Source organism: Bos javanicus, chromosome 14, assembly GCF_032452875.1.
Source record: "Bos javanicus breed banteng chromosome 14, ARS-OSU_banteng_1.0, whole genome shotgun sequence".
Classification (NCBI taxonomy): Eukaryota; Metazoa; Chordata; class Mammalia; order Artiodactyla; family Bovidae; genus Bos; species Bos javanicus.
Window position 1 is genome coordinate 80,815,145 of NC_083881.1, and position 143,431 is coordinate 80,958,575.

The 143,431-nt window shown below is 44.2% G+C and overlaps 5 protein-coding genes and 1 long non-coding RNA gene across 10 annotated transcripts; 3 read left to right on the top strand and 3 right to left on the bottom strand.

Annotated features, from left to right (window-relative positions):
* Positions 1 to 4,301: 4,301 nt before the first annotated feature.
* On the bottom strand, positions 4,302 to 32,880 carry CHMP4C (charged multivesicular body protein 4C). The gene is made up of 5 exons (XM_061439491.1): positions 32,562 to 32,880; positions 10,911 to 11,088; positions 8,275 to 8,389; positions 4,978 to 5,140; positions 4,302 to 4,451 (listed from the first exon to the last, which is right to left on the bottom strand). Exons 1-5 carry the CDS (start codon positions 32,749 to 32,751, stop codon positions 4,387 to 4,389), a joined length of 711 nt encoding a protein of 236 aa, XP_061295475.1. The 5' UTR covers positions 32,752 to 32,880; the 3' UTR covers positions 4,302 to 4,386.
* Positions 32,881 to 37,105: 4,225 nt separating this feature from the next.
* LOC133260789 (uncharacterized) lies at positions 37,106 to 44,462 on the bottom strand. The gene is made up of 2 exons (XR_009740967.1): positions 43,472 to 44,462; positions 37,106 to 40,983 (listed from the first exon to the last, which is right to left on the bottom strand). It is a non-coding gene; the product is annotated as an uncharacterized LOC133260789 (long non-coding RNA).
* Positions 43,150 to 70,422, top strand: ZFAND1 (zinc finger AN1-type containing 1). 2 transcript variants are annotated; one of them, XM_061439498.1, is made up of 8 exons: positions 43,150 to 43,255; positions 46,636 to 46,678; positions 47,613 to 47,652; positions 50,328 to 50,455; positions 50,539 to 50,630; positions 51,893 to 52,014; positions 65,907 to 66,062; positions 66,154 to 70,422. In XM_061439498.1, exons 1-8 carry the CDS (start codon positions 43,201 to 43,203, stop codon positions 66,322 to 66,324), a joined length of 807 nt encoding a protein of 268 aa, XP_061295482.1. In that variant the 5' UTR covers positions 43,150 to 43,200; the 3' UTR covers positions 66,325 to 70,422. The 2 variants fall into 2 exon arrangements, with proteins under 2 accessions (XP_061295482.1, XP_061295483.1); XM_061439499.1 differs by lacking the exons at positions 46,636 to 46,678; positions 47,613 to 47,652 and having other exon boundaries at positions 43,186 to 43,233.
* SLC10A5 (solute carrier family 10 member 5) lies at positions 69,941 to 76,447 on the top strand. The gene has a single exon (XM_061439492.1). The coding sequence runs from the start codon at positions 69,941 to 69,943 to the stop codon at positions 71,255 to 71,257; it is 1,317 nt and encodes a 438-aa protein (XP_061295476.1). The 3' UTR covers positions 71,258 to 76,447.
* On the top strand, positions 70,241 to 101,193 carry IMPA1 (inositol monophosphatase 1). Of its 4 annotated transcripts, XM_061439495.1 has the most exons (10): positions 78,902 to 78,917; positions 79,484 to 80,056; positions 81,742 to 81,804; positions 82,176 to 82,309; positions 84,050 to 84,154; positions 85,396 to 85,441; positions 87,590 to 87,698; positions 90,977 to 91,085; positions 98,305 to 98,456; positions 99,625 to 101,193. In XM_061439495.1, exons 3-10 carry the CDS (start codon positions 81,742 to 81,744, stop codon positions 99,738 to 99,740), a joined length of 834 nt encoding a protein of 277 aa, XP_061295479.1. In that variant the 5' UTR covers positions 78,902 to 78,917; positions 79,484 to 80,056; the 3' UTR covers positions 99,741 to 101,193. The 4 variants fall into 4 exon arrangements, with proteins under 4 accessions (XP_061295480.1, XP_061295477.1, XP_061295481.1 ...); XM_061439496.1 differs by lacking the exons at positions 78,902 to 78,917; positions 79,484 to 80,056 and adding an exon at positions 70,241 to 70,262; XM_061439493.1 differs by lacking the exon at positions 79,484 to 80,056 and having other exon boundaries at positions 78,803 to 78,917.
* A 5,398-nt stretch (positions 101,194 to 106,591) lies between these two features.
* Positions 106,592 to 107,186, bottom strand: LOC133260790 (large ribosomal subunit protein uL5-like). The gene has a single exon (XM_061439500.1). The coding sequence runs from the start codon at positions 107,168 to 107,170 to the stop codon at positions 106,637 to 106,639; it is 534 nt and encodes a 177-aa protein (XP_061295484.1). The 5' UTR covers positions 107,171 to 107,186; the 3' UTR covers positions 106,592 to 106,636.
* Positions 107,187 to 143,431: the final 36,245 nt, after the last annotated feature.

Here is a 143,431-nt window from a genome sequence, read left to right on the forward strand (position 1 = left end):
GAAATACTTCCTCCAGAAGAAACATCAGTTTGTATCTTAAATTGAAGAAACAAAAAGAAGTAGAGACATGAAGTAGACTTTGACCAGCAGTTCATAGGCTGGCTCCACTGGGCTGTAGCGTAACGCTACCAAGGTGTCCTTATTGGTGCTAGCGTCTCTGGAATTTTTCCTTTCTCTTTTTCTTCCTTCTTGCTTGGACTCCTAACTTTAACAGATTATTCAGTTTGTTTTAGTAAGACTTATACAATTGTGGTGTGTAAAGTATCTGCTACTCCAGTTTCTGCTAAATAAATCAGTGCTCAGACTCAGCGTTTGCCAAGGAGGAGGAAATGCTGCAGCTCCAACGTACTCATTCTCATTGCGTGCCTGGGCATTTGCTGTTTGAGGTGGCATTTTAGATCGAGAAGGCCAACATCCATTCCGTCTTCTTCAGGTAAGAGAACCTTGATTACGCTTTAGCAAACCTCCCTTCCTCCTTCTCAGCTCATGAGGATCCAGGGAGATTGGCCAATTAAATATTCTGGCTTTGAAATTTGATCCTGAACAGAATAACAGCTTCTTCACAATGGCCGCAGCTTACCTTTCCTTGCTGTGGGGGACTGAGAAGATGGAGTCCCTTAGTCTGAGCTCCAGAGTCTCTGGCTTCTAACATTCCTCTGATTTGCATTTCCAGCATTTTCTTTGATTATGGGAACTATCCAAATCACTTCTAAAAAATCATAAGTTACGCTGAATGTGTTGCATGCACGCAGGCTCAGTTGCTTCAGTTGGGTCCGACTCTGCGACCCCATGGCCTGTGGCCCTCCAGGCTCCTCTGTCCAAGGGATTCTCCAGGCAAGAGCACTGGAGCAGGCTGCCAAGCCCTCCTGCAGGGGATCTTCCCGACCCAGGGATCAAACCTGTCTCCTGCACTGGCGGTGGATTCTTTACCGCTGAGCCATCAGGTGTTCCTTATAACCAAAAAGAAGGAGAAAAACTTGAGGGATATATTGGAAAACACTTTTTTTTTTTTTTTTTAATTTTGGGGCCGGGCGCGCCGAGTCCCCAGCCAGGCGCAGCCTCAGAAGCAGAATTTGGGAGCCACCGCGGGAAAAAAAAAAAAAACACCCAAAACCCTTCGACTGGTCAACACCCACCCCCGGCCCGCGGAGAGACCTGGAAAACACTTCATTTAAAAATACAAGACAGCCCTGACCAAATGAGATCCACCCCTGAGGTGCCAGTGAGTCTCAGTGAAGCCAGGTCTCAGCAAACATCCCGGACTTTGTGACTTCCAAACAGAAGCTTTTCCATTCTAAGATGCCTTGCTGGAAGCGTATGTAGCTGACTGGGTAGTACCTTTATTCTTTTCAATACCTCTTCAATCTAAGGATGGTTTACTTTTATACCTTTTCCCTCACGTCTTTCACTGCTTCCTTATTGTCAACAGAGGGGCAACATTATGATTTTATTTCAATGTATTTTGTTTCTTTTCAGAATAAGAGTCACCTTCTACAAAATTTGTTTTATTTTGAACACAGGCATTTTAGTACTTCAAATCTACCTGTGCACTCATTGATAATGAGAAACTGGTCTTCTTGCCCAAGGCTAACCAATAGAAATATAATGTGAACCACATATGTAATTTTTAATTTCCAAGTAGCCACATTTTAAAATGGTGAAAAGAAACAGCTGAAATTAATGTTAATAATATATTTTACTTAATACATTTAAAACAATATTTCAACATAAACTCTATATAAAGGTATTAATAAGATTTTCTACATCCTTTTTATACTCAGTCTTTGAAATCCAATATATGTTTTACACTCAAAGCACATCTCAATTCAGATGCAAATTTTAATTAGAAATACTCATTCTGTGTAGGGCTTCCCAAGTGGCTCAGTGGTAAAGAATCTTCCTGCCAATCCGGGAGATGCAGGAGACCCTGGTTCAATCTCTGGGTTGGGAAGATCCCCTGGAGGAGGAAATGACAACCCACTCCAGTATTCTTGCCTGGAGAATCCCATGGACAGAGGAGCCCAGCAGGCTACAGTCCATGGGGTCACAAAGAGTCGGACACGACTGAGCGACTGAACTGAACTGAACTGAATGAGGCAATATCCTTCCAAGGACTCAAGCTAATACCCCTTGGTAGGAGGTCTTGCCTGTGGCTGATGGAGACACGTTCCCCTGCCCTGTGTGAGCTCTCGGGACTGACCTGCTTGCTTCTTTCCAGCGGTCCCTCCTGTGACAGTCACTTCCTCAGACGTGTATACAGATCAGTTCTGAGCCAAAAACTTTGAAGGGGCGGCTCTGCAGATTTCCAGCACGCTCTCTCCCTCTCCGTGTAGCAACCTCCTTTCCAGAAATCTCCCCCTTGGATTTCCTCCCTTGGTAAGCCCACCAGGCTCTGTGGAGGCAGCGAGCGGGAACCACAAGTCCGCGTCTCATCTGTCTCCCTCCTCTGCTGCCTTCTATCCAATGTCTGAAAACCGTGCTTCATATCTTCTGTCCAGCTTTCCAGTTATTTGACAGTAGAAGGTAAATCCAGTTCCTGTTATTCTATCATGACCCAAAAGAGGTAAAAAGTCTTTCATGTAATATTGATAAATCTTTATTAAATGACAGCTGCATGAGAGAGGCTGTGCAGAGATACGCAGTTGGATTGAATGGGCAGAGACACAGTCCCTGCCCTCGAAGCAGCATGGTGCAGCATCACCGCCTTGTCGTGGCAGAGGGCCTCGAGGAACTCAGAGACGCTAAGAGCCATGCTGGTCACGGCCACCCGAGTCAGACGGGTCGTACTCAAGAGTTCGGACGAAACGTGGCCCAGCGGAGGAGGGAACGGGGACCACGCTGGTGTTCTGGCCACGAGAACCCCATGAGAGTGAGGCACGACTTAGGGACTGAAGAACAACAGCAAAGGAGAGGAAAACAGTAAGAGTGATCATTCAAGTAAAATGCAACAGAAAACGTGACAGGTGACGGGGGAAAGCGATGGCTACGAAAGCATTAGAAGGAAGACCTGAGTTAGTCTGCAGGGGAGAAAGCGATGGCTACGAAAGCATTAGAAGGAAGACCTGAGTTAGTCTGCAGGGGAGAAAGCGATGGCTACGAAAGCATTAGAAGGAAGACCTGAGTTAGTCTGCAAGCAGGAAAACACTTCCCAAAACAAAGGACATTTTAACTGAGATTGAAGAACTACGTAAGGTGTGGCATCTGTGTTGCGGGGGGATAGAAAGACTGCTAAGAAGGACGTCATACGCAGAAGGCCTGTGGCAGGATGGAACCGCCAGCCACATCAAGTCCAGCCCTTAGATTTCTCAGTGAAAAAACAGACTGAGTTTATGACTTGCCTAGTCGTACCGTGTTCAAGGCAGAGCAGGAAATAGGATCCAGAACTCCTACCTCCAAGTCTAGTGTTGTTTCCATTCCACTGACCTTGTATTCCCTAAGCTAATGTTGGGAATTACTAGATCATTTTCTATAATGACATTTGTCATTTTATGGCCCATGATACATTATGGGCAACACATAATTTTGAATTTTACTTCCATTTAAAAATCATTATGGCCAAATTTTATCTAAGATATATTTTTAATTGCCTATATTTTTATGTATTTACAAAGAATATGACACAAATTGTAAATAAATGTACGAGAGAGCCCAAAACAGAAAAGAATGAACACACACATTTAGCACGCTGAAGCCATAATAGCATCATAATGGCCGGGGAACGGTAATGCAGCTCCCTAAGTGGCTGGATGACACCCAGGAGATTCCCGCTCAGCAGCGGAAGCCGTTAGCGCTTTCAGACATTTGGGGAAATGCAGCCATTGCCCATTCCAAGCTTAATTGGCATAATAAATGTCAATTAAAACTCCTTTAAGATTTTAAATCGCAAAACTCAATGAAACTATTTATGTGTAAACTCACACAAGACTTCTTTACAAGAAAAGTTGTATTTCTTGTACATTTACCCTGGGCTACAAATCTCCTAACATGGACACGCTGCAAACCTGCCTTCGCACGGGGAGGAAAGTGCAGAGCACGTCACTCTGAAGTGGCTTACAGCTGATTATAGGTTTCATGTGTTAATAAGATTCAGTTTTCTTTCAACAAATACATAGAGAGTACCAACTACGTGCCAGGACTGGAAATACAGCGGGGAAGCAGTGGAAGGGTCCCTCCTATCGGGAGGAAGAGATCCTCCAAAACGCTGCCGGGAAGTCCCTTTTCATCTTAAAGGGATCCTAAATCTACACACGACTCCTTTAACTTTTACCTATGAGGCTTAAAAGACAATCATTCATCCAGTATAAATATAAAACAATCTGTGTTAGCTGCTGTATTTGGCAAAAACATCTTCGTGTCTTATGTACAGCTGTGTCCAAAACTTCCGCTCTAAGTAGCCCAAGCTGCCAAATGTTGGATGTCATCATCCTCTCCTTCTGTCCTCCTAGAAGATGCTGGAACAACAACAAAAAAAGGATAAAAATCAGTCACTGGTGACGTCCACACTTTCAGCACAGAAAACAAATTAGAATTACTCATTAAAAGGTGTATATTTATGAAATGGAAAATAAGTGCTAAAAGAGAGATGTGTGCTAAGTCGCTTCAGTCGTGTCCGACTCTTTGCGACCCCATGGACCCAGCCCCTGTGTCCCCGGGACTCTCCAGGCAGAACACGGGAGTGGGTGGCCACGCCCTCCTGCAGGGGATCTCTCCGTCCGCTGCAGGGCGGGCAGGCTCGTTACCGCTAGCGCCACCTGGAGGCCCAGGCGCGCTCATTACTCGAGAGTTGCTTTTCTTGGCTGCGCAGGGCCTGAGGAATCTCACTGCCCTGACCAGGAATCGAGCCCACTCCCTGCGGTGGGAGCACTGAGTCTGAACCACTAGGCCGCCAGGGAAGTCTGCAGGAGAGGCCCCCTGAGATGGGCCTGGCCACGATTTCAGGCCAGCGTTTGACCACGGGGGCCGGGGTGAGGCACAGACCTGCTCGAGAGCGGCGTGCCGAGGGCGCGCCGGGCATCCTGCCCGACCCTCTGTCCGGCTGAGCCGGGAGCGAGGAGGAAGGCGCATTCGGGAGTCGGATATTTGTCATCTTCTTATTTAATTCTTCCTGCTCCAGTTCTTCAAGTTCTGCCATCAGCTCATCCTGAACACAGGAGAAAGAAAGAATTATGGAGTTAACGTTTCAAGACGTGGGTTTCCTCAAACACAATAACAAAAACATCTGCTACCCAATTGATATGTGAGAATCCAGTGAAATGGAATATTTATTTTAAGACTAAGTCTTTTTTGCAACACTGAGCAATAATTAAAATATGAATATTTGGGGCTGTGCAAATTTGTTGTAGCTAATCTTATAATACTTCAGTCAACAGTTTTTTTTTTTTTAAGTAATTTGTGCTAGCTGAATATATAACCTCCAGAGCTTCTAGAAATTTTACACTTTGCCTGTCATTTTTGCAATGTAACTTTTATGTTCTACTGTTCAGAATTCTGAATCTGTGAAACTTTAATTAGAGGAAATATATATTTTCATTTTGGCTAATGCTACTGAAAACAAAACAGATATAGCAAAACCTTAACATACCAAATGTAAAAAGAATCAAAGATACTCTGGCTCCTTTGTTAAATTTCCAGAGCCAGTGAAAACCATGCTGTGTGTCTGAGTGAAGAATAACTCCAGGTGGGTACGTTGTATTTCTTTCTGTTAGCAATAGTCCCCGACAGTCCTTAATCTTAAATTACTCTGTCCCAAGAACCCAGAAAAGCAAGTCCAGCTGAGACTTTGAGGGTAAAAGCCGCCTTATGACAGAAATAATATAACTTGAGATGACTAGTTCAGGTCTAACCGGCTCCAAGAGTCCTCAGGTTGAGCCCAGCCCCCTGAGGGAGGTTGGGAGTCAAAACTAAACTTGTCGTCATTATGATTCTGAGGCCGTTGTGAGCAATGACCTAAGACTCATATTCCACCAAGGAGATTTCTTCATTTATTCATTCGTCACTGAACAAATTTATCGAGAGCTTACTCCAGGCCAGGCATGAACTCAGGGCTCGGGAGACAAAATCCAATCAACAGTCCCTACATTTAAGGAGCTTTTTGGAACGCAGGAGAGAGGCTCACAAACAAATAATTATTCTATCTTAAAATGAGAGTAACAATACTATGGCCAAGGGTAGAGATCCTGAAGCCAAGCACAACACTGGATCAAGTCAGCATGTATCAGACACACGGCGAGCTGAGCTGTCTGAGAACTGGTATATCTACCTCAAAAAAGGAAATAAACACGAAAAAGAATAGCAGGAAGCCATGTGAAACAGTGCCTCAGGCTAGTTGCTGGCTTTTCAGTTCTCCACAGGCTGAAGGAATAAAATGCCTTCAGGACGAATATTCTGACATCCTATTTCTGCTAAAAGAACAATTAGGAACGAATATAGCAAATGTAGTAATAGCAGAACACACTACCCCACCCTGAATGTACGCCCAGAATCGCCAACACCGCTTGACGGTCATTACCAGCACTGAAAAGACTGATATTTTCTATAACAAATATGTGATCACAAAATAATCATTTCCATCATTTTCAGATTTCAGGGAGCGAACACTTATTCATTCATTGGTAAAAGAATTTTAGAATTTAAGGGACTTCAGAATCGTCTAGGGACCGTCGTTCACTTTATGAATGAGAAAATCGAGGGTCCGAAAGTGAAGGGACCTCACGGGCTCAGCGGTCCGTGGCGTCCCCACGCGCCCAGGCCCTCCGCAGCGCGGCGTCGAGACTCCCCACGCTCACCAGCCGGCCAGGGGCAGGCGCACGTCTGGGGAGGCCCGGACAGCGCTGCAGGCCACAGACGGTCCCTGTCGAGGGCCTTCTGGTCGCTACTGCCATTGCTGCTGCGGTTTCCCCCAGCCATTTAAACATATAAAAACCATCTTGCTCCACAGGCCAAACAGAAACAGAACTCGGGAAAGATCTGGCCTGAAAGCCACCCTTTTCCAAGCCGCAGCCTACATCACTTAAAAAGCTGCTGAAGAAACAGACCAGCAGACGCAGCAAACCAGCTCATGGTTAGTTACCAAAGGGGAAAGAGGATGGGGGTTAAATGAGGAGTCGGGATCAACACAGACAGTGTTATAAACGAAACAGACAGCCCACAAGGACCATGGCACAGGGAACTGTACTCAGTGTTTTATGATAACCTGTAAGAGAAAAGAATCTGAAAAAACAGTTATGTGTGTGTGTAACAGAGGCAGGTTGCTGCACACGCGAAACGAGACAATACTGGTAAGTCAGCTGCACCTCAGCTTTTTTAAAAAGGAGAATGGAGGAAAATGAGATGAAATGAAGTAAGTATAGAAACGAGAGCTGCTGACACCCAATCCCCACTTTCAAGGACTCTGTGGAACCACGTCTTACTTCCCAGATGTGCTGTGTTTAATAGCACGTGAATGCAGGAGTCAGGTTCTTTGCCACACTAACCTGAAACGTTTCAGAACATGCACCAGTCCTTCTTGTGTGTGCTTTGAGGAGGACAATTGAAATTCACAGCACAGACTTCACCAGTATAATTATAGTCTGTTATTACTGGACTGATTAATCTCAATGGAATGTGTGTGTTAATAATGCCACTCCACATTTGTTTCATAGCCCGGGTAATAAACAGAGGCAGCATAAGCCCTGATTTAACAGGAGCGTGATCTGCCTGTCCTGTGCAGAGTGACACAGTCTGCTCTCTTTCACCCAGATGTGTGAGCACTCAATTTCCCATAATGGGGCTATTTACAAACCCGTCAACAATTAAAACTCACTGACTTCACATAATCACATGCTGCTATTCTTTAATAGCTGAGAACTTAATTAGGGGGCTATTTGCCAAACTATATTAATCTTTCCTTTAAATCAGAGCTGCCAACACTTCATTTCCCTCTTAAGACAGGTGTTTTTCTAACAGATATCATTTATTCTTTAGTGATATTAAAGGACATGTGTAAGAAAACCTGCTTGCTTCACATGGTGGGAAGCTATCTTTTTTGTCAAGATTTTTTTTTTTTTGAGGTGGACCACTTTTAAAGTGTTTATTGAATTTGTTACAATATTGCTTGTTTTATGTCTAAGGTTTTTGGCCCTGAAGCAGTGGGATCTTAGCCCTCCAACCAGGGATGGAACCCACAGCCCCTGCGCTGGGATGTGAAGCCGTGACCAGCAGGCCTCCAGGGAAGTCCCAGGAAGAGCTGTCCTCCTCAGCGGCCATGTGCTCCATTCTTTACACTGCGTCACCCACCTCATCAAAGTCATCGCCAAATCCAACCCGTTGAGAAAATGCTTCAGAGATTTCTTGGGCAATATCCTGTTGCTCTGTGATCTCTTGCATCAAATCGTCTATTTTGTTCAGGTCCCTGGGAAACAATGTTTTGTTAAAATATTGTAAAATTTTACTTTAAAAGTATGAATTTAGACACAATAAAATCCCCTATGAAAAGTGAGTCAACTTAATATAAACTCTTGGTTATTTCAGTAGGATTATAAACGTCCCTGGTGGTAAGATTTATCAACTTGAAGACTTTACATTTCAAGAAATTAATAATTCTGTATATGCACATATTTTAAATTATGTAAGTTAATTGATAGCCATTATGTTTGGGAGTCACTAGGGGCATATCTGTAGACCCATTTCAAAATTTTGTCTGGTAGGGCACGCTCAGATGCTAAGTCGTGTCCGACTCTTTGTGACCCCGTGGACTGTAGCCCACCAGACTCAGACTTTGTCCACGGGATTTCCTAGGCAGGTTGCCATTTCCTGCTCCAGGGTGGAAGGGCATATGAAACGGTTAAATACATGCTATGTATTAACTCTGCAGGAAGCGACGCCACGGGTCATCAAGGACCACGGAGAGTGAGATAAGCAGGAGCCGCTATCAGAGCAGCTTTTTGTAGAAGATGGACTGGAGACCAGAGATCCATTTTCCAGAATGCCACATAGCCCTGAGATTCTGACTCCCTAAGAACTTCCCCACGGCTGCTGATGGGCCGGGATGGAGATGAGAGCAGGGTTAGGCCTGTGAAGGCCTCAGAAGAATTAGCAGCTTCAGCAAAGGGATCACAGGCCCAGGGCCGACGGCAGCTCTCAAGCCAGTTCCTGGTGCCGAGCCCCTCTGGCCCCTGCAGCCCCATGGGCTCGGGTCCGAGTTTCCCGGCAGCCGCATCTGCATCCCATCTCCAAATCATGCCTCCAGCTCTGAGGCCAGGCCATGCTGATGGGTACCGGGGAAGTGACAAGGCTACTCATTACTGAGCCGCTAACGCTGACATTTTCACTCCTAGTGGCATTAAATGCTTTGCGTGTTTTCCAGACTCCACGTATAGGAAGAGCTGAATATTTGACAGCATTCATGCAGTAATCAAAAAGAGAACCTCGCCATCTTGCTGTGCCGTGCTGTGCTAAGTTGCTCAGGCACGTCCACCTTTTTCGACCCCAGGGACCACAGCCCACCGGGCTCCTCTGTCCCCGGATCTCTAGTCAGGACACGAGCCTGGGCCGCCAGTTCCTCCTCCAGCCGCCCTCCACCCACCCCTTATTTCCACTTCTTATATTCATAACAAAGATAGTAGGATCATGTATTTAAAAATCATATGTGAAATGTACAGCTAACATGTGGGCCCAGCAGTAGATTTTTCCCAAAAGGAACACCCGGGGAGGATGCGGCTGAACTGCCTGGGAGAAGGGCTGTGATTCTGGAACAGAGTTAGCACCTAACTCACAGCAACGACAGTGGGTGGTGACTCTGAGCGTGAATCTAATGATCCCTCAGAAGCTGTCAGAATGACGGCTGGTGGTCAGCTGGTTATCAGGACAGGAAAAGGTCAGCAAAGCCGCCTTCACTGGCCGCAGCCTCTCTCCCCCTTCTCCCATCCACAGAACCTTCTCCACGAGTCCCTCAGACACTCGTTGCCCTTGTACACCTTTGGCCCAAACTTCACCGTCATATTTAAGCTCAGGAAAGGATTAGATTCTCTGTGCAAATAAAAAGCAAACAGCCACGAGCCCCACTACCGCTATGATTACTGATGACTGAGTGCTACTTTATGCCAGGAACTCCTAACGGCAGTGTATCTAGTTTCCCATCAACTCTCACAAGAACCACATGAGGTAAGTATGATTATTATCTTCAACTTATAGACAAGGAAACTGAATCAGGAAGAGACAAAGCACTGTCCAGGGACAGTCAGCCAGGATCTGGGATTACAGTCCAGAAAATCTGCCCCAAATCCATGTTTGTATCTATTATATTGTATGCCAGTGGTTCTCGAACACTGGTTAGTGTCAGAACCACCTGGAGAACTTGGTTGAAAACAAAAGGCCCAGTCCCGAGCTTCCTCAAAGGGGCGTGGGCATCTCAGTTCTCTTTAGTACTGATTTCTGAGTCCTCCCAAAGTTTGACCCTGGGAGGGGAAGATCCCCTGGAGAAGGAAACAGCAACCCTCTCACAGTACTCTTGCCTGGAAAATTTCAGGGATGGAGGAGCCTGTAGGCTACAGTCCATGGGGTCGCAAAGAGTCAGGCGTGACTGAGCAGCTTCACTTCTACAAAGTTTGACAGCTACTATTGTACAGTTCTAATACCCTCACGGATGTTACCACTTAAGCCTTTTTGAAACTATAGGATGAAAATATTTGCAGGTGGAGTATCAGAGAACAGTGAGGCCTGGAAAACATTAAAGGCAAAATGAGTGCCCTTTATTTTCTCATGATCTTTTCTTCTTTGGCTAATATATTAAAACTTCTGCTCTTTCTCTGTGGGAGCATTCCATTCCAACATGTCAAAGAGTCTCAAATGAGTAAGCCCATCCCTGCCCAAGCCATCAGAGTTCCAAAGCTCTGAGGGAACGTAAGACTCAGAGGGAGATCGCGGTCACTCACATGTTCTCATGAACGGCTTTCATGGCTTTCGCTGCAAGGCCCATATTCTTTAACACTTCCGTGTTGGTATATGAGTTTTCCAAGGCTTCTCTCTGGAACTCAATGGTGGAAAGTGTGCCATCAATCTGAGTGAGCTGCTTCTCAAGCCTCTTCTTCCTCTTCAGGGCCTGTAATGCAGCTAAATAAGGGAGAAGCCACATTTATAAGGAGCTTTACATAAGCTCACTTACTCAAAAGACATTTACTCAGCATCAACCATGGAGACCCGGGTTCAATTCCTGGATGGGGAAGATCCCCTGAGAAGAGAATGGCAACCCGCTCCAGTGTTCTTGCCTGAAGAATCCCATGGACAGAAGAGCCCGGGGGGCTAGAGTCCATGGTGATGCAAAGAGTCAGACACAGCTGAGCGCCAGATGAGTGAGTGAGTGAACCATGGACTCGGCACTGTAGAAACCCACAAAAGTGAAGTCATTCAGTCGTGTCTGACTCTTAGCGACCCCATGGACTACGGCCCACCAGGCCCTCCATCCATGGGATTTTCCAGGCAAGAGTACTGGAGTGGGGTGCCATTGCCTTCTCCATTAACAGTGGCGAGGCCTATAAAGTGGACTCCAAATAAACCTGAGGAACGTAGAGGCAGCATCTGTCCTTGCAATTGCTTGCACAAACTATCACTCCCTAAAACATTTTGTTATTCTCCCAAAAATCTGCCAGGTGTCAGAGGATGAAAAGTCAGAATGCCATATTCTATAATATATACCACAGAAACGTTTTTGTTAAAGTTGGATTTTAGAAAAAGACTAGGTAAAAATAGAAGTACCTATTGTGTAATATGAAAATAAAGCTTTTGAGAAAGAAAGAGCCTGAAGGAATATCTATCTGAGCCCTATATTCTTATTTCAGTTAGCAATAATCGCGCCTCGAATAAGCGTCACTGGCTATGATACTGCCATTGTGCAAAGTTATTCTTATTTCAAAGACAAGTTAGTTGAGACCCAGAACAGTTATGAGTTGCCTGAATTTAATAACAGTCCAAAACCTAGCAAGCCAACCGAGTCTTGATCTGAAGTGACTATGAGACAATCAGTAAGGTTACATCTAATCTTAAATGTCATGAAATCAAGAGTCATCCTCGAGGATTAGATGGCGGACTGCTGAGGGAAAAGACTGTTGCCTTCAGAAAAATGAAATCCAAATTCCCTCTATCAGCACTCAGCAAAATCTTAACACGCATCTTTCAGAAATCACAAAGCTAACAAGTCCATTTGACTACAGCACCTTTGAAGGCACCCTGAAAAACAGGCCTTAAAATGTGAGTTTTGAAAAGGCATTTACGGAAAGTACAGGAAAGAGCAGCAGAAGAATGGCAACGTGAAGATAATCGAATGGCACTGACAAAAGAACGCAGTTTTATGGTTTCAGAGTGAAATGGGATTGCAAGAGATTTCTGTGAGAAGGCTCTTCTCTGTTTTGAATAATTTCTTCTTGCACTTCCAACAGATTTAGTATATTTATTCAAATGCTTTTTGTTTGGTGCACAAAGACTCCTAGCCATTATACTTTCTTGTTGGATTTTTATTAGTGGTCAATAAATAAATATTTCTTTGTTGTGATTGTTTATTGTTTAATCACTAATTCGTGTCCAGCTCTTTTGTGACCCCATGGACTGTGGCTAACCAGGCTCCTCTGTCCACGAGATTTCCCAGGCAAGAATCCTAGAGTGGGCTGACATATTACTTGCTGTCCATTTAATCCTTTTTACATTAAATTCCATTTTGTTTTATATTAATACTTATATACTATATACTAGGATTAAAGAAAATTAATATTTCAACTTTCTTTTTTTTGAAATTTACCTGTAATAGTTCTATGTGTACCTCAATTTCAAAATTTTTTCTAATTTTTTTTTGGTATGCCTATAACAGGTAGAATATATTTGAATGTTTAATGTGTATGATTATTTTTGACCATTTGGATAGTCTCCAACTTTTAAGGTAAGTTTTTAAGTTATTTTTATTTATTGTAATAACTGATATTGGTCCAAAATGGTCTTTTTACCATCATTTTTTGTGTTTTATGTTATGCTTTTTATTTTCTTTTTGCTTTCTTGTCTATATAAAGATTAATTTTCCTTTGTTTATTTTATCCCCCTTTAATTGTATGATAGTTACACATACTAAATTTATTCTCCTACTGGATACACTTATATTTAAATAATATGCTTAAAATTAAACTTAAGCTTTCTATACATGTTGAAAATTAATCAGCATCTATAAAACTAATTTGGAGAAGGCAATGGCACCCACTCCAGTACTCTTGCCTGGAAAATCCCATGGATGGAGGAGCCTGGTGGGCTGCAGTCCATGGGGTCGCTAAGAGTCAGACACGACTGAGCGACTTCACTTTCACTTTTCACTTTCATGCATTGGAGAAGGAAATGGCAACCCACTCCAGTGTTCTTGCCTGGAGAACCCCAGGGACGGGGAGCCTGGTGGGCTGCCGTCTATGGGGTCAGACAGAGTCGGACACGACTGAAGCGACACAGCAGCATCATAAAACTAATTGTTCCTAAGCAAGATTGTCTTAACACCCCAAAACCCCAAGTGTTTGATTGAAATTGTTATGTAGGTAGAATAGGGAAAAGGAGTCCAAAATGGCGGCGGCTAAAAGACAAGGAAGGTCAAAGGAAGGTCCGAGGACCAGAGTGAAGACTTCAGGCAGAACAAACAGCACTCCTGGCTAAGCCCAATTTGCATAGGGCAGGCCCAGGGGGAGGAAAAAACAAAAGGAGGAGCCAAAGCGCTTTCTCTTGGACTCTCTCTCCCGAGTGCCTGTGCTCTTTTCTTTCTCTCTCTCTCTCTCACTCTCCTGCTATCTTCTAAATAAAATGGAGCTGTAACACTGATTTGCCTAAGAGCTGCAACACGGTTTGTCCAAGACCCGAGAGCTGTGATGCGCCGAGGGCTTTAATGTCCGTTGCTCCAAATCTTTGTTGTGATGAGACAAAGAACCGAGGAACATACACTCACGTGACAAAATAATCTGACTTTTATTAGTTCCAGATGACTACCAGTTTTTAAAATTATTCTTTCAATGTTTAAGGAAATATTTCTTAACAACTGCATCAAGCTTCATAGACACAATTTCAACAGTTACTTACACTAAACTGAGAGTATCTGCTGGCTTGCTTTCTTACTACTGCTTCTTGTATCCTATAATATCATGAATCCAAGAGAAGAGACATAATGTAGAGAATAAAATATGTTAAATAAAATCTGTTAAAAACAAAACTTACATTAGTGTCTACAGGGAGATCAAGAGGCTATTGTGTTATAAGACAAGAATGGGCTGTCTTAAAAATGAGCAACTAGAAAATAAGAAACAGTTCTTAGAAATTAAAGACATAATTAAAAAATAAATTAAAATGTTTAAAAGGTAGAATAATAAATACAGCTGAAGACTAAATTAGTGACTTGGAATATAAAGTTAGAGAATTCTCCCAGAACAGAGAACAAAAAGACAGATAATTTAATAAATTAGAGGACAGAACCAACGAATCCAACATCCATCTTACAGGAAGTTCAAAAGAGAGAGAATGTTTCAGGGGAAGTGTGGATACTAATAAAAATAAGCAGCAGTTTTAGTAGAAAATAGGCAGAAATAATGGAGGGGAAGAAGCAATAAAGAAATCACAGAATGCGCTGGAACTTTCTGCACACCCAGCGCTTAGGACTCAGCCTACCACTGCAGAGGCCCAGGGTTTGATCCCAGGTTGGGGGACTAAGACCCTGGGAGCCATGTCCTGTGGCCAAATAAATGAAAGACAGTTACCGCTGATGACGTGATGAAAAAGAAATTAAAGAGTACAGTTTCCCCAAGACGAAGGGAGATGATTCTTCAGAATAAAAATACTCACTGAACACATAGATGGGAAAACAAAAAATATAAGGCACATACCTAGACCTCCACCTCGAGAAAAAAAAAAGAAAATCTTAAATGTTTCCAGAGAGGAAACAAACGAAATGATTATTGACAAACGGATGAGACTGATACTATTAGTAAACTTAAGACATGTTGGCTCTCCAACAGCAACAGCATTATAACTTTGGCAATGTGCTGAAGCCAGCATTCTGTAAAAATCCAAGCAATTATTTAGGTTTGAAACAAATGAAGTCATCTTGAGACGCATAGGTATTTAGAGAATTTATATTTATGAACCGTTTCTGAAAAAGAATTCTTTAAGGTTTTACTCCAGTAAAACTAAAAAAAAAAAAAGAAAAAAAGTCTTAGGACAATCTAGGATATCGGAAGCAACATTAAGGAAATGAGCCAGCAGACACCGTGGTTTGATGTCAATAGCTGCTGCAATCATAGTCACAGAGGTGTGTTTCTCCATGAGGCCTCTCCATAGACCTGGGCAGGGCGTGCCAACCGGCAGGCCTGCTTTCGGGGGTGGGGAGGAAGCAGACAGGCCGGGCGTTCCTGCAGTTGCCAAGGACGCTGTAGGTGTGGACATTCTTCTGCTTCCCTCGTGGTGGTAACTCTTCCTCCCCGTCCCTTCCGCCCACGGGGAAGGTCCAGGGTCATCTCGCCTCCTCCCCGGGGCCAACACCACAGTTTCCAGGATCGCATGAACAGCCCTTCTGACTTTAAGAACAGTTTTTGTGTATTTATTTAATCTTTCCTTTAGGAAGGAAACTAAAAAAAAAAAAGAGGCCTCGGGCACAAGGGCCTTCCTACAAAATCACACAGAGCTGCTCTGCGGAGCGGCTCAGCACGGTGGACCGCAGAGCCGTACTATCCGCCCGGGGCCACGACTGTGAGCGGGCCTCATACAGGACTACAGTTCTGTGTTAATAAAGTCTATCCGACCCCATCTCCCCCACACTGAGAGTAAGCCCTCTGTGGAAAGATACAGTATCTTATTCCCCTTTCTCCCCAGCACCTGACCCAGCTCAGGGCACACGGCCAAACGAAACACAAAACAAAAACCAACTTTTATGGAGCATTTGAAGTGAAGTGAAGTGAGAGTCACTCAGTCGTGTCTGACTCTGCAACCCCGTGGACTATACACTCCACGGAATTCTCCAGGCCAGAGTACTGGTGTGGGTAGCCTATCCTTCGCCAGGGGATCTTCCTGACCCAGGGATCAAACCCCAGGTCTCCTGCGATGCAGGCGGATTCTGCACCAGCTGAGCCACAGTTTGTTACACACCAAGCTGGTGTGAATTGCTTCAAGCACATCATGCGATATGGTTAACTCTCACAAAAATTGCAAGAGTAAACACGTCATTGATCCATTTCACAGAAGACAAGATGAAGGAATGTTAAGCGAATAAATCTGACAATTGTGTGCGCCCTGACAGCACAGTACACTGGAAAGAGTTTGACCTTCAAGGCCAGAGGGTGAATTTTTCTTCCGTGACTTAATAGATGTATATTCTTGGATAAATCAGTTCCCTTCTCTGAGCTTCAGTCTGCTGTGCTGGAAAAGGAAGACAGAATCCCCCAGAGGCTGGGCAATTATTCTAAGAATTAGTGATCATTTATGGAAACCGCCTTAGACTGAGCAACTAAATATTGTTACTAACAACAGTGATTTATATAACATTCCTTAGTTAATGAGACTGTATATCTTACTTGTTTTTTGTTTCTTTTTTTACTGAAGTAGAGTCAGACTCGACTGAGCGACTTCACTTTCACTTTTCACTTTCATGCATTGGAGAAGGCAATGGCAACCCACTCCAGTGTTCTTGCCTGGAGAATCCCAGGGACGGGGAGCCTGGTGGGCTGCCGTCTATGGGGTCGCACAGAGTCGGACACGACGACGTGACTTAGCAGCAGCATGGACAGGGGAGCCTGGCGGGTTACAGACCTTGGGGCAGCAAAGAGTCTGGCATGACTTAGCGACTAAACAACAAAATAGTTGATTTACTATGTTGCATTAATTTCTGCTGGATAGCAAAGTGACTCCGTTACACCTTTCCACGTTCTTTCTTATACTCTTTTCCATTATGATTTACTCGAGGTGTTGAGTACAGTCCCCGCACTGGAGAGCAGGACCATGTTGTTTATCCGTCCTGTATCACAGCTTGCATCCACTAATCTCAAACTCTCAGGCCGTGGATATCTTGTTTCTGAGACCCTCTGGGCAACAAGTCACCTGTTTTTTCACCATAGCTCACCATAACACGAATATACTATTAGAAAACAGCTCTACATTTCAGTGGTACAGTATAAAATACTACAATACAGCAGAGTATCCTCAGAAGTTAAACTCCAAATACACGTCTCCACCCGACAGACCCGAAGGGGAATATCAGCGTCCGCCTCCTCCCTGCCTTGCTGAGCAGGCTCAGTGTTTATGCTCTTTTGGGACCACCAACCCCAAGACATTTTCTTTTTGAGAACTTTACAAAACTTTTTCATTTAAAAATATGCCACGTTTCCTAGTAAGAATTGATTTTAGATTACTTTCTACAAATAGAGAAATATAATTTGATAGAAAAGACGGGGCTTTGGGATCACTGCTGCTGCTGCTAAGTCGAGTCAGTCATGTCCGACTCTGCAACCCCACAGACGGCAGCCCACCAGGCTCCCCCGTCCCTGGGATTCTCCAGGCAAGAACACTGGAGTGGGCTGCCATTGCCTTCTCCTTGGGGTCCCTAGATCAACATTTTAATCCTACCTATACCAATTAAAACCTGTGTGTAATACCCTTAGTGTGTGACCTTAACTCTCCTTAAATGATGCTTCCTTGCTTGAACAATAACTGTTGTGGTTGCTAAGTCACATTAACCCTTTTGCAACCCATGGACTGTAGCCTGCCTGACTCCTCTGTCCATGGGGTTCTCCAAGCAAAACTACTGCAGTGGGTTGCCACTCCCTTCTCCAGGGGGTCTTTCAGACTCAGGGATAAAACCCACATCTCCTGCATTGGCAGTCAGATTCTTCACCACTAAGCCACTAGGAAGCCCCCACGAACAACAATAATGACATACGGAGGACGTAAACAGGACTCTGCACTCTGGAGTCAGGCTGCCTCCTTTCCAATCAGCCTCCACCCCTCCACTGCTGCGTGGCCTTACACAGTTGCTTATGGGAAAATGGGGATAAAACTCACATTATTGTTGAAGATTAAATTAAATAAGGTATGTAAAGTACCTAGACTGGCGCCTGCTGAGTGATTAATAAATATTAGAAACCTTCATCATCATCACCATCTCCGTCACAAGATGTCAGACCACATGGTGGAAGCCACATGCTATCACGCCCAACCTTGCCAATGTTTTTTAATTAATAATAATAAGTTTTGGTTTGGACACAGTTTTGAATGTTTGTGTTCACATATGGATTTGGCTCTTCAAAGTAATTGGGAGTAATTTGAAAATTCACCAGTATGTGAGATCTCAGCTTACATTGTAATCCACATACCTCGAGCTACACAGTGGCCTGAATCAGAATCCTACACTCTGAAAGCCAGCAGGTAATGAAGGAAGTGACGGAGAAAGAGGTCAAGGGGAAAAGCTTTCTTCGTTTTCTCACCTTTGAGGAAGAGACAGGGCAGTGTTTCACTGCTATCACAATAACAGTGCAAGAGTGAGAGTAAACGGCAGTGGAGGCTGGCTCCTGCAGCCGGGGGCCCCCAGGAACAAGTGGGCCCTCTGGCCACCAGGAGAGGTGAGCCCCACCCGTGGGGGCAACACAGCTGGGCTCCCGCCCACCGCTGCCGTGGAGCTGCACACCCAGCTCTCCACACGCTCAAAACAAGCCAGACATCTGGGTTTGCATCCCAAATCCTTCAAATTTAAAAACTAAGCTACATTTTCAAAAAAACCTTGTGTGAGCCAAATTGATGAGGTCTGCATGGCTGAACCCAGCCCCAGGACAACGGGCACTCATTGTAGCTTCCATCTGGCACAGTAAGCTGAGACAAGAGGCTTCTGTTTCAGAGCCAAGAGGTGTACATGTCAGGAGTCTCTCTGTGAACTGTTTCTCATGAAATGATGATGCTACCGCCCACCAAGAGTTGGACAGGCTTTGTTTCCTAATAACCAATCTAGGAAAGAAACAGCTGTATTTTTTTTCCCCAAAGACATACAACAAATGTTGCAAATCAACCATGCCTCCAGTTTCCGCAAAGAAGGACACTTTTAGAATCCTGTAATTTAACCTGTGTAAAATGTGCAACTCAATCTTCCAAGCTCCTACATGCGGTTTTAGGCAGCTGATGAAACCTGGGGAACATCGTTTTGAAAACAAAGGAATCTGCTGTACTCCGTTGAGGGGGAAAAACTTGTAGGGGTTTTGTCTCTTTGCCTAATGGTGATGTTCCTCCAGCAATGGTTGCAGAACGTGCTGTATGTGTTCTGTCGAGGGATCCAGGAAGAGCCCTTCCTGTACATGCACTGAGCATTTGGGGCTGAAATGTAAGAACTACCCACTTGAACCAAAATTCAACTAGCCCTATGCGACTTTATCACATTGCCAGAGGAGGAAGGCTTTCAGTCACCCACTAAAAAAATAACTTCAAACAGCAGAGAAGAGCGGCAGTTTCACTGCTCAGATAAGGTACAGGGCATCCCGGTTAGAAAGGTCGATTTGTTCTTTGCTCATTCAAGATGTATAAACATGTCCATTGTTCATCCATCAGGTGGCAAAAAAACCTTTTCGGAACCATCATACCCAGGGATTATAGACAAAACTGTTTGTGAAATATGCAACTGCGTTATGACAGCTCCTCTCTCTCCCAGGAATGGATGATTTCTGGAGAAGGCCTAAAAAGACGAAGCCTGGAAGATTTAATCCTAGACAGCGCTTAATTGATGCATGCCACGCATAATTGCTTATGGTTCTCTTTTGTTTTTAACTGAGTAGTCTCATAATTGTGCTGTTTTATATGAGAAACTTTAATGCAAGTCCTATGACTCACATAAAACTCACTTGATTATCCAGTACCTTCAATTTATGGCTCCCTGCTATTGTTCTCAAAAAACACAATCTGAGTAAGCACCACCACGAGCATTCCATAAATGGAATAAAAACAAAATGTCTCTCTTCAAAGTCACAGGTTAGATGGGCAACAGCCAGTGAAATATTAGAGAATTCTAACACTCATGTATTTGTCCAGGGCCAGGCCTTAATGAATTCTCCCTGGCCTTCTTATTTATATAAAATATATATTGCTCATCTGTTCATTTTCAGTCACTCCACAAATATGTACTGAAGCATCATTGTGTTAGGCCACTGCAGGGACGAAGAAAGAAAGCTACGATCTCAGAGGAAGCAAAAGATAAAACGGGCGTTCAATCACTTATCCATCATTCAGCAACAGTACCATCTTACAGAACTGTCTCCATGGATACTAGTGTGTGTAACGTACCTCCTTCACTTCCCTGGTGGTTCAGATGGTTAGCAGTCTGCCTGCAATGCAGGAGACGAGGGTTCAACGCCTAGCTCAGGAAGATCCCCTGGAGAAGGAAATGGCAGCCCACTCAAGTATTCCTGCCTGGAGAATCCCATGGACAGAGGAGCCTGGCGGGCTGCAGTCCATGGGGTCGCAAAGAGTCAGACATGACTGAGCAACTAACACGCTCCCTTCAAGCAGCAGAGGAGGCACAGAGGAAAAGAAAGAGCCAAGTACGAGGCACAGAAGGTACACGGAGGAGCGCATCGACTCTCCAGAGGGCAAGGGACACTCTCACAGAGGAGGTGACGCACATTAAGCCAGGGTCAGGGTGACTGTCTACATGGATTCTCAAACACACAGCCCGGTAAGGACCATGAGTGAGGAAAGTTATTACACAAAGGCCCTCCCCCTCTTCCCTATTGCAAGTCTCCTACTCAATGATGCAAAGTTTCTGGCTGAGGTACATTAGAGACCAGAGCAAATCACGCCAGCTTGCCACACTAGCTGAAACTTATAAGCAAGATCCCATTTTCGGAGGTCTCACCAATATTAAATGTCATGAAAAAAGGATGACCAGCAAGTTAAAAGGAGACTAGCCCACAGAAATGATGTAGCGAATTATACAGTGGCAAAGCAGATGCCCAAGAAAACAGTAAAGAGGAATGAGACTGGACAAAGTGAGTAAGAGACATTCTGAGGAAAGGGCATTTGGAAGAGGAATGTTACTAAGCAGCTAGTAAGGTTGGGCTGAATTTTGTGTAAAAAGAAAAAAAAGAGTATTGATTAATACTGTACGGTGTGAAAGATTACAGTCAGGTGTCCTCACCCATCCTCAGAAAGAAAGAGACAAGGGAAGCGGAAGTTGTTTTCCAACAGAAATGTCCATCTCGTCATCCTAGAAAGCTCAGACTCTCTTTCGGAGATGAGTGAGAGCTTACTGTCAGGATGTCACCCAAGAGATCGTGAGAGGAGATAAATCTGAGAGGAGAAGGTCATGACCTCAAAGTGCCATCAGCCTTGAGTTGACAAAAAAGGAAGAAAGGCTTGCATAAAAGACTCATTTTAAATATCCACTGAAATTCCTTTTTTTTTTAAATAATTAATTGCTTCCAAGGTCAGTTTCCAGGCAAGTAAATTAACTTGATGTTGGAACATGATACCGAACTATTCATTAAGGTCTACTTGATATTCTTTGTAAAAACCCAATTAAGTGTCCAGGCAGAATATATAATCAATTGAATGAATGTGTTCTTCTTGCTACTAGTATCACTGGTAACCTTACACACTGGTAACCTCCGAGGGCCTGCTATTGCCGAGAATACAGGGAGAAAAGTATAAACCTGAAACCAGCAAACACTGAGCAGAAAAACTCTGAAACAGCTGATCATGCTCCATTCTACAGGGTAGACACAGGCGCCTGTGGATGTAGCTGTGTGGTGTGTGTGTACGTCTGTGTACGTCTGTATATACGAACACATGTGTGTATGTATACACACACATGTGTACACGTGTGCATGTGCACACGTGCATATGCATGTGTGCATACGCGTGTGCGTATCTGTGTGTGTGTATGCGTGTGTGTGTGATGTGCCCCTCTCATACTTGTCAGTGAGCATTCCTTGTTCACATGATGTACCAGTATTTCCAATGACTGTCGCTGTGCCTTGTAGGTGCTCCTGACAGGCAACAAACCCTGACCCTAGAGCCCCCTTTGCTCCCACTGCCTGTGACTCAATGACTGTTCCCCACAGATCCTGCGATCAGCAAATCTGGAGCGCCCCATAGCTCCTATCCCCAAAGCAAGCTATCACTACCAATACCTTTAATTCTTAAACAACACATTTAACTTGACCTCAGTGATGAACAACAGGCACTATGCTTTAGTTTTTCAAACGTGAGAGAAAAACACTCAGCAAATACAGTTCACATAAATAAAGCAGTCCGGTTGCTCAAAAAATGATAAAGCATAGGTTCTTGGGTGTATGATCTTTGAGCTACATATCAATATAAATTGGCTTAACATAATCGCAACTTTTTTTCTTTCTGCAGTTAACACAGTAGAAGTTCTGAGTTAGGATAATATCTTTATTCAAACTCCAAGGTTATATTGACTTTCACTTTACATGAATGAAATAGATGGAAAGAACTGGTAATGTAAATAGCTCTGCTCACTGAGAAAGGCTGTTGAACAAGGTTCCTGCTACAGCAAAAAAGGCACACCCACTATGACAAGCAACACGCAGCACTGTGTGAGAGAAGCAAGCAGAGTCGCCAGAAGCTCATGTTCAGAGCATGGAATCTCCAAAGTGCTTGCCAAATGTTTGGCCACACAATTGTCTCTTTTATGAGTAACCAAATACAAAAGTGTAAACTTCATTCATTTAAACTAGGTGGTTGGCATTACATTTTAATTTGCAAATAAAGAACTTCTAACGCAGGGATTCCCAACTTGTAGCAGAGAATAACCCACTTTTCCTTTCCTGTACTTCTAAAGTCACCACTCCTGCTTGCTTGCTCTTGGAGAGCTTGTTTTGTCTGAGGGTAGCAGTTACACCGTTGGTACTTCAGTCACTAGACTGCCGGATTCAGAAGAGCTGACGGAGGCCGCACAGAGCAGATGACGGGTGGGGCTTTAGCTTTTTCCCATCTTCTCACTGGAAATACCCACAAGGTAGAACTATTTGAGACAAAGGCTTAGCGTGGGCTGAGAAAGCCTCTGGTCCAGGTTTAAGAGTTCTTACTGCTTTAAAGTATAACCATATAAACTTCAGACTAAGTACTAGATATTTCCAGTGAGTTTGAAAAAGACCCTGATGCTGGGAAAGAATGAGGGCAGGAGGAGAAGGGGGCCATGGAGGATAAAATGGTTGGATGGAGTCACCAACTCAATAGACATGAGTCTGAGCAAACTCCAGGAGATAGTGAAGGACAGAGAAGCCTGATGTGCTGTAGTCCATGGGGTCACAAAGAGTTGGCTACAACTTAGCAATAGAACAACAACAATTCCCTATTAGCACCATTTCTTTGAGGTAAGTAATTAAAATCTCTGGTACAAGAAAGTTAGTTACTCAGGAAATGGTTTACTATTTGCTTTATATTTATTCCATATTGGTTTTTGTTGTTGTTGTTGTTCCTTCACCTTCTGCAAATTTTTGAGCCAATTGTGTATATTAGAACTTCTATCAAATGATAGAAAAAGTAGGAGAAACTAAAATTACCAGTATATACTAGAAGTTATGACTACAGCTTGCTAAAGCAGAGGACTGAGAGTGTGACTTTAGAAAATAAATCCTCAATATTATCTATATATTTAAAGCATTGGCGATAATTTTGTCCCTTAAAAGCACAAATAAATCCATGTGTACTTAAGCATATAACAAAAATTGAGTGCCAAATTGGATTAATTATGTCCTTTCCAAACCAGAGCCCCAAAGCAAGGCATCATAAACTTTAAAACTCAGAATTGGAGCTCTTGCCTTATATCTCGTATGTTTTGAGTTGTGTTTTATTCTGTTATCTTGAAAATAAAATCTGATCTGAAATAAGTAGCCCTAAATACTGAGAAACGTACTAATAATACTAAGCACACCTGAGGACAAGCTCAGGGTCTTCTCCTGTCAGTTTCTTAAAGCTACAACAGGTCATGGGATTTTGGCATAATCATGGTATTAGTAGTAACTTTTCTATCTTATTCTATTTTATTGTGGCTGACTCAATAAACTGTAAGATAGCATAAATCATGGAAAATGATATCTTTGCTGAATGGAATTGTTTCCTAAAATAAGGTGCTCTTTTTTCAGCTTTGTGGAATTTAGATGAAGAATAATAACAAATGCATGCTCCTATATTTATAATATTGCTTCAAATTCATGATGGAAAAAGTTAACTGTATATATAAAATGTTATATAATACAAAAAATAGCAACAATTAGCCTCATATAAGGAACTATAATACATCAGCAAACTGTCAAAATTTGTGCCACAGGTACTTGAAAGAATGATTCTAGAAGAGAAACACTATATACTCTAGTTTCCGAGGAAGTAGAAAAGAAGCCAGTGGTAACTAGAAGTCAATTCAAGTTCACAAAGATGAAAAATGAGTTCAAAACCTAATCTTATAGGCTTCTTTTCTTTGGGTTACGCAAAGCTGACCCTAAGAAAAAATATGGACCACCCACTGGCTTTCTAACCTTAAATATATCAAAATCACCCAGAAAGCTATGAGTACCACTTATCCCAGATCTCAGAATCTCCTGCTGGGGCAGTTTAAAAGCTCTCCAGGTGAATCTGATGAAGCTAACACACTATCTATTCATAAACTGGCATTTGTGAACCAGAGGCGTGTGAATATAGTTCGGTTTTAGGAAGATAATTCACAAGGTGTGCTGAGGCATTGTTAGGGAAAAGAGAAAAAAACAGAGGAGTAAGGTATATGGGCCAGAGATAGAGGTCAGGTGTATTCACAGCTAGATGAGCAACTGAACTCACTGAGTGCTGAGCTGTCAAACTGGTAACATCGCCTTAGCTGAGTCTCACACGAAACAGCACTGCTCCGTGCAGACAGGATCCTGGACCGAGGGCTCTGGGAGCGTCCACCAGGCTCTGTCCTTGTGCGTGCAGACAGGATCCTGGACCGAAGGCTCTGGGAGCGTCCACCAGGCTCTGTCCTTGTGCGTGAGTGCAGTCGCTTCAGTCGTGTCCCACTCTCTTGTGACCCCATGGACTGCAGCCCCCCAGGCTCCTCTGTCCATGGCATTTTTCAGGCAAGAACACTGGAGGGGGTTGCCATTTCCTCCTCCAGGGGATCGTCCAGACCCAGGGATCTAATCTCTTGCATCTCCTGCATTGGCAGGTGATCCTTTACCACTAGCACCACCTGGGAAGTTTTATTCAGTATATTTTAACAAATACTTTGACAACAACAAGAAGAAAAGGGCAGCTGATTCAACTAAAAGAAATCGCTCATACATTCTGTTTGTTGTTCAGTTGCCCAGTCGTGTCCAACTCTTTGCCACACCATGGACCACAGCACGCCAGGCCTCTCTGTCCCTCACCATCTCCCAAAGTTTGCCCAAGCTCATGCCCATTGCATCAGTGATGCCTCCAGCCATCTCATCCTCTGATGCCCTGTTCTCCTTCTGCTGTCAATCTTTTCCAGTATCAGGGACTTTTCCAATGAGTCAGCTGTTTGCATCAGATGGCAAAAATACTGGAGTTTCAGCTTCGGCATCAGTCTTTCCAATGAGCATTCAGGGTTGTTTTCCCTTAAGGTTGACCGGTTTATCAATATGTCTTATGTCTCATACATAAGATAATGAAATTGCAATTTAAAAATCTTAATTTTAAGACAACTGAAAATAAGATGATATTGAATAGACATAAATATAAAATGCGGAATGCAAGCTTAACATATTGATTTACACAAAGGGGCAAGGGTAAATCTGGCTGGGATTTTTTTAACTCTTTCCAAGTCCAGTTGAACAAAAAGCAACTAAAATGGCATCTGGAAAAAGCAGATACAAACTCAAACTGTGTCAGCAAAAAAGAAACACGACTCTGAGCTGGTCAGTACCTAAGTGTGTAAGTGAGTGTGTAAATCTATGCAGGGCCCAGAGGGGAGAAGGAGGGATTAGGAAAGCAAGAAGTTTTTAAAATTACAGCTCAAGTGAATAGAGCTCCCAGGGCTAGTTCAGGTATTTTAGGTCTTGGTAAGGAACCTGCCTGCCAATGCAGGAGACATAGGTTTGATCCTTGGGTCGAGAAGATCCCCTGAAGGAGGAAATGTTAACCCACTCCAGGATTCTTGCCTCGAGAATCCCATGGATAGAGGAGCCTGGCGGGCTACAGTCCATGGGGTCACAAAGAGTGAACACGACTGCAGTGACTTAGCATACATCACACACACCACCGGGTAAAGCCCGACGGGCTCCCGAGGTGAGGGAGGGAAATTGAGCGTAGGGGTTAAGAAAGTATCACATTTATATTGATCTGTCTTTTCCAAGAGAGAGCGAGGCAGTCGACAGGAGAATAAAACCTAGATGCTGTTTGTTAGGGGCTTCCCAGGTGGCTCAGCGGTAAAGAATCCACCTGCCAATGCAGGAGAGGCAAGTTTGATCCCTGGGTCGGGAAGATCCCCTGGAGAAGGGCATGGCAACCCACTCCAGGACTCTTGCCTGGAGAATCCCATGGACGGAGGAGCTGGTGGGCCACAGTCCACGGGTCGCAAAGAGTCCGACACGACTGTGCCCCGTAGTGTCCAGGAATAAAGTTCCTTTCCCTGACTCAGGATAGTGTTGTAAACATAATCGGACAACCAGAGACCAACAGAACGCTTCGTTCTGAGATGCTTGGGGGCGATCTGAATACTGGGGCCCTTCGCGATGACTGTGGAGTTACAGGACCGTGTGACTTTCCTACTGGAAGCTAATGCTGGTGCCTGAAAGGCCTTGCCGGAGCTCGGGAAATGTTCCCTCACAGCCCTCATGCGGGAGGCGGTGCACGTTTCCCGTCCTAGTATCTGAGCGGCGGCAGGCGGAGGGGAGAAACAGAGGGACGGAGAAGCAGAGCGGAGACGGGGCCCCCTGTTTCCCGGCCGCGGAACACGTCACAGACCCTCAGACGGCAGCCGAGTCACCGCGCTGTCTGCTCAGAGGTCAGGTTTCCGACCCCTCCACTCACCCACTGAACTGGAAGTTTTAGGGGCCTCCTTGTAAGTGCACCCCTTCACCAGCACCCTCGGGGTTCCGGTGCGGCTGGACTGAGGCCCGGGTGGTGGGAGCTCTGTTCAGAAAGGAGGCCGCCCCGTCGGTGAGGCCTCCCCGGGGACCTTCCCCGCCGGCCGGTCTGTCTCCTGTTACCTGAGCCCCTGGCCTCGGCCCGCTGGCACTGGGGTCGTTCTCTTCGCCCAGTTCTTCGCGGCCCTAGTGTGCGGCTGCAGGATTCGGCTCTGTGACCACTGTCCTAAAAGCCCAAAGGGCGTCCAACACGGAGCTAACCCGGGAGGGCTGTGCGCACAGCCGACTCCGAGGAAGCCCAGCCCGCATCCCGACTCAAGCAAAGTCATCCTTGCCCCCAGCAGCGGGGCTCAGCGTGAGCGAGCGACGCCCACAGCGGACTCCCCACCCGGGGGCTCTCATTTCACCCACGCCTGCAGCGGGGTGGCCGGCCTCGGCCCCGCGGTCGGCGCCCTGGGACGCGGACGGCCGCGGCCGCAGCCCCTCGCCCCGGGCCGCCCCTTCCCGCACGGAGACGAGTCTGGTTTCCTGCTCGGCCTGAGAGGCCGCCCCGGGCTGAGAGGAGAGGGCAGCGAGGGCGCAGAGGCCGCGCGCCGCTCTCGGCCGAGCCACCCCCTGCGAGGGGCGGGACGGTGACAGACGCGGGGCTGCAGCGCAGGCGGCCCGGGGCTGGCTGACCGCGGCCTCCAGACGCCGACCGCCTGCAAAGACTCGAGGCGTGCGGGGCGACCTCACCTGTAACAAACCGCCGCGGAATCACAAAGGCGGATGCTTACAGAGCACCGAGTTAAGGGCTTTACACAGTAAAGTCAAGCGCCCTCGGCCCTGAGGATCAACCTTATCGTCAACTTCACGCAGGTGAGGAGACGGAGACTCAGGCCGGCCCAGCCAACGGTTGGACATCTGCTTCTGTTAAGCGAATCCCTGTGACCATCTCTTAATGATACCAGCTTTTAAAAAAAGAAAAGCCTCGTAAGGGAGGTTAGAACCGGGACCCAAGGTCTAAGGGTTCCACCGACCCGTGCGGCAGGAGGGGACGGCAAGGCACTGACACGCTGAGGCCCCGCTTGGGGGGCAAGAGTCCTTGGACACACGGCTGTTACTGTCCGTTTACGGTGGGGACGCAGACGCGGAGCACAGCCTTGTGGACGCAGCCGGGAGGGAGAGGGTGGGGCAGACAGAGAGCAGCTGCACACACACATGTATATGTATAGCCGACTCACTTTGCCTTACAGTAGAAACTAACAACGTTGTAAAGCGACTATACTCCAATAAGACTTTTAAAATAAACGAATAAAAACAATTGTTTACAAGTCCTCAAGCTGCTGGTCCTTGGTTATCCCAGTGACACACACAAGTGTCATCCGTGCTCACGGGCGCCATGATATGAAAATGGCCAGGAAACACTTGGAATTCCACCCCATGGACATGACCATGGATTTGGTTTCCTCACCCTTAACCCTGGCCCCAGGGCAGAGTCACCCCCAGAGGCACCTTCAAAAACCAACGTCCCAGCCCCACTCCAGCCACTTACACTAGAATCTGTGGGGGTGGGATCCTCCGAGCATCAAGGCGACTTTCACATACAGCCAGGATTGAAGACTGCTCTGGAGGATAGTGCTCAGCAGAAGCAGAAAAAGGAATTAAGTGGTATCTAAAAAATGTGCTTTCCCACCAAGCGGATTGCTGGTTATAAAGGAGTTCTGTCATAGTAATCTGAACGAACTGTGCTAAAGACTTTCTACTCTTCTCCAGTTTTTAACCAGACTATAGACCTTGCTTCCAAATCTTACTCTTTCAGATTGACAGGGCCTTGATATCATGGTTGTTTTCACTCAGGCTCGTTTAGGTAGAACATGGAAACTGCCAGAGAAGTCTGAAGGAGCATTAGCCACCACTGCATGGCCTTGTTCTGAGTTACAGTGAAAGCAAGTTTCAGACTCGGATCTGCAGATGCGCCTATTAAACAAACACATCTTGGCCATGTGGGCCAAAACAGTTTGTCAACCAGCTTTATGAGCTCACTGAAGCCCCAGCTCCATGTCTTTTAGTCTAATATACGTGATATGAAAGGCTCACTGAGCACAGACAATGACCTTCACTGGCAGGGTGCCATGCTCTATGGAAGGTCAGACACCCACCTGGACCCAGGACTGGACGCTGCACTGATCTGACCAAGCCCCAGGCGCCATCCTAATGTTAGTTATAAACCTCATTCATCCTTAATGCCTGTCCTTACATTGCGAGCAAGGAAGTACCTCTAAACTCTTAGCCAACCCACATGTTTGGGATAGCCACAATTTCACCAATGAAACCCCATTTCTAAGGTTTATTATGCTAATATAACAGTTACTCATTTTACCAATAAAACCCATTTCTGACATTGAGGATGCTAGCTGTCAAAACTCCTGTTGTGGAGACCATGGAGGAACGTGAAGTGGCCGGGAATGTGCAGTGTGCACTGCAGCACTGCTCACAACAGCCAAGACACGGAAGCAACCTGTGTCCACGGACAGGGAACGGATAAAGAAGATGCGGTGCACGCACACAGTGGAATATCGTCCTTGTTGTTTAGTCACTCAGTCGTAGCTAACTCTTTTGCGATCCCATGGACTCTAGCCTGCCAAGCTCCTCTGTCCATGGGATTTCCCAGGCAAGAACACTGGTGTGGGCCGCCGTTTCCTTCTGGAGTGGAATATTACTCAGCCATTAAAAAGAGTGAAATAATGTGCAGAAGCAAGGATGGACCTAGAGATTGTCATAGTGAGTGAAGTAACAAAAAGAAGGAGAAAGAGTATGATATTCTCTATATGCAGAATATAAAAAGAATCTAAAAGGAAATGATACAAATGAACTTATTTACAAAACAGAAACAAACTCACAGACTTAGAGAACGCGGTTATGGTTGCCAGAGGGATAAGAACAGGAGGAAGAGATAGTGAGGGAGTTTGGAATTGATGTGTACACACAGCTGTATTTAAAGTGGACGACCAACGGGGACCTACTGTAGAGCACAGGGAACTCTGCTCCATGTCATGCGGCAGTCTGGATGGGAGGGGAGTTGGGGGAGAATGGATACATGCATATATGTGGCTGAGTCCCTTTGCTGCTCACCTGAAACTATCACAGCATTGTTATCGGCTATTCTCCAATACAAAATAAAAAGTTTTTTTTTTTTTAATTGTTGTGTCTGGGAGTGTGGCCCTTTCTGAAATGATATTAACTGGACACCCAACGAGTGTTCTTGACAGCATGTTATTGGACTAACCACCTCTAGAAGTAAAACTTTAACTGCAGGTACATGTGTCACTCTGATTACCAGGTAATTTACAGCCATTCTAACACTGACATTGTGTAGCACAAGGCCCTTTTAGTAGTAAGTCTATTTGGCTTTATTACATGTGTGAAAATATTTCTTAGTGGCTAGTGGAACACAGTAGCCATGAGCATGTGAAGTTACTTGGTTTATTTGAAGATGCTGATACTGACAGTGTATCCAACGCATGGTCTATGACCAGATTCTCTCACAGCTCAGACTACAGATGGCCTCACGCCAGCCACACTCTTCCTATTCAAGGCCCGCTGCAGAACCAGGTGAGGGCCACACCAGTGAAGGTCCCATGGATAAATGACAAAAGATAAATGGCCTTTCTGACATCAATTGATGATTAATACTTGAACTTGAGACTTATATCTGTAGCTACTCCGATTCCAGGAAGTTAGGTTGGCGCTCTTATTCGTGTCGTCTTTGTGTGAATCTTTATAAAGTCTGCTTATGACACTTTAGTGTATTGCCACCTCAAGGACACTTCTATATTATTTTACATTATTTTCTTCTGAAAGCAAATCTGTATTTCCACCACTTCACAGAAGCAGATGTTTTTTATTTTTCAGATTTTTTAAGCCAATGTTTACTTAACAACCACTGTGGATAAAGCTACAAACAGATCCAAATGGATAACAAAACAAAACAAAAAAAACCTTGACAGACACTAAGCAAATGTCGGAGTGCCTATCAAACTGAAGAGGAGGGACCCAGGAAAAGAACAACCAATGGCTTTTTAGCAAGTCTTAATGTCAGTCTCTCCGCATAAACTGCCATTGAATAACATCCCAAAATATTTTCAGACATGAAGTAAAAATAGAAACCAGCACTTAACTCTAAAACAGGCCATAATGGGGACAAGAGTTGTACGCCAGAGCGGAGGAAAATGAAACTTGGTTTCTTTATTGTTGGCTATAAAATGGGCACAAGTGTAGCGGACACATTTTGTGGGGAGAGCAAGACTTTCAAGGCCAACTCCAAGACATGGTTCCTTTCCAGCATTAAACAATGGCAGGGCATTTAGGGCGAACTAAACCTTCCCAAGGTTTCATTATGACTCAGAAAGCCTAACTTCTTGGGAATGCAAGTTCAGGGTTCGGTGGAGAGCACAGTCCTGAATTGCCAGCCCTATTTCTGGGTCTGCCATTGACCTTGTGTTACAAGAGCAAATCATTTCAACTTCTTGCTGGGTTTTTATATGCGCCACGGGGGCTGTTTAGATTTGTTCTCTATAGAGAGAGCCATTCACCAAAGAAAGCAATTCACCCTGGCAAAGAACAAAGGGTTCAAGGTGCAAAAGAAGCATCCAGAATGATTACTGACTCAAAGTCCTTCCCAAGTGGCAATAGCCAGTGGTAGAATTAATATTTAAATCTCTGACTTTTTTTTTTTTTCATATCTCAACTGCACCACCAGCTAAAGTCTTCCACAGCGAAGGGAACCGGAACACACCAGAATATGCGTCCCTGGAGACTTACAGGCAAGGTAAACTGTGTGATTCAAAACACAAACGCAGGGCAGAGAAGTTGATATGTGCAGCTGGAGTCAGCAGGACTGGACTAGGGTGAGACAAGCCGGGGGCAAACTTTAAAGCGGCACCTCCCCAAAAAAAAGATTATCTTATAACCCAGATAAGTAAGATTTTATTGGAATATTTTTGAAATTCAAAATTAAGGCAAAAAACTCGATGATGAACAAAACATCACATTTTAAAATGAATTTGATTTTTTTTTAAGTCTGTACAGAACACATAGGTGTGTGTGTTAGTTGCTCAGTCCTGTCGGACTCTTTACGACCCCATGGACTGTAGCCCACCAGGCTGCTTTGTCCATGGGATTCTCCAGGCAAGAACACTGGAGTGGGTTGCCATTTCCTTCTCCAGAACACATAGGAGCCAATTGCAAAAGAAAAGAACCAATAACACCAATCCGGTCTTTACTTTAAATGTTGATGTTTTGTTCATCACAGATGCTTCTGTGTCAACTTTGAGCTTTCTAAAGATTGCATTAAAAATGCGATTCGTCTTGATCACTGAGATGTTTGGTGTGTCTCCCTCTTTCGCCATCGAGGATGGTGCTGCGCTCAGCCCTCTCCCAGTCCGGGCCGGGGGATCATCACCGGTTCCCAGAAAGGCCGGGCAGGCGCCGGGCGGACGGGGCTGCCCCAGGCCAGGGGGTGCCTACCTCGTTTGTTCTGCGTCCCGTGCTTCCTGGCCAGGCTGAGCTCTCTCTGGATGCGGCCTTCCAGGTACTCCTGCTTCTTGCCCAGCATCTCCTCCGTCTCCCGAAGTCGGGCCAGAGCTTCCTGGGCGCTGGGGGCCGCGCGGCTCTTGGAAGAGCCTCCGCCTTTGAAGAACTTGCCCAACTTGCTCATGGTGCTGGGGGGCCGGGCCGCGGTCCGCGGGGCTCGGGGCTCGGGGCTCGGGGCTCCGGGCGCGCCTGCGAGCAGGTGAGCGACGTTCGCCCGGGTCTCGGCCAGGCCCGGGGAGGTGGCGCCCGCGAGTCCACACGCCGTCGGGCGCAGGTGACTCCCTCTCCCGGGCATTTCCTGGCGGCCGGGCCCGCCCCGCGCGCCGGGAGGGGAGGGCACCGCAGGCGGACGCGGCGGCCCCGCCCGGGCCCCGGGCATCGGGAGTGAAGAGAAGGAAAGAGCTGGAAGGGCCGCAGGGGCCGCAGCCCGGGGCTGTTGTACCCACGCTGGGGGCCACCCGGGGCCAGTGACCGATTTGATGCCGGCCCAGAGAAGCGCAGACGGCTGTCGGGGGTCTAGTGCGGGGCCCGAAGTTCAGTTCAGTTCAGTTCAGTCGCTCAGTCGTGTGCGACTCTGCGACCCCATGGACCGCAGCACGCCAGGCCTCTCTGCCCATCACCAACTCCCAGAGTCCACCCAAACCCATGTCCATCGAGTCGGTGATGCCATCCAACCATCTCATCCTCTGTTGTCCCCTTTTCTTTCTGTCTTCAATCTTTCCCAGCTTCAGGGTCTTTTCCAATGAATCAGCTGTTCACATCAAGTGGCCAAAGTATTGGAGTTTCAGCTTCAGCATCAGTCCTTCCAATGAATGTTCAGGACTGACTTCCTTTAGGATGGCTGGTTGGATCTCCTTGCAGTCCAAAGGACTCTCAAGAGTCTTCTCCAACACCACAGTTCAAAAGCATCAATTCTTCGGCGCTCAGCCTTCTTCACAGTCCAACTCTCACATCCATACATGACCACTGGAAAAACCATAGCCTTGACTAGACGGACCTTTGTTGGCAAAGTAATGTTTCTACTTTTTAATATGCTTTCTAGATTGGTCATAACTTTTCTTCCAAGGAGCAAGCATCTTTTAATTTCATGGCTGCAGTCACCATCTGCAGTGACTTTGGACCCCCCCAAAATAAAGTCTGACACTGTTTCCACTGTTTCCCTGAAAGCCGGTGTGTAATGTACGTGCACCTTGCCGACCTGGCCTGGAAGGACAAGATGCTGGTGTTCCACGCGTGCGTCCTGTGTGTTTTTGTCTGTGACTGCATATGAGTACAGGGTCAGGTCTCTGTGAATAAGAATATTCAGGTAGGTTCGTGCCGGGGTGCGTGGTGTGGGTTGGGAGGGTGGGGGACACCGGCTTGCAGGGACATTTGTGTGCCTCTGTGATGCAGGTGTGATGGCAAGTGGCTTATTCTCAGAGCACCTGGTCTGACTTAGACTGGGCATGTTGATGTGTGCTGGCTGCCCGTGGGCATGGGTGGATTCTAGATCACCACCACCCCCCACACCGCTTGAAGTGAGGGAGGCGGGGAGCATCTCTTTTCCTAACGTGGGGAGTTTGGAGTGTGTTTCGTGGCCGCATTCAATTCAGTGTCACTGTAAGTATCTCTCTCTCTTTAGTCACTAAGTCATGTCCGACTCTTGCGACCCCAGGGACTGTAGCCCGCCAGGCTCCTCTGACCATGGAGTTCTCCAGGCAAGAACACTGGAGAGGGTTGCCATTTCCTTCTCCAGCTGTTAGTATATACAAAGCCTTTAATGGGGCGTCCTTGTGTTTGGATCTATATCAGATGCCTTTGCAGAGACACCTCAGTAACAAAAGGGAAAGAATGTCTTAGAGAAAAGCAACATTCTTTTGTTCCTTTTCAATATCTCAGTCCCGTCTATTAGAGCTGCAAACAAAGAATTTGGTAAGATGAAAGCACAGCAATGGGTAATGATTATGGATGATGCAATTCAACTGAAAATCTGTGCAGAGCATGTTACAAAGATGTGGAATACGGGACTGAGTCTGTGTCCTAGTTTTCCAGGGCTCTGATGGCCTCCACATAATACAGGCCTATTTGAGCCACATTACCCACTGCCATCAGGACCTGTTTGTGATCATTAGCTACCCACTGATTATTAAAGCGGAGGAAGCACCCATTACTATGACAGACACACCTTGCTACTCAAGACCAATAACCCACTTTTGTCTGCTATCACACCAACCCAGAAGCATCAGTTCAGTCCATTTTACCCAACATTGGTAGATCCAGCATTACATCTTGACAAAGAAATTGGAAAATTTTATAAGAGGCTTAGTGTCCTATATCTTAGACACACAAACATGTGAACTTATAATTTCCCAATAACTACAGCCTGCCGTCTCTTCCCATTTCCTGCCTGGCCATCCAAAGCACTTATGAACTGTAATACATCTAATCTCGTGTATATTACACTATAATAAGCATTATCTTTTGTTATTATCTAAATGGTTCATAAATCTGTTTTGGAACTTATTTTCTTGCTTAGATTTTAAGCCCTTTGAGAGTGGAGAAATCGCACATGTTCTGCTGGTCAGTTTAACCAAAGTTTACTGAGAATATTCTACACATAAGGTTCTGGGAATGCAAGTATAGTCTGCCATCTGGGAGCTCAGCTTATAGTAATAGTAGCAACGGGTGCCATATCTGAGCACCTATTATATGGCAAGCATGCCACATGTCTTCTTAATAACCCCTACATCAACCACACAAAACAGGTACTGCCGCTCTTCTGACAGGTAAACAACCCGGCTCAGCTGGTGACTTGGACAAGTTCACATAGGTAGTGAGTGTAAAAGATCCTTTTGTTTTAAAGCTTCTGGTCTTTCTGCTGTTTACATGACCTTTCCCTCTGTGTGGTTCGGACCAGAGGAGAAACTCACAGAGCATTTATTTAATTAAATAACAGGGGGAGTAAAGAGGCTGCTATGAGGTATCAACTTTCAGAGATCATACAAGTATTACTGAGTCCATAAAGGGGTATGTTTAAATAAGAACCTCTCCAGTATAGAAAAAAAACATTCCTTTCTGGCTCACTAGACTCTGTATTTTTGTTGAGATAACATTGAAGAAATAGAACAGAGGGACGGAAAGTTATGAGCTACTTAGTCATCCATCTATCCATAGTTTCATTCAACAGCTACTTATGGAGCATCTCTGTTTCGGGCATTATGGTAGACAGTGAGGAGATGATTAAGAACAAGATGAAGGCATTTTACAGGTTAGGAGAGAAGACAGGAGGTAAGCAACTTATCCCACAAATAATAGACTTTATAAGTTAAAGTTTTAATAAGTGCTATGGAGAACTCGGAAGGACAGAGACCTGTCAGAACAAATTGTAGATAAAGTTGATTTTGTCTTGGGTGTCAAAAAAAGGTGGCTTGAAAAAGTGACATTTAACCTGGAATTTGAATGATGAATAGAGAATAGCTTGGTATAGAGAAGGGAAACTGGTTTTCCAAGATAAGGAATCATTCATTCATTATTTTTTGCTGAGTGCATACAATGTAGCCAGTACAGATCTGGATGCTGGAGACTCAGCAGTGAAGAAAGAGAAACTAAAATCCATGCATTTTTGAAGCCTACTTTCTAGTCAGGAAATGATGGACAATTAATTAAGAAAGCAATGTACTCGATGGAAAAAATAAAGCAGGTAGTGTTAGAGAATTAATGATCCAGACAATATGTGGAAAAACATTGACTCTAAAAAATTAGGTTTTGACATAAGGCCAGGTTTCTGGTGACAGAAGAGGTGTGAGATTGTCTCTAAACGTCAGCTGAGTTCTGGTCACATAGGGGCCACCTGATGTTCTAAGGATCTTGTTTTGTATCCAAAGAGCAAATGAAAATCAGTCAGAATTTAAAAGAAAGGATGTAATCATTAATTTAAAATTCAATGGAAAAATCTATTTTACTCAATTTAGTGTGTCACACTTTCAGAATCACACATCGTGTGCAAAGCAAGCTACATTTGAATTAAAAATTGTTCCCTTCCATTAATATGTAAATTCAATAGGGAAAAAATAATACTGGCAAGCAAGCCATCCATCCAAATATATATTAGTGTTTAATCCAGCGGTGGGATTTAGAGAATAAATGTTTAAATCAATGATGTAGAAGCTGAAAATAACACATTAATCTTCATTCAATACTCATCCTATAAATGTGGTTTCATAAAGAGTTCTCAGCAGCTAGTGTGTTTTTCATTTTTTAATCTCAATTGATCTCAGCTAATAAGGAGGCTCTTGTTCAAAAGAATGATCTTGTTCAGAATGATTTACCATGGTTAAGATGGCAAAGGAAATTGGAAATTTATAGGTCTGTTAAAAAGACTTAGATGTCAGGCTAATTGATACATTTTGGTCACCCCTTGAAATTACATCCATTTTTAGAATGTCAAATGAACTCTCCAAAGCAGCAGCAGCAGAATTACCCTTTAAACACACTGCAGAATCATCAAATAGTTATTTATTAAACAGCTCAACGAACATGTACACAGTCTTTCCATCAGCAGTTTTTTGTTTGTTTCTCAGAACTAGATATTCATTGTATATAACACAATGACAGTAATAAATACAAAAGTAGCCATTATGAAAAACAATAATTTTGCAAAAATAAGTTTTATTGCCCTAATTGATAATGAAGATCTATGGTGCCTCTGACTGAGTTTTGCCTGCATAGCTCTGTATGCATATTTTCTCATATCTCTGTCCATGCCTGATTAGAAAGAAATTAAAGAATCTAAGGGTTCTCAGATTGAGCTGTAAAGTGTTTTCTACACCAGCCACTTAATGAATATAAAAGGAGAGGTAACCCATCCACCTCAGCATCATCTTTATCACATAACCTTCCCAAAGTTGATTCTTGATGAGTGCTAAGTCACTTTAGTCGTGTCTGACTCTTTGTGAGTCTATGGACTATAGCCGGCCAGGCTCCTCTGTCCATAGGGTTCTCCAGGCAAGAATACTGGAGTGAGTTGCTGTGCCCTCCTTCAGGGGATCTTCCCTATGCAGGGATTGAACCCGCGTCTCTTACGTCTACCTAGAAAGCCCCTGGTTCTTAACAAAGATCATTGGAGAATTGGATTCTCCCCCAAGAGCCTGCAGAAGGAACACAGTTATGCCAACACATTGGTTGTAGGAGTTTTCACATCCAGTACTGTGCGATGATAAATTGTGTTTTTTTAAGCCATTAAATTTGTGGGAATTTATTGTAGTAACAATATAAAACTAGTACATATAACAAGGAGCTGATCTGATCTAGGGCGGGTCCTAGAAACTCTTTTGAGAGCGATGAGGAGGAGAAAAGTAAGTAAGTGAGGAAAGGAGAGAGCATCCCAGACTGAGAGACTAGTCCATGTGGTGGAGCAGAATAGCTGGTGAGTACAATTACTTAAGACGTCAATGGGAAGACAGAGAAGGAGAGTAGTTTCAGATGCTAGGGACTGGGAAGCAGGGGGTGGGTAATTTTTTAAGCCATTCTATGAAATGGGAGTAATAATAGAATATATCTTAAAGTTTCATTATAAAGATTAAATAATTCATTTAGGGGCCTGGTACATAATAAAATAATCCAAAATTTTAGCTGTTATTATTGTTCAGTTCAGTTCAGTCGCTCAGCCGTGTCTGACTCTTTGCGACCCCATGAACTGCAGCAGGCCAGGCCTCCCTGTCCATCACCAACTCCTGGAGCTTGTTCAAACTCATGTCCATCAAGTCAGAGATGCCATGCAGCCATCTCATCCTCTGTCGTCCCCTTCTCCTCCAGCCTTCAATCTTTCCCAGCATCAGGGTCTTTTCCAATGAGTCAGCTCTTCGCATCAGGTGACCAAAGTATTGGAGTTTCAGCTTCCACATCAGTCCTTCCAATGAATATTCAGGACTGATTTCCTTTAGGATTGACTGGTTGGATCTCCTTACAGTCCAAGGGACTCTCAAGAGTCTTCTCCAGTATTGTTAGGTTTGAATAAATGTTCAAGATTTGATTTTGAATATATTGTGCAAGATAAGTGTTAGGGATAGATCAAATCTACTGAATGTTACATAAACATACAGAGACAGATTAACGAACAGCTACACAGTGAACATCTGTGTAACCACAACACAGCCCCCTGTCCTCGTGGAGCTTGCAGTACAGAGAAGACAAACATTAATCAAATAATCATATAAACAAGTAGAAAATCAAATCTGGGACAAATGTCTTGGAGGGGATATGAGGTGAATGTTACAATAGCAGGATTTGTCCAAGACAGGAAGAACAAAGAATTTCCTAAGGAAAACATGCTTGTGGTAACCGCTAAAGGAACAGCAGAAGTGAGCCAGATCAAATGGGAGAGGGAAGAGTATTCCAGGCACGAAGAACACCAAGTGTGAAGGGCCTGAGACTGAATATGAAGAGGCCCCGGGGAGATAAACAGAAGAGAAAGACGGGTTGGGCCAAGATTTGTAAGACTTTAAATGCCAAGCAGAGTCATTCCTTTCTAGATCATGTGAGCTCCTTGAGATTGGGTCTTAATCAAACCTAGAATCTTTGATTCTATATCAAACCTAGAATCTTTTTTGATATATAATAGATACTCAAAGGACTTGCTAAGTTGACTTAAGTGCAGATTTCATTTTGTAGCTAATAGAAGCCACTGAAGGTTTTTTTTTGGGGGGGGGACAGGTAAATTATAATCTTGCCTGGTTAGTGTTAGTAAGAAACATATGTTTCAAGTCCCACTCACTTACTATAGCAGACGGCTAATGTCCTGGAGGACTGAATTTTTGCCTGTGCATTCAGAAGTCTTTCGCAGGTGAAAGGGTAAAAGCGTTACACTCTGAAAGTGGAGTAAGAGTGAAACCTGTCTGCTAAACTGGCCCAATGACAAGAATGACAGTGAGGCCACTTGTTAAAACATAGCTTCCCAGGACCCGTCCTAGACCCTGTAAACAAGACTCCGGAGAAGCTGTGCGCAGCTGTATTTATTGACACGCACTTTACCTGATTCTTATTCTCAAGCAGGTTTGGAAAACTCTGGTATGGAGGACCTTTAAGGGCAACGGAAAGGCATGTGCAGAAGTATGAACATCTGAAAGAGCCAGAAGGTATATCATGAAAATGACTGGGGAATAGGGCGCCTGAGAGGAAGTGGTTGTTACTGAGGCTGGAAATTGTGAAAAGCTTTACTGGTAAAGTTTGTCCTCGCTAAGCTGAAAAATCTTGTGAATAATGGAGACCCAATGGAAGATCTTAGGCAAGGAAGTGAGGTTTGGGGAAGGAAATAATTCAATAAATGGAAAAGTACAGGTTTGAGAGACATTTTTGAGAAATAATTGAGAGTGCTTAATGGCTACTTTTATGAGAGAAGTGAGAAAGGAGAGGTGGAGAATGAATCCAAGGCTTATCATGTGGCAGAGTGCCTTTGTTAGGGAGCAGATGATGTGGTAAGAAAGCATTCCGTTTTAGACTTAGAAATACAGAAGGAGAAACCTCCAATTTGGGAGGAAGTTCTCAAGGCAGAAAATATGGTTAAGGAAGTCATTGGAACCATGGGAGTGTCACTTGTACGAGGATGTAAATTGATAAATGGTCCAAGCACAAAATTATGGGGAAATGGGCATGTTTAAGCGACACTTACGGAAATCCTTCCCAGGTGGCTCTGTGATAGAGAACGCAGCTGCCAGTGCAGGAGACTCAGGAGATGTAGGTTCCACCCCTGGGTCGGGAAGATCCCCCGGACAAGGAACAGCTACCCACTCCAGTATTCCTGCCTGAAAATCCTATGGACAGAGGTGCCTGGCAGGCTGCAGTCCACGGGGTCACAAAAGAGCAGGACACAACTCAGCAACCAAACAGCAACAAGGGGAGAAATCAGCAAAGAGACTCGATGGAGACGGAAGAGTTAGCAACTGTGTCTCGGCTGTCCTCACCATCTACTGGCAACCTCCTTCAAAAGGGCTTATGCCAGGACTGTTGTACTCATTGCCTCTGACCCCACAGCAGACCACCACCGACCCACGCCTCTGCTGGAGACTCCTGGACACTCACAGCAAGTCTGGCTCAGTCTCAGTGGGGCCACTGCTCCTTTCTCCTGGGTCCTGGTGCGCATGAGGTTTTGTCTGTGCCCTCCAAGAGTCTGTTTCCCCAGTCGTGCGGAAGTTCTGTAACAAATCCCACTGGCCTTCAAAGTCAAATTCCCTGGAGGTTCTCAGTTCCTTTGCCAGATCCCCAGGTTGGGAAATCTGTTGTGGGTCCTAGAACTTTCACAACAGTGTGAGAACTTCTTTGGTATAATTGTTCTCCGGTTTGTGGGACCATCTAATGCTTCCTATACTCCCATGCTAGTGAACTGAAAGAACAAAAACATTTCCATTATTATTGCACTGATAAATAAATATTTGCCACCCAGCTAGAACATTTAACGGTAAAATTCTATAGAATCTGCCCTTGGTTAATGCTATCAGATAAAGAAACATACAAAATCTATATAAGCCACTGGTTTTTAATGTTTAATTTCTTTATTTTTTATTGGACTATAGTTGATTTACAATATTGTTTTACCTTCTGCTATACAGCAAAGTGAATCAGTTATACATATACCCACTCTTTTTTTAGGTTCTTTTCCCATAAAAGCCATTAAAGAGTATTGAGTAAAGTTCCCTGAGCTATTCAGTAGGTTCTGACTAGTTATCTCTTTTATATATAGCAGTGAGCATGTCATCCCAACCTCCCAATTTATCCCTTCCCCCAAGCTGAGCTTCCCTGTGGCTCAGTAGGTGAAGAATCTGCCTGCAATGCAGGGGATAGGGGTTTGATTCCTGTGTCGGGAAGATCCCCTGGAGAAAGAAAGGGCAACCCACTCCAGTACTTTTGCCTGGGAAATACCATGGACAGAGGAGCCTGGTAGGTTACAGTCCATGGGGTCGCAAAAGCCAGACACAACTTAGTGACTAAATCACCAATCTCCTCCAAGCCACTGGTTCTTCAAAATACCGGAAGCTGTTGACACTTGGATTTTAGTCCGAACTCTTCTACTAACTTGAGCAAATCATTTAATTTCTCTCAACCTGCAATGCATGAGACAGGGTGCTCAGGGCTGGTGCACTGGGATGACCCTGGGGGATGGAGTGGGGAGAAGGTGGGAGGGGCGTTCAGACAGGGTGCTCAGGGCTGGTGCACTGGGACGACCCTGGGGGATGGAGTGGGGAGGAGGTGGGAGGGGCTTTCAGACAGGGTGCTCAGGGCTGGTGCACTGGGATGACCCTGGGGGATGGAGTGGGGAGGAGGTGGGAGGGGCGTTCAGGACAGGGAACACATGTACACCCATGGCTGTCTCATGTGAATGTATGGCAAAACCACCACAATATTATAAAGTAGCCTCCAATTAAAATTTAAAAAAGAATTCACACACAAAAAGAATTTCTCTGAACCTGTTTATCTTAAAAAAAAAATAAATAAATAAGGAAGCTGGGATAGCTAGATATCTTCTGCTACTTCCAGCTTTAAAATCTAAAGTTTCTCTCCAGACCCAAACAAGCCTGAGATGAAAATTTTAAACAGATTTTTGAAGAGCAAATCTTGAAGTAAGGATACCTGTTTCCCAATCCACACGCCCCCTTCCTCAATGAATATTTGTTGGGAAATATTCAAAGGTATATAGGACGCACTGGATATTTCACAGTTCTTGTACTTAGCACAGCTTTGTCACTCACCCACTCTGAGGCGGGTGGTGTCACGTCAGCGGCACGGCATCCCTTTAACCCCACCTAGAAGAGCCTCTCTTTTCTCAGTACCTTTGAAGTGACGCATCAAGCACATGAAGCTTCCTACCTCCCCATGGAATGACCACAAGCTTTCTTCAGGATATGTGTTAAATGAGTCTGTGTTCTCTCAACTGAGGGGCCCTAGGCAGCTCAGTGCACACTCAGGACTTCAAGAGCTAGAGACCTTTTTTTCTGCCAGAACGTTCTTATATCATCAAGTAACACTGGTGTAGAATGAGTCAGGAATTCACACACACACACACACACACACACACACACACTTCTGAGGAAGCCTTCCACAACTCCAATTTCGCGGAAGGAAGATAAGCACAGAGGGCACACAAGCACGCAATCTCCCAGAAAACCGGGTATTTTTTCTAAGGACTAGGCGACAGGACTTGCACCCGAAGAAACGCCGGACAGATCAACAACCCCTCCTCTGGCTCCGGACGCTCGGAGTGCCCAGTCCCTCTCGGCACGGGCCACACCCCCACCTGTAGGCCCTGCCCCCTCCCCGCCCATTCCCAGCGGGGACCGCCTCGCCCCGCCCCCGCCCTACGTGCAGGCCCTGTGCCACCCCGCCGGTTCCCAGAGGGCGCCGCGCGCCGCCTCGCCCCGCCCCCTCTGCGCCAGCCCCGCCCCCCTCATCCTGCCCCCCGCATCCCGCCCCTCTTCCCGCCCCCACCTTCATGCCCCGCCCCCTCCCCGCCTGTTCCCAGCGGGCGCCGCGCACCGCCTCGCCCCCTCGCCCCGCCTCTCGCCCCGCCGCCCCTCCCCTCGCCTAGCCCCTCGTGCGCGCGGAGATGGCGGAGATGGACGTCGGGCGGCACTGCCAGGTGGAACGCTGCAGGCGGCTAGGTGATGCGGCGCCCCAGCCCCGGCCTCGGGGGTCCGGGCCGCGCTCTGCCTCCGGGGCGGCGGGGCGTGAGGGCCGCGGCGCGGGGCGGAGGCTGAGAAGGGGCCGGGCGTGTCCCGCGGGCTCTGCAGTTGGCCGGGTCGGAGGCTTTCTGGCGGCCCTGGGGCCTGGGAGCGGCTTGTCCCCCTGAGGGGCCTGCGCGACTCCTGGAAGCGTACCCGGCAGCGCCCGCTCCGGTTTCCAAGGCCGCCTCGCCGAGGAGCCGCGCGCGCCCGCTGCTGTCTGACGAGCCCGGGAGGGAGCGCGTTTCGGTGTGGAAACCGGGAAGGTGCCCCGTCCCGCCGCGGCGATCTGGGTCGTCGTCCACAGCCCTTCCGTTGTCTGTCAGGGAAGGACTGGGCTGCGTCAGCTTTGAGCCTCGTTTTCGCTGGCTGCTCAGGGGACGGACTTCCAGTGAAAAGGCCCCAAGCATCGCCTTGGGAGCGTGTCTGTGCGCTCTCAGCTCTGTCTTCTTCGGCTCCGACTGTTTCTGACTCAGTAGACGTTTACTGAGCACCTGCCTTGCTTCTGGCCCACGTAAGGGTCCAGGACATGGCCATTTCCACAGAAAAGCTCTCAGGGTAGTTCGCTGCGTTTTAGAGCTTTAGTCAGGTGATGTTCTGTCTCTGCTGAACTGAGAGACCTTGTGACACACGGAGTCCAAGCTCACGGCCAGTGGGCGTGTGGCACAGGCCTTAGGAATGTGCAGCAGGCAAGTCCTGAAGCCGAGAGCCACACAGAACGCCGTCTGTCTCTAGTACCCGGCTTGCACTCCAAATGGATGCTATCACATCTGGCTCGTGCTGTTACACATCTCGGGGCCAAACAAGTTTTCTCTCCCATTGCAGCTTCAGTCGTTGGTAGCAGGTACCCTGTCACTATTGAGAACGGCTCTGGGGGTTAGCCCAGAATTAGTGGGAGTGCTCCAGTTGATCAGTGATGACCTGTTGTGGACGATGGGCTAAAGGGCTCAATCCCTACCAGGCTTGTTACTTACAGGACTCTGTAGCTTTCACCACTGGCTGTGATCCTCTGCCATTCAGTAGCAAGGACCGATGTTTCTTTGCAGACTCTCATAGGGAAGCTTAGCCTATTGGGTTTTGACCATAAGTGATGTAATTCTGGTATACCTGATTATCAAGTCCATGATATCTACCATCTGTGACATAGTTCATCTTCCCTTCCAACTTCAGGTGTCTCTTAAAATGTATGCACTGAAATGAGGCCAGGGTCTGGCTCTTTTGGAGTTCGGATTTCTCGCAGTCTCTAGTGGAGAGCAGTTAAGATTTAGAGGATATTGTGAGTGTACTCGGAGAAGGCGATGGCACCCCACTCCAGTACTCTTGCCTGGCAAATCCCATGGACGGAGGAGCCTGGTGGGCTGCAGTCCATGGGGTCCGCTAAGAGTCAGACAGGACTGAGCGACTTCACTTTCACTTTTCACTTCCATGCTTTGGAGAAGGAAATGGCAACCCACTCCAGTGTTCTTGCCTGGAGAATCCCAGGGACAGGGGAGCCTGGTGGGCTGCCGTCTATGGGGTTGCACAGAGTTGGACACGACTGAAGTGACTTAGCAGTGAGTGTACTAGATTTCATTTAGCTTCTGGATGAATAGAAGAATGGTGTCAAGTGTTAGGAAGTTACCTTAACTCTTACCCCTGGGTCCTCTTAGTTTCCATCTAATACTTAGTTGGTCACCAAAGTCTCTAAAAGTAGCAATCATGCACATTTTCCCCATTTTAAAGAGACATAGGAGTTTTGCAGAGTAATGTGTATTTCAGTTTTCTTCTCTTTGACAAATGTATATCTACATACCTGGTATGGAACAGATGCTTACAATATCATGCTTTCAGGACAGTAGTGACAGTGCATTAAGCTCACTTCTCAGGTGAGGGAAGAACTATATTAGAGTCCTCTTGTCCCACAAGCAGCAAGTAGCCATGGGTCCCTTTGGGTTACTGTGCACGTGTTTTAAGTCACTTCTTTCATGTCTGATTCTTTATGACCTTATGGGCTATAGCTTCCAGCCTCCTTGGTCCATGGGTTTCTCCAGGCAAGAATACTGGAGTGGGTTGCCATGCCCTCCTCCAGGGGATCTTCCTGACCCAGGGATTGAACCTGTGTCTATTACATCTCCTGCATTAGCAGGCAGGCTCTTTACCACTAGCACCAACAGGGAAGCCCTGGGTTACAGTAGGACCTCTTTTTTCTTATGGGTTAAGATACCCTGTAGGATGAGATCTTTTGGAGTAATAGTGGCTTTCTCTTAAGTGCAGTACTTTCTGTTTTCATTTTGTAAAGGCAGTGTGATTAGATACATCCAGCCTCACTTGTCTGTGTTCTGTAATTTATTATGAGGTACATTGAAAACAGATTAGAGAATGAATGATTATATTCAGTGATTTGTGGTCAATTGCCACATCTAAAAACAGATGCTTTCGTGTGCTTTCCAAAAATTCATTTCCTGACTTAATTGTTGCTTAGTCCTAACTTAGTTGTTCCTTAACAGCAAGGAAAGAAACAATTCAGGACTAAATTTTTCACTATCAATCCATCTATTTAATTTCTGGAATATCTTTGAACATGTCTCTACCTAGTCACCCCAGGATTTTTCTCAGAGTTTGAGTCTATTCAAAACAAGTGAATTGTTGTAATTATTCTTGTTAATTAACAGTTCTGACCTTACTATTATCTTTTACATATCTCATTTAGTTTTTACAATTACCCTATGAAGTAAGTGTGGCATATAACACAGGTATGTACACACAATAGATATACATACACACACGTATACATATCCACACAGGTGCAATGTACTTATATCCTATTTTTATCTATATTACCTAACAATATATTTTTGATTTTGTATACATATACAATACCATATACTGTATCTATATCTATATATATATATCTAGTGTGTGTGTGTGTATATATATATAACCCAGAGCTCTACTGTTAAGTAACTTGCCTAGCATTGCTAGATTAGTAAGCAGTGCAATCAAAATTGAAATCCAAGATTGTCACTTCAAATGCAGGATTTTTGTGATATATGTTCCTCAGAAGCAACATCTGGTAAATATGGGAAAAACACTCACAGAACTTCTTTTTTTCTGATTTAGTCTGTTACTGCAAGTAATATTTATCTCCTGGTAATCTGGTTACTTCAGAGCACTTGAGGTTGTGATAGCCTTTGTTTAACCACTGCTTGCTGCACTAGGATATTGTTCAAAAGGAAAGTTCTCCTGTAGCCACAGTTCAGTGCTTGATTCCTTTTTACTTAAGAAACCTAAGTCAAAATCAGTTACTGACCAGAACATATAACATTTTCCCTTTATTTTAGATTTTCTTCCATTTGTATGTGATGGATGTTCAGGAGTATTTTGGTAAGTTAAGTTTTTATGCAGGATTTAGAAGTAATTTTAGTGTTGATATGAGATTTATTTCTAAAAAGCAGAATGATTTAAATAGTTTGTACTTTAGCCATTGATATCTGATATTCACTAGAATAATCACTTGAGGAAAAAACAGATTAGTCATAGGCTCTGATTACTTATGCATATATGTGGCTAGTCTTTAAACTTTCTAGAGTTACGTGTGTGAGTTTTATGTAAAAATTATGTGTATTAATCACAAGGAGAGAATATATCCAGAATATAAAGAATATGGTTTTTAAAATCCAATTATGATTATTAGTTTTTATTTTTATTAGTACAATGGAAAGAGTCCAACCTATATATTTCTTAAATTGGGTACTATATGGCCTTTGCATATATATTACATGCAATGTAAAACCTGGGAACAAACAAGAATTTTGGAAAATGTATTTTCAATTAAACTTTCAAGTATCAGGCATTTAATGTATTTAATAGAACACTGAAAATAAATTCTTTTCAGACAATAGTTCAGAAAGACTTATTAGAAGTAAATAAAAATAGTACATATGTTTAAGTCATTCAGAACTAGAATACTCCTTTGACATATTATTATTGGTTATTTTTGAGAAATAAAAGGAATCAAAAGAGCCTCTTGTGTTTTCACATACCTTAGAACACTCAAAGTAAAAAGGTAATTGAGGTGAATTATTTGCACTCACATTGAAGTGGAACAGTAGTTGGGTTTTAAAACTTATGAGACTATAGGCGCTCTGTCTTTTGTTTGTCTTTTCAGCTAATTCTTGTATGCAGAGTTGTTAATGTGGTGTGAGTGTAATTAATCTTAAGGATTTAACCATTAAAATATCTCAAATTTCTGCAGTTATCTTTAAGTACGTTATTTGATTACATGTAAATAAACACTTTTCTGTTGTTGTTATTTAAGCCTTGAACACAGGAGCAGAGAGTCCCATAGCTGTCCTGAGGTATGTTAATATCTCCTAGTGAAACGTGTTTGTATTTCAGAATTAGATTCTATTTATCTGTTTGTTTTGGTTGTGCTGTGTCTTCCTTGCTGCTCACAGGCCTTCTGTAATTGCAGAGAACAGGGACTCCTTTCTGGTCTCAGGACGAGGGCTCTAGGCACCGAGGTGCAGTGGAGCTGTGTTCAGATTCGGGCTCGTGGGCTTCAGTGACTGTGACTCCAGGCCCCAGAAGGCACGGGCTCCAGTAGTTGTGGCCCATGGGCTTCAGTTGCTCCACGGCGTGTGGGATCTTTCTGGACCAAGGATCGAACACACGTCCCCTGCATTGGCAGGCGAACTCCTGTCCACTGTTTTGCCAGGGAAGTCTTGATTCTGATTAAAATTTGGCATACTAAACTGATTTATAAGAGACTGTTACTTTATATTTTTTCCCAATTTGTTTTAAAAATAAACTTGCCTACTTGGTATTTATAAATTTTTATTCTTATAATTTTCATTCCTTTATACTACCATTCTGTGGAGGTAGCCCACTTTTAGCTTCAGGCTCTATATTTCTAAATATGTAATGGAATTAACATCCTCATCATATGCTCCCTCCAGTTTGCTTCACTGTTGTGCTCATTTTCACTGGTGCCTGGGGTTAGGATTCTGTGGTAATAAACTGTGCTGACTCCATCAGCCTTAGATCATCAGGAGCAAACCTGCAGTCCAGCAAAATCCCTACCCTAATTCTGACCACGTCAAAGATTAAAAAGAGCTGTTAGATAAAAGCCAAAATACCGTCTTTATGACATGTAAAGAATAAGTTGAATGATGAAGCTTAATGTAGAGCCAAAAAGATCTTCAAAGAAAATCCAGAATTAGGTGGATTTGCCACCTGTCACAGCAGTGCTGCACCAGGTTAGGCCTCTTAGGAAATAAAGAGAAAGCTGAGCCTAATTTTCCTGAATTTGTAATCAGAGAAGTTGCTCCACCTCCTTTGGGTCAGAGGTCGGCTGGACGTTAAACTGAATTCACTCCATTTGGAAAGAAGCATTTGCCTGCCATTTTGCAGTTGATATTTATTCCTTCCCACCATTTACCAAACACTTTACCAAGGATTTTTACATCTGTTCTCTCAATTATAAAAATTAAGATAAAATGAGCTTCAGTCAAAATCTGGCCTTCTGAAGTTTTGGTGATTTGAGGGAAATAAAAATTAATTAACATACTGGTATTACTCAGGATTAACTGGAGAGAAATACTCAGAGTCATATAGTAAACATTATTTCTCACGTAGCTTATAAATCTCTGTGCTTTCTTTTTTCTTGTGATATAATTTGCTTTCTGTGAATGTCTCATAGAATGTCTCTCAGTTAGATCTTATTAATTAAATAGTGAAATAAAAATCTTCTACCTTTAGACCATTGAAATGAATTTGGAAAAATGGTTAAGAAATTACTTCCAATGAGATGTAACTATATTTTTATAGAGAATACCCTTTGGTCATGGATTTCAAGCAATTACCATTGACCCTTGAATGACACAGGTTTGAACTGTGTGTTTCCCTTACACGTGGATCTTTTTTTTTTTTTTCACTAAATGTGTGCTGCACAAAGCGATGAACCTGCAGATGCAGAACTGCAGCTATGGAAAGCTAACTGTGAAGACACACTCGGATTTTTAACAGTGTGGGGAGTTTGTACCCTAACTCCTGAGTTGTCCAAGAGTCAGCTGAGTTCATTTAACTCTAGAAACCTGGTTACTTAGTACTCACAATAGCCTAAGTGATCTGGATTTTTTTTTTTTTCTTAATTTCATAAAATCTTTTTCCTCTGGTGTAGTATTTGCTAGTAATACAGTAGGTGGCACTAGTGGTAAAGAATCTGCCTGCCAATGCAGAAGATGTAAGAGGCGTGGGTTCTACCCCTGGGTTAGGAAGATTCTCTGGAAAAAGAAAATGGCAACTTACTTCAGTAATCTTGCCTGGGAAATCGAATGGACAGGAGCCTGGCGATCCATGGTCCATGAGGTTGCAAAGATCGGAACCAACTGAGCATACACACAAAAAATATTATATCGTTGTGAAAACTTTTTTTAACTCTGTGTATCTTGGAAAAATATAATTTTAAGTGTTCTTTTACATATATTTAAGCCTCTAAAATCAGTGTGGAAGGTGGATATGACTTTTCATTTGAGGAGTGATGGGCTGATTTCCCAGTCCGTGTAAGTCACTCAGTTGTGTCCAACTCTTTGCGACCCCACAGACTATATACAATCCATGGAATTCTCTAGGCCAGAATAGGAGTGGATAGCCTGTCCCTTCTCCAGCAGATCTTCCCGACCCAGGAATCAAACTAGGGTCTCCTGCACTGCAGGAGGACTCTTCACCAACTGAGCTATTACTGGGACATTGCTGTGTAGTACGTTACAAAGTAGAAGACTGAAATCGTGGAGGAGGACAGAGTAGTCATTTTAACGTGACTTAGAAGGTAAACACGCCACAGTAGGGAAAATTTGAAAATGTGGGGCAGTCATTACAGTAATCGTTCTGCACACAATTGTTATAATCTGTGCAAGATTGTGTGGGTTGCTTTTACAAGTTGAAGCAAAAATGCTCTGGATATCGAGAATAGATTTGTTGATTTAACGTTTAATGTGAAATATGATGCCATACCCCCCTTCCACCTTTTCAGGTGACTGTAATCAACGAGAGACTGAAGTCAGACACCAGTACATCTCACCCATGCTCCTTCAGGGACTGTGCTGAGAGAGAGCTTGTGCCCATTATGTGTCCTTCCTGTGAGAAGAACTTTTGCCTGAGGTGACCACTAAGACCGTTCAAACTGTGTCTGTTTAAGTCACATGCAAGCACATGAACTACTGTCCCTCTTCTGTCGCTCACAGACACCGTCACCAGTCAGATCACGAATGTGAAAAACTGGAAATCCCTAAGCCTCGTATGGCTGCCACTCAGAAACTCGTTAAAGACATTATTGGCAAGTACCTGGAAAGCATGTTTGTTGTTTATTTACTGCCGTATACTCTTGAGTTCAGAGCCCTGCTTCTGTCAGCTTGCCGGTTATGGAAGATGCTGTTAGCAGCCCTGATGGTTATAACTTGCTATAGATTTTGAGGACATTCTTGTGACAGTATTTTTCCAAGTCTTACCTAGCCAGTGGAAATTTGGGAATTCCATGGAAATATCCGGTAGGTGTTCTCTTTTGCTGGACCCCTTGTATCAGCTGGTTACCATCTTGGCTAGAAGTTCCATTCATGAAGCTAAAGTAGTGGTTGTTCTTCAAAGACTAAAGTTAGGACTTCCTGGTGGTCCAGTGGTTAAGAATCCTCCTGCCAATGCAGGGGACACAGGTTTAATCCCTGACGCGAGAATATCCCACATGCTGTGGGGCAGCCAAGCCTGTGTGCCCTGGAGTCTGTGTTCTTCAAGAGAAGCCTGAACACCGCAACTAGAGAGGAGCCCTCTCTCACCACAACTAGAGAAAGCCCGCGTGCTACAGCGAAAACCCAGCACAGCCAAAAATAAATAAGTAAAAATTGAATGAAAAAATAAAATGTAAAACTATTAAAAAAAAAACTAAGAAAATGAAAGAAAAAGATCCCTTTTAAATAAAAAGACTAAAGTTTAAGCCGAGTCAGCTGTCCTCTGAATGCTGCTGATAATCTGACATATGAGGAAAGAATATATTTGTGATGTTGACCAGTGTTACTGCCAACATACTCAACTGAATTTTCATTTTATATTAAGGATAATCAGATCAGTCGCTCAGTCGTGCCCGACTCTGCGACCCCATGAATCGCAGCACGCCAGGCCTCCCTGTCCATCACCAACTCCCAGAGTTCACTCAGACTCATGTCCATCGAGTCAGTGATGCCATAATAATTTAAATTAAATTCTATTAATTAAGTAAAAAATCTTCTGTAACACTTCTCTGTAGAAGTGTTAGTGATTGCTTTGGATTAAATAGATTTAAGTTGGAAAGAAGGACATGTAACTTAAGTTTTTTAATGTGCAGCTCACTTACGTCCACTCAGTGCTATTCTTCCATTGTTCTTGTAAATATAATATCTACAAAATGAATGTGGTCTCCATATATCTTTGCTGCTGCTGCTGCTAAGTCGCTTTAGTTGTGTCCGACTCTAGTATATGTAATTCATATATGTTTCAAGGCCACAGTTAATAAAACTTTGGAAAATGTGCAAGTTCCTATTTGCTTATATCCCTATGCTTGCTTCTTAGATTCCAAGACAGGAGAGATAACAAGTAAACGACGGAAAGGTGCAAAAAATAGTGAAACAGCTGCAAAGGTAGCACTGATGAAATTAAAGATGCATGCTGCTGGAGACAAATCATTGCCACAGGTTGGTTTTTGATATTTAGGAAACAAAAAGGTTCCAGATACGATTGGAGCCCCCTTTGTAGTCTTCCCTTTCATGAGTAACAGCTAAATCTGAACTCCATGTGTATCATTTTTGATACTACAAGGTATAAGCCTGCATAAATAATAGTCTTGCAAGTTTTTTTTGCGTTATAGAAATGGCTGTAAGCCATATGTATCGTTCAACCTTTTTTTTTTTACCCTTGGTATCATGTTTTTAAACATAGATCCGTGCTGATATGTTTAGTCTCTTTCATTCATTTTGGTAGCTCACATTTTTCTGTAGTATGTATGTACCAGTTTATCTATTCTCTTAGTGAACACGATTCAGATTCCTTTTCCAAGCTGTTTGCTGTTATAAACTGTTCAACAGTGAACACCCTGTGTATACATGGGAACATTTCTCTAAGGCAGTTTCTTTCAAGCTCCGTATTATCAACTACATTTTCTACAACTATCCAGTACATATGTACCTACATATATACCTTAACACAGTTTTAGTAAGTAAGATCTAGCCTCATGAGGATGTGTATCTACTCTGATATTTTTTGTTCTATATAAAGACTGTTGACTTTATAGCCCCTGAAGGATTGAGACCATCAACTTGAAAAATGATATTCCAGGGAACATACCTAGAAATAGAAAACTGGAGAATGGGGTTTGCTCATCTTTGGCTTTATTAAATATTGTCAGTTTTTTATTGTCAGTAATTGTACTGATTTATCTCCTTCTTGCAGTGTCTGAGTTTCCTGACAGTGTTGGGTATTATTCATTATTACCAGTCTGACAGATTGAAATGACACATCACTGAGGTTTAAAGTTGAATTTCCCTGTGATGAGTGCGGTTCAGCTCCTTTGCATATGTTTATTGGCTATTTGACTTTCTCTCGTGAATTGCGTATCTTCTGCTGGGTTGTTTGGAACTTTTAAAAAGGTCTATAAGGGTCTGTATATTCTAAGTTCTGATCTTTTCTTGATTAAATCAAATCCCTTACGATTATACAGTGGAAGTGAGAAATAGATTTAAGGGACTAGATCTGATGAACTATGGACTGAGGTTCGTGACATTGTACAGGAAACAGGGATCAAGACCATCCCCATGGAAAGGAAATGCAGAAAAGCAAAATGGCTGTCTGGGGAGGCCTTACAAATAGCTGTGAAAAGAAGAGAAGTGAAAAGCAAAGGAGAAAAGGAAAGACATAAGCATCTGAATGCAGAGTTCCAAAGAATAGCAAGAAGAGATAAGAAAGCCTTCTTCAGCAATCAGTGCAAAGAAATAGAGGAAAACAACAGAATGGGAAAGACTAGAGATCTCTTCAAGAAAATTAGAGATACCAAGGGAACATTTCATACAAAGATGGGCTCAATAAAGGACAGAAATGGTATGGACCTAACAGAAGCAGAAGATATTTAGAAGAGGTGAGAAGAATACACAGAAGAACTGTACAAAAAGATCTTCAAGACCAAGATAATCACGATGCTGTGATCACTCATCTAGAGCCAGACATCCTGGAATGTGAAGTCAAGTGGGCCTTAAAAAGCATCACTATGAACAAAGCTAGTGGAGGTGATGGAATTCCAGTTGAGTTATTTCAAATCCTGAAAGATGATGCTGTGAAAGTGCTGCACTCAATATGCCAGCAAATTTGGAAAACTCAGCAGTGACCACAGGACTGGAAAAGGTCCATTTTCATTCCAGTCCCAAAGAAAGGCAATGCCAAAGAATGCTCAAACTACCGCACAATTGCACTCATCTCACATGCTAGTAAAGTAATGCTCAAAATTCTCCAAGCCAGGCTTTAGCAATATGTGAACCGTGAACTTCCTGATGTTCAAGCTGGTTTTAGAAAAGGCAGAGGAACCAGAGATCAAATTGCCAACAGCCGCTGGATCATGGAAAAAGCAAGAGAATTCCAGAAAAACATCTATTTCTGCTTTATTGACTATGCCAAAGCCTTTGTGTGGATCACAATAAACTGTGGAGAATTCTTCAAGAGATGGGCATACCAGACCACCTGACCTGCTTCTTGAGAAACCTATATGCAGGTCAGGAAGCAACAGTTAGAACTGGACATGGAACAACAGACTGGTTCCAAATAGGAAAAGGAGTATGTCAAGGCTGTATATTGTCACCCTGCTTATTTAACTTCTATGCAGAGTACATCATGAGAAACACGGGACTGGAAGAAGCACAAGCTGGAATCCAGATTGCCGGGAGAAATATCAATAACCTCAGATATGCAGATGACACCACCCTTATGGCAGAAAGTGAAGAGGAACTAAAAAGCCTCTTGGTGAAAGTGAAAGTGGAGAGTGAAAAAGTTGGCTTAAAGCTTAACGTTCAGAAAATGAAGATCATGGCATCCAGTCCCACCACTTCATGGGAAATAGATGGGGAAACAGTGAAACAGTGTTAGACTTTATTTTTCTGGGCTCCAAAATCACTGTAGATGGTGACTGCAGCCATGAAATTAAAAGACACTTACTCCTTGGAGGAAAAGTTATGACCAACCTAGATAGCATATTCAAAAGCAGAGACATTACTTTGCCAACAAAAGTCCGTCTAGTCAAGGCTATGGTTTTTCCTGTGGTCATGTATGGATATGAGAGTTGGACTGTGAAGAAAGCTGTGCACCAAAGAATTGATGCTTCTGAACTGTGGTGTTGGAGAAGACTCTTGAGAGTCCCTTGGACTGCAAGGAGATGCAACCAGTCCATTGTGAAGGAGATCAGCCCTGGGATTTCTTTGGAAGGAATGATGCTAAAGCTGAAACTCCAGTACTTTGGCCACCTGATGCGAAGAGTTGACTCATTGGAAAAGACTCTGATGCTGGGAGGGATTGAGAGCAGGAGGAGAAGGGGACGACAGAGGATGAGATGGCTCAATAGCATCACTGACTCGATGGACATGAGTCTGAGTGAACTACAGGAGTTGGTAATGGACAGGGAGGCCTGGCGTGCTGCAGTTCATGGGGTCGCAAAGAGTCTGACACAACTGAGCGACTGAACTGAACTGATAAGGGTATATGTTCTAAGTTCTGATCTTTTCTTGATTAAATATGTTGCACATATCTTCTCTTGGTCTATAGCTTGTGTTTACTTTGTTTTTGATCTCTTTAGTGATACAGACTTTTTAAATTTTAACGCACTCAAATCTATTAATTATTTCTTTAGGATTGTAATTCTTAAAATGAGTTTTTTACTTACATTTTCCTTTAAAAGTTTTATTGCATTTTTTGTTTAGCTTTTTATTCCATCTAGAACTTAATTGTAAGTAAGTAGAGGTAGAGATTTATTCCTCCCCCTCTCAACCAATGGGCTACTTATCATAACGTAAGAAAGTGAAGAGTTCATCCTTGTAATGTCGCTTCTGTTACACACCAGCTTGTTCTGTAACTGTGGGACTCGTCTAGGAATCTCAGTTCTGTTCCTTTGGTCTGACTCTCGGCATCAATATTGTACTGTGTTAATCGTAGTAGCTTTTACAGTAGTAAGTAGGAGAAGGCTGTCCACCTCATTCTTGGCTTCCAACTGTGTCTATTCTTGGCCATTTATTCTTTTGTAAAAATTTTAGGATCACTTCGTCCTGTTCTGTGAAATGCTGATTTTGATAGAAATTGTGCTAAACTTTAAGTAAGAGACAGTGGACATCTTTAAAATTTCATTCCTCCTATTCATCTCCATAGTCTATCCCAACTCTATTTAGGTCTTTATTTATGTCTTTAAATAACATTCTATAATGCCTACCATACACATTTAGATGTCTTAAGTTTATTTGGCTCTTCATAACTTATGCTGCCATTATAAATGGTAATTTTTTTAAATTAACATTTTCCTAATTTGGTTATTGGTGGTTGTTGTATAATGTCTTTCTGTCTAGCAAATAAACTCTGGTAGTTCCCATATTTTGTAGATTTCCTGTCTCGTTTTCTGTGCAGTCACATCTTCTGCAAATGGTAACTTTGTGTGGTTTTTGTTTTCAAATTTTCTTCTCTGTGACTCTTCCTCCTCCTTACTACTCTTGTGTCACTGTTGGCTGAGACCCCCGCCACCGCGTCAGGTCACGTAAGTGACAGCAGGGCTCTCCATCTTGTTTCTTTCTTTTTTTTTTTTTCCTGTCTTGTTTCTGACTTCAGTGCAAATAATTCTAAAGTCTCATCACTAAATATTATATTTGCTGTGGATTTTTGATAGTAGCCTTCCTTGGGTTAACAGTATTTTTCTGTTCCTACTTTTCTAGGAATTTGTATCAGGAATGGGTAGTAAATATTGCTATAATTTTTTTCCTCCATCTAGTAAGACGATTATCTGGAGAAGGCAATGGCACCCCACTCCAGTACTCTTGCCTGGCAAATCCCACGGACGGAGGAGCCTGGTGGGCTGCAGTCCATGGGGTCGCTAAGAGTCAAACATGACTGAGAGACTTCACTTTCACTTTTCACTCTCATGCAGTGGAGAAGGAAATGGCAACCCACTCCAGTGTTCTTGCCTGGAGAATTCCAGGGGTGGGGGAGCCTCGTGGGCTGCCGTCTATGGGGTCTCACGGACATGACTGAAGCGACTTAGCAGCAGCAGCAGCAGTAAGATGATTATATAGTTTTTTTCCCTTATTAATGTAATGAATTACATTGATCATCTTCTGTTGTGAATCACCCACATATTCTCAGATAAACCACTTGACTCTGGTATATAATTCTTCTGAAATGTACTGCTAAACTGATTCACTAATATATTATTTACTGTTTTGTCCTGACATTAGTAACAAAAAAAACTAGTTGAGTAGCTTTCCTCTTCTATTCTTTGAAATAGAGGCATATTGTTCTTGAAGGTTTAGTAATGGTTGTTACAGCCTTCAGATTTGTTGCCTTTTGTAGGGGGAGAGTTTTGAATACTAATTAATCTGTTAAATAGTTCCTTGGTTTATTTGGATAATCTATGTCTTCTGAAATATATGTTGGTAAATAACATTTTTCTTAAAAATTTCTGTTTAATACAGATTTTTCAGCTTATTGTTACGTTCCCACGTCTCTGTTGTGTCTTTCATTAGTCCTTCATATTTTTCGCTTGTACTTTGATTTCCCTTTGAACAGTCTTGCTAGGGGTTTGTGTTTACTTTTTTAATTTGCATTTTAGTTTTTTCAGAGAGTCATGTTTTGGTTTTATTGACTTCTCTATTGTTTCTTGGCTTTCTGCTTTACTGATTTTGTTTTTATATTATTATTTCCTTTTTTTGCTTTGCTCAGATTGTCTCTGATGTTGTTTTTCTAACTTCTCACATTGAATGGTGAGCTTACTTTTTCAACCTACTTATTTAGGTGTTTTTTTCTAGGGGAGGTAACTTTATTTTGGGTTTCCTGTGTGGCACTAGTGGTAAAGACTCCGCCTGCCACTGTAGGAGACATAAGAGATGTGGGTTCAGTCCCCGGGTCAAGAAGATCCCCTGGAGGAGGGCATGGCAACCCATTCCAGTATTCTTGCCTGGGAAATTCCATGGACAGAGGAGCCTGGTGGGCTACAGTCTATGAGGTCACAAAGAGTTGGATATGACTGAAGTGACTTAGCACACATGCATGCAACTTTATTTTAATACAATTTCAAACACAGAAGAGTTCTAGAATAGTACAAAGAATGTTTTCATACTGGTTACCCAGATGTTCCAATTACTTACATTTTGTCCTGTTTGTTTTTCAACGTGCAATCATTCTGTTTGTCCACGTGCATATGTGTGTGTGCGCTCACTAACTTTTGGTCAGCCTGATCTATCAGGTTCTGAAACAGATGGTATTAAATAAAATCTCTCACTGTAGCTGTGGTTTTGTCAGTTTTCTCCCCTATAATTCTTAGTAGTTTTGCTGAGTTCTATATTATCAAGTACATTTAGTTTTTTCATCATTACGTCCTCAGTATGAATTTTTTGCCTTAAATCTATTTTGAATTATGATGTTTCACTGCGTTCCTTTTGGTGAATAGTTACTACTATGTGTGTATTCCTTTGTATTCAACTTTCTGTGTTGTTTTATTTTTAGAGTGTTTCTTGTAAGCTGTATGTAGCTGGACTTTGTTTTTTTAATCCAATCTGATAATATCTGTCTTTTATAGGTGAGTTGAACCCATTTATATTTATTATGATCACAAGCATTTAAATATATTTCTTCTATCTTACGTTTTTTTTGCTGATTGTCCTTTTGCTCTTGTTATTTATTTCCTTCCAGTCATCTTTTGTATTGATTGAATTTTCTATATTCTCTTTTATTCTGCTGGTCTAGAAACCATTGATTATAAACTTCTTTTAATACTTTTTTTGATGTTTCTTTTTTGAAGCCTTCCTTATTTTTCAGTTATAGAAATACTACATACTTTTAACAAGGGTAATTTAAAAAGCTATATCAGGGAAAAAGCCAAACACCCCCTCCTGTGTCCACGTTCATCCCACTAAAGCAATGGTTGTCAAGTGAGGGTGGTTATGCCCCTCGGGGAGGCCGGACAGTGTCTGCAGACCATTTTGGTTGTCACCCCTGCGCACGGGGACACTACTGGCACAGCAGGCAGAGGCCAGGGGTGCTCTCGGCACGGGACAGCCCCCGCAGGAAAGCACCGTCCAGCACGAGGTGTCAGCAGTGACGTAACTGAGAGGCCTGCTCTAGAGTGTCCAGTTCTTTTATGATTTAAAACATAGTAGCAGAAATTTCTGTAGCACTTACTTTGTACCAGGCCCTCTTCTAACACATTTAATCCTCGCAGCAGGCTTGTGAAATATATACTGTTATCTCTGCCTAATAGATGTGATAATTGAGGCACAAAAATGTTAAGTAACTTGGTAGTAACACAGCTAGTGAGAACTGCGAACTGGAATCAGGTGGACTGGCTCAGAAACCATGTTCTTAGCACACTTAACACTTTACCACAGAGCGTGCAGGTCTGTACATAGAACTTTTCCCCCTGCATCATTAAGATTTGTGTGTGTATACATGTATGTATGTACTGACATAAGTTATTTATATATATCCACACACATGTATATATTAATATATGTATGTATATTTTACATAAAGTATCTACTGGTATATGTATGCAAAGATATAAAGAGTGCTTTAGGATCATTATTTCATAAAAAGGGCATCATATTCATTTAGTCAACACTTTTTTTGAATACCTGCTATAAATCAGGCCCTGGGGATATGACAGTAAATTGTTAAAGTCCCTGCCATATAGAGTTTATATTCTAGTAGGATGAGATGGTTATTTAATGTATACTACAATTTTCAGATAGTGATAAAGCCTATAAATAAAAATAAAGCAGTTTTCAGATAGATAATATATTCTTTGAGCTCTGTATATTCCTCTCTAAGTTTCTAACAGCAGTTCCTCCAAGGGAAACAGTATGGTTTTAAATCATTTTCTTTGAAAGATGGATAATCCAAGGGATCCTGAGTTCCATTGCCTTTTTCCTGTTAATGAACATTCACTTCGTTTCCCATTTGGGTGACTAGTTCCCTATTTCTGATTTCTTTTGTCTGTGAGGTAGATTCCCTGGAGTATGTTTGCCGAGTCCAAGGGTATGTCTATTTTAAATCCTTATAGATGTTGTCAAGCTGCTTTACAAAGAAGTTGCAACAATTTACATTTTTACCATCAGTAATTAGGATAGTGAACTTTTATTGACTGACTGTATCATGCCAAGCATTGTCTTGTGGCTCTGGGTTTTTTACCTCCCTTAATACTCATGACTATCCCGTCATATATCATTATCCTCATTTCACAGATGAATAATCTGAAGTGTTAAGATCACTTGCCTGGTCAGAACCTGCCATCTGCCCTGTTTAGTACACTGCCTCTTGTGGTCACTTATGAGCATACTTCTCCCCTCCCGTGGTGTCTAGTAACTGTTTAGATAATCTTTTTAAATGTGTTCAGTCTAATGGCTGTGAAAAGATATCTTCTAATTGTTGTATATTGTGGGTTTCCTTGACCATTGTTGAGTTTGTTGTTGTTGTTCAGTCACTAAATCGAGTCCGACTCTTTGTGACCACATGGACAGCCGCACACCAGGCTTCCCTGTCCTTCACTGTCTCCTGGAGCTTGCTCAAACTCATGTCCATTGAGTCAGTGATGCCATCCAACCATCTCATCCTCTGTCGCCCCCTTCTCCTCCTGCCCTCAATCTTTCCCAGCATCAAGGTCTTTTCCAATAAGTCGGCTCTTTAGGTCTTTGCGTTCAGTAGCCAAAGTATTGTTCAGTTTAAGTATCTTATTATGTTCATTGGCCATATATGAATGCTCTTCCCTGAATTGCCCTTGCATATCCTGTGATCATTTTTCTTTCACATTGTTATTTTTATTTCACTTTTATTTTGCTTGGTCAACTGTGGATATTCTTGGAATAGAATAGATATTGATCCTTTACCTATAATCAGTCTGCTTTGGAAACTTTTTTTCAAAATCTATCAAATAATCTTGATTTTACTTACGTACCTTATTGACATATCAGTGTTCTAAATTTTTCTAGGGTCTGTCTTTTCTTTCATTTCTGGTTTGGTTTTCTTAGGGTTTTAATTTTTTTTGTTCATCTGTCTTTAATTGGTCTGGAATTTGATTTTAACATATTCTATGAGCTAAGGATATTTTCTTCCAGTTGTTTAGCTCCTTTGCCCACTAATTATTAAACAAATCATTTTTGTCCTATTAAATTGAAATACCAAATATCACCTTCATGTTAAATTCAAGATTTATTTTTTACTAGGTTTGTTTTTGGATTTCCTATTCTAATCCCTTATCTGTTTTTTACTTGTTATGTTAATACCAAGTTGACTTCATGTAATAACTTTATAGAATGTTCTAACATATGACCATGTAAATCCCATCCATATTTTCCCAAATTTTGTCTTAGCAGTTCTTTTTTTTCTTTTGGTTTATTCATCCATATGAACCTTACGATTATTATATACACTTTTTTTTTTTTAATCCATCTTGGGATCTCTATGGTTGTCATAATGGGACAAGGTTGTCAGTGACAGACTCCAGCAAATACTGCTGAAGGATGTAGGCTCTTTAAAAGCCAAAATGGAGAAACGGAGAGAAATCATTATGAAAAGCAAAAAAGAACACAGCTTGATCTTAGAATGTAGTTTCTTTTATCTGTCACTGTTTCCCACAAGGATGTAGGCTGTGAATAACAGTGCCTACAGAAGCCTGACTGCCTTCTCAGGAGGATTTCTCACCTTGTTGGCTTCCTCCTCTTTGTGCTAGGGATTCTGGCGCCCTCCCTACCCACCAGGTGTAAGTAATTGGTACAAGACCTCCTTCATGTTATCAGGTGATTTCTGCAAAGTTAGGTAAAGTAAACTCAATTTCCCAGCAGCGTCTATTAAATCCTGACTGAGGATCATTCCTGAGGATTTCTCTGATTTTGCTTTACATGATATATATTAATTTTGAGAGAAATGACATTTTTATAAAATTATCTTCCTGTCTACGAACTTTATGTCTTCTCTTTTATTTAGATATTTTATTGCCATCTGTAACATTTTATATGTTTTTCTTCATCTAAGTCTTATTCCTTGTTGAATCCGCCTGCAATGCAGGAAGTGTGAGTTTGGAAGATCCCCTGGAGGAGGGGCAACCCTCTCCAGTATTCTTGCCTGGAGAGGAGAGGCTCATTGCATGGGCAGAGGAGCCTGGTGGGCTGCCATCCATAGGGTCACAAAGAGTCAAACATGACTGAAGCCACTGAGCACATATAAACATCTCTAATTATCTTACAGATTTTCTTTCTTTGGTGAACAGAATATTTCCCTGTACCTGTTTCCAGAACTTACTGTTCACATAGGAGGAAAAAAGGTCTTGATTTCTGTATATTCATTGTATTCAGTCACAGCATCGAATCATCAAATTCTTTTATTTATTTTAGAAGTTGTTTTGTTTTTGCCTTTGATTTCCTAGGTGTACAATTACATCCCATTGACAAACAGCTTTAGTTTTCACCTTTCAATAATTAGTTCATTTTCTTGTACTATATTATATATAATCTCCAATATAATGTTTTGTAATAATGGTGATAAGAGGCATGTGCTTATATTTAAAATTTTAATGATTAGATACCAATTCTTCTCTCAAAACCTAAAGTTACTTGAGATTGTATCCTCTTGAATAAGACAAAGAGTTTGACATGTTTTCTGCAGTTGAGTATCTCCCATCTCATTGACTTTGTTTACACGATTGTTTTTAAATTAGTTGCTATTTAAATTTGCAGTATATTTTTTGAGTTTCTTTTTTTCTTAAGACTCACTTTTGATTTGGCTCAAGCACATTCTTTAGTAGTTCATTCGTCAAGGGTCATTGTGGTAAACTCAATCTTTTTTGTCTGAAACTGTGCTTATTTTCCCTCACTTGAGCTGGATTGTCCGTTTGCCTCTCTCAGCTCTTCTAATAGACTATTCACTGGCCTCTTTTGTTTGTTTGGGAAGTATGTGCTGTGGATCTTGCTCTTGTTGCTCTATGGGTAATCTATACCTTTTTTGTAACTTAAGATTTTTGTCTATGATATTTGCAGTTTCAGTGCAAGGTTTCTAGGTATGATTTGTTTCAATTACGCACCTTGACCCTTGAGGTACATTTTAGCTGTTGATCCCTTACCCTTAGAAAATTATTGTTGTTTTCTTTCTGAACATTGCTTCCTTCTCTTCTTTTCTGAAATTCTTATTGGACATGTTTTGGGGATTTATAATTTCTACCTTTATGTCTGTTTGTGTTGCCTTCTAGATGACTGCCTCAAATCCATCTTTCAATTAATTAAACCTTTTTATTGAATATTATAGAAATTTATTGTTTAAGTTTATTTCAGAAACTGTATTTTTAAGTTTTTTAAAATTTCTAATTGGTTCTTCATAGCTTTTCATGGTTCATTTCTGCCTGTTTTGGTTTTATAACTGTTTGTTCTGTTTTTATGAATATTATTCTTTAATTTTTCTCATTGTTCATCCTAAATAGGGGCTTCCCAGGTAGCTCAGTGGTGAAAGAATCTGTTTGCCAATTCAGGGGACACAAGAAATGCCAGTTCGATCCCTGGGTCAGGAAGCTTCCCTGGAGGAAGAAATGACAACCCACTCCAATATTCTTGCCTGGAAAATCCCATGGAGAGAGGAGCCCAGAGGGCTACAGTCCGTGGGGTCACAAGGAGACGTGACTGAGGACCCACAGATATCCTAAACAACTCTTTAAAATGTCTTTTTCAAGTTTAGTTTCTCCTACCCATAATAAGCTAAGCTCTGATGTGTTTGGAAGTTTCACCTTCTAGCTTCTGCATGTTTGTGTTGAGCTTCTGTGTCTCTCCGAACTGTCTCACTCACCTCTCCCCGAGTCTTGCCTTTTCTTCCACAGGCCCACCTACCCACGCCCTCTGTTCCAAACCCAAGTCTGAGACTGACAGTTTTTGCTTCTGCTCTGCACAGATTTCAGCCTACTGCAGATCCACTACTGAGCTAGAAGGCTTTGGCTTTGTTCCCTCTCAGGAGGTTGTATCTGCGCTCTTGTGCCTCCCTGAATGGCAGCTTTGTGAGCAGCAGCCTAAGTCGGCCTGCAGCAGTGACTTCCTCAGCCTCCTCTGCTGGGGGCCCCATCCCCAACAGGCCCCTGCCTCCAGGCAGTCAGCCAGAGGCAGGGGCCCCTCGGCCTGTGGCCTTGCTTTTTCTCCTTAACCCGCCTCTTCTGGGCCCTGGGGCCTGTGGCTCAGCCCTCCTGCTGTCACTCTGCATTTCTGTTTCATTTTGGATACTCAGACATAGTTATTTTTTTACTTTTAGGTGAGGGTATATCTTTTAAAATTTCTCTTTTCATGTGTATGCTTTTATTGCCATGTTTCTGGAGCAAGAACTGTGAGGTTACAGAGTTGTCCCAAAGCTTGAATTTCCCATAATTTCTTCTTTTCCTGTTATATGTAATAACACATTCCACTGGTCTTTAACAAATCTAAATTTCTTAGTGCTAAGATGGAAATTGTGTTGAATCTAGTATTTCTTAAAATAATTGTGATCTTTCCCTATAACTGAGAGACCTTCCAGTTATGCCAAAATATTTATTGTAGCAGGAATTGGTCTATAAAGCCAGCACTTTTTTAAAGTGATTTTAGGAAAGAAGAGTAGCTCAGAAGCTAAATACCCTTGCTTCTATTCTTGTTTCTTACATTTGTAATTTTGCAAGAAAATGCAATATAAGGGAAGCATATAGGGTATAGAATACTAGAGGAACCATCTCTGAATTTCTGAGTCTTTCTCTTTTGTTGATGTGGTACTTTTCTGATTTTTAAAGTTTCTTTTTTTCTCAAAGGCCCTGCTATCTAAGTGTGTAGTGAGGTCTGTTGGGGATTTTCTCCCCGGGACTTGGAAGCGATGAACCTGAAAGAATGACACTCAGACAGTCTCTTGCAAGGACTGACAAGTTTATTTCTGCAGTCAAGCCTTTTTATATAAGCAGGAACAAAGAGCTTAAAGTATAAGCAGAGTGCATACAGGGTTAACACATAATCAGTAAAAACATTTCAAGGACAGCACTCTAAGTGACTCATGTGCTTATCCTACAACCTGTTTTCTCAAGTAACATCCCTATTTATTATTAAATCTTGGCGCTGAGCATAACCAAAGGCAGGAGATGTTTTTCTGTCCACAGTACACAAAGCCGGGGTACTTCTGGCTCTTTGCCATTTTCCCAAGGACTTTCTCCTAATTCGGCTATTTTGTACTACGCTTCCCAACAAGGTCTTTCAGGTGAACAGAAATGTATATGTATCAGGAATTTTTCAGTTGTAAGAGACAGAAACGTGACTGAAACTCACTAGCCATATCTTCTCTTATATAATGAGAAGTAATGCATTGATCTGGTCTCACAGGATGACTGAAGTCCAGGACTCAAATGCTGTTGAGAGATGCCATCTGTTTTCTCGACTTGTCTCTTTCTGTTAGATTCACTGTTCTTCCTCTGAAAAAACTTTTCTACATTGGTTCAGGAGTGGCTGAGAGGCATGGGGGATAACTGTAGAAACTTTTGGATGTAATTTAGCAAGACTTAAAACAAACAAACAAACAAAAAAAAAAACCTCTGAAAAAAATGTTGCTCCTCCCTACCCCCAGGTTTTGAATGCAAAATCCCAGGAAATGATTAGCCTAATTTAGGTCACATGCCTATTTTTGCACAGATCATCCAGACTAGTGAGAGAGTCATTTCCTAGGCAGGTTGATAAGGAGTCTGGGGGTCCCCAAGGAGAGAGGGGTCTGGAATTCTCAAGGAGGAAGAAAGGACAAACGTTTTTTTTCCTTCTCTACATTCCTTAGGATTATATAACAATAATGTATCCTGCCTGAGGACAGTCTCTGGATTAAACCTTCTGGCTAATTCTGTTATCTAAATATGTAAATTATGGGAGTAGGTCTGGTGAAGTCTTTACAACCTCCAGACATTCTTTGGGTTCATTGGAGAGTATAAAACTTCATTGCTAACACTAGCAAGTGGGTACTCTTTCTGCCCGCTTCTGATGCCTATGTCAGAAGCTTTCTCTATCTCCTTTATACTTTAATAAAACTTTATTACACAAAATCTCTGAGCAATCAAGCCTCGTCACTGGCCCCAGATTGAATTCTTCTACTCTGGGGGCCAAGAATCCCGGTGTCTTCACGTGATTCAACAACAACCTTTCACTAGGGACTTGGGTCCTCTGCCCATGCATTTAGATGGATGCTGGGCTCTATGATTGTCTTCCCACTCAAAGGTGTGTCATCAGAGGATAAGCCTTCTCTGGCCAGGAGAAGCAAGGAAGAGATGTCACCAGACAAAACCAGATGTCTACCTCATGTGTATAACCTGTATTTTAAATTTTTATCTTTACAGACGGAAAGAATTTACTTTCAGGTTTTCTTACCTAAGGGGAGCAAAGAGAAGAGGAAAGCTATGTTCTTCTGCCGAGGATGGAGCGTCGGAAAGGCCACAGACTTCGCAGCTTCTTTAGCCAGCCTTAAAAATGACAACAACAGACTAACAGCTAAGGTAACAACAGGGTGTAACTTTCCCTGGAAGTTTTAGAATACTCTATAAAGCATGTTTATTTACTGCATATGATGTATTTCTGTCTTAACAGAAATTGAGGTTATGTCACAGTGTCTCAGGAGAGGCATTACCCTTGGATCATATTTTGGAAACCTGGATTGCTAAGGAGGATTGTCCTTTGTACAGTGGTGGAAATATTATCTTGGAATATCTGAGTGATGAAGAACAGTTTTTAAAAAATGTTGATTCTTACTTGGAATAGCCATGCAGGGACTCAAGCCAGAAATCACGAGGAAAATTCATCGTTCGTCAACTTCTTTTACTACAAATACTATGTGTGTGTGTGTGTGTGTGTGTATAAAAGTTCCTTTCAAATGCCATTATGTCATAATTTATATTATTAGTCTTCTATTAAATTGAATTTGAATTTTTGTGTTTTCAAGTGTAACCATGAACTGACATCCAGTTAAACAAATGCTTGTATCTAATTAACTTTTATTAGTTTATGCTGTAATTACAACAACAAAGATATATTCTCATTTGGTTAAATGTCAGCTTTGATGGGCCGTGAGTCTGCTCTACCCAGAATCTAAGATGAGGCAATGACCGTTTTGGGGGACATTGCCGTTCTTATGGTAGAAGAAAGAAATGGCTCTTAGAAGATAAGATGCATGACCTTTTGCTTTAAGCAAGACACATGACCAAGCCTAGTCTCATGGGGTGGGGAAGTATAGCCTTAGTATCTGCCTCCATTATGATGCGTAAATTGGTGTGTATACATGAATCATAGAAACTTAGAGGTCATCTCATTCACTCTACAAAGTTTGTAGATGAGGAATCTCAGGCCTAGGAAGAAGAAATTATTTTTTTGTTGCCACCTAAGTGCTTTGGGGCATATCTCTGATAAAAACCCCCTCCAGTGACTTCATCATTTTGTTGGTATGGATATATTACAATAAAAAGGAAGATGGGATAGCTGAAGTTCATTACAGGCCCTTTATATATACCCAAGCACAACTCATGCCAAAAGTAACAACCTTGTACCAACACATTAAAATTAATGCTCCTGACTGATGTCTTCCATCTATACTCCACAAAGTACCACTATAGAGAAGGAATGGAAATTATTTCTGTTTGTTATCTGTCCCTTTCCTACTTTGCAATAGACAGGGGTAGTGGCTTTACGTTTAATTAAGGGAATAAACTCAGAATGTTTATTTCATCTCTAATTCTTTCTTCATACTGTTTTCATGCGGTGAATGGAGATAACTTCTGATTTCTATCAGCTGCTTATACATTGATTTATTAACCAAGTTATTCAAGTACCTTCTAAATGTAAGGATTTGATGCTAACTGCCATGGTGGATACAATGAAGAAATGCATACTTAATTAAAACTAAAATACAAAGCAGTATGGCAAGTGCCAAATGAATATATAGTAAGTGTCGTTACGCTCTAATAACTCTTTTATGAGAAACCAGAAGACCAGAAGTAAAAATAATCCTTAAATATATTACCAAATACCAGAAAGTTTTAATACCAACTAATACCTTAGCATCTGTCATAATTACTTGCACAGAGTAAGCTGACCATGAATTGAACAAAAGCTAAATGTACCAGAAAAAATACCAGTGGGGTTGAAAAGAGAGAAAGTAAGGCTGCAGAGATTGAGCTAAACTTGAGGAGACCAAAGAACAGGTCCTGTCATGCCTGTCATGATTAGAAAAGAGAAAGCAGTGTGGTGGGAAGGACTTACTTAAATCATCAGAAATCTTATCTCGGATAGTTGAGTGGACTAGTTGGAAGAGACACAGTTGCCAGCATTCTTGGAGGCTATATGGATCCAGATGCTGGGAGGATCCAGATGCATTGTGGGCAGGAGAGGAAGTCCCTCAAGGGTCTCATTTCCAAATGACTCTTGCAATCCGACCCCTTTCTCAGGCTTTCTTTTAAGGCTTTGTGTCTGCTTAATACGGAGAAGGCAGCGGCACCCCACTCCAGTACTCTTGCCTGGAAAATCCCAGGGGTGGAGGAGTTCTAAGGTTGACTGTACCCACCTTCCCCTTTAGAATCTTTTCACTGCTCACAGGCAACTAGAACTGAAAGTAGAAAACCCACAAATTGAAATAAGTTTTAAACTCAGATAAATATTTAACGTACATGATGATAGAAATGAGTTGTCATATAAGCAGCCAGTAAAGACATGTGAATGATGAACTACTAGATTTTCCCCAGATTTGTCAGATTGTATTCTAGATAATTCTTAAGGAGAAGGGGAAAGGCTGCAGATGGAAGAATCTGAGGAAAGTAAAATTTACATGTCACACCTCTTTGACGTGGGAGACAATGACTGAATGAAGATATTAGGTCACAGAACATGAAGGCAGCTTTGGCTTCAAGTCCTTCACGTCTGTTGTTCTCGTCTTTTTAAACCAGGGAAGTTCCCTGAGAATTTAATTGAGATATCACAGAAACAGTTCCAGTTGCTATTTTCAGTATTGGTACACTGTATCTTGTTTTTCTTAATGTGATACATGGAAATAAAATTTATGAACTATAATGTATTGCATTCGAAATATTAACCTACATAAATCAAATTTTCAAAAACTTGTAAAAATGTGCAATAAAAACTGCTTGGACAGTTTTTGAAGAGCAAACGTTTTATGATCTAAAATACTCAGTACATAACTGTCATGGTTAGATGAGACACATTGTCATGATTACATGAAGGGTCTGCTGAAATGGTTATATGATCAGAGACTACTAGTTCTATAGGCCCAGTAGTAGATAACTATAAAGGGTTTTTTGTTGTTTTGTCTTTTTTTTTTTTTTTCCTGCTTAGCATCACAAACCCCTCCTCTTGTCTAGAAAATTGAAAGCATTTGTGAGTCTATGGATTGAAGTCCAAAAAGCCTGATACTTTTCCTTATTTCTGGCAGCCCTCAAGCATATGGCCTAAGTTGGGTCAGTTGAACTATCTTTGTCCTTAGCTGTGAACTAGGAGTAGTGTTACAAGGAAGGAGGAAGAATTCAGAGTTAGTCCCAGTGGCCTTCCGTCACCCATTGGGTCAGAGTCCAGGTGCCCAGCAGCAGTGGTCCACTATTGGCCGTGCGTACGGCTATATGCTTTCTCTAGGTTGCCAAGCTATCGGGTAACCACCCAGGAAATTGTTTTTCTACCTAAGGACACCGCAGACAGTTTCAGTTTTTGCCTCACTGATAGGATCACTATTTAGAGTTGTGGGAAAACTTACTAGCCTAAGGTTGCTGCAAGGCCGGGTTGTGGGCTCCGCAGTTTCCTAAGTAATGATAAAGAGCCACCAGGACCACGCTCCAGGAGAGAAGAATCGGCTGGCTTGGTTACTGTGGTGTACCCTGCTCCTGGCCCAGGCCCCCAGCACATGCGTTTAGTAAATTTTTATTTGATTTTGACCTGAATGAATAAAATAATAGTACTCAACTTTAGGCCTCCTCAACATCTATTTAAATTTTTGGATCCTGTCTGCTTTTAGCATAGAGGGGAACAGAACTCAAAGACGATGACACTAAGGTGTTAAATTCAGGTAAATAGGAGGCTGTTTTTCCAGTGGCAGAAATGAGGAAAGGGGTGGGGTTGGGCGGGAAGGAGCTAGGTTTCGACGGTGATAAACTGAACCTGTTAAATGCTGTGTCTTTTATGTTTCATAACTGGGTTAAACCGGTTGTGTCACTCCTTGGACAGCTCTGCACTTGTTTGAATAGTACAACAGTCCCTCCTACTGAACTTTGATCCGGCAGAAACAACTGTTAACTAACAACTTCAGACCATCACTGAACACCTGTACGAAGAATGTTCTTCAGTTTAGCTTTGCATACGTGATTTCTTTTAAACTTTTAAAATGATTAGAAAACTTTTTATTGTCCTGCTTTTGTCATCTGTGACTCTTGGAGAAGCCAGGAAATCCTTTCTCAGTTTCCTGAACATAGAAAAGACTGAAGTGCTGTTTATCACAAAGACGGAAGAAACTGTGGTTGTAAGGTCAAGTTACAGAGATAAACAGCCAAACTCCAGCTACCTCCGTGTGCAACTGGAAGATGATAAAATGCTCCAAGTGGTGAATGTGACCAAGACCTTATCGGATGTGACCAACTTTACCATACACCTGGTGACGGGTGGAGACGGAGAGACAAATCTGACCGTTCAGCTGTGGGATTCAGAAGGTAGGCGCGAAAGGCTCATTGAAGAGATAAAGAATGTCCGAGTCAGAGTGCTCAGACAGAGACAAGACAGTCCTTTCCAGGCATCAAACCTCATCAACAGAAACATCCTAATGCTGTTTCTGCCAATGATACTGTTAAATAAATGTGCGTTTGGTTGCAAGATTGAGTTCCAGGTGTTTGAAACAGTGTGGAAGAGACCTTTGCCGGTAGTTCTTGGGGCGGTTATACAGTTTTTTCTTATGCCGTTTTGTGGATTCCTTCTGACGCAGATTTTGGCCTTGCCTGAGGCCCAGGCGTTTGGATTTATAGTCACCTGTACGTGCCCAGGTGGGGGTGGGGGCTACCTCTTTGCTCTGCTTCTAGAAGGAGATGTCACTTTGGCCATTCTGATGACTTGCACGTCAACGTTTCTGGCCCTGGTCACGATGCCTACCAATTCTTACATATACAGTAGAATCTTAGGGTTATCGGGTACATTGCATATTCCTATTTCTAAAATTATGTCAACCCTCCTTTTCATCCTCGCACCAATGTCAGTGGGAATAGTCATCAAGCATAGACTACCTGACAAAGCAAAGTTCTTGGAGAGGATCATTAGGCCTCTGAGTTTTATTTTAATGTTTATAGGGATTTATGTGACTTTCAGCATGGGATTGGTATTCCTGAAAACAGTGAACCTAGGCGTGCTTCTGTTGGGTGTCTTAGTTCCTGCTTTGGGGTTGTTGTTTGGGTACTTTTTTGCTAAAATTTCTATGCTGCCTCTTCCTGTTTGTAAAACTGTTGCTATTGAAGGTGGGGTACTGAATAGTTTCTTAGCCCTTGCCATTATTCAGCTTTCCTTTTCACAGTCTGATGCAGACTTAGCGTCTGTGGCTCCGTTTACAGTGGCCATGTGTTCTGGATGTGAAATGTTACTGATCCTTCTGTTCTACAAGGCTAAGAAAAGATGTATCCTTAACATAGAAGAAAAAAGAATGAAAAATCCCCCAGTCTAACGGTTAAAGCTTTCCTGAATTTTCCTACTCTGAATGAGATACTGTGGGAGAGGCAAAGAATATCCAAGATGATTCCTGCTCTCAACTCACTTATGCTCTGATTGAAAACTTGACATTAGGGGAGAAATACAGTCATATGTGCCTAACACCCAATGGACAGTCCAGACTGTTAAATGTGCAGGAATTCAGAAGGAGACTACTATAGCATTGGATTGGAATATAATACTTTATTATGATATATCCCAAGTATTTACAGGAGGGCTGCCCTTCCACAATAGGCATTTGGTAACCACTCACACAGTGAAGGGACATGTAAATTCCTATTGAAATCAGTCCATCTTAAATGCAGCGCCTCTGGTCTCCTCGGTGTCCCTCCCGTCATCTCCACCGTTTGCCTTGGGGCACAGGGTCCTCTCTCCCCACTCTTCTCCCTTCTTCCCTCCTCTTTCCTTCATTGCAGTAGCTGTTTCCTACAGACCGTCTCCTGTAAAAGCTCTCTAGCGGTCTCCTCTCCATTCCCAGTCTCGCTTTTGTTCTGCCCTAGATTGCTGCCTCCCTAAACCTTTCTTCCCCAGCTTTTGGCCTGTCTACTCTCCAATCACTGGCAGATTAATGTTCTTAAAACTTAACTTTGATCATGCGCTTTCCCTGCTGCAAAGCCGTGTCACCTCTTGAATAAAGTCTGTATTCCTAGTGAGGCATTTCCTACTCTGCTGACTTTAGCTTTCCGGTTTTATCTCCTCTCCCACTTGTTACACGCAGGCTTTGTTCCAATCAGCAGATAACTGGGTCACTCATGACTGTGCCCTTTGTTCACATCGTCCCTGCAACCTGAGGGGCCCACATCATCTCTGTCTAAACTCAGACCACTCTCACAGACCTGGCTCAAACACAAGCTTTAACTAATCCCTGCTAGCTACCGGGAATTGAAATTTCCTCTAAATTCTCATCAGTTTTTTACATTCATAGTATTTAGCCAGTCTGGCTTGCATTACAGTTCTTTGTGTTGCTATTGTATCCTCCTTATCTTGCTATAAGTCTTTGAACATGTATTTTATAAACATGTAAACAATGCAATATAATAAGTTTATATAATAGCATAAACGGTATAATATAAACAGTAGAATATGCTAATGCAAATAATATTTATTTTGATACTTTATATAATGTCTAGCACGTTTCCTATGTGCTTATTCAAATAAAGTGTTGAAGCACAGACTAGGGCCTAAATGAATAGTATGCTTGTTTTTATACTAACATTGAGTTTTTAAAGGCAATTTTTAGTATCTAGTTTCAGTTTTCACTTTTTTCCAAAGAGAGTGTGAGCATCAAGAAAGAAAAATATCACTCTTAAATAAATCTGCTTCCCACATTTCACAGGCCTGTAGTTGTAGGCAAAGTACTTAATCACTCTGTAGTGCCATGTTTTCACCTAAAAAATGGAGATGATAGTGTAAACGCCATCAAATTGTCATAGGAGTTAACTGAGATCTTATGGACAGTATACTTAGAACAGGGTACATGCTCCTCAAGTGTTAGCTGCTATAATTATTTTACCACACTTCAAACTTTTGACCCTGGTGTACCTACTATTGTTTTGAAATACCAATCTGATAACTTTAGTCTGGAAGCTAAAACTTTGAACATTTTCCTATCAGTGTCATTCACCATCTGACTTAGAGTATTCGGGAACTTTTGTTCAGTTTGCCAACTGACAAGACAACCATAGTTTTTTGGGTTTTTTTTTTTTTTTTCGTATTTTACCAGATCCAGTATTTGAATACCAAGATTTATCAAAGCCCTGGTTTGGCATGGTTGGTGGATGGTTATTATTCATTTTATAAAATGATAATTGCCTACATGAAACACTTTACTGTTGACTCCATTAAAACAGAAATCTCCACTTAGGACATTAAATTATAATTAAGCTTGCATACATTTGACTTTTGCACATTTTCATGAACATATTTTACTGATAGGGAGATAAGAAATTGCCTTTCCAGTTGTACTTTATCCTTTACCTTGCAGAGAAACAAGACATTTCTCCGCAGTTCAGTTTTCAAATTTGTAAAAGGAAGAGATTCAGTTGAAATTTAAGATATTGCTCAACTCCTACGCCTGTAATTCTGGCATGAAAGTCTGGGTCATTGACACCATAGATGGTGATGGATTCAGGTTGACGGTAATAACCACCCACAGCAGCTGCTTTCTACTGGAGGCAAAAACCAAAAGAGGAGTTTCTTGAAGGCAGAGACCACATATTATTCTTTGAATTCCCTGTAGTTTTTAACCAATGGCTTTAATCAAGTTGGTGCTCAGAAAACATTGAGTTAATTAATCATTAATGTCTGTAAAAGTCAATATCATATACTTAGGGGCCAGGTTATGCCTGGGTCTTCATTCCCAGCTCTATCACCAGCTGGGTGACATTGGTCAAGTTACTTAATCTCTCTGTGCCTAAATTGATGTGGAAAGTGGGGATAATGATAATACATACCTAATGGTATTTTCATGAGGAGTAAATGAGTTAACATTAGTAAGATCCTCAGAATAATGCCTAACACACAGTAAACTCTAATTATTATGGTTACTCTATGCATGTTTGATCTTGCACCTAAAAGCAGACAAATGTGTGTGAATGGAACTTGAAATGTATTTCATTTATCTTACAGATGTATCAGGGAAAGACTGAAATCTTACATGAGACAGTTTGTCTAATTTAGATGGGGATGAAGTTATTCAAGCTACTTACTTGTTCTTTAAGAAGGAGAGACATAAAGCAGTCTACCTAATTGTTTGAGTTCAGACCAACAACTTGTCCAGCAATAATCAGTATCAAGGCTGCAGAGAACAAAGAGCTTTATTTGAGGTTTTAAGACTGCAGTTCAAGAGACACAGGTTTGGGTAAGCCTGAAAGAGTATCATAGGGGAGAAAGAGAGTCAGGAGCTTATACAGGTGAAAGTTACAAGGATGTTCGCGAATTTTGAGTAACCTTGATTCAAGAAAGGAAATAATTGTCCTTAAGGGACAGGCTGTTGTGAGTCATTTTAGGTTAAGGGCTCAATAATCTCTTGAGTTTCTGGAACACTGGGTAGATGTTCTGGGTGCATGTGTTAAGATATTAAGGTGTATTTGGGCTGAGACGTAAATCATACTTCCTCGATGGCATCCTGCCTACCAGCTCCATCTTGATTTTCTTTTCACACATTTCACACAGCCATAATTAGTTAGACAAAAGATCCGAGGGTAAAGGGGTAAGTCATGTTTAAAAAAAAGTTTCATCCCAATCGTTAATAGAGATGATTCTATGATATATATTGATATATATATATTTTTTGCAACTAAAAACTGTCAGCAATTTCAGCCTATGTTATGTCAAAACATGAAACCTTTGTGAGGTATCCTGAAGATTCCACTCATGAAGACCCCCATTTTGTGTGTATGAATTCTTGTCATTTTTAATCAAAGTCCACTAAACAATTATTAATTAAGAAAATCTTGGTATGTAGACTCAGATTCTGTGTGTGTGTGTGTGTGTGTGTGTGTGAGAGAGAGAGAGAGAGAGAAAGGAGATTCCATTTAAAAGAAATCCACTCCAGAGACTAAATAGAGTTAGCAAGATACCCAGGACTGCCGGGGGAGGAATCACGATGAAGGTCACTCTTTATCACACAAATACAATGCAGCTGGACGCCCATCACTCAGGCAGGTGACCACGGAGCACTCTGCTTGACAAAGGCTGTCCTTCCCAGCACCTCTCCATGAACACTCAGGTCTCAGCAGGTGTCATCGGCACTGCATCTCACCTCTCCTCCAGGTTCTCATGGATGGAAGTCAGCTAGTAGGAAAAGGTATCAACAGCCCCTAAGAGGGATCTCATTAGGGAAACCTGGAGTGGTGACCTGGACAGCATGCCAGGGAGCAGATTCTATCCTGAGGCAGTGGAAGCTGAGCCCTCTATAACCCCCAAGCACTCTGGCATAGTACACAATCGAGGGTTGGGAACAAAACCTGCAGGCGTGACTGTAACTTTAAAAATTACCCCTTTGGGAAGCGAAGAGCAACGCACCAGGCACCAGTCTCCGCAGCCATCTGAACCGCTCAGCACTGGACAGAAGCCTTGTGGATAGAGGGCAACCAGTGTGCAACACCGCCAAAACCAGATCTGAGCACTAGACCTCTCTGTGCACTAGAGGACTCTTCATTTCACTTTCGGTCAGGCATCTGAAAGCAGAACAGCTTCCTTGGACTGAGAAATTTCCAAGTTACTTGAAGACAATGGTAAACTAGCAGCTGAGGCCACTAGAAAAAGGCTGTACTTTCTGCTCATTTGAGGTAGAGAGCTTGAAATAGTTTTTAATTTGAAGGAGTGAGATAGTCCATCCATCTTATTTCACTTCCAGTACTCTGATTTTAGCAGCTTTGCCAAAGCAGTGGGACCGTGTTTATTTAAATGAGATTTAAAGAGGACTCATCACATTTCTGCAAATGCCTGGAAAATTTTATTTGGTTAAAACCCAACACTTGTCATCACATAGTTGGCAAGATTATTATTTTAAGATAACTGACAATGAAGAACCAAAAATCTAATTTCTGAAGTTTTTTTTCCATCAAGAAAACAAAAGCAACTTTTATTAGACAAATCAAGGTTGTCAAATCAGATACAGCATCATTCTTTCAAAGGAGACAACATTCTGGCTCTTTGTGAGATTTGAGAATTGGTCCCACGCTTCATGTCATTTACCTTTGAGAATTCTCATTTGCAATACATTGGTGACAATATCCCATCTTCTGCTCAAGCTAAGAGAAGAAATCACTGCAAATACAAAAAGCCAAATAACCTGCTTCCTTGATCCTGTTGTGACATCTTATATCTGTGCCATTTGCATTATAATGGTATATGATGCCAGATGTGTTATTTCAAGAAGAGGAAACATCTGAAGGACTGTAGACTAGTCCTTGCGCCTCATGTGATGCAACCTCATCATGCCAACACTCCACATTCCCTGAGTGTGGACTTTGGAGTCGGTGTTTTCTATGCTTTGCTCTTGCTGTACGACTTGAGGATAAATAAACACCCTGAGCCTCAGTTTCCTCATCCATATGATGCAGCTGATTATATCTTCTCATGGAACTGTTGCAACATTCAAGTAAAATAATGCATGTGAAAAAACAAGTGCCTGAAGCATGGTAAGTCCTCAGTAAATGGTAAGTAACCAAAATAATTCTTAATAGGGGCAGTTGGTTCTGGCCAACAAATACCTATCTGTCTATCAACTATCTATTAATCATGGGTTAACTATAGTGTTTATTGTTCAGAAGAAAGAAAACTTGCCTCTAGGAAACCTTCTAAGTTCTTCTGGCTGGACTAAGAATTACATTGACGTGAAAGTTGCTCAGTCATGTCTGGCTCTTTGCAACCCCATGGACTATAGAGTCCATGGAATTCTCCAGGCCAGAATACTGGAGTGGGTAGCCTTTCCCTTCTCCAGGGGATCTTCCCAACCCAGGGATTGAACCCAGGTCTCCTGCATTGCAGGTGGATTCTTTACCAGCAGAGCCATCAGGGAAGCCCTAAAATGATATGAGACAGAGGTAACAGGAGAAAATCAAATTTAATTTTATACTTATGAGAATTCCACAAACATAAGAGGGCCAGAGACCCCACATGCAGGAGAGGGTCAGAGGCAGAAAAGTAAAATGAGGACTATATACCATCCTAAAGGAGGTCAGTCCTGGGTGTTCATTGGAAGGACTGATGCTGAAGCGGAAATTCCAATACTTTGGCCACCTGATGTGAAGAAATGACTCATTTGAAAAGACCCTAATGCTGGGAAAGATTGAAGGTGAGAGGAGAAGGGCATGACAGGATGAGATGGTTGTGGCATCACCAACTCAATGGACATGCATTTGGGTAAGCTCTGGGAGTTGGTGATGGACAGGGAGGCCTGGCATGCTGAGGTTCATGGGGTCGCAAAGAATCAAGACACCACTGAACGACTGAACTGAACTGATACACCATCCTGAGCTAAGGAATGGGATGGGTCCTGGGAGCTTCCAAGGATAGGCGAATGATAAGAAGAAAAGCAGATGTTTGGTAATTAGATATTTGCCCTACCATATAGATGGGCCCTTTAGATAAAGTATATCTCCAGTAATAAACTGTTTTCTGAGAAAACCCCCCAATTTAAATTCTTCTAGGTAGTTAAGGGAGGGACAGTAATTTCTCTTGCATTCACCAGGTCTCAGTTGCCTTTAGCTCAAAATAATCCTTTTGCACAAGTGGAACATTTGCAAGAGGCTCCTTTTGAACCCCTATAACATGCAAACATATAGTGTAGGTTTACACAGCATCGGTTCAGTTCAGTCACTCAGTCATGTCCGACTCTTTGTGATCCCATGGACTGCAGCACGCCAGGCTTCCCTGTCCATCACCAACTCGCAGAGCTTACTCAAACTCCTGTCCATTGAGTTGGTGATGCCATCCAACCGTCTCATCCTTTGTCATCCCCTTCTCTCGCCTTCAATCCTTCCCAGCATCAGGGTCTTTTCCAGTGAGTCAGTTCTTCGCATCAGGTGGCCAATGTATTGGAGCTTCAGCATCAGTCCTTCTAATGAATATTCAGGACTGATTTCCTTTAGGATTGACTGGTTATCTCCTTGCGGTCCAAGGGACTCTCAATAGTCTCCAACACCACAGTTCAAAAGTATCAGTTCTTTGGGGCTCAGCTTTCTTTATAGTCCAATTCTCACATCCATACATGACTACTGGAAAAACCATAGCCTTGACTAGATGGACCTTTGTCGGCAAAGTGATGTCTCTGCTTTTAAATATGCTGTCCAGATTGGTCATAGCTTTTCTTCCAAGGAGCAAGCGTCTTTTAATTTCATGGCTGCAGTCACCATCTGCAGTGATTTTGGAGCCCAGAAGCATAAAGTCTCTCACTGTTTCCACTGTCCCCCCATCTATTTGCCATGAAGTGATGGGACCAGATGCCGTGATCTCCTTTCTGAATGTTGAGTTCTAGGCCAACGTTCTCACTCTCTCACTCGCACTCAGATGCTGCTGCCGCCAAGCCGCTTCACTAGCGTTGGACTCTGCGACCCCATGGGCTGCAGCCTACCAGGCTCCTCGGTCCGTGGGATTTTCCAGGCAAGAGTACTGGAGTGGGGTGCCACTGCCTTCATGCAACACAGATTTAACAAATGAAAGTTGAAAAGCTAGAGACATACCTCCAGTTTGTGTTTTGTCAAAAGAGTAGTATGGAGTAAAAGGGAGAAAGAAATGGAAATAGGAAAACTGGAAGGAATGAAAAACGCGAGAGATGGCAAAATAGAGGAGAGGAATTTTCTTTTAATTACAGACAAATGTATGGGCAGGAGAAAGAAGCACAGATGAAAGAGAAGGTGCAGACCCGGAAGGCCTAGGCAGGGCGGGGCGGCTCCGGCAGACGTGAGCCGCGGCGCTGGGGGCTGGGGGCTGGGGGCTGGGCGCAGGGGTGAGCGGTGTGGGCGGGGCATGTGCAGGCCCCGCCCATGGGCGGGCGCGGGCCTTCCTGTCGGGTGGACGCGCTCGCTCCCCTCCCGCTGCCCTCGCTGCGGAAGCGCCGCGCGTCTGACAGGCTGGTGCGCCCGCGGCCGCGCGCCCGCCGCCCTGAGGTGAGCCCGGTCTCCCAGCTGCACTTGGGCGGGCGTGGGGTCGGCTGGCGCCTGCGGCCCCGCACAGCGGGTCGGGGGGGTGGGCTCGGCCGGGGCCACCTGGCGCGGAGGCCTCGGTCGAGCGGTTGAGGGCCCGGGACGGCCCCCGCACCGCGGGGCCTCTGAGCGGCGGGTGCGGGGTGACCCACTGGCTCTCGTCCCGCCGGTCCCGGAGGCCCGGTCCGTGTCCGGGGCGGGTGGTCCCCTCCAACCCCCGACCGCGTGTCGCGCTTCCGCGGACGGGCGGCAGGAGGCGGCGAGCGGGGCAGAGACATCCACCGCGCCTCAGGGGTTCGTCTCCGAGCAGGCGAAGGCGGCGAAGGTGCTGCCTTTGGGCTTGTTGTAAGACCGGTTGAAGGCGGAGGCGCGCACACAGCCGAGCACAGTGTGGGGAAGGCCCCCGAGTGCGCCAGGGGTGACGGACGGCGGCCCGTGGGCTTCCAGGCGGGGCGGCCTCCTCAGGGTGTCCGTCAGAGGCGGCGCTCAGGGGCTGCCTGCTCACGTAACTTACGTGTTTGGATCTGCAGGCCGTACCTCTCTTTTGAGGTCAGGATCGTGTGTTCAGCGGCCTGATGGACCTCGCCTTTTGGCTTCACAAAGGCTCCTCACGCTCTCCTAATTAAACTTTCGATCTCCCCACCTCCTACCCAGATCTCAGATTTGACTCTCTTCTATCGTTCCATGCTGCGGTTAATGTCACGTTATCCATTCACTTGCCTAAGTGGGAAATCTGGGCCTCGTTAAACTCTCCCCCGCCCTCAAGCCCCGTATGCACTCTATTGCCGAGTGCCCTCACCTTTTCCTCCCAGAGCCTTTTCCCTACCGTCGGTTCCTCCCTCCACCCTCCCGTCCCTTGTTCTGCAGCCCCCATGTAATGATTCCTCATGGCTCCCAAATCGAAGTCATGCCTCTAAGGGGTGATCATCATGGCATGACCCCCAGCCACATCCTTCCTCCTGTTCCTCTTAATCTCTGAGCTGTCGTGTCACTTAGGCCTTTTGGTTCCTCTTCACATACCAGGAGTCCTGCAGTTGAGTTAGTCCTTCAAATCTTGGTTGAATCGTGTTCTTAGGGAAATGACATCTGGTACCTAAGACCAGGTCAGTGTTCTCTGTTAGGTGCTTCTCATTGAATAAATACTCAATGCATAGCTCTCGAATGATTGAACAAGTACAGCCTCTGGGTGGAGAATCCCCAAAAGAAAGGGTAACTGTTGAAATGAGCCTGGAAGAATTGGTAGGAGTTACACATATCAGTGCTGTGAGAAGGGGGAGATGTGAGTGGCTTAAGCACAGTTTCCCGCTAGAAAGCAGATTCACCGTGAGAACATCCAGTTCTGTTGAAGCCTAGAAGAAGGGAATGGGAATAAGAATGAAAAGAAGAAAGAAGATCTTAGAAACAATTCTTGAACTGCTCTGAGTAACTCGAAGAGTGGCTTCCTTCTAAAATCATTTAAATGCTTATATTAAGAAACAGGCTCCCCACGTGGCTCAGTGGGAAAAGAACCTGCCCGCCAGGCAGGCGTTGCAGCAGACCCTGGATCGATCCCTGGGTCGGGAAGATCCCCTGGAGAAGGAAATGGCAACCCATTCCAGTACTCTTGCCTGGAGAACCCCATGGGCAGAGGAGCCTGGCGGGTTACAGACCATGGGGTTGCAAAGAGTCGGACACGACTGAGCACGCGTGCATATAATATATATATATTAAGAAGAAACAGCTCAAAGTATCTGTCTTTTGCCCACACCCCCATCCCCTCTCCTCCCCATTCAGATACTGTGAGCACCATGATTGGGATTTCAGACCAGTCTCCAGGGTGAAATTCTGGCAGTTATTCTCAACTGTAAAGATTACACAATTAGGGTTGCTTTATAAATGATGCCACACATTTCTGACTCTGACAGCTTAAAAGGCTTCACTGTCCTAGGTACAGATTTTAGAGTGTGGTTAAGCCTGTGGTGAGTTATTTTAGTCTTCTCTGCGAAAGTCAGTGGAAAGTTGGACAGTTCAGAAGACAAAACTGTTTTATTTTTTGTCGTCTCTGAAACCTGCAGCAATTCCTTTTTAGCTTTATACATTTTTTTAGTCCTGGAATTTTCTTCCCTCGGAATGTCACAGTGGAAAGAGCAGTGGACTTTCAATTCAGAATTGAGTTCGAATTCTGGTTGTGTCATCTGTCTATAAAACCTTGGGCAAATTAGTTATATTCACTGAGCTTTAAGTTCTTCATCTTTACAATCTCTTTAAAAATAATTTTACATGTGCAAAGCACCATACTGCCTGATACTCAGTTAGTGCTTTCTCCCCCTTCCCTTTAAAACTTCTTTAATTTCCATCCATGGTCAGTTGAATCCATGGATTCCAAAACTGCAGATACTGAGGGCTGACTGTTCCCTGTATTTTTCTAATTTTTACTTTATTCTTAAACCCAAATATGCATCTATCTTTTAGAATATTTCTTGTGTCATTTCTTCTCTGTTCCTCAAATGATTGTTGTTTTTTAGTGTGATATGGTATGGGCCCTTTGAGAAACACTTTCATAGAGTACTTTTTGTTATGAAAATGTTTCTACAATAGAAGTGAATGAAGCTAGGTTAAAAATGTTTCTTAATGGACCTGTGAATGAATATTGAAAAAAAAAATGAAATCTAGAATCAGGAAGGAGGGTGAATCCTGAATGGAAGTATTTTGCAAATTGAGATGTTTTTGTGAACAAACTTCTGTAATTAAGACTTTGTAAGCAATTTGTAACTGCTTTGTCTTTGTATGTGTTCAATCTGTTGAGAAGATGGCTGATCCTTGGCAGGAATGCATGGATTATGCAGTAACCCTGGCAGGACAAGCTGGAGAGGTACGAACTGAAATCTCAGCCACGATGTGATGGATGTGGGCAGTATGTGGTTGTCTTCTTAAACAAAACATGTATTTTTATTGACTGGATTTGTTTTCAATTTACTTAATGGGTGAATACTTCCATTTTATGTCATTAAACATTTTGTAATAACGGTTGTGTATCTAAAATGGCTGTAAGATTCTATGGTTTTATACGTAGAAAGTCGTAACCACTAAGGGTTTATTTTATATACATTGTGGTAAGAAATATTTAAGAATACCATTCCAGACAGATTGATTGTTTCAAATCATTTCTATTATTCATCTTTTAATTCGATTTAAAATGACTTATATGCTTTTCTTATTTGCTTACCAAAAAAATCTTTTTAGGTGGTTCGTGAAGCGCTCAAGAATGAAATGAATATTATGGTTAAAAGTTCTCCGGCTGATTTGGTAACTGCTACTGACCAAAAAGTTGAAAAAATGCTTATCACATCCATAAAGGAAAAGTATCCATCTCACAGGTATTGCTTATGTCAGTTTCGTGTGATAAAAATGAAATCTAGGTTGGTCTCCAAGATTTTGACTTTAGACTCAGAAATTGACTGCGCTTAATTTAAGCTGAACTGGAATTTATTTGGAGGGTGTCAGAATCCCTGAGAGTAGGACTGAGCAACCAGCGAGGAAGGCAGAGCTGGTTAGGGTTGGGTTAGGGTTGGGTCAGGGTTAGGCACCATCATTCAGAAGCTGCTGGTAGCCTCACTCCTGACTGTTCTCTTTGGATGTCTTACCCCATTAGCTCAAGGTTACAAATCGTGGGCAAAAACATCCCTTGCTGAACTTAGGGGTTTTTTCCCCTAAGCTCAAACTTCCAGGGAGCAGTGAACAGGGGATATTTGGATTCCTTTATAGAAAGAGGAGTGTTGGATGCTGGGAAGTTAATGTGACAAATGTCTGTCATAGAGAAGATTTGAAAGTTCAGTTTTAGTCTCTACATTGCAAACATTTTTAGGTGCTAAAGGGGTGGTAGCTTTGAGTTTGAGAGAAAATACTAAAATCTGTCTCTCTTACGGGCATAGAAATACAACTGAAATATTGTCATCATTTTAAAGTTTTAACATTGTCATTCACCAGTTCTTCTTGATCATGCCATCAGCCTTTCCTGGTATTTCAGCTACTGAGGAGAAAAAAATATTATTTAAAGCTGCATATGCTCTCTCTCAGTAAAAAGGTTTATAGCTAAGAGAAAAAGACATAAAAGAAATTCATGGTAATGATTATTAGGACTTTTCAGTTTTGAATAAAGGACATAAATAACAAAGAAAGTAGGAAAGGAAAGAAGAAATCCTATGAATTCAGATACCATTTACAGAGTTTGCCTGACATTTACTGCACAGTATGTTTTAGGAATGCATATTGATACAGTAATTTTGGTGGGTGATTTTCTTTCTCTTTAACTTATTTCATGTTCTCTGTATTATCTATTGCTGCATAGCAAGTTACTCTTGAAAAACTTAACAGCTCTAGATAACATAGAGTTTTCTAGGATCAGGAATATGGGAGTAGCTGGAGTGCGTGGTTCTGGCAAGGGTCTCGTAGAGTCACAGTCGCACTGTGGGTCTTCTCAAGGCTCAGCCGGGGATGAAGGGCCCGTTCGCTTGTGGCTATTGGTGGCCTCGGTTCCTCGTGGCTTGCCCGCTGGCAGCTTCCTCCAGTTTCCTCACCACGCGGGCCCCTCCACAGAGCGGCTCACGGTGTGGTGAGCGGCTTCGCCTAGGGAGCAGAGGGGAGGGGAAGGGGGCAGAAATAGAGTGAATAAGACGAAACCTCAGTGTCGTTCTGTCAAAGAGTTTTCAGAATTGCATGTTGTCACGTACACTTTGTTCTTTTGGCTAGAAATGAGTCTCTAAGTCCAAATCCACACTCAAGGCAGGGACATTAAGCTCTACCTCTTGAAGACAGGGTTATGAGAGAATTGGTAGACTTAAACCTCCACATTTCCTTAGTAAGTTATCATCTGCAATAAAAGCCTTTTTCAGCGTGTCTCTTCTTATCTTGGTAATACATTTGAGAATTTTGAATTCTGTCATCTTTCACATGACTTGTTCTGGGGGAAATAAAATTTTCTCACTTTGATCTGTCTGAAGGAAAAACAATAGAAAAGTGTAGTTGTGTAGACTTTTGTTATGTTTTATAGTAGACTAAAGGTTTGAAAATTGTTGAAAACAGTTGAAAGATTCAGAATTTGTCATATTTGCTTTTAGTTTCATTGGTGAGGAATCTGTGGCAGCTGGGGAAAAAAGTATCTTAACCGACAACCCTACATGGATCATTGACCCTATTGATGGAACAACTAACTTTGTACATGGGTATGTTTTTAAAATTTTAATATTGTAATTACTGTTTGTATATTAACTGAATGGACTGTTCAATATAGTTTTCATAATCACATATACTTTAGAGAATTCTGTGATTGTAAAATATGTTATGCATAATTTTCATCAGCTGTGGATGAGGTAATGAACGATTAATGTTATAGACATGTGCAGTCAAGTGCCCTGTTCACCGTTCTTTTTCTCATTGTTGAAACCACATAAAAATGTACGCAAGCAACATTGCTGCTTTGAAATCAATTAAGGAACTGACTAACTCAGTACTAGTGTATGCCTTTATAGAATGCATTTAATCCAGGAGAAAAAACTGTTAAAAAGAACATGGGTTTAGAATGTGTGACTTTGTGACCTTGGGCAAGTTACTTAATCTTTTTAAGCCACAGTTTTATTTTTTTCATTCTCTAAAATGGGCACACTGATGGTACCTGCCTCATAGGATTGTTGATGGGACCTAATGAGTTGTACATTTATATAAAAACTTAATATAGTGCCTGGCACAAAGTAAGTATGTAATTCAGTATATGCTGAGAAGAATATGTTAAAAAATATATATATATATATATACACACAAACACAGATTAAGTATGTAAGTCCAGATATATAGAAGAAAGCCTGATGGAATTAAGAGTTTCAACAAGTAGCCGAGTTTGGTGGGATGACACATAATTGTTATATTTGAAGTTGCCGTACGTGGCTGTACGTATCTTTACAAATAGAACTGTTAAAGCCATAAAGCTAAGAGGTAGGATCTATGTATGATGGAATGTTAGTGCAGAAAGATGCTCATGATGTGAGGTAACATACAGAAGATTATAGTACGGTGGATAGTATGATCCCATTTTTGTTGACATTTAAGCTATATTCATGGAACTTGGCATTCCAAAAGTATAGAAAGGCATGCGGTGCCAAGTGGCCTTGCCACTTCCGACCCCAGCTTCTCAGAGCCCATCTCTGGAGGCAGCTGTTGTTATCAGTTTCTTGTGAATCCTTTCAGAGATGTCTCGTGCCTGGAGGAGCGTTATGCATGTATGCATCTGTGTATTCTGCCCCCCAACCCCCAACCCCTGCATTCACACAGAGAACTGCATGTTGTATACACAGTTCTGGGGAGGGATGAGACTCTTCACAGGGAAAAATTGTAAGCAGTTATATTATGAAAACAAGTTTGTTGAAAATAAGTTCTATCTTGGTAAATTTGTGTATTTTTTTTTTTAAAGATTTCCTTTTGTAGCTGTTTCAATTGGCTTTGTGGTAAATAAAAAGGTATGTTGTTTAAATTTATGGTTGGTAGAATGCCTTGCTCTCATTTTCTGAGAAAGAGTAAACGAGTCTCTGTAATAAATTTAGGTTTGTCTCTATTCAATATATGTAGCTGCATTATTTTGGAATAAAATACAGACCTGCTAAACTTATGATACTTTTTTCCAGTGAAGAAAATACAATGTCTTCCGAGAAGATTTTACAAGGAAAAAATATGCACAAGTAACTGAAATACGATTCAGTATTTAATCACCATTATATATGTGAATATGATAGGAATTGATGTAGGATCTGAATGTGTAATGAAGAGTTGGGTGCTGAGCTAGGAATGCTTTAGTAGACATTTTAGTGAAGGGAAAGACCAGGAAGTGGTAGGGCCAAGTATGATGAGAAAATACAGAGTATATTCAGTAACCTAAATACTTGCTATATCTAAAGCCCAGTAGAGTACACTCTACACCTGTTGCATTTCCATGCTATTTGAGTATTTGATTAATAAAGAAAAAATGAATGATGTTTACTAATACCTTACGTAACTGTCTTCAAGGAGCTTGCGATATATTTGATCAACATGTACACAAAAGAGTTAAGAAAACCCTGAAAATAAAAACATAAATTAGTGCAAATGAAATCTTAGGCACAGGATTGTATTAATCAGTGAGAACTTTCAAAAGGAGATAAGTGAGCATTTCTCTTACCATCAGTTCTGGGCTGTTGAATTCCCAGTTCAGTGCAAATGTTAGATGTCGAACTATGAAAAAAATTTTTAAAAAGTACTCTAAGAACATGAAGAGTGTATAACTCTGCCAGCAGCGGTTTGAGGAAATCTTCATAATAAATAGAAGGGATCTTAGAATTTGGTCATGTGAGTTGGGTCATATTGGGAATTTTCCAGGTAAAGAAGAAAAGGAAAGCATTTTAATCAGAAAGAACAGTTTGGGGACGAGCGGGATGTGTATGGGCGACAGTGAGATGTTCATTGTGCGTGAAACTCTGGAAATGGTTGGAGCAGAACTGGTGAGGTGAGCTCGCTGTGGTCAGGCTGTGAGGCACTGTGGCCTGTCTGTGCTGGAACACTTAGTGGCTTTGAGGTGGTTGGAAATCAGGAGAGGTTTTTCAGTGCAGAGTGCCAGATAATTCCAGCAACATTAGAAGTCACACCAGAGGGGTGGGCAGTTCTGAGCTGAGATGGAGGTGATGATAATAACTGAAGAAATGGCCAAAATCAGGAAGTGTTTTCAAGATAAAATTGACTCATGGGGAAGGACTGAGGCTGCGTGATCAGGTAGCAAGTGAGTGTGGCCTCTTTGGCTGAAGTTCTGCATGCCTAGGTTCCGAAGCACAGTCCTAACCTGTGTTGATGGGGTTGGTAGGAGCCACACACAGAGGGACCAGAAAGAAAAACCTGTCAGAATCGAGAGAGCTAAAAGGGAATTGGAAGAAAAGGAAAAGTGAAAACCCCTGAGACACACAACTGTTGGGGGTTAGGCAGAGAAGAAAGTCAGAAAAAAAAAGTGACCCTAAGAGAGATCGGAGGTAGGAGGGCACCACCAGGAGCACAGAGTACGGGCTTAACTGTTGGTGGTCCGCAGCCTCCAGGTCTGCAGAGAAGACATTTGGTCCGTAAGAGTCCATTCGTGATCTCTTTGCAGGGAGTTTCAAGAGATGCATGGTCAGAGCAGAAGCCAGATTGTAATGTAGAAAGAGAATGAGAGACGCAAAGTCTCGACCACTCTGTGGCAATGAGGAGAAATGGAGAAGGTAATGAAGGCTTGGTGAGGGAGGGCCACTGTGGCGAGAAAGTATCAGAACCAAAGCCCAAGAGGCAGGGAGCTGTTGATGGAGCAGTGTTTCAGAGAAGGATTCACCTTAGAAAACAGGGAAGATTGCCTTCATCTGAGGTGGGAAGGAAAGAGGTCAAAACGTATGCCCCGAGTTTGGAAACTGATGGGAGGAGAGTCAGACCTGATGAGCTCTTCCTCGACTCGGTTGGGAATTAGCATTTTACATAGTCCACGGTCTAACCATGGTCTAACCGTATGTTAAAAACATTAACATACCACATATTCTTGCTGCTTTCTTAGAAAAAGTATTGATTGAATGAAGACAAATACTCAGGTTTGGTAAAGAAAGCTTGTGTTCCTTCTACAGATGGAGTTTGGAATTGTGTACAGTTGCCTGGAGGATAAGATGTACACTGGCCGGAAAGGAAAAGGTGCCTTTTGTAATGGTCAAAAACTACAAGTTTCACACCAAGAAGGTAGGTTTACCCTCTGATTTTTGGCGTGATTCATACCATGTACTTGTACGGTAACCTTAGAGCTCTCCAAGGCTTACTGACTCATAAGTGTGTCTGTTTCTCTGTACTTTCTCATCGTGACCGCGGTTGTGGATGCGGTCGTGGAGGCTGGGGAGGCAAGGGCAGTGGAGCGGACGGTGTGTCCACGGGGCTCCGGCTCTGTCAGGGGACCTGGAGGAGCCAGAGTGCCCCCACCCTCACGGCGGTATTGGGTCACTGCTTCAGCCCCCGCGTCTCAGATTCTTTCTACAATTCCTCTGCTCTGATGCCGTTGGGACTAGTTATTAGTAAATTGAAAGAGAAAAGGCCCTTCAAGTTGGGAATCATTAAAAATGAGACATAAAGCTATTAAATATATAGGATGGTAAACAGCACCTTTCTACTGTATAGCGCAGGGAACTATATTCAGGGTCCCATGGTAAACCATGATGGAAAAGAATACGAAAAAGAATACCTAGATATGTGTGTGTATATATGTGTGTGTGTATGTGTGTGTGTGTATATATAAAGCTATAACTGAATCACTTTGGTGTACAACAGAAACTAACACAACATAGTAAATCAACCATACTTCAATACATTTTTTTATTTTTATTTATTATTTTTTTTAATTTTAAACATTCATATCTTATTCATTTCTAAATGTCAAGAGTTATCAGTAGGACTTGAAAACACTTTAAAAACAAGTCCTTGGTCACCTCCAAATTATTCTTGGTGACCTTAACATCCCTCTGGCCATAGTCTTGGGATAGAGGGCATATAAAAAGTCACCATAATACATTTTTCTTAAATGAGGCATAAAACTTTTTGTAATGAGCTTAGTGATTGGCGTTTTTAAGTCTGCTTTCTCTGGGACAGCTCACTGTTTTGGAGGCACTTATCTTCCCTAAGGCAATCCCAACATTTTCCACGGTTGACACTTGCAGATCCGTTTCTTTTCTCTGTTTTTCAGATTCTTTTACGTGCAGCAAAAACTTGAGAATCCTCCTCCGCTTTTATAATATTTCTCCTCAGGCACTTAATTTGAGGGCAGATTTTGATTTTGTTTTCTTTTTATTGAACTCTAAGACCCCAGAGATTAGAAGATACATCCTAATTCTTGAGATGTTAACGTGAAAAAAATGTGCATTTTAGAACTGAAGGAATGTGGCAGCTTTCATAGAAAGAAGTCTTTCCCCTTTTCTGTTATTTATCTCACTTAAACAGGTTATGTGATTGTTAGAAGAGTTCACAGTTATAAACAAGGCTCGGAACAAGGTGGTGAGCATACATCTCAGCTGTGGGTGGAGATGAAGTGTGAGGTGTCCTAAGAGTAGCCTGTGAGCCAGGAGGGTTGAGTGTGTCGTGAGCGTTGGTCACGATGTTTCAAAGAGAAAATGGAAAATACAGGATAATTTGTCAAGTTAGTAAATGGAGGTCAGATGATTTAATTTTATTGACATATAGTTGATTTACAGTGTGTTAATTTCTGCTATACAGCAAAGTGGTTCCACTGTACATATTTGTATTGTTTTCCATATTCTTTTCCATTGTGGTTGATCACAGGATGTTGAGCGTGGCTCACTGTGCTGTACAGTAGGGCCTTGTTTATCTGTTCTATATGTAGTAGCTTGCGTTCTCCAATCCCAAACTCCCAGTCCTCCCTGCCCCACCCTTCTCCCCTTGGGCGACCCCAAAGCCTTTCTCTGTGTCTGAGCCTGCTTCTGCTTCACAGGTATATTATGTGTCATGTTTTAGACTCCACGTGTAAGCGACGCCTTACGATGTCTGTCTTTCTCTCACTTCTCTTAGTATGATAACCTCTAGGCTCATCCATGTAGCTGCAAATGGCAGTATTTTGTGGCCAAGCAGTATCCCACTGTGTATATGTACCACATCCTCTTTATCCATTCATCTGTTGATGGACATTTAGGTTGCTTCCATATCGTGGCTGTTGTAAATAGTGCTGCAGTGAATGTAGGAGTGCATGTATCTTTTCAAATTACAGTTTTGTGTGGATATATGTCCAGCTAGATCATATGGCAACTCCATTTTTAGTGTTCTGAGGAACCTCTGTACTGTTTTCCATGGTGCTTACACCTGTTTACCTTTCTACCAACAGTCAGTCAGTCTCGTCAGTCAGTTCATTCACTCAGTCGTGTGCAACTCTCTGAGACCCCATGGACTGCAGCACGCCAGGCCTCCCTGTCCATCACCAACTCCTGGAGTTCACTCAAACTCATGTCCATTGAGTCAGTGAAGCCATCCAACCATCTCATCCTTTGTCATCCCCTTCTCCTCCCGCCTTCAATCTTTCCCAGCATCAGTGTCTTTTCCAATGAGTCAGTTCTTCGCATCAGGTGGTCAAAGTATTGGAGTTTCAGCTTCAGCATCAGCCCTTCCCATGAACACCCAGGACTGATCTCCTTTAGGATGGACTGGTTGGATCTCCTTGCAGTCCAAGGGACTCTCAAGAATCTTCTCCAACACCACAGTTCAAAAGCACCAATTCTTTGGGGCTCAGCTTTCTTTTTAGTCCAACTCTCACATCCATACATGACTACTGGAAAAACCATAGCCTTGACTAGATGGACCTTTGTTGGCAAAGTGATATCTCTGCTTTTTATTATGCTATCTAGGTTTGTCATAGCTTTTCTTCCAAGGAGCAAGCATCTTTTAATTTCATGGCTGCAGTCACCATCTGCAGTGATCTTGGAGCCTAAAAAAATAAAGTCTCACAGTTTCCATTGTTTCCCTATCTATTTGCCATGAAGTGATAGGACCGGATGCTATGATCTTAATTTTTTGAATATTGAGTTTTAAGCCAACTTTTTCACTCTTCTCTTTCACTTTCATCAAGAGGCTCTTTAGTTTTTCTTCACTTAACAGTGGTATGATTTAGTTTTAATTTTTGTTTTATTTCAAATCTATATATAAATTATTTCTAAATTCTACTTTTTAAAAAATATATAAGGCATTGGTGGCTAAATGTATCATGCGTGTAGCCAAACTGGTTATATTCTGCACTTTTGGGGAGGTAGTCTAAGAAGCTAGATGCCTTTTGATGATCATAAAAATGATGATAAAATGACTAGAAGAGAAGAAAAGTTCATAAATATTTAAAGCCTTAGAAAGAAAGAAATATGATTCAACTAGGAAGAAGGATAAAATTGTCCAATTTGGTGAGCTTCAAGTGTCAAATTTTTTTATCAGGTTCTTATTGATAAACTGTAGTAATTATTTGAAACTTTTTCTTTTAGATATTACCAAATCTCTCTTGGTGACAGAGTTGGGCTCTTCCAGAACACCAGAGACTGTGAGAATTATTCTTTCTAATATAGAAAGGCTTCTTTGCCTTCCCATCCATGGGTAAGCTCTCTTCACTTTATCCCTAAAGTTGAACATTCTATTAATGCTATAGATAATTTGACATCCTAAGGAATGAATTTTTATTTAGAAATGAACTTTTAATTAATAGACATGGAGTCAGTACCATAATTCTAATTTTAAAATGTGATTTTTAAAACTTTTATTTGAAAATAATTTGAAATTTTAAAAAATTTGCAGAAATAAAAACCTATAAGAAACAGCAGTATGCAGTTAAAAACCTATAAGAAACAATTCAGCTATTGTTAACATTGTACCCATTGCTTTATCATTTCTCACTCCTTCTCTCTTTCTTTGTGTATGTGTGTGTGTTTGTGTAAATATTCTCCTTTTTTTCCCCTCAACTATTTCATGGTAAATTACTTAGTGTGTGGCTCTTTATCCCTAAATAATTCAGTTTGTTATTTCCTAAGAATAGGCATATTCTCTTCCATAACCACAGTACAACTATTGACTTCATAATTTTATCTATCCACACATACTTAGTTTTGTCAGTTGATCTAACTGTGTCGTCTATAGCATTTTTTTCCTCCAGGGCAAGATTCAGTCTAGGGTTAGCTTTACATTTGGTTGTCATGTCTATTCACTGCCTTTAATCTGGAACATTTCCGTAGCCTAAGCATTACCCACTTTCTCTGAGTTTTCAAGTTATTTGCACAAGGTACGCAGGGTAGACTCACAGTTTATTTCTGGCCTGTCTGTATCAGTAGTCTTCTTCCCCCCTTATCATTTCTTATTTTATGTTATTTCTTCTTCTTTTTTAAAAATCTTGATTAAATTACTTGGCAGTTTGTCAGTTTTTTTTTCAAAGAAAGAGCCAGGATTTTGATTATTAATCTGGTCTGCTGTCTTTATCCTCCCTGCTTTATTATTTTCATCATTGTGCTTTCTTGTCATTCATTTTGTTGTTTCCTATTTTTTTTTTCCTTTTTAAGTGGAGAATTTATTTTTATGCTTTGATTTTTATTGAGGTGAGTATTTAGGCTTGAGTTTTTATCTGATTGCTGCTTCAAATGTATCTCACAGATTCTGATGTGTTTTCATTGCAGTTATTTTTCTGGTAACTTCTGTTTGTATTTCCCTTTTTACCCAAGAGTTGTATTCTTAAACTTCCATGGGGAAGTTTAAGCTTTTTGTGCTTTCTTAGTTTTGTTTTTTAATTTATAGTTTTATTACATTGTAATAAACATATTTTATGGAGCTTTATGTTTCCTTTGTGCCCAGTATATGATCAGCTTTTGTGGAACTTCTATATGCACTGGAAAAAAGTACATTTTGTACTTTGATGTTTGGGCTTGAAATCTACTTTGACATCAGAATTGCAGTCCCTGCTCTTCTCATTGTTTCCATTTGTCTGGTTAATCTTTGTCCACCTTTATTTTTAGTGTTTTTGAAATCAGTGCATTTTAAGTGCACCTCTTGAATACAGCATAGAGTGGAGTTTTGCTCTATAATCAATTTGAAAATCTTTTCTTTTTAATAAAAAAGTTAGGCTTGTTCATTTATTTATATGACCATTTTGTTTGGTATTATCAATTTTGTATTATCTTATGCTGTAATTGTATTGTGATTTGTATATTATGTTATGTTGTATATTAAGTACTCTGTACTTATTTAGTGTATCCTCTTTTTTCTCTTTTTCTATTTATAAAAGATTCAATTTTATTCTCATGGGTTTCTTTTATATTAAAACTCTTTATAATGCCCTTAATATTCTCTTTTCTTACTTAACCGTTCTGTTAGTTCTGTAAAGACTCCAGAACTGCTTAGCTTCTGCCTGTTGCCTATATAACATTCAGTGATTTTACTCTGCTTTTCTCTTCTTCTCTCCCTCTTAATCTAGTTTTTTTTAAGTTGCATTCTTTCTAGTTTGTCGGGCATATTATTACTACGTATTGTTTCACCCATAGTCCCATGCTGTGGTCTTAGTTTTTCCTTTATAAAATGGTCACTGTCTTGTGAAGTTTTCCTGGTGTCGAAAGTTCAGAAATAATAGAAGTAAAACCATTGAATCACTGAATTCAATATTTATTGTGCACACACCAAAAAGATACTTTGCAAACCAGGAACACCCAGACCAAAACATGGGATGAGGCTCAGCCATGTGTTGTTATAAAGCAGCTTATACAGTGAGAAGGCAGTGACTACTTATTCTTCAAAACGATTGGCTATTATAGAGTTTTCTTAAATGACAGGGAATTGATTAGTGGTTAACTCATATCTACCTTGAGAAACAATTGAAGGTTTGCTTGTAATTTTCAGAAGCATAAGCAAGGGATGATCCAGGTCTAGTTACTTTTGCAAAATGTGCTAAATTAAGCTTTGTTTTCATGACTAAACTGATTTGGTCTGCTCAGGGAATTTTCAAAACTGTTTTGAAAATTCTCTGTTTTTTGCTTTGACACCTATCACCTTTGGATTGGTGAAGCTCATCCTCTAGTAGATTCCGTGGGAAGGGCACCTGTGCATGGTATGCCATGATTTCTGGCATATTCCAAACTGTTTTCCTATGGTCTTGAAACTCCAAGGGCAGCTTGGCTGAATAGAACATCCTTAGTGAAAGAAAGTATGAAGAATATTTCTTTAAAAATGCTATTTCATTGTTGCTTTGCTTTGTATGTTGTTTTTGAGAAATCTGGTGCCAGTCTGATATTATTGGCTTTTAAATTATTTCATGTTTTGTTTGGAGTCTCTGAGACATTTTTGTTTTCTTTTAATCTTTCATGGCTGACACTTTTATAAGGGTATATCTTGGAATTCTTACAGTTGCTTGTGTGGGATGGTTTTTTCCCTTTAATCGGTAGATTAATGTCTCTCTTCTTTTTTTCTGGCAAGTTTTCTTGAATTTTAAATATTAGTTCACTTATGCTGTTTTCATTTTCTTCTTCAAAGACACCAGCAGGAACATTAAACCTCCTTTGTATCTTCTCTTCTGTTACTTTCTCCCTGGCCCTTTTTACTTTCTTTTACTGTTTTTTTTTTTTCTCACTGCCCTTTTTCAAGTTTTCATTTGCATCTGTTCTCTTTAAGGGTACCTTGTGATTCAGTCTTAATTTCTAATAAAGTTTTGTCTTTTTTTATTCCCCTTCATTTCTGAGTTCTATTATCTCTTGTATTATTTTATCCTTCTTTTATTTCGTTCACTTCTGGGCTTACTTTTCCTTTTGCAGAGCAACCTTATCAGACAGAAAAAACCCAACACTTAATTACTGATGATGTTTGATGTTCACTGTAGCTACGTGCGGCCTCGTCCACTTCTTTCTGTCTCTGTTCCCTTTGTGATCTGGGTTCCTGGTTTCAGTTCTTTCTTCCGTTAGTTCTGTTCTTCTGTGTAGTTTCTGTTATGAATCTCTGTTAGGTGTAGGAGGCGGGGATTGGCATGTCATTTTCTCTTTCATTTCTCAGGATTTTTCATTTCTTTTACTTTTTAAAGACTTATTTATTTCTGGCTGTGCTGGGTCTTCGTTGCTGTGCTCAGGCTTTCTCTAGCTGTGGCGATTGGGGGCTGCTCTCCACGGTGGGCCACAGGCTCTGGGGCACACGGGCTCAGCAGCTGTGGCTCTCGGGCTCCGGGGCACACGGGCTCAGCAGTTGTGGCTCTCAAGCTCCGGGGCACACGGGCTCAGCAGTTGTGGCTCTCAGGCTTCAGCAGTTGTGGCTCTCGGGCTCTGGAACATGGGTCAGCAGTTGTGGTTTCCAGGCTTAGCTGCTCCGTGGCATGTGGGGTCTTCCCAGACCAGGGATTGAACCCGCATACCATGTATTGGCAGGTGGATTCTTTACCACTAGATAACCAGGGAAGCTCACCACCTCCTTTATTTTATGTTGAAGTATAATTGTATATTAATTGTAAGTGAGATTTATGAGGCAAAGTAAATCATTATGGATCCATTTCCTTTTTTTAATTTTTTGGGATTCATTTAATGAAATGCACTGTATTTGTTTACTTCAATGATGTTTCTTTCGTGTTGCTTTAGGGAACGATTTGATCATGACATGCTCCTCTTTTGAGGCCCTCTAATTTGCTACGCCCTCTGCTGGGCGCTTTGCTTCTGTTGTTTCTAATCATTGCAGCCATAGCCAAGTTGGTTATCCCCATTTCGATGACAAGAAGACTAAAACTTGAAGAAGAAACTTCTTTCAAAATTACAGCTTTCAAGCAGTTGAGCAGGGGAGCAAACTCAAAGCTTTGTGATTCTGAAGATAGATAGATTCTTCTTAGCGCTGCTGCTGCTGCTGCTAAGTCGCTTCAGTCGTGTCCGACTCTGTGCGACGCCATGGACTGCAGCCCACCAGGCTTCTCTGTCCATGGGATTCTCCAGGCAAGAACCATCCTAACTGTAAAGGAAGATCAGACTAACATAGGGTTCAGACAGAACACATTTGCAAAATCTAGGCCACAGCCTCAGTTGTTTGGTGATTAAGTACTATCTTTAGTAATACTTACCCATAAAAGAATATACTTACTGATCAAAAGACCTCTTGCCAGAGAGCTGTTGAGATACATCAGAAGTAGACAGAAGCATTGCCTCTAGCGCTGGTCTTCCAGCCCAGGGTTCCGTGTCTGAAGAGAATGCCAAGAGATGATTTGTAGAAGATCTTGGTATTTTCTTTCTATGATGTGAGATATGAACTATCACATATCCCCTGAGAAAGTGGGGAAAGGGCACCATTCTTGATAACTGAAAAAAGCCATAATGTTAGTTTGGGTTTATATATCTATGGACATTTTTGGAATCGCTAGTTCTTAATTTTGATATATAATAAAACTGTAGGCAGTAAAATGTATTTAAAAATCAAGGGCATCATGTAATTCTGGTCCTTTTTTGTTGTTAAATTGTTTTGGCATGAAGGATGTACTAGGCACAGTACTAGTTTATATTTATTTTTTAAATACAAAACAGATACCACATTGCTTCTTTTTTAATTTTAATTTTATTGGAGTATAGTTGATTTACAATGTTGTGTTAGTTTCAGGTGTTTAGCAAAGTGATTCAGTTACGCACACTCGTATTCGTTCTTTTTTAGGTTCCTTTCTCACATGGGTCATCCCAGAATATTGAGTAGACTTCACGGTGCTAGACAGTAGGCCCTTGTTGGTTGTCTGTCTTACGTACAGTGGCGTGTGCTCATCTCAGCCCTGATTGACCCCTCCCCCATATTTCCCCTGTAGACCGTAGGCTTGCTTTCAGTATCTGTCTGTTTCTGTTTTGTAAGTTCAATTGTCTCAATTTTTTAAAATTAGATTCCACGTATCATACAATATCACTGACATGTGGAATCCTTTTATTTCTTAAAAAATAATGAAGGGTCTCAGTGAACAGACCTGACTGCTTTATTTTCAGAGGACTTCCCTGGTGGCTTAGAGGGTGAAGCATCTGCCCACAACGCGGCAGACCTGGGTTGGGAAGATCCCCTGGAGAAGGAAATGACTGCCCACTCCAGTATTCTGGCCTGGGGAATTCCATGGAGAGTCAGACACGACTAAGTGATTTTCACTTTCACTTTCAAACAGTTAAAAAAAGAACTTTGAGTAAAAACCATTTGAAAGTAGTTAATTTATAGACATGACAATTCCTTTTTCTTAAACACTTCAGTGTGTATATTTTTGATAAAAGGGACATACGCTAAGATAACCACAACACAGTTATAAAACTCAGGAAATTAGCTTTGATACATTGTCTAATATAGTGACAATTACATTTTGAAAGAATTCTAATCCAAGGTCCAAGCCAGAATCATATGCTGCACTTTAAGTGTTATTCTCATCAAGCTTTTTTTTAAGATTTATAGAACTCGGCTGTGTTAGGTCTTGGCTGTGGCGGTGGGGGCTGCGCTCCACGGGGCTGCGGGGGTCCTCGCTGCAGGGCCTCCTCTGGTCCGGGCGCACAGCCCCTCTCATGGGTGAAGAAGCTGCAGCCCCCAGGCTCTAGAGCCCTGGCTCAGTAGTTGTGGTGCTTGGGCTTAGCTGCTCTTTGGCACATGGGGTCTCCCCGGACCAAGGATCGAACCTGTATCCCTGCATTGGCAGGCGGATTCTTTACCATTGAACCGCCAGGGAAGCCCTCATCAGGGCCTTTTAATCTAGAACCGGTGCTTAGCCTTTATCTTGTATGACCTTGACATTTTTGAAAACTGTAGGGTGCTCGCTTTACAGCACGCCTTTTGATTTGAGTCTGTTGGATTTGCTCTTGATTAGATTTGGGTTATGCGTTTTTGGCAGGAACGCAACAGAAGCACTGTTATGTCCTCCTCCTCAGTGCATTCTATCAGGAGACACGGGGGACGTTTGTTCCGTGGTGTGTGTCGCTCAGTCGTGTCCAACTCTTTGTGACCCCGTGGACTGTAGCCCACCAGGCTCCTCTGTCCATGGGATTCTCCAGGCAAGAGTACTGCAGCGAGTTGTCATGCCCTCCTCCAGGGAATCCCCCAACCCAGGGATGAACCCAGGTCTCTTGCATTGCAGGCGGATTCTTTACCACCAGGGACACCCTTTGTCCCATTACTGGATGCTAACTTTGATCACTTGGTAGTGATCTTGCCATCTTTTCCATCGTAATCATTATGTATCTTATAGGGAGATACTCTGATGTGTAAATATCAATCATTTTAGCATTTATTGATGATTCTTTCCTGCATCAGTTATTATTATAATGGCTGATAAAGTGATGTCTGTACTTACCCTAACTTGGTATATTTCCGAGGACGAGGTTCATTGAGAAGGCAGATGTGAAGCAGGCCTCGCAGGCAGGCCTCGGTGACAGCAGAGCCCAGCAGGACGGTCACCTCCTGGGCACACGCACCGACGCCCGCACTGCTGGGGGTGGCCAGGGGCACACTTGCCCTAAACTCCTACAGACTCCTTGTGTCGTGGGGCTCTCGTCCCTGGGTTTAGACCACAGTGACAAGTCATGCGTGCCATGGTGGCAGAATTAATGCATTTTCTTCAGTGTTTTTCTTCCCAAAGTATCATCATTTTAATGTTTATCTTACACATGATTGCTTTGTTAGGCTTCATTCTGTCATTTATATAGTATATCATGATAATTAGGATTTACGTATTTTGATTTTAAATTTAAGTACCACCTTTTTCTTTTTAACAGTCTGTGGATTGGTTCAAGTGATCTCAGTCACACTTGGAACTGCAGCTAAGGAGGAATGCCTTATGTGAAGAATTATTTTTCCCCGTTTTGTCTGTTAGGATCCGGGGTGTTGGAACAGCAGCTCTGAACATGTGCCTGGTGGCCGCTGGGGCTGCGGACGCGTATTATGAAATGGGGATCCACTGCTGGGATGTTGCAGGCGCCGGCATCATTGTGACTGAAGCTGGCGGAGTGCTCCTGGATGTCACAGGTAAAACTGCGGAACAGGAAGGCGTTGTTTTCTTTCCATACCTATGGGACTGTCCTCCAAATATGGCAGTTTTTTTTAGATATATCTTTTAATGTTTCCCTTTAATATTTTTTTCAATGTTTACACCTCAGCTCTTCAGGCAACACAAACCATGTAATTTTCTGCAGAATCAAAATAGCAGATATTGGGAGACAGAGGCAAAAATGAGAAGCTAATGGTAGTGTACAATTAATAATAATAAATGGCTAAGCCTCTTCAGGGCTTCCCTGGTGGCTCAGCTGGTAAAGAATCCACCTGCAATGCAGGTTCAATCCCTGGGTTGGGAGGATTCCCCTGGAGAAGGGAAAGGCTACCCACTCCAGTATTCTGGCCTGGAGAATTCCAAGGACTGTATAGTCCATGAGGTCACAAAGAGTCACACACGACTGAGCAACTTTCACTCTCACTCTCAAGCCTCTTTAACTGTGAGTACCAGGAACTCTTGAGAGGCTGTAGAAAAAGTCTAGAAAGGCACCGGATCTGAGGTCGTACCAAGATCCCTTTGAGTGGTGACCGTGGTGGCAGCTAAGTATGGGCTTCCTCCACCATCACTTTCTGCCTTGGCCCTGGGGGAGTTACATACTTTCTCTGCACTGATGATGACATGTTTAAAAGTAAAGAGTGAACCTGGGTTAAAACAGTTTACCAGCAGTCTGGGAGAAAAGCAGCAAAGAATTAAGGAGGTGGGCAGGAGAGCAGTGTGCAAATCCCTGGCCTCGGGTTTTCTGTCCAGAGGTTCCAAACATTAAAGAGGCAGTGAGAGTAACAAAAGCAGGAGCGGAGCACATCAAAGGAGAGAGAGAGATGGCGGTGCAGACCCCCACTCCCTTCATCAAAGGACAGAGAGAGAGAGATGGTGTGGTGCAGACCCACACTCCCTTCATCAAAGGAGAGAGAAAGGTGGCGTGGTGCAGACCCCCACTCCCTTCAAAACGGGTTTCTAAAAGATGCTTAGAAACTCATTATGTACTAGCGAAGCTTAAACATTGTGGTTATGACACAGTGTAGTTTTTTTTTCAAGATAATAGAAAATATTAAATGTTATGATCAACCATAGTACATACTGCTATGCTTGTTTTATAGGAATTATTTTTTACAAGATATAACCATTTTCCATATTTTATTTTAGGTGGACCATTTGATTTGATGTCACGAAGAGTAATTGCTTCAAGCAATAAAACATTAGCAGAAAGGATAGCCAAAGAAATCCAGATAATACCTCTTCAAAGAGATGATGAAGATTAACTCCGACAGCTTCACACATTCAATCACAGTTGCGTCTCTCCAGGTTTTCTAATGCACTCATGGTGTTACAAAATTCAGGACTTCTGTTTCAGTTGAATAATATGATTGGTGTGAACTGCTTTCAGCATCCATATTTAAAAACTACAACTTGTTCTGTGTTTTACTAAGAGTAGGTGTGCAAGAGTGGATGAAATAGTCCATTGTTTTAAAAATGTCTGTGTGGTAAGAATGTCCTCTGGGAAAGTACGCAGGCCGTTGGTGAGACAGGTTATCAGGTCAACTGAAATAGCCAGTTAGCAATTTAGAGTTTCTAAGTATTTATGAGCCTGTGAAATTTTGACTTACTATTTCTGTGGATATGCATTCCTAATGGGATGGTTAACTTTTTGGAAAAATTTCTTTTTTAGTTTCAAAAGCCATAGTAAATTAAATTTGTAAGAAGTGTATAATGAATACTACGAAGACCAAGATTTCTTTCTCTGCAGAAAACCTTGCTTTATTCATCAGTGTAGCACCCAGCATGGTACCTGTCAAATAGGCGATCCAAAAAGCAGCATCGGAAGAGTGATATTCTGAAGGCAGGAATGCCTAGTTGCTACAGAAAGTAATGAGCTGATCGCTCTGTGAGTTTACTTCAGGTGTGGAGTAAGAACTATCTGGTCATCCTTTCTATATTTACACTACCGTTCCTGCTCACATTTCATATTACGATGCCATTCCGGTGACTGCACCAAACAGAACTCACCTCGCCCCTCTCGGCCTGTGCTTTTAAGTGTGGAGTGGCCGCAGTTAGAGCAGAGGAGAGCCCAGCGAGCCAGAGACGCCGTCCTCGCGCCTGCGTGGGGCTGCGTGTATCGGTTTCCTCTTGCCCAGAACACGCTGTCCCCAGGCCTAGTAGCGTCCAGTGGGGCCTGCTTATTGTGGCACAGTTCTGCGGTCAGGAGTTCCGGCACCTTAGCGAGCATCCTGTCCCGATGGGCTTCCATGAGCTTGCAGTCGAGACGCTGAACGGAGCTGGAGTATCTCAGCGTCCGACGGGGGCTGAAGCTCCTCCTCAGTCTCGCTTGTGTGGCTGGTGGCGGCAGCTCCTTGCTGTCTGGCGGCCGGAGGGTTACCTTCCTCTCCATCTTCGTAGCTGAGTGTCCTCATCGCCTGGCGATGGCCTTCCCCCGGAAGTGAACCGAGAGCGGAAACAAGCAGGAAACGGCTGTGCCTCTTGTAACCTAGTCTGTGAAGTATCACCATCACTTCCATTCTTTTCTGTTCAATAGATGTGACTCTAAGTCAGCCACACTCAAAGGCTGGGGAATTCCCCGAATAGATAGCATCATTCTAGAATTCTCTCTCTTGAGCTCCAGACTCATGCTTCCAGAGGCCGAGTGAACTCTCTCTCAATGTGTTGCAGATGTCTCATACTGAACGTGTCTCCAAATAAACTCAATCCCTGCTCCCATCTGTTCCTCTGCTTACATTTTTTCTCTTAGTTAATATTTTACCCAGGCAGACAGGTGATATTTTTACCCTCCCGTGCCTCTCACCTCCTACATGCAGTTGGCCATCAGTTGTGTTCAGATGTACAAGGAAGTCTCTCTGGAATTTTTCTCCAGTTCCGCATCTCCATTGCAACACCTGGACAGTTACCTCCTGAATTATTACAGTGGTCTTGAGTCATTAGAGCCCCCTCCAGTCTCTCCTCCATGCCAACACCCAGATCTCACTTAAAATCTAATCACTCACATAAATATGAAAAAAAAAAAAAGGGGGGGGGGGCTTCTGTGGTGGTCCGGTGGTTAAGAATCTCCAAGTCCCCTAGCAATTCAGGGAACTCGGGTTCAAGCCCTGCTCGGGGAGCCAAGATCCCCCCTGTTGTCTGGCAGCAAGTCCACAACCAGAGAGACTCCTGCCCACAGTGACAGAGGAGCCCAGGTGAGATCCACTAGAGAGATGCCTGCCCGCAGCAACAGAGGGGCCTGTGTGCTCGACTAAGACCCAGCGAAGATCCCCCTGCTGTGGGGCAGCTCAGTCCACAGGTAGAGGGATGCCTGCCCGCAGCAACAGAGGGGCCTTCGTGCTGCAACTGAGACAGCGCAGCTGCAGAAAACCTGTTCTCAGATCCAGTCCCTCCCCAGGCAAGGATCCTGGGGTGGAAGCCCATGTAACATACACCTGGGCTTCCCTGTGGCTCAGTCAATAAAGAAGCCGCCTGCGGTGCAGGAGACCCGGGTTCAACTGGGTCGGGAAGGTCCCGGAGGAGGAGGTGGAAGGTGGAAGCCCACTCCAGTGTTCTGGCCTGGGGAATCTCATGGTCAGAGGAGCCTGGTGGGCTGCAGCTACAGTTGCAAGAGTCAAACACAACTTAGCGACTACACCACCACCACCACCACCACTCACCGGATTGAATTTATCTCTGATCCATCATTTCCAACATGCGAACCTGAATCCCTCACTGATGCCCGCTTCCTTGCACTGTTGGACTCCTGTACTCGCTCCTTCCATCCAGCTGCTTTTGGCCAAAGCCCCACAGGCAGCCTGTGACCAAGCCACCACCAGAAAGTACCAGAGTGGGCCTCCAACCCAAGCTTCATCTGCCTGGAATCCCCTCCTCCTACCAGACTCAGCCTCCAAAACATAAGCCAAAGGTCACTGCCTCTCTACCCCTTTGGCTTACCTCTTCTTTAGGATTGTGTGCAAACTCATATTGAATTTGTCTCAGTGAGTAAGTTTTTGTTTGTGTGTCTGTATCCCCACAATGAGCTCTTTGGGAGCAAGGATCATGAGTAAGTCAGTTTTCTGACTGTCAAGCAGTAAACGTCAATATTTTGGTGGGGAAAAACAATTGGTATGTATTAATTTTTTTTAAGAGAATGGGTTTTATTTATTCAGCCATAGTTTGTTCTTTTGTGAGTGATTGTTTTCTGGAGAAAGTAGAATCTTTTTAGTTCTGAGTAGATAAATTTGGCTTAAAGAACGGAGTATCTGCATTTCAGAATGCCCCGTGTGTCTATTTGCTGAAGACCCCCTCCACTCTGTCCTCTGCGCTGGCAGAAAATGGCCACTAGGGAGCACCACAGTCACGTTCGCGTTATTCGCTGAGAGGTGATTAACTTCAGGGCAAAGGCCAGTTTTGAAAACAAAAAGCTCTTTTATGACCCACGGTTGTTTAGCTATGCATGACTTTTGAAAGAAAATTAACATTTAAACTTCCTACCCCGTATCTCCATTCTTCGTGCCTCTCAGAAATCCTTCCGCCAACAGTCATATTTGGAATGTTTGCTAAGAAAACTCAACTCCCCATTTTCCCTCTACCTCCAGCAAATTCTTCACTGAACCAAACATTATCTCCAACTCTACAGAAACCAGTTTGACAGAAAATATCGCAGATAGAACAGTTTCCACCAGCATGTATTAGGAAGCAGGCACTGCGCTGAGGTGTGCATAGGTGGGGGAGTAACCAAGACTTGGGACATAGCTAGTTGGTCTATTTACAACCTAAGGTGAAAAAAAGTAACTTTGGGCGTTTTAAAGAGGTAACAGCACAGAAGAATAAGTGTGCAAATAAAGCCGCAGTGCAAGCACTCGGAAACAACTGGGTCCACTCGCTGGGCTCCAGGGAGGGCTCGGGGAGGGCTTAGCAGGACTTAGGGGAGGAGAAAGCCAATTTAGGGTTTTGGGGGGGGGTTGGCCATGCTGTGTGGCTTGTGGGATCTTAGTTCGATGACCAGGGGTCAAACCCATGCCCCCTGCTTTGGGAGCTTGGAGTCTCAACAACTGGACTGGCGGGGAAGTCCTGAGTAAGCCAATTTAGGAAGAGCAAATACAAAAAAAATTTAAAAGAACAAGTTTCTTTTAAACTTGCATAAGTTTCTACTATTGATGGCCTATTCGAAACAAAACAGTCAATCTTGCATAAAAATGTGCTTTCTAAGTGGAAGAAGAAATCCCCAAGGTCTCTATTTAAAGAGGTATGATGGTTGAGGGACTAACTAGTAAATCCTGAGGTTTTCTTAAGGATATACCTTCAGTGTATTCCATACATTGCATTCAACGTATTCAATGAATCAGAAGACTAGCTTTGGAACAGGAGGACAGGGAAGGTGGACCTTAGAATCTGCATTTACCAACGACCACGAGAGAGGGGTAGAGTGGCTGAACAAATAGGAATCTTCTCTGAAGGACAGCATTCTTAACTTAGACCTTGGGGTGCCCACAAATTAAAGTCAACCATCTGTGAGCTTACAGTCAAAGGTCACCAAACAAAGGATAAGCCACCACCAGTGAAAGTTACAGGAAGCAACAATTTAGACACCTTAGGACCTCAGATCTCAGAACCGTCAGACACAAGATACAAAACAGCTAGATGTGAACTGTTGAAATAAAGCTAGGGTAAAATGTGCATGCTTAGTCTCTTCAGTTGTGTCTGACTCTGCGACCCCACGGACTGTAGCCCGCCAGGCTCCTCTGTCCACAGGATTCTCCAGGCAAGAACACTGGAGCGGGTTGCCATGCCCTCCCCCAGGGGACCTTCCCGACCCATAGGTGGAATCCGCGTCTCTTATGTCTCCTGCAATGGCAGGCAGGTTCTTTACCACCAGAGCCACCTGGGAAACGAGGGTAGAAGGTACACAAACAAACAAATAATGAGCGGACGTATTTGGGGAAAAGAACAAGACAACTTTTAGGAATGAAATAAAGGTCGTTTAAGTACAGAACTTGGTATGTAGATAAAAGAGAAAATGCAGATCTTCTGTGGCACATGATGGGGTCCGTGTGCACGTGCATGCACTTTGGTCACGCCTGACTCTGTGACCCCGTGGACTGAAGCCCACCAGGCTCCTCTGCCCATGGGAGTTCCCAGGCAGCAATACTGGAGTGCGTTGCTGTGCCCTCCTCCGGGGAGCTGCCCGACACGGGGATCAAACCTGCATCTCCTCCATTGACAGGTGGATTCTTCACCACCAGCACCAGCTGATGGGGTTACATCCCTGTAAACGATTGTAAGCTGAAAATACTGTTGAGCCAAAATGGATTGAAAACACCTACTGAACATCAAAGCTTGGCCCAGCCTGCCTTAAATGTGCTCAGAACAGTTACATCAGCCCCCAGCAGAGTAAACTATGTAACGTAAGACCTAACATACGATGAAAATTGAACGCACTCTTGGATATCCAACGGGTCAAAAACAGTAATGGCACTCCTAGTCATTTACCCCAGAGAAACAAAACATGAGCATAAAACAGAAAGCAGCACCCAGATGTTCACAGACGCTTTATACATAATAGTGAGAGCGGGAAACAACCCAGACGCCCTTTAACAAGTGCGGGGTTAGCAGTCTGGCACGTCCACACCACATGTGCAAGCAGAGTCATGACTCTCAGCGATGCCCACGTCCTACATCCACAACCTGTGTGTCTTTTCTCAATGTATGAACACGACAGCTGACTTTGTAGGTGTGCTGGTGGGTACAGGCCAACAGCCATCAAAGTGTGCTCGGCAGCGCTAGCCAGCAGGATGTGCAAACTAAAGCCATGTGACATATGTTCTAATTTTAGAACGGCTGAGATTAAAACCTTCTAGAGCAAAATGATGATAATGTGGAGGAACTGGAATGTTCATTCATCATCACTAGTTAATATAAAATTGTACAAGCACTCTGGAAAAGATTTTAGTAGATTTTTTTTTTTTTTAAGTAGACATCCTCTTCCCTTATGTTCTAGCAACTCCACTTCTAGGAATCTAACCAAAATAAACAAAAGCTTGTGTCCACAAAAAGGCTTGTATCAGAATGTTTACTGCAACTGTATCTATAAGGGCCACGCCTGGGGCAGACAAACCAGGTGTCCAGCAAGAAGCAAAGGGTGAAATTGTTGTTGTTCGGTCGCTAAGTTTGTTCGACTCTGTGACCCCATGGACTGCAGCACGCCAGGCTTCCCTGTCCTTCACTGTCTCCCAGAGCTTGCTCAGACTCATGGCCTTTGAGTTGGTGATGCCATCTAACCATCTCTAAATGGGTAAATAAATTTCTCTAAATAGATAAATTATGGAATATTTTTTCAATGGGATATTACTAAAAAACAATGAACTACTAGTGTGATACAGCCACTGAGATGATGTTACTGTGGTGGTGGACACAGGACTCGACACTTTTAAAAACTAGACCAGTAAAGAGTCGTTTTTACCATATGCAAAATGGAAGCACTCAGCCAGGAGAGTGGGGAGGAAGGAAGATTAAATGTAGGCTGCAGCAAGTGAATTTACCTTTATTACAGATGAACAACATAACCCAACTGGAGGGGAGGGGAAGAAATAAACTGGTCTAAATATCTTTGTCAAAAAGTGGGTCTGGGAGGAATCACTTCTGGATACACCTGTAGGAAAAGAAACCTATTTGACTATATACTGCATGTATACAGTATATTGTGGAAACCGCACTCTGTACTCCAGTTGAAATTTTTGTTCCTTACAGGGATATGGATAAGCATTCCGAAACAACTTTACATGTAGACTGAGACTGAACAGTTTAGTCAATAAACTGTCGAGGACGAGAGACAGGTTTCTCACCATCAGAGAAAAAAAGTTGCAAGTTAACAAAGGTGAGATGTTAGAATGAGTCCTGTGAGGCCGCAGGGTTGGCATCAGAGATATCACGTGACCTCAAGTTTCTCCCAATGCGCGTGCACCTTGGAATCTGCGTATCTACTTATGTTGGCGTGCACGTGCACATACAGACCGATCAGTACAGACATGAACAGAGGTGTGTGTATATACGGGTTAGCAGCAATACATGTATTTCCTAGATGTTAACATAAGGAGAACCTGGATGTAATTTTTTTTTTTTTTTTTTTTTTTTTACATTTCATTGAAAATGTTTTATTGACCTTTTGGATAGAAACGGGAATTTATTTGCCAGGAAGGATGATCCCATCATACTTCTGCTGGAACCAGCGCATGGCCTCCTCTTTGCTGATTCTGTGTTTGGCCCCAATGCAGCCTGTCCTGCGCTTCTTGTCTGCGATGCTGAAACCTGGCCTACCCAGCACCACGTAGAAGTCCAGGCCGTAGATACCGATGCTCGGGTCATACTTGATCCCCAGGTCAATGTGTTCTTGGATCCCAAAGCCAAAGTTTCCAGTATCTGAGAAGTTATTTTTTCTTAACTCGTACTCTCGCACCTTTAGACCTTTCTCCAGGATTTCTTCCGCCTTGGCCCCACGGATGGTGCAGTGGACGGCGATCTTTTCGTTTCTCCTGATGCCGAAGGACCTGACAGTGTATCTAGCTTTGGAGAACACTGGGGTCTGGCCCGTGAGCTGCTCCAGCACCTTGGCTGCCCGGGTCAGCCTGTCTCCGCTCTCCCCAACGCAGATGTTGAGGCAGAGCTTGCGGATGCGAAGTTCCCGCATGGGGTTCTCCTTCTCACCTTGATCCGCCATGACGGGAAACAGGAAGAGTGGATGTAATATTTTTACCAACTCCCAATTAGTATAAATTACTTCAACATTTAATAAATTATATAAACTTAGAATTAAGTTCTGTCATACGGACACAGAAATCAGACTTGTGGTTACCGCAGGAGAGCACGGCTGGGGAGGGGCCGAGTAGGAGACTGGGGCTAACAGGCGCAGATTGCTAACCACAGGATGGAGAGGCAACGGGCCCTCTCGTCCAGCACAAGGAACTAGCTTCCGTATCCTGTGATAAACCACAGTGGAAAAGGATATAAAAAGAAGGTAGATAAAACTGAATCACTTTCTGCTGTACAGCAGAAACTAACATAACATGCTAAATCAACTATACTTCATTTTTAAAAATATTATATTGAAGTTAGGAAAAGAATAATAATTCACTACTGATAGATGCAAAAATACGGATGGGTCTCAAAAAAAATTATGAGTAAAAGAAAATAGACCTAAGAGTTCATAATGTATGATTCTATTCATATCAACTGTGGGAACAGGCGAAAGTAATGGTGATAGAAATTTTATGGTGGGTGCCCCTGGTAGGGAGGGAATGACTGCAAGAGCATACAAGAGAACTTGCTGGGCGAGTGAAAATACCCTGTGTCCTAACCGAGGTGATGGCTACATGGGTGTGTACATTTCTAAAGTCTCATCGAACTGCACTTTAATGGTGCATGTATTGCACGTACATGATACCCCAGTTAAGTTGCCTTTTAAAAAAGATAGAGTAGAAAAATGTGTTTAAAGCAAAAATGTATAAAACATATCAGACATAAATAAAATAACACTAACTTGATCAAGGGAAAGACCCAAGAACAAGCTCAGGTCTGTTTAAAGCTTTGAAAGTAACCGTAACTTCCAGACTGATCCCAAACTTCTGAGCACTGAACTGGAAAATGCCCCGTATCTCCAGGAAACTAGGTGAGAGCGGCTGTCCCCGCACCTCTAGTCTCGGCCTCCGTGTCTGTCTGAGATTAGTTTACAACCATCAAAGTCCTGATAAACGATCGGGGCCTGTGGCACCCACTCTGCAGCAGCTCGTTCTAAAGTTCGTGCCTCGTCCCTCCTTTGCTTGGAAGCTCCTGAGGCCCAAGACTGCTGTTACCCTAAGAGCCTGTCCAACAGCGCATCCAAAGAGCTAACCTGCGCGCCCTGGAGCTGCCATCACCCACACCTCAGCCCCACAGAAGAGTCCCCTGGGGGCCTGCCACGTCCAGTAAGCCACTGACGGGAAACTTAGCTGGGAAAAAAGGTCATGGAAAAGAGCTGACTTGGAGACCCTTTGCACGCGTCATTGGCATGACAGGAATGGGGGACTGGGGAAGAGACAAATCTGATGGAGAAAGGACCCTGGGCTTAGGTGTCACCGGGGCCAGAAATCTGGAAAATGTGTTCTTGGGAAACTTTTTCAAACCATCTGGGATTAAGTTACCTCATCTGAAAAAAACGTTAGTCGCTCAGTCACATATGACTCTTTGGGACCCCATGGACTGTAGCCTCTGTCCATGGAAATCCCCCAGGCAAGAACACTGGAGTGGGGTAGCCACGCCCTTCCCCAGGGCATCTTCCTGGCCCAGGGATTGAACCTGGGTCTCCTGCACTGCAGGCAGATTTTTACCGTCTAAGCCACCAGGGAAGCCCCAGGTGAAAGTGCCAGTCGCTTAGGCGCGTCCGACTCTCTGGGACCCCATGGACTGCAGCCTGCCCAGTTCCTCAGCCCATGGGATTCTCCAGGCAAGAATAGTGGAGTGGGTTGCATGCCCTTCTCCAGGAGATCCTCCTAACCCAGGGATCAAACTCAGGTTTCCTGCGTTGCGGGCAGATTCTTCACCATCTGAGCCACCAGGGAAGCCCCAAGAATCCCATGGACTGAGGAGCCTGGCAGGCTACAGTCCTGGGGTCTGTAGGGGTCGCCACAGAGTCAGACAAGACTGAGCAACTAACACTTTCACTTTTCACCTCTGAAAAAAATGAGCATATTCATGTCAAGGGACACCCACATTACGTTGGTAACCCTACCTGGAGATCTATTGAATATCACAAACCTAAGCAAAAGGGCTTCCCTGGTAGCTTAGATGGTAAAGCGTCTGCCTGAAATGTGGGAGACCTGGGTTTGATCTCCAGGTCAGGAAGATCCCCAGAAGAAGGAAATGGCAACCCACTCCAGTACTCTTGCCTAGAAAATCCCATGGACTGAGGAGCCTAGTAGGCTACAGTCCATGGGGTCGCAAAGAGTCGGACATGACTGAGCGACTTCACTGGTTCAAGCAAAAGGTTAGGGTTTTCAGGCCTCCTAATATTCAGAGTACATCATGAGAAACGCTGGGCTGGAAGAAGCACAAGCTGGAATCAAGATTGCCGGGAGAAATATCAATAACCTCAGATATGCAGATGACACCACCCTTATGGCAGAAAGTGAAGAGGAACTAAAAAGCCTCTTGATGAAAGTGAAAGTGGAGAGTGAAAAAGTTGGCTTAAAGCCCAACATTCAGAAAATGAAGATCATGGCATCTGGTCCCATCACTTCATGGAAATAGATGGGGAAATACTGGAAACAGTGTCAGACTTTATTTTGGGGGGCTCCAAAATCACTGCAGATGGTGACTGCAGCCAAGAAATTAAAAGATGCTTACTCCCTGGAAGGAAAGTTATGACCAACCTAGATAGCATATTCAAAAGCAGAGACATTACTTTGCCAACAAAGGTCCATCTAGTCAAGGCTATGGTTTTTCCTGTGGTCATGTATGGATGTGAGAGTTGGACTGTGAAGAAGGCTGAGCGCCAAAGAATTGATGCTTTTGAACTGTGGCATTGGAGAAGACTCTTGAGAGTCCCTTGGACTGCAAGGAGATCCAACCAGTCCATTCTGGGGGAAATCAGCCCTGGGATTTCTTTGGAAGGACTGATGCTAAAGCTGAAACTCCAGTACTTTGGCCACCTCACACAAAGAGTTGAGTCATTGGAAAAGACTCTGATGCTGGGAGGGATTGGGGGCGGGAGGAGAAGGGGACGATGGAGGATGAGATGGCTGGATGGCGTCACTGACTCGATGGATGTGAGTCTGGTTGAACTCCTCGAATTGGTGGTGGACAGGGAGGCCTGGCGTGCTGCGGTTCATGGGGTCACAAAGAGTCGGACACGACTGAGAGACTGATCTGATCTGAATCCAGTGGTTGGGCTTCCCAGGTGGCTCAGCAGTAAAGAATCTGCCTGCCAATGAGAGAAACACAGGAGACTCCGGTTTGATCCTAGGTTGGGAAGATGCCCTGGGAGAAAGAAATGGCAACCCACTCCAGTATTCTTGCCTGGAGAACCCCATGGACAGAGGAGCCTGGCAGGCTACGGTCCATGGCATCGTTGACTTGGACACGACTGAGCGATTGAGCACAATAATGTGTCCTCATGATTAGGGCCAAGTTTGCACCTTGGATAGGCTTATCCCAGGTGAGATGCTGAGGTCTTCTCATTGCACGTGATTTCAAACTGCCCCATTACTGGTCACATTCACTTTATCACTCATTTGAGAAAAGAGAGTGGAACTGGGTCACGTCGCAGACTGTAAAGACGAGGAGTGGCAGGGCAGAAGCCTGCCACGTTGGCCCCGGGCACCCTGCTCTGGTAACACGGGGCGTCGGCGAGTGAAAGGCTGCCCCACGGTTTCTAAATACAACCCAGAGAAGGAAAATACACCTCACGTCCCCCATTGCAAGGAGATGGCATTTTCTTTCTCTTTGGAGAACAGACCAAAGTGAAAGCTCCGTTCCCTCAAAGGTCTGAAGCCTTTTTTATAACCGTTTCCTATTGAATCTGTAGCAGCAGTCTGCCTTCTTCCGTTGCCAAGTTGGTCTGTATTGCTGAAGCAAAACTCAAGGCTGCGGCTTTCTGGGAGAGAAAAAAATTCCTAAGAATAATAGAATAACAGTTGAAGGGGAACAAATCTCATTTCAAGGGGGTTCCACATCACCAGCCATGCGGCCCAGCTGAGCTCTGCACCGGCCCTGGCGTGAACAAGCAACGGCCTTCTTACCTGTCAGGGGGGCGGCTCCCTGAACGTTGAGTTACAGCTGTCTGAAGACCTGACTCCAGAATGAGAACTGCACTTTGTCCCTTTTTCCTTGGTCATGTGCTCCAGGGAAGAACTTATTTTTATACACTTTTCTTTCCTACACTCAATGCACACACGTACGCATACACACATGTACACAATTTTCTTTCCTTAGCTGAGAACATGCACAGTTTTAGATTAAAGCCATTAATGCCCTATCCTTGCAGAGTTGACTTTAATTTTTAATTTTCCTTGTGAGACTTTGGATAAACACAGCAGTTATTTCCATTTCTAAGCAATATTACATTAATCACATAAGCTTTGAGGTCAAAGAGAACCACGTTCATATCCTTAAGTGCCAATACTTCCTGGGTGACTTAAGTCAAATCACTTAAATCCACATCCTAAATGACTTGCAATATATCATTTTAGTAGAATTTGGGCATTTAGACAGAATAAATATGAGCACTATGAAATATAAAAAATATTTGCAAAGCTGTATGAACACAAAATTTCGTGATCAGTAAAACTATCATTCAGAGCATGATATTTAGTTTACAAAGTTCTTTACATGTATACTATCTAAATAAGATAATAAATAATGCTGCATAATGACCCTAATAGGGTGATATTATCAGGAGTCCTATTTTACAGATCAAGAAACCCAGACTGCCAATAGTTAGGTAACTTGCCAAAGACAAATACAGAATTAAGGCTTAGTTTCTGAAACCCATGTGATAGCTCTCATTTTAAAGATAGATAATTTTAAATGTCAAAAAATAATATAACAACATTTCAGAAAGTCTAGAAGTTTTGCTATTTACAGATTTTAGGTTTTCAATTAATGCTGTGCCTTTCATGATACGTCAGGAACATATTCTCAGTACACTGACTCTACTTCTGACACAATGGCTTTGAACCCAGGCACAGATGACAGAACATGAATCTGGGTTGTGGTCACTCATCCACTACATCCACGACCCTGATGCTGGGGAGGATCGAGGGCAGAGGAGGAGAGGGCGACAGAAGACGAGATGCTGGGTGGTATCGCCGACTCGGTGGACGTGAACTTGAGTAAACCCCGGGAGATGCTGGTGGACGGGGCACCTGGTGTGCTGCAGTCCGTGGGGTCTCGAAGAGTCAGACACACCTTGGCGACTGGACAAGAACAAGATCCACTGCAGAGCCTGGAATAAATGTGAGCTATTTGTAGAAAGGGGATAGAAGAGCTTTAGGAAGATCACACAAGACCACATATGCAAAGCACCTAGGGGGCTGCCTGGTAGAAGGTGGTCAAAACACATCGGTTTCTCTTTTCCGTGTAGCCCTGCCCCACTGCTCACAGCTGCCTGCCCCCAACTCAGGCAAGGAAAGTCCTCTAGTCCGGGAAGGCACACATCTTCCTGGTTGACACAGGAATACAAAAGACTGACCTTGGCTTTACTACGGAGTCTCTGATGTTCTGCGGGCTCGGGTGACGCCAAGACTAGATTTTATTAATACCCTGATAGTTGATCTTGGCTCCTTCTTCCCTTGTTTTTTTTTTAATAGGATCTTCCTGAAAGGTGCTCCTTCAGTAAACCACCTTTATTGGGCACACCAGTTCCTGCTCCTAGAGAACCAGACGTGAGATACTGGTCTCACGTCTGGGGTCCAAGCTCAAATAATTCTCCTATAATAATTAAAGGGTCCAAGCTCAAATAATTCTCCTCAAAGTCTTTTGACAATAATTCCTATGGAAACTGGCTAAATGCATTTTTCTATCTTGAATCAGCTCAAAATTCCTCCATTCTGACATGGGCCCAGGGAACTCGATTGCCTATCAGCGATCTTTCACCCAAAGAAAGCCAGTCTCATAGTTAACCTGAGCTCTGCAGAGCAGATACTCTGTGTCTGCGGAAGCCGTCTTGCTGATGTTGTTCAGTCGCTAAGTCATGTCCCTTTGCAACCCCATGGACCGCAGTCTGCCAGGCTCCTCTGTCCATGGAACTTCCCAGGCAAGAATACTGGAGTGGTTGCCATTTCCTCCTCCAGGGGAGCAAACCCACGTCCCCTGTGTTAGCAGGAGGATACTTGGCCACTGAGCCATCAGGCGGTCCAGACGCTGTCTGACTTCTGTCCTGCTACAGTTTATTAGGAAAGTGGAGGTTATCTAGAGCTCAGAAAAAATAAGTGAGATTTCTTGATGTGGAAGCGCCTGGTTTTAAAATCGATAGGCTTCTAGAAGTAACTATTTTTAGCACAAAACTGGTTGACATATCTACATAAATTTTCCTTTTTCTTTGATTTCTCATAAAGCAAGCTCTGGAGACTGGTAACATGAAGGGGAATCAGGGCTTCTTGAGAAAACATTGGGTTTAAAAATGGTTCCATGTGGTTCGAAATATATTTTAGACATTCGGTAGGAAAAAGTGTGCACTTAATCATAATAACGAGATTTGGAAAAGGTTTCTGTTAGCAGAAAACTCCAAGGAGGAGCTGGGGACTGTGAGGCATAACCTTAAATGGTTACGTGCAAAGCTTGTTCTCACCAGCAAGCTGGAAAGAGAGACTGGGTTGACTGAAAGAGGGATGATGGTGGTGGGAAGAGGCACAGGGTATGAGTGGGTGAGAGATCAGGAATAGTTGCTGTGGACATTTAATAAGGAGCCGTCTATCGACAGAGACAGGGATTGGCAACGAGGAGGTAGCAGCCAGTAGAAAATGGGCGGTAAAAAGTTTGGTAAAAGTCCGATTCATTCATTCTGTCATGTATGCATTCAACAATATTGTGTTTCTATGTACTGGGAACACCGTTCACTTCAGTCGCTCAGTCACGTCTGACTCTTTGCGACCCCATGAACCGCAGCACATCAGGCCTCCCTGTCCATCACCAACTCCCGGAGTTTTCTCAAACCCACGTCCATCGAGTCGGTGATGCCATCCAACCATCTCATCTTCTGTCATCCCCTTCTCCTCCTGCCCCCAATTCCTCCCAGCATCAGGGTCTTTTCCAATGAGTCAACTCTTCTCATCACATGACCAAAGTATTGGAATTTCACCTTAAGCATCAGTCCTTCTAATGAACACTCAAGACTGATCTCCTTTAGAATGGACTGGTTGGATCTCCTTGCAGTCCAAGGCACTCTCAAGAGTCTTCTCCAACACCACAGTTCAAAAGCATCAATTCCTCAGCACTCAGCTTTCTTCACAGTTCAACTCTCACATCCATACACGACCACTGGAAAAACCATAGCCTTGACTAGACGGACCTTTGTAGGAAAAGTAATGTCTCTGCTTTTTAATACGTATAGGGTAGAGGGAGAAAAAGTTTGAGAGGATATATACTCCCCCAAAGAGGGCGCCCTAAACTTAAATCCTCCATGTCCAGGGCAGCGAGGCAGGGCGTCCTCCTTCCCGCCCCTGAGCCCCTCGACTGGCTCCACCCCTGCTCTGCGCTCCGCATCACTTCCAGTCCTCGGCTTCTTTTCCTTTTCTCCGTATTTTAACCATCTTCTAGCTCCACCAGTTCTCTAACCCAGCCTCTTCCCAGAACCCTAGAATCTCTCTTCCCTCAACTTTTCATTTGCCCTTAAAGATGCTGTTAAATCCAGGATCAGGATGTCCTGGTTTCTATTTTTTCAGTTGTGTTAAGCACATAATATGAGAACAACCTTCTCAACAGATTTTTAGTACAGGTGCAATATTGTTACATACAAGCACGATGTCGTACACGGACCTCTAGAGCTTATTTATCTTGCATTACTAAAACTGTACACCCATTAAACAATAACGCTCCGTTTTTCCCAGCCCCTGGCAACCACCATTCTTCTTTCTGCTTCTTTGAGCTTATTTATCTTGCATTACTAAAACTGTACACCCATTAAACAGTAACGCTCCGTTTTTCCCAGCCCCTGGCAACCACCATTCTTCTTTCTGCTTCTTTGAGTTTGACTGTTTAAAATACCTCACTGAAGTGGAAGCAAACTGAATGTCCACTGAGGGATGCACGGGGAGCACAATGTGTGTGTATACAATGGAGTCGTTTGTTGCTGCTCAGTTGCTAAGTCATGTTCAACTCTGCGACCCCATGGCCTGCAGTAAGCCAGGTGCCTCTGTCCTCTGCTATCTCCCAGAGCTTGCTCAAACTCCTGTCCTCTGAGTCAGTGATGCTCTGTAACCGTCTTATCCTCTGCTGCCCCCTTCTCCTGCCCTCAGTCTTTCCCAGCATCAGGGTCTTTTCCAATGAGTTGGCTCTTTGCAACAAGTGCCCAAAGTATCAGAGCTTCAGCAATAGTCCTTTTAGTGAATATTCAGAGTTGATTTCCTTTAGGATTGACTGGTTGAATCTCCTTGCAGTCCAAGGGACTCTCAAGAGTCTTCTCCAACACCACAGTTCAAAAGCATCAATTCTTCGGCACCCAAAGAATGTTCAAACTACTGTACAATTGGGCTCATTTCACATACTAGCAAGGTTATGCTCAAAATCCTTCAAGCTAGGCTTCAGCAGGACATGAAATGGAATATTATTCAGCCATAAAAAGAAGTCTTACCATATGCAACAACATGAATGAATTTTGAGGACATAATGCTAAGTGAAATAAGACTGGATCCATTCTTACAGCTGGTCTTTGAGTATGGAAACCTCCCTAGGGGTTTTATTCATCTTTGTGATCATGGTATATGGTCCCATCACTTCATAGCAAATAGATGGGAAAACAATGGAAACAGTGACAGACTTTATTTTTCTGGGCTCCAAAATCACTGCAGATGGTGATTGCAGCCATGAAATTAAAAGAATCTTGCTCCTTGGAAGAAAAGTTATGACCAACCTAGAGAGCATATTAAAAAGCAGAGACATTACTTTGCCAACAAAGGTTCATCTAGTCAAAAGAAAAAAGAAAGAAAATGAAGTCGCTCAGTTGTATCCAACCCTTTGCGACCCCATGGACGGTAGCCTACCAGGCTCCTCTGTCCATGGGATTTTCCAGGCAAGAATGCTCGGGTGCGCTGCCATTTCCTTCTCCAGGGGATCTTCTCAACCCCAGGATCGAACCCTGGTCTCCTGCTTTATAGACAGATGCCGTTAGCATCTGAAAGCCACCAGGGAAGTCAGTCAAAGCTATGGTTTTTCCAGTAGTCATGTATGGATGTGAGAGTCGGGCTATAAAGAAAGCTGAGCGCTGAAGAATTGATGCTTTTGAACTGAGGTATCATGGAAAAAGCAAGAGAGTTCCAGAAAAGCATCTATTTCTGCTTTATTGACTATGCCAAAGCCTTTGACTGTGTGGATCACAATAAACTGTGGAAAATTCTGAAAGAGATGGGAATACCAGACCACCTGATCTGCCTCTTGAGAAATTTGTATGCAGGTCAGGAAGCAACAGTTAAGACTGGACATGGAACAACAGACTGGTTCCAAATAGGAAAAGGAGTTCATCAAGGCTGTATATTGTCACCCTGTTTATTTAACTTCTATGCAGAGTACATCATGAGAAACGCTGGACTGGAAGAAACACAAGCTGGAATCAAGATTGCCGGGAGAAATATCAATAACCTCAGATATGCAGATGACACCACCCTTATGGCAGAAAGTAAAGAGGAACTCAAAAGCTTCTTGATGAAAGTGAAAGTGGAGAGTGAAAAAGTTGGCTTAAAGCTCAACATTCAGAAAACAAAGATCATGGCATCCGGTCCCATCACTTCATGGAAATAGATGGGGAAACAGTGGAAAGTGTCAGACTTTATTTTTCTGGGCTCCAAAATCACTGCAGATGGTGACTGCAGCCATGAAATTAAAAGACGCTTACTCCTTGGAAGGAAAGTTATGACCAACCTAGATAGCACATTCAAAAGCAGAGACATTACTTTGCCAACAAAGGTCCGTCTAGTCAAGGCTATGGTTTTTCCTGTGGTCATGTATGGATGTGAGAGTTGGACTGTGAAGAAGGCTGAGCGCTGAAGAATTGATGCTTTTGAACTGTGGTGTTGGAGAAGACTCTTGAGATTCCCTTGGACTGCAAGGAGATCCAGCCAGTCCATTCTGAAGGAGATCAGCCCTGGGATTTCTTTGGAAGGAATGATGCTAAAGCTGAAACTCCAGTACTTGGGCCACCTCATGAGAAGAGTTGACTCATTGGAAAAGACCCTGATACTGGGAGGGACTGGGGGCAAGAGGAGAAGGGGACGACAGAGGATGAGATGGCTGGATGACATCATCAACTCGATGGACATGGGTTTGGGTAGACTCCGGGAGTTGGTGATAGACAGGGAGGCCTGGCGTGCTGCGGTTCATGGCGTCGCAAAGAGTTGGATACAACTGAGCAACTGAACTGAACTGACCTGAAGTTAAGCCAATGTACGGATAAGAGCTGAGAGAGACACACATGAAAGAAAACAAAATCTGGCAAAATGGCAGAAAGAGAAAGAGAAAATTCCTTCTGGAGCAACTATAAGATGGGAGAATAGAAGGGAAGAAAAAAGGGCATTTAAAAATATTTTGCCCTGCATTATTGACTAAATTCCCCTAAGAGATAAATGGCATACATTGATTTATTTCAGCGATGATTTTTATAACCGAACGCGTCCTTTGACTGCCACATTTAGTTAGGATTGGGCTGTATTAATCCTGAGATTTATGCAGGATACAGAAGTTTACCCTTGAATATAACTTCAGATTGGCCCATTGAGGATCATTTCTTACTTATCATCTTCCAACCTGCATATGCAAACTGGAGGTCGCAGCTAGGTACTGATTCGCCCCTGTCACAGTGTCAGTGAGTGAAAACGCTCACATTTGTCAGACTCCGTGCCCCAGAATGCAGCAGCTCTGTACCTGAGAACTGACTGTAAGGGGCCACAGTCTTGTATGTGTGTGACTACAATGGAAAGGCACGGTGCTCACTAAAATTAGAAAAAAGGAACAAAAATGGAAAGCCTGCTGATTTGTACACGGGGTGTGTGTGTGTGTCGCTCAGTTGTGTCCGAGTCTTTGCGACCCCATGGACTGTAGGCCGCCAGGCTCCTCTGTCCATGCGATTCTGCAGGCACTGGAGTGGGTTGCTGTGCTCTCCTCCAGGGGATCTTCCCGACCCAGGGATTGACCCCATGCCTCTTAGGTCTCCTGCATTGGCAAGCAGGTTCTTTACCACCTCCCACCATATTCTGTTGCTTAATGCAATCCCAGGACATGCTCAGATTCAAGGGGGTAGAAAACTTAATTCTACCCCTAATGAGGGAGGGGAAGACAAAGTCATGTTGCATGTGGGATGAGCATTATGACCATTTTTGATAAGCTATAATCTGCTGAAACTCCAGTACTTTAGCAACCTCATGCGAAGAGTTGACTCATTGGAAAAGACTCTGATGCTGGCAGGGATTGGGGGCAAGAGGAGAAGGGGACGACAGAGGATGAGATGGCTGGATGGCATCGATGACTCGATGGACGTGAGTCTGAGTGAACTCCAGGAGTTGGTGATGGACTGGGAGGTCTGGCGTGCTGCGATTCATGGGGTCACAAAGAGTCGGACACGACTGAGCGACTGATCTGATCTGATCTGAATCTGCCACAATCATTATTATTATACATGTCAAGTTAAGTAACTTGCTTAAGAACACAAAGGTAGTAGGCGGAAACAGATCTTAAACGTAAGCATATAAACACTTGAACGCCCGTTAATGACTCCAAGAGTCCGTTCACGCACTGAATCAGTCACCTGCTTGCCTGCCTTTCTCTTCAGAGATGCTGTGCTTCTAGAGCTGTTGTTTAGTCAGGATCCAACTTGTTGAAACCCCACGGACTGTGGCCGACCAGGCTTCCTGTCCGTGGGATTTCCCAAACAAGAACACTGGAGTGGGTTGTCATTTCCTTCTCTAGGGGATTTTCCGACCCAGGGATCAAACCCGTGTCTCCTGCATCGGCAGCTGGGTCCTCGTTGCTGAGCCATCAGGGCAGCCTTGCTCCATGAGGGCAGCCCCGCTCCATGAGGGCAGCCTCGCTCCAGGAGGGCTTGTCTAATTCTTCTTTGTATTTTTCCCAGTGTCTGGTACAAGTTCTATCACAGGGCGAGTACTCAACACATGTTTTGCTGAGAAAACAAATGAATTATACAACATCACTCGTTCCACCAAGCTCAGAAGGAGCTATTTTCTGGAATGATCAGTTTTTTAGCCCCTCTGGACATAAATGATGCCAATGACAAGGAAATTCCTGAAGCAGATCAGCTCTGAACTAATCACTGCAGAGCAAAGACACGATCCTATATGGAAAAGTTTATCATCTTTTTAATTCATCCTCATTGCAAACGTTGATGGTAAAATTAAAGCATTAAGAAAGGAGTGCCCAGCTTCAGTGGGAGGGGAGTCTGGGGAAAATGGACACGTCCAGTGTTCTTGCCTGGAGAATCCCAGGGACGGGGGAGCCTGGTGGGCTGCCATCCGTGGGGTCGCACAGAGTTGGACGCGACTGAAGCGACTGAGCACAGGCACGGCTGAGTCCCTTCGCTGTCCACCTGAAACTGTCACAACACTGTTAAGCGGCTGCACTCCAGTATAAAATAAAAGCTTTAATAAAAAGGAAGGGGACTCATGCTGGAAAACGTCTTCCAAATACTCTAGTCCATGTGTATAAATTTGTGCCTGATTTATTTTTAATCACCATGTCCATTTTTCATTCATAGCTCCTGGATCTGAGAGGTGATCTGTATGTTGCAGGAACGTGCCGGGTACTCCCCACTCTCCTTTTCCGCCCTGCTCCGACCGGCAGGGTTGAGCTGTGTCGGCACAATCACTGGGTCCTCTCTCCGCGGGCGGTTCTGGCCGGGGGAGTGAGGCGGGGCGGAAACGCGGCGCGCTGGCTGCACCCTGGGGACGCTCCTTCCCTTCAGGGGGCACCGCGCCCCGCGGCCTCTGCACCCGGGTCAGCCCGACGGCCAGGCCTGAGCCGCCAGGCTCGGGAGCGAGACACGGGCGGCCGCGGCCCCCGCGCTCGTCCGGGCTGGCTCCCAGCCTGATGCTCACGCTCGGCCATTCGTTACGGTCACCGCCAGCACCTTGCTTAAGTGGGTTTTCTGTCAGACCCTGACTGAGAGACACGGTGTTAGGAATTCGAAGCTTTGTAAACGCCTTGGAATGGATTCCCTCATGAATCGCTCACGACTTTGGTTAATGTTCTAAATCTGTGTTACAGCGGGGTTTGGGGCGGTAGACGGGATATGAAATCAGCTTCTCTTTGACTCTTAGCTTAGGTTGTGCTTGGCTTCGATGTAATAAAAGAAGGTTTTTCATGAGGTTTTCTCCCTGGCTTGATCCTTTAAGATACATACTTTATGTTCATTAGTTTTGCATCATTTCGTAGTCAATCTTACTTTTCAATCATAAATTTAACCTCTTTAGGGAAAGCGATTAAGGCACAGATGTTTTTATGATTAAACTATATTATTTTAATTTACGACATAGAACTACAAAAGGATTGGTTTCAGTGGATTTATGTCACAAAGGGAAATTAATTGAATAAACATATTTTTTTTTAGCTGATACTATGTTCTAAGCACAGGATCAGGTTCTGAGGATGGACACATTGACTTAAAACATAGACAAACACATACATATCTTATCACAGCTTTACCGAAACATAATTCACACACCATATGATTCCCCCTTTTTAAGTGTACAATACCCCATTGTTTAGTGAAAAAAAGACTATCATGCCAGATTAAATAAAGTGAAATATTTAGCATTGTCTTCCATGTCCATCAATAATAGAACAGGATGATGTAATAGTTGGAAAAATTCTGAAGTGCATTCATAGTTGTCTACTGAAAAATAAGTTATATCCACAGCTATTGATGTGGAAATATATCAATGATGCACTATTAAGTGAGAAAGGACATTTGTAGAGTAATGTACATGATATAATTTCACTTTTTATTAAAAAAAAGATCAGCCAAAACAATTCTAGACACGTCTCTGTACCCTTTGTCCATAAATAGGGAAAAAAGGATAGAGGACCTTGAAGTGTTAACATTACTCTGGAGTAATTGGAGTGAAGAAATGCATTAATATTTACTTTACATAACTTTGCATTTATGTAGTGAATGCGGTGTGAGCATTTTTTGTAGGTATTTTTGGTACGTGTGTAATTTTACTGAGAGAGTTAGCAGGAAAATGTTAAGAGGAAAAACAAGACTCATCCCCACATCTAGAGCTGCTCCTGAATTTTTTGACCAGTAAATAGTGACTCTGACAGCTTACATCACCTGTCTCGATGCTATGTGGAACATGAGGGAAAAAAATCGAATCTATTGTGGTAAACAGGGGCAGCAACAGCAGGCAAGTGGAATTCAATTTGTTTAAAATAGCGTAATCAATTTTCTCAGGTATTAACATTTGTCTCAATGACCAAAAAATTGAATAGCACTGACTGGATAGCTATATTTTGATCATGCCTCCTCCTGAAATGGAAGCTGCATGGCCACCACCCACTGGACCTGTCCTCATCCATCACGAAACAACCACTGTTGCCAAGGACATCCATCTCCAGCTTGTTTGGGTACCAACTGCACGTCCAATCCTGAACTAATCACGACAGGAGGCTGAAGCTGAAGCTCCAATACTTTGGCCACCTGATGAGTAGAGCCGACCCTTTGAAAAAGACTCTGATGCTGGGAAAGATTGAGGGCGGGAGGAGAAGAGGGCAACAGAGGATGAGATGGTTGGATGGCATCACCGACTCGATGAGCATGAGTTTGAGCAAGCTCCGGGAGACAGCGATGGACACGGAAGCCTGGCTTCTCTGTCCTTCACTATCTTCCCTGACTGTCTGTGTCCACGGGGTCACAAAGGGTCAGAGACAACTTTGAGACTGAACAGCAACAGGAAGGGAGATGGAATTCTGCTGCCTGATGAAACCAATTTGAAGCCACCAGCAACAAGAGATTGTTGTTAGAATCAACAGTCCCTTCTAATTCACGTGGCAACAGTGATTAATTTCATACTTAAGTTGGCCATAATCAGGCAAAGGACTTCAGTTTGATCGCAAAGATTTTCTCTTTCTCTCTGGGATGTAAACAAGAAAACACTGGCCTGAGTTGCTGCTGGTACGTATCTTAAACCGTGTGGGGACTTTATAATGACATTAAGCCCTTGGAAGGCAAAGCAGAACAATAAAAAGAAACTAACACCTTGATTCTGCTGTTGAGTCACTGGCTCATAGCTGGCCTGAAGTGCATTCTCACACTGGATTTTATAGGTATGGAAATCAATACATTTTTTAATTGAATACATCTGTCTATTTTTACTATTTTTCTGCTCATGCAACCAAAACATCCTAAAAAGTATTCCCCCCACCCACCATCTGCATAGTCCAGATTGCTAAAAAAAAAAAAGTTGAAGTTGTATTTCCCTCTACATGTTTTTACTGAGAAAACTCTGGCATTTTTAAAGCACCTTAACGAACACACCCTACTAAGGGAAGTGGAAAAGAAGCAAAACCCGGGCCATGAAAAGAGCACGATGGTTCCTCTCAGTGATGACACCCACCAGAGCTGGGGTGTGCTCTCCACCCAATTTCACATTTTATTCACTCATATCCTGTCGCCTGGCATTTGCTTTTCTCAGAAGTGAGCCACAGGCACAGCTCTTAGTATGTCGTAAAACTCTTCAGCAAAGCAGATCCTTGTCTCCACTGCTAATAAACATCGCAGCCTTCAGCCAGCCTCACCATCCGCGGCAGGGAGAGTCTGGGTTTGCTAAACCCATCTTCCTTTTGGCTCCCCGTTCACCGAGCTTCACCCTGTGCTTGGCCTGCGAAGAGAGAAACCTACCCAGGTCTCCTGAAAGGCCTGGAGGTCACGGCCACGTGGCCGGAATCTGGAGGTCATTTGGAAAGTCCTGCTCGGAAGCAAGCACCTGCAGCGGCTTCTTGGTGGAGGCAGCTTGGTTGAACGGTTAGAAGAAGTGCAGCTTCTGGAGTCAGACACTCCTGGGTTTGACTAAAACCTTGGCGCCTTAGTAGTTCTGGGCCACTGGACACGTTTCTTACCGCAGACGTACGGCTGCATTCCCCTCCGTGCCGTGGAGACGGTAACTAGTGCCCCGCCTCTGGGCCGCGAGGTTTAGCACAGAGACTTCCATCCATCGCTGAACAGGGCACCCAGCAGGCCGTGAGCGCTCAAGAGACAACAGCCAGAAAGAGGGAGGGCCCGCGACAGTAACAACCTCAGCAGCTGCACCCGAGTGCTTAAAGATCCGGCCAAGGAGACGAAGGCGGGAGCGTGGAGCGCGGGTGTCCACATACCATCAGGACCTCCGCAGAAAGAGTCTATACTGACTACTGCGCTTTCTCCCTAACTCTTTGCCAGTTCTTCCACATTATCAATAACGAGTTCGCCTATCCCATCTGTGAATAATCAGAGCAGGGCAAAACCTTTCAGGCACTTTGCTTCCCCATCAATAAGCTGAAATTGCTTTTCCAGTCCCCAAACACCACACACACATACATACACACGTGTGCACACACACACATGTACACACACACACACACTCTAGACAGTTTATTGAAGTATATTTTGTGCATGACAGTGGGCAAAAAGAAAAGAAAAAAAAAAGAAAGCTATTCCTTAAGATCAAACATTGTTTTCAAGTCTAGGTTAGCCTTCCTGGAAAATCCATCCACAGTATTTTTAAGCAGGTTAAAATGTCTGAGCTGTGATCAAACGGTGTGCCAAGAACATGGTTAGACAGAGAGGCTTGGAAAATTGGAAAGGAAGGTTTGTTTCCAAATGAAAAGTATAGCACAGTCACAGCTGGCACTCCAGCATGAAGGGCTCTACCCGGCTCCAGAGAGAAAGAAATGCTTTGAGCCTGGGGCCAGATCGCTATCAGGGTGCAACTGGGTTCTTCCCAGACTGACTCTTCTGCCTTCCTCTGCTTTAAAGAAACAGCTTCTAACAGGACTTCTGCAGTCACCGAAGTCGGCTACCTTTTCTAATCCGAATCAGTAGCGGTTACACGTAGAAGCCTTGTCTTACTTGGTTGTGCCATCTCTCCCTTAGTTGACTGCTGGATTCTCAGGACAAATGTTCTCCCTGGAGCCTATGAACTGGATATACCCTCCAAACGAATATAGCTTCTGTCTTATCCAGGAGTTCTTTCAGAAAAGACTTAGACAGCTAGACAGTGGGACTTCTCTCCTAAGAGTCATCACAAAAAGGCATGAGGGTTTAGCTTTCATAAATAGGTCAGGTGGCACAGTTGGTAAAGAATCTGCCTGCCAGTTCAAGAGACGCACTTTCGATTCCTGGGTCGGGAAGATCCCCTGAGGGAGGGCATGGCGACCCACTCCAGTGTTCTTGCCTGGAGAATCCTATGGACAGAGGAGCCTGGTGGGCCACAGTCCATGGGGTCACAAAGAGTCAGACACGACTGAGCGCACACAGACACAGGTCCTCTCGACAAGCTGCCTAGGGTAGAATCTGACCAACCCACCCCCACCTGGCAAACCAAAGAAGCCTGAAATTCTAGGTTTAGCTTCAACAGCATCAAATAAAACCCAGAGCACGCAATTTACAATTAAATGATTGTAAATGGTTTAAATAATCCTCCATTTCCTAGCTGTGTAATTTGGGGTAGGAAGGTTACATTCCCTGACTTTCAGTTTGATCCATTATAAAGCGGAAAGAATAAGAAATGGCCTCATAGATTGTATATAACAAATGAGATCATGTAAGTGGTTCTCCTCTGCAAAGCCAAACAAAATATACATAGCTAATACGGAAGTGTTTATAATTATTATTCATTACACATTTATCTTGTATTACTGGTATCTGTTAAAATAGCTTTTCCCTTTGAGAAAAGCACTTCAGTCACACCAATTATTTGCACTTTAATGTGAATAAAAACAAAAGTAAAGAGGCCTTGCCTCGCTTGATGACTGAGGAAAGGCTCTAAGAAATAATAATGTTAGACTAACTATGAAAGCAAACAGGTCTTCCCAGAGGCTTAGAATAAACTTTCTCCTCTCCAAAACATCTTCTATGTTGCTACTGGGTTAACTTTCTTTTCCCCAACAGAGAAAGGTAGAAGATACCACTTTTCAGTCAATAAATGATGTATTGAGTGCTCGCTAAGTGCCAGGCATGGTGACAGGTGCTGGGAATGTGATAGACACACAGGTCAATGGCCCTTGGACCCTGCCGTCCGTGTTGGGGACTGACTCCACCGAGAGAGGAAAGGCCAAGACAACGCCTTGAGATCCTCCCATGCCTGAGGGTCAGGGGTATGTAAGAAAGAGGGTGAAGACAGGTCTACAGAGAAGCAAGTTGGGGAAAAAGAGATGGATCCAGAGTAGATATGGAGATCGATTTTAGGCAAGAGAAGGATGGTCTTCCGTTCTCTAAAAGGAACCAGTTGGTTATTCAGCAGATACGTTTCTCACTCCTTAGCAGCTGCACTGGGGCCCCAACAGCTGAGTGACAAAAGGCGGCCACGCACCGTGTTTCCCAGGAACTAGGCTCTGCGGTGGAGACCAGCGTGTAGGGGCTTTGACAGGCGTTTCTGAAGATCAGCCCCGGATGTGCAGGGAGAGGATGGAGGCACGCTTGCACAGAGGGCTGGGTCGAGCTGCAACCTCAGCAAACCTCCCCAGGGCTCCGGGCGGGCCGGGGGCTGGCCCTGCAGGGTGGCTCCCAGCGGGTGGAGACGACGCCCCTCACCCGCGCTGAGTGGGCCTGCTGGGCGCGGCCTCAGGCCAGGTGAGCGCTGCACTCAGCGCTGCCGTGCGGCGGGCACGGTCTGCCCAGCACTCCAGCCTCTGGGGAACAAGGCCCTCACGGTGGGGGACGTGGGGGGCTCACCCACGCTGCTCCCTGCGAGCCACCTCACCCGTTTACAGACGCGAGACGACCACCCAGCAGGGGGCAGCAGTATGATTCCGGTCGGTGGGGCTGGGCCGAAGGGTTTGTAGAGTCAGGGTTCTGGAACGCAAGGAATCAAAACTCCAGCGAACTGAAGGACACCAGAATTTCTGGAAGGGCAGAGATTGGCTCGGGAAACTGATGAGAAGGCCCAGGAAAGAAGCTCCAAGGTGGAAGGAAGAGCAAAGAGAGGATGGGGGCCCAGGGTCCCCACCGAGGTCCTCTCCTCCGAGCAGCCTGCCCTGGATGCCTCTCCTGAGGCCATGCACACGGCGCCGCCACCCTGCCTCTGGGACGAATCCTAACGTGCTCCCCGCTGCTCCGCATCACGGGCTCCACACTCAGGGAGGCAGGTCGAAGCCCGTGCTTGGCCCAGTCCAGGCGGCGCTCACACGCCAGCTGCCAGGACTGAGCGTGAGGCAGGCTGTGTCCTGCCGGCATCCTTGGCCAGAGGGGAGGACCTGGCTTCCACGTCAACTCGTGAAAACGTGTCCTCGGCCATCAACATCAGAGGGGCTTCAGACTCCGGACCGATCTTTTAAAATTCTAGAGACAGATAGATGGGTGGATGGATCGATAGGTACAGAGATTGATAGATCGTGCAAAGACCGGCCCGTCGACTTGGCCCTGCGCTCACGAGAAAGGGTGAACGAGGGTCACGCAGGGCTTCCCCTGGGGGCTCAGCGACATAAAATCCGCCGACAACGCAGGAGACACAGTTTCAATCCCTGAGCCAGGAAGACCCCGCGGACCTCGGGGCGACAGCGCCCGAGCCTCACGGCCACTGAGCCCACGCGACGCAACGACCGAGTCCCCGGCCCCGAGCCCGGCCCTGCGACAGGGGGTCCGCTGCGATGGGACGCCCGCGACCCGGCTGGGGGCTGCCCCCTGCCTGCCGCCCCCAGGGAGAGCCTGCAGGGCCAGACCCAGGGCGGCCAACGCAAACAAAGGAAACGCTGTTTCAACAAGGGTGACGCAGAGGTTAGGCCCCCGAACGCACGCCGGGGCAGACCCGGGGCTGGTGGGGCCGGCGGGCGCTGACCGGCCCACTGCCCGCTCGGCCAGGTGGGCAGGGCTGTGAGGGTTAGGGTTGCTGTGGGGCCCAGCCGGACAGACTGGGGCTGGTGGACGGCCTCGGGCTCAGCAGAAGAACGCGCTGGGGAGACGGGCGCAGACCCGGTCAGAGACGGGGATCAGAGAGACCTGAGACCGCGGCCCCCCGCCCAGCGCAGCGCTGCCCTGAGGCTGCGGCCGGTTCTTCCCAGCAGGCGGAGGAGGGCCTTCCACCTGTGGTCACACGCGGCCAGACCGCGCCTTCTGCGAGAAGGCGCAGGGAGCCTGCGAGTTCAGTTTTCTGTTCCAGCAAGTGAGCGCCTGAGACGGACGCCAGGAGACCCAGAGGGAGGCTCGGAGAGCGCTTCTCTCCTTGTCTTCTCCTCCAGATGAAGGAAGGGCCAGTCACGTTTATTCCCTGCCCGCAGGACTCAGACTGTCTCACAAATACCTTCTCTTTAAAACCGCACAAGGGCTATCCTCAATCTTACCAAGGCAGAAGCGGGTGTCACAGACTCTGAAAACATGAAGACCGTCAGAGCTCAGGAGGGTCAGGGTCATCTCTCGTTTACCCAGAGCAGAGTGCCTCCATGCTCTGGGAGTACTGGCTCTCTCACCCCACTAGATGCTAAACCCTTCCTTCCACACGTGGCCCTGATGGGCACTTGTACTTCTCAGAGTTTTGCTTCTCAAATGGGGATTTGTATTCTCTGTATAACATGTCTGGGGGCTCTGAGGTCCCAGACGCAGTATAAGCACATTCCTACAATGACAATTCATTTGTTTGGTCCACAGCACTTGGCGTGCGGGTCTTAGCTCCCTGATGGGGGATTGAACCCACAGCTCCTGGAGTGGAAGCACGGAGTTCTAACCACTGGAGTGAGTGAGTGAGAGTCCTGTCCGACTCTCTGCGACCCCATGGACTGCAGCCTGCCTGGCTCCTCCGTCCATGGAGTTCTCCAGGCAAGAGTACTGGGGTGGGTTGCCATTTCCTCCTCCACCAACCACTGGACCACCATGGGCTTTCCCCCTATGATGGAGGAATTTTACGTGAGGATTCTGCAGGGCGGGGGTTTCAGGTAGGAGAGTATGCAAAGTGGAATATTTTCATTGACGAGTGTTTAAAACATTTTTTCTTTAAAGAAATACAGATACATTTAAGATGTGAAAATGTAAGAGCAAATAGGCCATGTTGAAGAAATCGCAAGCTACTTTGGGCGGAGCCCTCTGAGATATGCATTCATTTGACTAATGGCAACATTTGAGAAAGACTAGCTATGAGGAGACCTAAGGAAACTTGGCTAAGCTCTCCACCACCTCCCAAGGCCACTCGTGTGCAAAGCATCTCTGGCCTTCATGCCTGAGCTTCCTGATCTTGGGAAAGCATGACTTGCTGATGGGTACTGGGAGAAGTCAGGCCCTAGGGGAGCACCCTGAGCGTGGCATGCCAGCCTCTGCGAAGACTGGAACCTGCCAGAGACAAAAGGATGAGTCAGAGGCCCATGAGTATACCGGACGAACAATGAGATGAAGGGTAGCGAAGGAAAGCTTTGGCTTGGGGTTGGGAAAATCTCCAAGCAGTGAGAAGAGTTAGGTGGCCGACTCACAGAGGAAGCAAACGAGGTTCCCCCAACACTGAGCTCATCAAACCCAAGAGCCCTCACTCAGCTTTGTCAGAGAACCATCTGAAAAAACTCCGGAAGGACAGGCTGGCCAAGCAGGTCGTTTTCGGCTCCTATTTCTGTTGCTCCATGGAATGAGGGTGATTCGAACCGTATGTCTTAAAACCACTCTGCATGTTGGTGGTTTGGCTGTTTGGGTTCTTTGAAAGTACCACGAGACCCTGGTCCTTGTGACAAAGCACAGCACCCTCACCAAGTTCATTTCCATCCTGACTCCCTTATCCTCTCTTCCCGAGCATGTCACGTAATGTGCTTTCTTTTAGAACTTGTTCCAGACTAAACTGGACTGATGTGCTTTAGGTAAATCGTGAGGCCAAAGAACAAGAGAATATGAAAGATCCCACACTGGGTAAGATCAAATTTCAGGGCAGCCTGGGGTTCTGAATCTGACAGTGGTACCCAGGGACATGTGGTTAAAAACAAAACACGCACTGGTTGTTGTTAACCTCAAAAAGACAGGGATGAGCCGTGAGCAACTAACATGCCTATCTTGTGGGCAGATGTTTTATGACTGTCTTATTCCAACTCTAGTCAAAACAGTAAAAACAGCCTGGCCTTTGAAATCAGACAAAGCCGGGTTCTGGCATCCTGGCACACAGAAAAAGACTTTGAAGAGTGCCTTTATCTTCTCCGAGCCTCGTCTGTAAAATGGACACAATGAACACTTCCACCGAGCACGGCTGCGAGGAGGAATTGGGAAAATGCCTGCAGAGGCGGGCAAAGAGCAGGTAATCAATCGGTAACTTTTAACAAGTGGTGTGCAGAGGTTCTGTCTGAAGCTCCCTTAAGATGTCACGCTTTCTCAGTGTCTAGTGCGTTAGTTCAGCTGTATATGAGATACAAGCCACTGTTATGATTATTAGCCTTTAATGAATCATTTCCTACTTCATCAAGAGACACCAGCTGCCTTTCTATTTGGAAATGGTCTTACTCCTCATCTGATCAGGCTGCTGCAACTGAATAACACGGACTGGGTGGAATAGCAAACCTTTATCCCTCAGTGCTGCTGCTGCTAAGTCGCTTCAGTTGTGTCCGACTCTTTGCGACCCCATGAACCGCAGCACACCAGGCCTCCCTGTCCATCACCAACTCCCGGAGTCCACCCAAACCCATGTCCATCGAGTCAGTGATGCCGTCCAACCATCTCATCCTGGTAAAAACCCTGCTCCTGGGCTGCAGATGACACCCTCTGACTGTTTCCTCACATGGCAAAGAGAGACGGAGCTCTGTCAAGTCTCTCTCCTTTATCTCTTGGCTCTACCGTGTAGCGTGTAGGGTCTTAGTTCCCTGACCAGAGATCCAAGCTATGCCTCTGCAGTGCAAGCACGGAGTCTTAGCCACGGGACCACTGGGGAAGCCTCCACGTCTCTTTTTAAAAGGGCGCAAATCTCATTTGTGAGGGCTCAGCACTCGTGACCATGTTACCCCCCGTTTCCCACCTCCGAATCCCATCGCCTAGGGGATGAGGGCTTCAACGTGTGAACTTGGAAAGGGAGGCGAAGGGGGCACAAACATGTAGTCCATCGCAGAAGGGAGTGTTTCATTAACAGTGCCCCGACTTCAGACTGCAAGCAGGGCTCTGCTCTGTTAATTCTTGATCCCTAGCGTGCTCTTTACTTCCCAGACTTCCTTCCTCAATCCCTTCCTGAATCCGAAGGGATTAACCTATAGCCTACTTTCCAGATGCTGTGCGTTAACTCTGCCCTTTTATAGGTTTACCTAAACAAATATAACACTCTCTAACATCTGCCATTTAAATAAGAGGAGATTTACGACCTACTTGTTGCAATGAGAATGTCAAGAAGAAATGGATAACTGCTTGTGCTTGCCTTGGCAGCCTGTCTGGGTTTACCAGTAACCTCTTTTCTTGCCATTGCTGTGACGGCCACAGGGCAGGTGCACAGCTTTGACAGCGCATCCGAATGGGTGACCTGGAGGACTGCTCTGACGGGAGACGGTCCACGCTCCAGAGTTTCTAACTGTGGGATCCCACACGCGTCTCCGTTCCCGCCAGTGTTTTAGCTGCTACGGAACAAGGAGGGGGCCTTTCAGATGGCTCCACGCCACTTGCTCAGACACCAGTCCAAGTCCATGAAGCAGCTGTGCTCCAGTTTGCCGGTAATCACTTGTAAATAAAATCAGGGTTTTGTTCACTTCTAGGCAGCGGGGGTCTCTGGGATGTATCCCTGCCAACGCAAAATGTGCCGGCGTCATAGATAAACAAGGAAAGCAGAGAGCAGAGACCACAAGGAGCAGAGTCCAGGCCAGAGGACAGAAGGTCCCTCCTGCTTTTACTTGCAGGGCCACCGCAGGGTCATTTCCTTCAAGGGACAGACCGAGGTGCTCAGAGCAAAGGCCGGGAGAGCCGGTCCGTCAGAGGGTGTCGGTGGTGGAGTGCTCGCCTTCCCCTCTTTCCATCTACCTTGCACCAATTTGCCCTGAAGTTCAAGTGCCTGAGCTCCTCAACCCCACTAAGGACCTGTGCCCAGGACTCAGGAGTGCCCCGGGGTTCAGATACCAGTGAGAGCATGGGATGCAAATGACAGAGATTCTGACCAACTGACGCAGGAAAGGGAACCAGTGTGGCAGGGACCTAGGGAAACAGCCTGGAGATGGTCTGCTTCTAACGTCACTGCTCTGCACCGACGACCCCTCGGCCACCAGGTTCTGCTATAACGACCCTGGGCTCGTGAGTCTGCCACCCTGTGCAAAAAGAATTGGTAAGTGGCCGTGCTCAGTGCTGGCAGAGTGTCCTCAACATTCGGAGTTGGATGCTGGAGAATCTGATTGGCTACACACCAGTTGCATAATAATGTTCAGCTACTAGAGCAAAGCTAAAAAGAGAATAGCCCACTGCTTCCAGTTCTATAGCGAGAGTAACCTGCCACCTCTCTCAGGACTTTCTCCAAAACGCAAAGGACATTTTTAGGTTCTGGGCAGTCAGAATGACTAACATTCATGACATCCTCCATTCTGACTAAGGTCTCCCCAGATCCTTCTTTGCTTCTTAACATTTTTAAAAGCATTGGTCCTGTAAACACAGTGAAACGCTTCTCATGACAACCAGACTCTTAGAGTCATCTGATGGGAACAAAAACAACGTCTTGTTGGGTCCTGTAGCAAGCCCCAGGTTCTGGATCTTACTCCTTCCTGATATTCTTCCACTTTGACTAGACAAGACGTCATTACTCAGGACTTCCCTGGTGGCCCAGTGGCTAAGACTCCAAATTCTCAGTGCAGGGGCTCCAGGTTCAATCCCTGGTCAGGGAACTAAATCCCACATGCTGCAACTAAGACTCAGCACAGCCAAATAGATAAAAGTCATTACCTCACAATATATGATATGTACACACATATGAAAATGAGATAGATAAAGCAGATAATGAAGTACACACACACGCCTGTGTGCACACACACACACCTGTGCACACACACACACGCCTGTGTGCACACATGCATTGCAAGGTAAGAGATATGGGTTGATGTTGTAGTCCTCATTTTTGTAATTGAGATGAGGCTACAGCTGATGTGGGGCTTCCCAGGTGGCGCTAGTGGTAAAGAACCTGCCTGCCAACGCAGGAGACATAAGAAACACGGGTTCAATCTCTGGGTCGGGAAGATCCCCTGAAGGAGGGCATGGCATCCAACTCCAGTATTCTTGCCTGGAGAATCCCATGGACAGAGGAGCCTGGTGCGCTACAGTCCACGGGGTTGCAAAGAGTCAGACACGACTGAGTGACTTAGCACACGCACCTAGCTGATGTTACAGGTTGGGTTCTTTGAGAAGTAAACTCTGAGATGGCATTTAAATTCAGTATACTTATTTAAGAGACCCCTTGGGATCAGCCCCTGTGGAAAGGTGGGGAAGGAAGCAGCGCAGACAAGGGCAGAGTCCAGCTGCAGCGCAGGCCATTTGGGGACCTTGGTTAAGCAACGGGCAGGTGAGTCATACATAATTCATCCATCTCAACCCTCCCATCTTTAAAGTCTTTAGATTCCATCTCTACAGTGAAACTAGCATCTTTTTCATGTAGGTCCAGATTTCAGTCAACCAAGTGAAAAAAAATTAGAACCACTCCCAGATGTTTAAACATGCACGATGAACCCAACATAAACTGAAAATAGACCAATTTCCAAAAGCTCAGCCTGAAATAAAATGATCCTCTTCCATTTTTAACCCAACACCCTCAGAATCCAACTCCTGCACACATATCTTAGATTTTTGTCCACATAAGTTAGTAAAGTCTGATAATACTTGTGGAGTATAAAACTCTTTTCTCAGATTTAATTTTTTAAATGTCCCCAACCCAGATATTCTCTGGAGAAGGAAATGGTAACCTACTCTGGGATTCTTGCCTGGAGAATTCCATGGACAGAAGAGCCTGGTGGGCTATAGTCCATGATGTTGCAAAGAGTCGGTCATGACCAAGCACGCACACATGAGGCTCAAAGATGTCAAGACAGCACATGAAGTATTAGGCCCTGCTACTCAGTCAACTTAGAAAGGAGCCATAGATTTAGGAAAGAGTTACAACGTCTATCTGTACCCTCAAGCTCTACTCTTTATTCGGGGGGCCTCTTTTTTTCCTTTTCCTCTTTGAATCCGGATGCTACACACCCCTTCCCAGGTCACCTCTAGGGAAAAATCCCATAAATACCTTTGCCCCCAGCCTGATAGTTGTACTTGATCCCGTGCTGGCCGTGGGGTTGCAGAGACGTCAAGCGGCAGCGTTTGCAACGCCTCTCCTGCGCCCTCAGGCTTCATGCTGAAGTGAGCAGCTGTCTCCAGCTCAGCTCCCTCACTGTCCACTGCGAGCCTCTGGATGCTTCTGTCCTCATTACATTTTAGCGTACCTTTCAACCTTTGGAATCGACAGTCTAAAAATCGTTGGTGCTGTCTTCTATTTTGACTTTGAATGAAATAGACTTTTCACTATTAGAAGAATTTGAGAAACTAGAAAGTTTGTAAGATAGAAAGTGTATAAAAGTGGGGTATTTCACTATACTCATATTTTCATGGGGACAATAAAAATAAATGGGCTTTCCCAGTGGCACAGCGGTAACGAATCTGCCTGCCAACGCAAGAGATGCAGGTTCTATCCCTGGGTGGGGAAGATCCCCTGGAGTAGGAAATGGCAACCTGCTCCAGCATTCTTGAAGGGAAAATCCCATGGATAAGAGGAGCCTGGGGGGTCAAAAAGAATCGAACATGACTGAGCACACACACAGCCCAGATATCCTAGGAGCAAGTGTTTAACAGACAGATAGTCAGTAAGGTTGGTAGAGAGGACAGAGGAAGAAATGACTTCTGTAGGAGCTAGAGACTTGGTCACAAAGTTCTACAGCAGTCTTGGAAAGGGGCAAACTATTTCAGCTGGCCATGCAGGCTCACTGCAGTTGCGAGCGTAGACACTTAATTCTTTCACAGGGTCCCATTCTAATTCACGGAGGTCCCATCCTATTTCATTTCTTCTAACTTTAGAAGTTTAACAAACTTTGAATTAAGCTGATTCTGTGATATGTCAAACCTTGGAACAAAACTGTTTGGTTTGGGGCCATCCCCATCCTAAGCCTCTGAGAGATAAGACATTCTTTTCCATAGCCATAAAAAATACCTTTCTTTTAGGCTGTTCCTTGAGCCAAGAATGTAGGAATTTGAGTTGGCTAATCTCTTGAAAGCTCTCTCTAGTGCCATTAGAAGTAGCCGCCCAGGGAAGAACAGCCTCTGTTTGTCCGCCCTGATCTACACTCCATTCTTCACTTCCTCGCTCTTTGCCCCCAAAAGCCCTCTCCAGGTTCTGCATCAACCGGGTGACCTCAGCCTTGCAGCTTCAGGTTGGCTGCAGCCCCTGGGGTGCCTGAGGGGGAGACTTGGATTGAGAAAGATAAGGGAGGATTTGCCTCCTGGCCTGCAGCCTGCCAGGACAGAAGGCAGTGACTGGGTCCTTCTACCAAAGTCCACAGCTGCTTTCCTTATAAACCTACGGCTGCACCGCCAGCTGTCTGCGGCCCTGGTGACTGCTCCTCCCTCTCGCTCTTTCAGGCGCAGGGGCTGTGGGGACCTTGCAGTTCATATCCCTTCGCTGCTGCACGGCCTCTAGTTGATTTCCCTCAGCCCTGCTCACAATACTCTAATAAGCCCTTTGTTAGACTTTCCTCAGCTCCCTATTTGAGTGTGCCATCTCCTTTCTGCTGAGACACCGTGTGATACACACCTCAGCCAATAGTTCTCAAATTCTGGGAGTCTTCATTGCACCCCAGGGCATGAAACGACTCAGTCCACCAAATCTTGCTTTTGATATGCGTTTTATCCCAGACTGACAAGCTTCATTAGCGGATTCTCAACTGTGCACCATGAGCTCTGGATGCTCAAGACCGAATCTGAGCAGAACTTCCATTGTTCTTCATTCTAATCGATTCAAGGAGCCCACAGCTCACACTGTCCTAAAATACACCAGCGTATACTACGGTTCCAGGATCCGCACTTGCCAAGCTTCTTGTGTATAAAGGACAGAAAGTACCACTGAATTACTTAAGCAAAAGCAGTGACTTCTTGGGAGAAAACTGGTAGCTAACAGGATTAACAGGAAAGTTGGAAAACGATGCTCCAAATGGAGTAAAAGGAGGCAAAACAATCAGAACCGCACCAGAGCCGCCTCTCAGGTCGGCGCCACAGAGCGCTCATGGCCCCAGCGATGCAGGGTGCAGTGAGCGTTGATGATCAGGGCTTGACAGCCCCAAAGCCACTGAACTTGAACGCCCTCGCCACCGAGTGCTCAGCCCACTGCAGCTGTCCTGATAACCTCTAATTCACGGCAGTTCTTTCTTTAGTCCATTGACTCCAGCATTTTCACGTCAGCCGCAGACCAACCCTGAAATTAGTGTCAACATGTAGTTCAGCCTTTTTATCCTTCTTGGACTCAGAGCTCTGTTGTCTTTTCTGCCACCTCATCTTTGTCCTTTTATCCCCTTATTAGACATTCTAGCAGAAGACATTTTTCTCCCTTTCTCTCACAACAGAGTGAGGTATAGCTTGAGCAGAGATTTATAAGTCAAATGTTCATAAATTCAATATTTCTATATAATTTCTTAGAATTGTTTCTTAGATACATTTAGTATTCAAATGTCAGGACAAAGTTCTACTTCGGTATAGAAGGCTTACCTAAATATTTAAGTCACACTAAGGCTTTCAATTTCTTCAGCAGTCTGGGACACTGGTATATCAAGTTGCCTTGATAGGAAATCATGAATTTGTTCCTGGTTTTGTTAGGCAAAATATGTAAAGGACATATCCTCTCGACTTCTTGGTCCCACAAAGAATCATCCAAAATACCTCTCTTAGATATGTGAAGATAAGACAAGAGTTAATGGGAACCATTTGGAGGTATTTGCCAAAAGCCCCTCCAGATGTTCTTTGCTGTGCCAAAGGCACAGCACATCTCTGATTAGATGGTGAGGTTTGCGTGGAGCTTCATGGACTTTGGGATACATAGGTGGTGTGTGTGCTCAGTCGCTCAGTTGTGTCCGACTCTTTGCAACCCTATCGACAGTAGCCCACCAGGCTCCTCTATCCACGGAATTTTCCAGGCAAGAATTCTGGAGCAGGTTGACATTTCCTTCTCCAGGGGATCTTCCTGACCCAAGGATCAAACCCGCATCTCCTGCATTGGCAGGTGAGTTCTTTACCACTAGCACCACCTAGGAAGCCCACTTAGGTGGTAGATGCTTCAACAACTTCCACTGTGATAGTCAACATTAAACTCTCTCTGATAGACTGGGATGATGTCAACCCAAGTCCAACAAAGGCCTTTGAAAAGGGCTCACAAAGATGGAGCATAGACAAGTCTAGGTTCAAGGCCAAGGCCCACTGCTTACAGAGGGAGAGCTGATTCTAGTGGAGCCTGCTGCTGACGTCCAAGCTTGTCTCTACCAACAACCATTGTGAGCCCTTTGCGAATAACACCTTTGCATGAGGAGAAACCAAAGCACTCTAACAATGGTCAACTCTCTGGCAGCAGATAACAAGGGGGGAGTCAGACTGCTCTCCCTTGAAGAACCACTGTGGCAGGTACAGAAACCTGGGCCAGCAGTGTCTTCTACCAAAGCAACTTGAGATGCAATTAATGTGAATACCAAAAAGTTTAAGACCAATCTTCCTTTGTACTGTGAAGTGGGTGAGGCAAATGGGCTTAATGAAATGGAACTTTTACTCATGAAAGATTCCTGTTACGGTCATTCTGTCTTCTTTCTGGAGAACTCTTTGTACACCTCAGGAAGAGATACTTGGTATATGTATGATGTGTGCATGCATGCTAAGTCCCTTCAGTCATGTCTGACTCTTTGAAATCCAATGAACTGTAGCCTGCCAGGCTCCTCTGTCCATGGGAGTCTCCAGGCAAGAACACTGGAGTGGGTTGCCATGCCCTCCTCCAGGGGATCTTCCCAACTCAGGATCAAACCTGTGTCTCTAATGTCTCCTGCATTGGCAGGCGGATTCTTCACCACTAGTGCCACCTGGGAAGCTCAAATGTATGATGAGTCAGATTACTGAACCAGTAAAGCCGTCATTGTGCTTGACACAAAGATGCACGGAAGTCCAAGCCTTGAAGAGCAAAGTCATGGTCTTCAGTACCTTTTCTACCTTCATTATACCTGCCTGCTTCAATCTGTGGTATGGACATTATCTGCCGCAAAGACTGGATTGTCATTCATTCGATGAATAAATTTAAAAGCCTTACCAAGTAAAACCACCTGGTTAAGTATAATAAGCCCTAGACTGGGAACGAACTGACCAAGTTGATTCCCAGACCTCATAAACATTTAATTATCTTTGCAAATACTAACAAACAAGTTACTGTCTTTCAACCCACTCCTCATCTGTAAAATCCATAAAATGGAAAAAGTAAGACTGTTCTTGACTACAACCCAGAGCGACTATGAAGATCCAATGGGATAATGTATGTGACATAACATTGCAAATTGGATTAAACAATGCATAAATGTGAGAGATGACCTAATTCATCTTCCAGTTTTAACTGGTAAGTTTGGAATTGGCAAGCACTCATTTGAAACAACATTTCTCAGAGGAGCTCAGGGCCTCTCAATCATCAATTCCCCAAGGCTTTTAAGGAGAGTCATAGGACTGAGTCTCCACGGCCACATTCAGAGTATGAAAAGCCCATTTAGCTGTCATCCCCTGCTATTGGCAGACTCTCCGGGAATGCCAGCAAAACGTCTGAAATTGGAACGGCAACCCACCAAGTATATCCAAATCTTTCATCAAACTGTGCCGAGTTTAGAAGCAATATTATGTTAACATTACCCCCACCATGGATTATTTCTAATGAAACCAATCTGCCAAGGTGAAATGAGAGTGTGTGTCACAGAGAAGCATAATTGGATTGACCTGAAAACTGGCTTGAAAAGTAAATATCCTTTCAATTAAAGATGAGCAAAAAGATTCCAGAAAATATCAAGACTTCTGACTCTTTTAAATTTGTGGCCTGTCCCTTGGCCCAAAGTATAATTGTCGTTTAAAGCTTCTGAATGTAATTAGAATAAAAATTTGTAATTCTGTTTATTGAATCAGATTCTCCTGATGGCTGAACTCTCTTAACTGTAGGCTGGCAAACTTCAAAGGCAGAATCAGCTCCTTCAAGCTGACATGGCACCATTCAGGACATGGGAGACACCACTTAGTCTCTAAGTTCAGCCGCTATGGTCATTGTTTCCTTCCTCTCTTTCATTGCTTCATCATCTTCCACCTCCCTTTGTAGCCCTCTTCTGCTAGACCCCAGAATTTTATGGTCATTCTGTTTTCTGCACATTACAAAATGGGCTCTAGGAATATAAAGATGAGTAAGACTTGAGCCTTCGTCTTGAATATTCTGCTTTTACCCCAATCACCTTCTTAGTTCATTCTTTCAATCTTTGATCAAATACCTCTTCTATGATGTTTATCCTTATTCACCCAGGAAGACACAAAACTTCTTTATGATTTACCTGTTTCTTGAACATGTGCTCATTCTGACTTGTACCATATTCTTTGTAATTATTAATTAACGTATTTCCTGGAAATCAATGATCAAGCCTTTTCATCTTTGGACGCCAATACCCATATTGTATCTGGCACAAAATCGGTGTTGAAAATATTTGTTGAATAAATGACTCTCCAACCGAATCGTCCCCCAGATACCAAACACTTGTGTCCGCCCTCTTAGTGGCTCTTCTTCCGAGGCCCTTCTGTCACTGCTTGTCTTTGGCAGCACTACGCACCACGCGGCATCTCAGCTGCCTGATCAGGGATCGAACCCACGTCCCCTGCACTGGACGCTGGGAGCCTTGACTGCTGGGCCACGGCTACTACTTCACAGCTTTCAGTACCCGCCTCGGGCCTTTCATCACCTTTTGCTCTATCTTTTTCAAATACGTTTTTCATATACTATTCTTATACCTCTCAGATCCATTTTCTATTCCTACCAAAGTTATCTTAAGTCTGCCTCCAACCATCTTACTCCATTCATCAAATAGTGTCTCCTAGATACACAGCAAAAAATACACTGTTCTAACTGACATTCTTCAGCCTATTTCTGCCGTCACACTCCAAGTTCCCTGTGTGCCTAAATAGTTATGCATTTTTGTTATCTCTATGGCCTTGTTCATGTGTCCTCTAAGCCCGTCTACTCATGTTTGCCTACTGAAAACTCACCTATCTGTAAGGTTTTAGCTTCAAAATCACATAAAAATTGCAAAAGCCCAGGCTAATAAGAACTAGTCCCTCAAGCTTAGTAAAGTTGCTTGCAGGAGTCAGGTCTAAGGGCAGAGTCAGCACGGAAACCTCAACACCTGACTCCAGAGCTCTTTACACAGGGCGACCGCCCGAGGCGGCCCTGGAACACGCAGGAGGTGATGGTGAACAGAGAGGGACACACACGTGTGAGGCTCTGGGGGGGATCTGCACTGGAGACTGAGGTTTAAGTCATCCCTGATTAGGCAGTTACGACAGCCGTGTACATCAAGGAGATTCTTGAGAGAAAGTAGAAAAAGGAAGAGAAGAGGGTCTAAGGCTAACCCTTGAGGACATGTTCCTTCTTTCTTTCTTTGTGGCCACACTGCGTGGCATGTGGGGCCTTGGTACACACTGTACCCCTGAGGAGGAGGTGCAGGGTCCTGACCACTGGGCCAGCAGGGAAGTCTCCCCTAAAGCCTCCAGAAACTGTGATGGAAGGTCAGAGGGGGAAAGACGTTGCAAAGAGAAGGAAGACTCACCCAGAGATGGAGGGAGACATCCAGCAAGGCGCGGCAACTTGGAGTCCCCATGAAGAAGGCAGGGATCAGCGGTGGGAAAGCCTGCCCGGAGCCGGGGAATGAAGGAGCGGCCTTCGGATTAGACAGCGCAGAGGTCACTGTGATCTCAGCGAGTGTGGCTGGAGGCGTGAGAGAGCCGGTGGGGCAGAGAGGAAACGGAGCCCCGGGTGCAGACAGGCCTTCAGAGACGTTTAGCCCTGAAAATTGGAAAGGATTAGAAGGCTGTTTGGAGGAAAAACAGAAGAAGCTGTAAGAGGACACAGGTGTAACATGAGGGGAATTTTTTTTTTTTTTCACAGATTGAAGAGGGCCGTGTGTTTATTTATGGAAAGATCCAGCTGAGGGGGCTCATTAATAATGTAAGTGCGGAGTCTGAAGCACATGGAGGAGGGGTTGCTCTTAGGGGAGGGACCACCCCAGTAATGGAATAGGAGGTGGAGATGGGCTTCGCTCTGGAGACAGGCGCACACTCACTCGGCTGAGCTTAAAGAACTTGCGGTCTGATGGCCTCAACTTTCTGTGCAGGAAGGAGACAGTGAGCTGTTCAGAGGGTGGGAGCTTGAACAGAGGTTGGGACAGGGTGATGGTCCCCGCGGAGAGAGAGCTGAGCGCCGTGTTGGAGGCCCACAGGACCTGCGATCACCAGCTTCCTGTGATTCCACGACGGCCTGCTGCGCGGCCTTCGCCATCACCGGCCTACTCAGACAAAGATCTGGAAAAGCAGAGAACAAGGGTGTGTGTTAGCCGCTCAGTCGTGTCCGAGTCTTTGCAACCCCACGGCCGGTAACCTACCAGGCTCCTCTGTCCCTGGGATTCCCCCGGCAAGGATCCTGGAGTGGGTAGCCATTCCCTTCTCCAGGGGGTCTTCCTGAGCCCAGGATTGAACCCAGCTCTCCTGCATTGCAGGCGGATTCTTTTCCATCCGAGCCACGAGGGAAGCCCTAAAATAAGGTCAGGGTTTTGCCATGACAACGTGAGAAAAAACAAGCGGCGCGGAGGCAGAGTGCGTCTGGGGGCTGGCACCGAGGCCCCCTCTTCGCAAGCGGGCGGTACCGGCTGGGACGGCCCTGGGCGGGGCACCCAGAGCTGCAACCAAGGCCGGAAGCTGAGGGCCGCTCGCATGTCCGCGCCGCGTTCTAGGGGCGGCCTCCGCGGCTGCCGACGAGGGCCCGGCCCCCACTTTGCCTCAGTCCCACGGCCAGGACCCTGAGAAGAGGCGGACAAGGCCCTCGGACCACAGTTCACGGCGAACACCCCCTCAGTATCACCAAACATGCGCAAGTGTCTGTAAGCAGCTCGTCACCATTTTAGGGATGAATAAGGAATGGCACCCCACTCCAGTACTCTTGCCTGGAAAATCCCATGGACGCAGGAGCCTGGTGGGCTGCAGTCCATGGGGTCGCGAAGAGTCGGACACGACTGAGCGACTTCACTTCCACTCTTCACTTCCTGCATTGCAGAAGGACATGGCACCCCACTCCAGGGTTCTTGCCTGGAGAATCCCAGGGACGGCGGAGCCTGGTGGGCTGCCGTCTCTGGGGTCGCACAGAGTCGGACACGACTGAGCGACTTAGCAGCAAGGAAACAGACTGAGCGGGAGGCTGCAGGCTTTCGGGAGGATGCGGAAGCGCTCAGAAAGCCGGGTCTTCGCTCAAGAGCCTGAGGGCAAGGGAAGAAGGAAAGCATCCGCGTGCGTGTGTCTCATCCGTCGCGTGGGCCTCGCACTGACCGGGGCGCGCAGGCGCGGTGCGTTCACGCGAGACCAGCGCCGTCTGCGGAGCCGCGGTTCTCGGTGACCGTTTCCCCTCTCGGGGCCCGCGGCCCTTTCTCTGTCAATAGCTGGGCTGCTTCACCCCCCGGGCGGGCAGGTGGAGGGGAGAGAAGGGCTGGGCTGGGGAGGTCGGCCTCTCTCGGGCGGCCCGCCTTTGCCCCGATGCGCTCCTCACCTCACCTCGCCACCCCGCGGGCCGGAAAGCGGCGGTTGTCTGCTCTGTGCCCTCAGGGCACCGAGGCTTCGCCTCGGGGGCCCAGCGCTTGGCCCCTGCAGACACAGGAGGCGTCCCCGCGGCAAGGCTCGGCCTCGGTGTTCTCTGACTGCAAGGGCGCCACCCTAGCCCTGAAATCCGGGGGACACGGCGCGTCTCCCCAGCTCAGCAAAAAGCAGGGATTCCTGCCAACGTGTCAGTCCCACCGGGGCCATGAGATCTTACCTTAGTGCAGAGCCGTCCGTGAGCCCCAAAGCAGGAACTTCCCCTCCCTTTCCCGAAATCAACACCCCACTGTTTGATGAGTCATTGCTTCCCTGACATTGGTAGAATTCGCTTGAAACGCTCCCAGAGGGAAGAAAATTACACTGCAATCAAACCACACTCTCTCTCCTTTGCCCTCTACAGCCTCTGCAAGCGAGGAGCCCACCAGTTAACAGTGGAGGCCTCTGCAGCTACCTCCCTTTCTCATCTAACTCAGCTGAATTAGAGCTGGCTCATGGCTTTTCAAAAAATCAACAAACGAGGTCTCTCCTAACCTGGCTCAGACGGTAAAGAGTCTGCCTGCAGTGTGGGAGACCCGGTTCAATCCCTGGGTCAGGAAGATACCCTGGAGAAGGAAATGGCAACCCACTCCAGTATCCTTGCCTGGAAAATCCCATGGATGCAGGAGCCTGGTGGGCTACAGTCCATGGGGTCACAAAGAGTTGGACACGACTGAGCGACTTCACTTTCACTTTCATGCATTGGAGAAGGAAATGGCAACCCACTCCAGTGTTCTTGCCTGGAGAATCCCAGGGACGGGGAGCCTTGTGGGCTGCCGTCTATGGGGTCGCACAGAGTCGGACACGACTAAAGCGACTTAGCAGCAGCAGCAGCAACCTCAGGATCAGGACACTCAAATTTTTGTCACTGAGAAAGAATGAGACAGAACCAGTCAATAGGTGACTATTGGTTAGGTACTTGTTCATTACAGCACTGAAGAGGTGCCAGTGGCCAGCTTAGAATCTGTCGAGGACCAGCCAACATTAACAAGGGAGCCAGGCGCTGGGAGGCAGCTAGTGAGGAGCGCTGCGACCAGGTGGGTCGCAGAGGAGATGAATTGGTGAAGGTGCTTGTGTGGCAAAAAAGAAGTTGAAGCAAGACCTTTGAAACGACGAGGCTGATGATGGTAGGGTTGGGAGAGGAGTGTGTGGTTATGATTGCTTTCTGAGTTTTGAATGGGTTCATAAACCCTAATTCACAGAAAGAAGAAAAGACCAGTTCCTGGG

Coding starts and splice junctions, on each gene's coding strand:
- IMPA1 (XM_061439496.1), top strand. CDS start 81,742: ATGGCTGATCCTTGGCAGGAATGCATGGATTATGCAGTAACCCTGGCA. Junction 82,310..84,049: donor GAAAAGTATCCATCTCACAG/GTATTGCTTATG, acceptor ATTTGCTTTTAG/TTTCATTGGTGAGGAATCTG. Junction 85,442..87,589: donor GCTTTGTGGTAAATAAAAAG/GTATGTTGTTTA, acceptor TTCCTTCTACAG/ATGGAGTTTGGAATTGTGTA.
- ZFAND1 (XM_061439498.1), top strand. CDS start 43,201: ATGGCGGAGATGGACGTCGGGCGGCACTGCCAGGTGGAACGCTGCAGG. Junction 46,679..47,612: donor GGATGTTCAGGAGTATTTTG/GTAAGTTAAGTT, acceptor TTGTTATTTAAG/CCTTGAACACAGGAGCAGAG. Junction 52,015..65,906: donor GAGACAAATCATTGCCACAG/GTTGGTTTTTGA, acceptor TTATCTTTACAG/ACGGAAAGAATTTACTTTCA.
- CHMP4C (XM_061439491.1), bottom strand. CDS start 32,751: ATGAGCAAGTTGGGCAAGTTCTTCAAAGGCGGAGGCTCTTCCAAGAGC. Junction 8,390..10,910: donor AAAGCCGTTCATGAGAACAT/GTGAGTGACCGC, acceptor ATTGTTTCCCAG/GGACCTGAACAAAATAGACG. Junction 5,141..8,274: donor TTGGCGATGACTTTGATGAG/GTGGGTGACGCA, acceptor TCCTGTGTTCAG/GATGAGCTGATGGCAGAACT.
- LOC133260790 (XM_061439500.1), bottom strand. CDS start 107,170: ATGGCGGATCAAGGTGAGAAGGAGAACCCCATGCGGGAACTTCGCATC.
- SLC10A5 (XM_061439492.1), top strand. CDS start 69,941: ATGATTAGAAAACTTTTTATTGTCCTGCTTTTGTCATCTGTGACTCTT.